Source organism: Sorghum bicolor, chromosome 9 (genome assembly GCF_000003195.3).
Source record: "Sorghum bicolor cultivar BTx623 chromosome 9, Sorghum_bicolor_NCBIv3, whole genome shotgun sequence".
Taxonomy (NCBI): Eukaryota; Viridiplantae; Streptophyta; class Magnoliopsida; order Poales; family Poaceae; genus Sorghum; species Sorghum bicolor.
In genome coordinates this window covers 51,934,067-52,037,056 of record NC_012878.2, presented here as the reverse complement: position 1 = coordinate 52,037,056, position 102,990 = coordinate 51,934,067, and the positions used below count along the sequence as shown (strand labels likewise).

General features: G+C 42.8%; 13 protein-coding genes and 1 long non-coding RNA gene across 19 annotated transcripts; 3 read left to right on the top strand and 11 right to left on the bottom strand.

Moving 5' to 3' along the window:
* LOC8072550 (probable mediator of RNA polymerase II transcription subunit 37c) lies at positions 908–4,230 on the top strand. Its single transcript, XM_002441174.2, has 2 exons — positions 908–1,252; positions 2,280–4,230. The coding sequence occupies exons 1-2, from the start codon at positions 1,042–1,044 to the stop codon at positions 4,016–4,018; spliced, it is 1,950 nt and encodes a 649-aa protein (XP_002441219.1). The 5' UTR covers positions 908–1,041; the 3' UTR covers positions 4,019–4,230.
* On the bottom strand, positions 6,906–8,771 carry LOC110430290 (60S ribosomal protein L36-3-like). 2 transcript variants are annotated; one of them, XM_021447715.1, is made up of 4 exons: positions 8,696–8,771; positions 8,472–8,589; positions 7,687–7,886; positions 6,906–7,187 (listed from the first exon to the last, which is right to left on the bottom strand). In XM_021447715.1, the coding sequence occupies exons 2-4, from the start codon at positions 8,571–8,573 to the stop codon at positions 7,154–7,156; spliced, it is 336 nt and encodes a 111-aa protein (XP_021303390.1). In that variant the 5' UTR covers positions 8,574–8,589; positions 8,696–8,771; the 3' UTR covers positions 6,906–7,153. The 2 variants fall into 2 exon arrangements, with proteins under 2 accessions (XP_021303390.1, XP_021303391.1); XM_021447716.1 differs by having other exon boundaries at positions 8,701–8,728.
* On the bottom strand, positions 15,213–17,108 carry LOC8072549 (fasciclin-like arabinogalactan protein 4). The gene has a single exon (XM_002439877.2). It carries the CDS (start codon positions 16,839–16,841, stop codon positions 15,534–15,536), a length of 1,308 nt encoding a protein of 435 aa, XP_002439922.2. The 5' UTR covers positions 16,842–17,108; the 3' UTR covers positions 15,213–15,533.
* On the bottom strand, positions 21,800–25,936 carry LOC8072548 (exosome complex component RRP41 homolog). 2 transcript variants are annotated; one of them, XM_021447033.1, is made up of 12 exons: positions 25,689–25,936; positions 25,562–25,608; positions 25,387–25,447; positions 24,690–24,731; positions 24,546–24,613; positions 23,488–23,566; positions 23,356–23,392; positions 22,882–22,998; positions 22,703–22,788; positions 22,441–22,530; positions 22,260–22,319; positions 21,800–22,159 (listed from the first exon to the last, which is right to left on the bottom strand). In XM_021447033.1, the coding sequence occupies exons 1-11, from the start codon at positions 25,743–25,745 to the stop codon at positions 22,275–22,277; spliced, it is 729 nt and encodes a 242-aa protein (XP_021302708.1). In that variant the 5' UTR covers positions 25,746–25,936; the 3' UTR covers positions 21,800–22,159; positions 22,260–22,274. The 2 variants fall into 2 exon arrangements, with proteins under 2 accessions (XP_021302708.1, XP_002439921.1); XM_002439876.2 differs by having other exon boundaries at positions 21,800–22,168; positions 25,689–25,933.
* On the bottom strand, positions 31,380–38,802 carry LOC8061770 (uncharacterized protein At1g04910). Of its 2 annotated transcripts, XM_021447164.1 has the most exons (10): positions 38,194–38,790; positions 36,808–36,877; positions 35,765–35,832; positions 35,561–35,649; positions 34,229–34,426; positions 33,129–33,333; positions 32,825–32,992; positions 32,479–32,646; positions 32,214–32,404; positions 31,380–32,118 (listed from the first exon to the last, which is right to left on the bottom strand). In XM_021447164.1, the coding sequence occupies exons 1-10, from the start codon at positions 38,662–38,664 to the stop codon at positions 31,956–31,958; spliced, it is 1,791 nt and encodes a 596-aa protein (XP_021302839.1). In that variant the 5' UTR covers positions 38,665–38,790; the 3' UTR covers positions 31,380–31,955. The 2 variants fall into 2 exon arrangements, with proteins under 2 accessions (XP_021302839.1, XP_021302840.1); XM_021447165.1 differs by lacking the exon at positions 31,380–32,118 and having other exon boundaries at positions 32,228–32,390; positions 38,194–38,802.
* On the bottom strand, positions 40,982–41,981 carry LOC8072546. The gene is made up of 2 exons (XM_002439874.2): positions 41,897–41,981; positions 40,982–41,804 (listed from the first exon to the last, which is right to left on the bottom strand). The coding sequence occupies exons 1-2, from the start codon at positions 41,979–41,981 to the stop codon at positions 41,182–41,184; spliced, it is 708 nt and encodes a 235-aa protein (XP_002439919.2). The 3' UTR covers positions 40,982–41,181.
* LOC110430081 lies at positions 48,848–49,883 on the bottom strand. The gene is made up of 2 exons (XM_021447021.1): positions 49,501–49,883; positions 48,848–49,027 (listed from the first exon to the last, which is right to left on the bottom strand). The coding sequence occupies exons 1-2, from the start codon at positions 49,769–49,771 to the stop codon at positions 48,993–48,995; spliced, it is 306 nt and encodes a 101-aa protein (XP_021302696.1). The 5' UTR covers positions 49,772–49,883; the 3' UTR covers positions 48,848–48,992.
* Positions 50,024–54,173, bottom strand: LOC8072545 (kinesin-like protein KIN-10C). The gene is made up of 13 exons (XM_002439873.2): positions 53,793–54,173; positions 53,409–53,574; positions 53,112–53,312; positions 52,857–53,028; positions 52,560–52,765; positions 52,184–52,485; positions 52,014–52,099; positions 51,588–51,817; positions 51,451–51,497; positions 50,690–50,711; positions 50,538–50,606; positions 50,389–50,427; positions 50,024–50,286 (listed from the first exon to the last, which is right to left on the bottom strand). The coding sequence occupies exons 1-13, from the start codon at positions 54,020–54,022 to the stop codon at positions 50,239–50,241; spliced, it is 1,818 nt and encodes a 605-aa protein (XP_002439918.1). The 5' UTR covers positions 54,023–54,173; the 3' UTR covers positions 50,024–50,238.
* On the top strand, positions 59,748–65,779 carry LOC110429992. 2 transcript variants are annotated; one of them, XR_002447152.1, is made up of 4 exons: positions 59,748–59,846; positions 64,406–64,741; positions 65,210–65,304; positions 65,429–65,779. It is a non-coding gene; the product is annotated as an uncharacterized LOC110429992 (long non-coding RNA). The 2 variants fall into 2 exon arrangements; XR_002447151.1 differs by lacking the exons at positions 65,210–65,304; positions 65,429–65,779 and having other exon boundaries at positions 64,406–65,028.
* On the bottom strand, positions 62,368–65,658 carry LOC8072544. 2 transcript variants are annotated; one of them, XR_002447150.1, is made up of 3 exons: positions 65,575–65,658; positions 64,551–64,723; positions 62,368–62,583 (listed from the first exon to the last, which is right to left on the bottom strand). XR_002447150.1 is itself a non-coding variant. In XM_002439872.2 (2 exons), the coding sequence occupies exon 1, from the start codon at positions 63,857–63,859 to the stop codon at positions 63,191–63,193; it is 669 nt and encodes a 222-aa protein (XP_002439917.1). In that variant the 5' UTR covers positions 63,860–64,375; the 3' UTR covers positions 62,368–62,583; positions 63,100–63,190. The 2 variants fall into 2 exon arrangements, 1 of the variants encoding a protein (XP_002439917.1); XM_002439872.2 differs by lacking the exons at positions 64,551–64,723; positions 65,575–65,658 and adding an exon at positions 63,100–64,375.
* LOC8061769 (laccase-13) lies at positions 68,403–72,236 on the bottom strand. Its single transcript, XM_002439871.2, has 3 exons — positions 72,040–72,236; positions 69,051–70,560; positions 68,403–68,939 (listed from the first exon to the last, which is right to left on the bottom strand). The coding sequence occupies exons 1-3, from the start codon at positions 72,154–72,156 to the stop codon at positions 68,809–68,811; spliced, it is 1,758 nt and encodes a 585-aa protein (XP_002439916.1). The 5' UTR covers positions 72,157–72,236; the 3' UTR covers positions 68,403–68,808.
* Positions 78,586–80,633, top strand: LOC8072543 (probable glucuronosyltransferase Os01g0926700). The gene is made up of 2 exons (XM_002441172.2): positions 78,586–78,841; positions 79,172–80,633. The coding sequence occupies exons 1-2, from the start codon at positions 78,724–78,726 to the stop codon at positions 80,320–80,322; spliced, it is 1,269 nt and encodes a 422-aa protein (XP_002441217.1). The 5' UTR covers positions 78,586–78,723; the 3' UTR covers positions 80,323–80,633.
* Positions 80,679–86,017, bottom strand: LOC8072542 (ATP-dependent zinc metalloprotease FTSH 8, mitochondrial). Its single transcript, XM_002439870.2, has 8 exons — positions 85,753–86,017; positions 85,445–85,661; positions 85,282–85,356; positions 84,828–84,961; positions 83,709–84,194; positions 82,706–83,473; positions 82,298–82,525; positions 80,679–81,715 (listed from the first exon to the last, which is right to left on the bottom strand). Exons 1-8 carry the CDS (start codon positions 85,813–85,815, stop codon positions 81,239–81,241), a joined length of 2,448 nt encoding a protein of 815 aa, XP_002439915.1. The 5' UTR covers positions 85,816–86,017; the 3' UTR covers positions 80,679–81,238.
* LOC8072541 (flavonoid 3'-monooxygenase) lies at positions 88,027–93,866 on the bottom strand. The gene is made up of 2 exons (XM_002439869.2): positions 92,806–93,866; positions 88,027–89,019 (listed from the first exon to the last, which is right to left on the bottom strand). Exons 1-2 carry the CDS (start codon positions 93,766–93,768, stop codon positions 88,375–88,377), a joined length of 1,608 nt encoding a protein of 535 aa, XP_002439914.1. The 5' UTR covers positions 93,769–93,866; the 3' UTR covers positions 88,027–88,374.

Sequence of the window (102,990 nt, the reverse complement as noted above, 5' to 3'; positions counted from 1 at the left end):
AAATTTGGTAGGATAGTATATTGAAATACCAAGTTGTTGGAGATGCTCTACCGATGCTTTGTCGTGATCAAATTGTTGTGATACAAACGAAAATACTAGTATCTATTTTGTAAAAAAATTTGCAGCTAAAATCTTATTTAGTTATGAAAAATTTTATAAAATAGATATCATAGTATTTTTGTTTATATTTAACAAATATTATTCAATTATAGACTTTAAAAAATTTGTCTCATAAATTATAGATAAACTGTATAATTAATTATTTTTTTATCTATACTTAATACTCTAATGTCGTAAAATTTAATATAATAGTTAAAAATTTTGCAAAATTTTTTAAGAACTAAGGCATTGTTTAGTTTCCAAAATTTTCCAAGATTCCCCGTCACATCGAATCTTGCGGCACATGCATGAAGCATTAAATATAGACGAAAACAAAAACTAATTACGCAGTTTACCTGCAAATCGTGAGACGAATCTTTTGATCCTAGTTAGTCTATGATTGGATAATATTTGCCACAAACAAACGAAAGTGCTACAGTAGCGAAATCCAAAAATTTTCCTAAACTAAACCAGGCCTAAAGAAAGCCTACAGCTTGGGCCCTAAACAAGACCGAAATCCAACACCGCACCTGCCTCCTGCAGTGCCCCATCATCGTGTACAGTGTAGAAGCTACGAGAGACGGCCGGTCCAAAAGGCGCGCGTAAGGGGCCCGCTTTAACAGTCTGGCCGGCTGCATAGACGCGCGCCAGGCGCCACCCGCCGCCGTGTCGGCCTCCCGTCTCACAACACAAGCCCAGAACCAGCACCCTCCAGAGCATTCCAGAACCCCAATCCAACGGCCAAGATCGCCCGCACTCGAACCTTCTAGACCCGCCGCCACCTCAATAAAACCTCCTCGTCTCCTCCCTTGTCCCTCGTCTTTCGTCTGAGAAAAAAAAGGGTTTCCAGTTTCCACGAACCAATCTCTCTGCAACCGCAACTGCAACCAGGGTTTCGAAGGAAGGACTAGTTGTTTTCCGTTCGTAGAAGAGGAAGAGGAGATGGCGAAGGGAGAGGGGCCGGCGATCGGGATCGACCTGGGCACGACGTACTCGTGCGTCGGCGTGTGGCAGCACGACCGCGTCGAGATCATCGCCAACGACCAGGGGAACCGCACCACGCCGTCGTACGTCGCCTTCACCGACACCGAGCGGCTCATCGGCGATGCCGCCAAGAACCAGGTCGCCATGAACCCCACCAACACCGTCTTCGGTACGTGCCAGATACCAATCTCCTTTCCCTTTTCACTTTGAACTTAGAACGCCAACTAGCCCTAGCGTTGTTTGATTCCATGCTGCGGAGTTTCGCATTAATCATCACTTCATCATTGATGATGCTGTGGAGTTTTACATTAATCTTGACGCTTCAGATGCTTGTAGATCTACTGAATTTGTTTTAGTAAGCAATTTCTACTCTGTTTCGATTGGCAACATGAGCATCTCTACCTTAGACATCTGTTTTGTTCAGTGTGAGCAGTAGCTACTTTGTTTATGTTCTCTACATGAGTAGGATAGTTCAACAGTTAGGTGGATACGAGTTGATCTGTGGAATTTGTCGCTCAAAATTAGATGCTGCCGTCTCAATGTAATCCTCTGTTTTTCGAACTTTGTAATACCAATAACTGCAGTAAGTTTTCTCGGTCAGATTTGCAATCAGTAGTTACCTTTGTCGCCTCTGGTATTGCTACTCTAGATCCGCTTAGCGGTTTAGGTTGATTGCAACGCGTGCAATTACATTTTTAACTGAATTTATACTGGAACGCTGTCCTGAACTGAATTTGTCCCGGAATGCTGTCCTGTAGAAAATTGTCACTGTCACTTTTCGTTGGTTAGTAATTTCAGACTGCAGTATTCGAAAATGTGCCTTACCTGATCCTTGATTAAAATGTGCGTAGCCTGATCATTGACTCTAATATTTAGGCCCCGTTTGGTTCGTTGTCAAATCGAATGTTTGAACGAACACATGCAAGTAAAAAAAACAGTGAGAGAATAATATGCGAAACAAATCTTTTAAGTCTAATTAGTCTATGATTCAATACTTACTTGTTAAACTTTAACACCTCCAACTAAACATGCCCTGAGCTGATTTATTGTATGAATGTGTGCTTTTCTGCCGTCTTTTGACGCCCCTTCTGACCTTTATTATGATATGTTCAGCTGATTTATACCGTATTGGAACTGTTTTTCTGCTGTTTTTTGACGGCCCTGCTGACAGATGTCGCTCGTTTTTCTGAATGCAGACGCGAAGCGGTTGATTGGTAGGAGGTTCTCCGACCCGTCTGTGCAAAGTGACATGAAGCTATGGCCATTCAAGGTCGTGGCTGGCCCAGCTGACAAGCCGATGATAGTGGTCAACTACAAGGGCGAGGAGAAGCAGTTCTCCGCCGAGGAGATCTCCTCCATGGTGCTGACCAAGATGAAGGAGATCGCCGAGGCCTACCTCGGCTCCACCATCAAGAACGCCGTGGTCACGGTGCCTGCCTATTTCAACGACTCCCAGAGGCAGGCCACCAAGGACGCCGGCGTCATCTCCGGGCTCAACGTGATGCGTATCATCAACGAGCCCACCGCAGCTGCCATTGCCTACGGGCTCGACAAGAAGGCCACCAGCAGTGGCGAGAAGAACGTGCTCATCTTCGACCTCGGTGGCGGCACCTTCGATGTGTCGCTCCTGACCATCGAGGAGGGCATCTTCGAGGTGAAGGCGACCGCCGGTGACACCCATCTGGGCGGGGAGGACTTCGACAACCGCATGGTCAACCACTTCGTGCAGGAGTTCAAGCGCAAGCACAAGAAGGACATCAGCGGCAACCCGCGTGCGCTGCGGCGCCTGCGGACGGCCTGCGAGCGTGCCAAGCGCACGCTGTCGTCCACGGCGCAGACCACCATCGAGATCGACTCGCTGTACGAGGGCATCGACTTCTACACCACCATCACCCGCGCCCGGTTCGAGGAGCTCAACATGGACCTCTTCCGCAAGTGCATGGAGCCCGTGGAGAAGTGCCTCCGCGACGCCAAGATGGACAAGAGCAGCGTGCACGACGTCGTGCTCGTGGGCGGCTCCACCCGCATCCCCAAGGTGCAGCAGCTGCTCCAGGACTTCTTCAACGGCAAGGAGCTCTGCAAGAGCATCAACCCCGACGAGGCCGTGGCGTACGGCGCGGCTGTACAGGCCGCCATCCTGAGCGGCGAGGGCAACGAGAAGGTGCAGGACCTGCTCCTGCTCGACGTCACCCCGCTGTCCCTGGGCCTGGAGACGGCCGGCGGCGTGATGACCGTGCTGATCCCTCGCAACACCACCATACCGACGAAGAAGGAGCAGGTGTTCTCCACCTACTCCGACAACCAGCCCGGGGTGCTGATCCAGGTGTACGAGGGAGAGCGCGCCAGGACCAAGGACAACAACCTCCTCGGCAAGTTCGAGCTGTCCGGCATCCCGCCGGCGCCCCGCGGCGTGCCCCAGATCACGGTGTGCTTCGACATCGACGCCAACGGCATCCTGAACGTGTCGGCGGAGGACAAGACGACGGGGCAGAAGAACAAGATCACCATCACCAACGACAAGGGGCGGCTGAGCAAGGAGGAGATCGAGAAGATGGTGCAGGAGGCGGAGAAGTACAAGGCGGAGGACGAGGAGCACAAGAAGAAGGTGGACGCCAAGAACTCGCTGGAGAACTACGCCTACAACATGCGCAACACCATCAAGGACGACAAGATCGCCTCCAAGCTGGGCGCGGACGACAAGAAGCGCATCGAGGACGCCATCGACGGCGCCATCAGCTGGCTCGACAGCAACCAGCTCGCGGAGGCAGACGAATTCGAGGATAAGATGAAGGAGCTGGAGAGCATCTGCAACCCCATCATCGCCAAGATGTACCAGGGCGCCGGCGCGGACATGGGCGGCGCCGCGGGCATGGACGAGGACGCACCGGCCGGCGGCAGCAGCGGTGCTGGCCCCAAGATCGAGGAGGTCGATTAAGCTGGCCCTGCGCATCGAGGGGATTGAGATGCGTAATGCTTCCACCTGGCTCTTTGTTGCCGATCGTGTCACTTCTCACTTGCACTCGTGTCGTCGTAGAAGTTGAATTAGTTGTTTGGGAGCAGCAGACTTTAAGGTTGAGGGTGGTTAAAAACTCAATGCTGAGCTTTACTCAGCCTTTGAATATGATTATGCTTCTTTAATTGCGTTTTCCCCCTTACCTCTGAGATTTGATATCTGTTGGCGTGTTTGCTGCATATCAGTACCTGGGCCTTGTTTAGTTCACCCTGAAAACCAAAAAGTTTTCAAGATTCCCCGTCACATCGAATCTTGTGGCACATGCATAAAATATCAAATATAGACGAAAACAAAAACTAATTACACAGTTTAGCTGGAAATCACGAGACGAATCTTTTGATCCTAATTAGTCCATAATTAGATAATATTTGTCACAAACAAACGGAAAAGTTTTCACTTTTCGGAACGCCCTAGGCAAGCTGCAGGCGCGCTGATCGTTGCGCACGAAGGACCATGACTTCTTGTCTGCTGCTTGTCCCCATGATTGCACGAAGTAGGCTTTGTTTAGTTCAGTCTGAAAAAGTTTTCACCGTCACATCGAATCTTGTGTCACATGCATAAAACATTAAATATAGAAGAAAATAAAAACTAATTACACAGTTTAGCTGTAAATCACGAGACGAATTTTTGATCCTAGTTAGTCTATAATTGGATAATATTTGTCAAAAAAAACGAAATGCTACAGTATCGAAAAGTAAGTAAACAAGGCCATAGTATGAGAATTTCCACGACATTGTAAACACACCTTTTTATTTTCTTTAGGAAACATGGTGAATAGCAGTGAGCACAACTGCATCCTCAAGTGCCATTATTCCGTGATTGGTATCTTTGCATAGATCCATAGGATGCAGTTCTTTTTTTACGACACAGGATGTAGATCAATCAAATTGGTAAAAGTTTAAAGCTGAAGGACATGTACATGAATTCTTTTATTCTAAATTGCGATCATCAACTAAGGACGTTCTTAATGGTAAATTGTAAATAACTAGCTAGATGAATCTTAAAAATAATAAACAAAGAACATTTAATGGAGAGTTACGTGGGTTATGAGAAAGTTGTTTATGCGAAAATATTCTAGACTAGTTATTGTTATTTGAGAGTTGTTAGTTATTTGATCTATCTCTTTAAATAGCCAAAAAAATTCTTCATGAACTAGCTATTTAGAACCATTGAGAACGCCCTAAGCAATAAACCCCCCCCCCCCCCCAACCCCTCCCCCTGCAACCTAGTAGTAGCAGTTTTATGATCATCTTTGTGCCCCGTCTACAACCTTTGTGCCAACTTCTTTCGTTCACATCTCTTTATGCTTTAAATCTGTTCGCTTGTCGTATAAGATGTATTTTTTTTGTTAGCCAACTGTATTTTTCTTTCACAATAAATCAACGAACAGTACTTTTAGTCATGACTTTACAGACAAGCGAATAGAGCTTTGCTAGTTGGTATTTATGTTTTTTTTAGGAAATGCTCACCGGTATTTCTGTGACATCTAAATTATGTTTTTTGAGTGATGGCCGTCTAGGTGAAGAAAGAGTATATGAAAAAAAAAGAAACAAGTCACCTAACAAAAATTAGAGGGAAAAAAAAGGAGAAAAGAGCGTTGCCACCGCAACGAGTGAAGGCCAAACTAGTAAAAAAAGCCCACATGTTTTGGAAAGAGTACATACGAAATAGTATCACAAGGTGAAAATGTTTATGACATCCATCAATCAATGGATGAGGATGAATAATCCAGTGAGTGAAAACTAGGTACATATACACAAAGGAATAGTAGGATCAAGCTCCTGATCTGTTGAAATACTCCTGTCGTTTTGAAGTATGAGGGGTATTTAGTTGGGGTTGTTAAAGTTTAACAGGTACGGTAGTATTTTCATTTTATTTGACAGTTAGTGTCCAACCATGGACTAATTAGGCTCAAAAAATTCGTCTAGCAAATTATTCTCTAGCTGTGTTTTTAGTTTCATAAATAGTCTATATTGAGTACTTCATGCATGTGTCTAAATATTCGATGTGACGGGCTGTAAACTTTACTGCACTCAACCAAACATGCTCTAAGATATTTGGGTTTTCTAGGTACATTAATATAAAAAGCTATGTGTCATGTATCATACCTAAAAAAAACAGAATGGCATGTAATTTAAATAGAATGGGGTATGACACAAATACAAATGAAAGTCAACACTCTTTAGAAGATCCTAGACAAAGTCATCATGATTGAACATGTCACTAACCGCAGTTCTTTGATTCAGATATATGCAGCAGTCATATGACAAAACCCAATTGTGCAGGTGCAGCACTGGTAAACATGGGTGCTCGTTCTCAAGACTGGCATCTACTTCCACAAAACAGAACAGCTCATCATCGGTTGGGAATAAGCAATAGAGCTGTATTACCATAGGCTAATCCACTTCTCGGCGATCTCTCCACGCTGTCTGGAACTCTGGATATCTGTTGTTGATGAGCAGAGCCATTTGGACTTCCTTCTCCTCAGACCTAGGCGCCTGGATTTGTGTCCATTTTGGCGATTTGTGTCCATTTAGACGCTCCTATCCATTTTGGCGATTTGTGTCCATTTAGACGCTCCTAGTAATAATGAATGGTTGGATGTTTCTGTCTATCGTTTAACTTTGTTCACATTTAGAACAGGTTCACATTTAGAGAATCCTTCTCAGTAATACTACAATTAAACCACAAAGTTGGTTTAAGCGGCACTCTTATTGTTTCTAAGTAATGGTAACCAGTTAAAAACGTCATCTAAATGAAAAAACAACTCCAGCTTAAACAAAAAATAGCAATAAGAATAACAGGTGGATTGCAACCATAGCATTCAATACGCAGTAATCAAACAATGATAACCATAAGAAAAGCCAAAGCAAAAGATTAACAAACCATGGATACATTGAAAGTTGTTGCAAAATCCCCATGAGGTGGTTCGATACATAACTAACAACACAATATTTCGCTGACAGATACTTTGACATGTCTATTACGTTCTACAAGTAGGAAAAACAGACACCGGAACAGAATCTCTGGCCGCCAGCTTCATAAACTTGAAATGCTCTATTTCTTCTTGTCTGTGTGCGTACCAGCCGATCTGCAGAACCCAACAGAAAATAGAGTTAGACATATCCTGACGAGGTCTTTTCTGTTAAGCCAACACGACAATGCTAATTTGAACAATGTTATGAAACAATTCAAACATATTATCAAATGCCAACACAGGATCTATTTTGATTAGAAGTATAATAGTCCAATCATAGTGTCAACTCGACAAAAATAAACAACTGACAAGATAGTAGAAAATCAAAACATGTATATATCAGAAAGGATTAGGATAGTATACAACAATATGCACAATCAATAAGCACTAGTCCTCTATACACAAACTCATTAACAGGTAATGCAAATGGCAGGATCTGAACTTAAATTGATGTGCATTAAAGACAAAACAATCATTTGAGTAAGAGTAAATAATAATTATGCAACAAATTAGCAGAAGCGAATGACTAGACACAAAAGCATCTGAAGGAAAAAAAGCAGGCTACCAAGCAGTATTTTAGTTTTAATTGCAACAAAGTTTCACATTTACAAACCTCATCTTCCTGAGGACACCAGCCATCTCCTCTCTCTTCTTCTTTGCCCTCTTGTGAGTTCCAAGCTTTCTCTTGGCAACCTTCAGAGCACGCTTGTCCTTGCCAACCTTCAGAAGCTCAGTGATACGCTTCTCATAAGGAGCAAAGCCAGCAACCTCTCTGATCAGGCCCCTGACCATGGACACCCTCTTCGTTGCTTTCTGCATACCACGAGAAATTTAGAATAGAGGACAGAGTAAATCTACCACATAGGAACAAACACTACTTGTACTAGTAATTTACAAGTGCAGACACTAAATCATAGGCATTTACAAGTCAAACAAATGAAAGCCAATATCTCAGTACTTGGTACAGCAAATCCAATATATGAGAAAAAACAGGCAAACTTCGCATTCACACAAACCTTTAGGAACAAATTATACTAAATCATGTAGATCAACATAACTTACACTATAGTCTGCAATCAAACTTTTCATCTGCCTAAGCAAACTGGTGCTCCTAAACTAGTATTGCAGATCCATCAAACTGTGTTTTGCCGAATTGAAAAAATGATCAAGGACATGATTAAAAACACAACGAATCCTCGAATTCGGGCATACGAGTAGCAAGCATGATCCTTGTCACAAATACACATCCTAGGCAACCCTAGAAAGCGAGAGCTACAGGGAACAAAACTATCAACAAGTAAGATCTTCTCTGCATCCTAAACCCACAACATCTAACACCTAATCACACCACCACTACCATCCGCGATATCAACATGACAAAGCTGAAAGTTGGCTTACCCCCTTGCGGTGGGACGGGCGCGGAGGCAGCTCGCGCTTGGTGACGACATGGCCCTTGTTGATGCCCACGAAGAGGCCCGACTTCGGCTGCGGCGGCGCCATGAGGACGAACCCTTTCCTGTGCGCGCACAAAAAACAAACGGAGATGAGCGCGTACGCAAGGAGCGACAGGCTAGGTTTCAGATCGGCGGCGGCGGCGGCGGCGCAGGGAGGGGGAGGCTTACCTTACCTGTAGAAGTGAACCGGCTGCTACGGAGGAGAAACCCTAGCGTTGTGCATCCTTATATAGGCGGCGCGGCGATGGCTTCGCAGCCGGAGGATACTGGGCTGGGCTGAGATTGTTTCATTCTCCTTTCCAGGCCTTGCCTGTTATATGGGCCCAACTTTTCTGAAAAGGATTGTGATTAGTAAGTTGGGCCTCTTGTGGGTCGTTTAGGTTTGTTCGTTGGAATTTTTGGAGTTTGGACTATTGGCTGAGCTGGGCTACCTCTGCAGTCGTAAACTTGTTGTTGTGGGCACAGGTTTAACGTCTGCCTGGGTCACAGTAACTTCACAGGTTTCGTAAGCTACCTTTACAAATGACATGTGAACACACGCGGGCTTATTTGGGTCTTTTACTTCTTAAAAGTTTTACAATTTTTTTCAAAATTTTCCGTCACGTCAAATCTTATGACACATGAATGGAACATTAAATATAGATTAAAAAATAACTAATTGCACAGTTTGTCTGTAATTTGCGAGACGAATCTTTTGAGTTTAGTTAGTTTATGATTGAACAATATTTGTCAGATACAAACAAAAATGCCACAGTGTCCATTTTATAAAAAAAATTGCAACTAAAGAAGGGCTTGGATTACGGTGGTAAGCCTGGGCATTCGGGTTACCCGATTTTTTCGGGTCGGGTAATTCGGGTAATTCAAAATTCGGGTAACGAAAATTGTTACCCGATATTAGTTCCGAAAAAACACTACCCGCAATTTCGGGTACCCGCTAATTCGGGTTCGGGTTCGGGTATTCCCGATTTACCCGAATTTTCAAAAAACAACACACTATACAAAATTTCAATAGCAATTTATATACAATTTCAGCAGCAATTTGTATAGAATTTCAATAGCATTTTGTAGAGAATAATATGTTACTATCACTTGTTCAAACAAAGAGAATTATGTTCTAATAAATTGATAAGTTCTAATATTTAACTATCAACACATGATAAATACAAAGATATAGACAAATATTCGGGTAATTCGGGTAGTTCGGGTACTGGGGGATATTACCCGAATTACCCAAACTAATTTCGGGTAATCAAAATCACTATCCGAATTTAGGATCGGGTACCTTGGGTTCGGGTAATTCGGGTTCGGATCCGGGTAATTCGGGTACGGGTAATGGGTATCGGGTAATTTGCCCAGGCCTATACGGTGGACAGCCGACGCCGGCCTGGATGGCCACCGATATAGATCTGAGAGCATCCCCAACCGTTTTGTAAATAAGCTTTACATTCATGTATTTGCAAAAAAGTCTTAAAAACACTTATCCAATGGTTTGGCATTTAGACTTTGCAATTTTGTTAACTTGGCAAAAAGAGAGGAAGGATTGGCATATATGCCAAACCTGTTCACATTTGGCATTGGGAAATTGGCGCGAAGTGATTAATGCCAAACCATTGGAGATTGCCTCTTTTCACCTTTGCCATATTTTTTTGAGACTTGGCAAACTCCCTCATTTACCAAACCAATTATGCAAAACGGTTGGGGATGCTCTGATTAGTGGTTACCAAAATTTATATACCAAGGATTTGACAAGCTATAATTTTGGCTAATAATCGGTTGGTTACCAAGACTTGCTAACTTCTCATAATTGGCTTGCCAAACATTTAGCAAAAAAAATTTCAACTTTTGACTTTCTAGTCTGTTCGCTTGTCCGAAAAGACATAGCTGAAAGTTTTGTTCACTGATTTATTATGAAAGAAAAATATTGTTGAATGGCTGACGGATTCCAAGCGAACATGCTAAATTTTTTACGTGATAAAATTTGGTAGCCAATTAATTATGTCGTATATATTCGTTTATACTACTACGAATAGGACGCAGTTTGGATTTTCAGTCATAACCCACCCTCTCCGTTAGAGGCATGGGATATGAAAGCAAAATATTCAGTATAAACTAAATTTTTAATGTAATCATGAACAGTCTCTTCAGAATATAGTTAAGAGTTTTTAAAATGTTTGAAACTATGCACATTCATAATGCGTCTATTGATGGGCATGTTACCGCTAAAATTGAGGTTCAAACTCCATCTTAAAAAAAACATACGAAATATTAAATTTTAGATGTATATGTACTAGAAAACAAAATTCCTAGAAAATTGCCTTCTAATGTATATGCACCTCAAATTTGTTATTTTTTGTTTGAACTTTAACAAAACGTGTTTGACGTCAAATTTTATGGCACATCAGTAGATGTAATATGGATGTGCATAATCTTAGTTTTTAAAAACTCTTTGAGTATGTATTTGAAGATTTAGTTTTCACTGAATATTTTACCTAATATATGAGTATCTTTTATTATTCATGCCTCGAATCCGGTTCTTTTCCATATATCTTTACCAAACTGTGGAAAACTTATCCTTCCTTCTCATTTACCATTCTGACCTAACCACAATACAAATGTCACCTATTATATTGAATTGGTAAGGTATGCACACGGCAATATAATATAAGAGTTAGGGTATGAGGGGTATTGAGTTTAAATACTCACGGACACAACTAAATATAAATAATTGTTATCCGATCATATTTCACAGTACATCTAAAGGGCCTCTGTATCATGGGAACATATCTACAGTCATAACTACTCCGTAAATTCATTGGCTTGAAAGTACTATTCGCAAGCGAGCAGAGTTTGCTTGGGGCTGAGAGAACATGCAACTCAAAACTAATACCCGCTTCACGTTGGTCACTGACTATGGGTTTTTTTAGTTCCCCTTTTACCGAAAAGTTCTAGGTTTTGATCCATCACCTTGCATGATACAACTGAACACTATGCAAAAATTTTTGACAAAATAATTGTGATTTTCTATTGTGAATTTTGGCCTCAAAAGCTCAAAAGAGCCTCATGAGGGTATAATCAGAGTAATAAATTCTGTATTTTGATTAAAACTAAATATAACCTTAAAATTTTTGGCATTTTGTATTTTATCATTCCAAAAGTAGTTGAAATTTTTATTACATGGGAACTAATATAGGCCCTATACATATGAGTTAAAAGCTGTAACCATTTGAAGGACTTAACTCGCAATTTTGTTTTGTAGTAAGCTATGGTTACTGTACTTTACACGGTTTATTTGGTTTTCTTTGTTTTTTTATCACCCATCACATCGAGTGTTTATACACATGTATAAAGTAGTAAATATATATTACTTGTAAAACTAAAACAACAACTAAAATATAATTTGCGAGACGAATTTTTTGAGCTTAATAGTCCATAAATAAACACTAATTGTTAAATAAAACAAAAATACTATAGTAATTATTAAATTTTATCACCCCAACCAAACACCCTTTAAGATAATCATCATTTAGAAGACAGGTCTGCCTTGTCCCGGTGTCCCTCGCGGAAATGAAGGTGGATGCGCCGTAAGGGCACTCACAATGCAGACTCTATCATGGAGTCTAAAGTTATTTATTACCTCGAACAATGTGGACTTGGAGTCTAAATAAGACTTGAAGTCTTATTTTTTCTACCTCTTTTTTCAATAAATATGCTGCCACATCAGCAAAATACCATAAATAATATGTAATTAATTGTCTTGGACTCTATGATAGAGTCTTGCATTGAGAGTGCCCTAATATTATTACACACACTTCGACACGTGTGACGTGTGCGACCCAGGATACGGACTATGGTACAGCTACACAGACGTAGTCACGTAGACGGCCCCAAGATGTTCACTGTGCCGCTGTGCGTACCATCTGTAAAAAACTTTCCCATTATGTTTCTGCACGTGCTACACATTACTGCTGTCAACTTGTACAGTAAACAAACTAGCACTTTTCCGGTGTCTGGTTTCGACGCTACAGAGTGGGTTAGCACAGGCACACGTACGGCATCGTATAATGCAGTTGCAAATTTGTCCAAGCAGTGAAGTCTCTCGTCGCCGCCGCTTTGCACGCGAACGTGACAAGCAGCACAGTGGGGACGGATCGATCATCAGTTCCGAGGAAGCGGGATCATACCGCCATTTTCCTTGTGCTACAAACTACTCACTCCAAAGAATGCAACGGACAGAACCGATCAAAATTATTCAAGTCTAACAACATTTATAATAAAATAGTATTGATTTATGTTTTTAAATAAATTTATTACGAAAGTATATTTTATAAAAAATCTAATAGTATTTATTTTATATCATGAATGTTAGAACTTATTTGGATCTAAAAGGTTTTTTGGATTTTGACACTGTAACACTTTTGTTTTTATTTGACAAATATTGTCCAGTCATCGAGTAACTAGGCTTAAAAAATTTGTCTAGCGATTTACAGAAAAACTGTGTAATTAGTTTTCGTTTTCATCTATATTTAATGTCCTATGCATTTGCCTCAAGATTCGATGTGACGGAAAAAATTTAAAATTTTTTTGGTTTTTAGGGTGAACTAGTATATTTTTATATAAATTTAGTTAAATTTTAAATGGCTTGATATTTTGAAATAAATAAGAATTATATTTTTTTAGACGGAGAGAATAGTTTTATAGTTTTTAAGACGTAAAGGCAAGGTATGACAATGCGCCACCGCTTGGACGCCTAGGCGCCCGCCTTACTCGTCTAGACGAGCATTTTGCAAGGCGCTGGGATCACCTAGACGACGCTTTAAAAACTATGAGTAGTCCATAAGTGTTTGGTTCTATTCACTTGAGCTTATGAATCAAGTCATTCAGTAATAATTTTCTCATATAACAAATCAGCAAACGGTATTAGAACAAACAAATGGACCGTGCGCCCAGGAAGAGCTCTGCTCATCGCCGGACGCTGGAGGGCAGGCGAAGCACGATGGACTGGACTGCTGGAGCCGTCACACGCCGCAACCGGACGAAACACGGGTCCAAACGAATTTCTCCGTTCCAGCGCGGCGGCAAGCGGCATGGGCCCCAGGCCCAGCTCACGCGCGACGATCTGACGAGCCGCCAACTGTACCACCTGCGCTGCTGTTCTGCCAGGCTCTCGCATTCCGAACCGATAAGCCTGCCTGCCTGCCTGCGTGCGTGCTGCGTCTACTCTCTCTTGTTTTCCACGTAGAAGCGCCAATGGGTCCTCCCAACTGGATTCAGTCTTTGCTGCCACCTGTAGTTGCAGCTGTAGGTAACGCTTGCTGCTGCGTTCTGTATGGATGTATGTACTATAAGGAAGCTCTCCCTTGGCGAGCGAGCATGTTTCCATGTGTCCCTCCTCCCTGCCTGATGTTAGCAACTCATGGTCTGGATGATGGATCGGCGGCCACACTGAACTCCACTCCCAATCGAGTTCTTTCTTGCAGGCGCCAAAGATCGAGAGGGGGGGCGCTCTGACTTGTCGTAGTAGGCGAGGCGAGGCGAGGCGAGGCCAGGGCCCGCCCATGTGGCGGAGGTCCTGTTGTGGTTGTGGATGGATGAGTGGATGATGTCCCCGCCGGGGAGGGTAGGGAAGGGAGGGAGGGATCCAGAATTCCAGATGCCAATGCAGTAGAGAGGTCCAGCTGGGACTGAGAGCCATGCTTGTATGTTGGCTTCGCGGTGAATGATTCCCGCAATCACACACACAAGCTCGTTCCTCGTCATGAAATCACACTCACGCACTCCGTCCTCCAATCATACAGACAGCCCATCCACGATCGATTTCACTCCAATGGCCAGACGTGAACGCCTTAGCTCAGGAACAACTAAAATCATCGATTATACCATAATAATAACAACAGACAGTAGTAATAATAAGTAGAGTAACAGGACACTAGCTAGTCCTGCAGCTCCAACGGCTGATGGCTCGGTGGACCGCTCGTCCCCGGCCGTTTTGGAACGCCAGACTTTACAGTGCATGCCGTTCCCTTCCGGCGTTCCAGCCGGGTCCCAAACGGACGCAGCAGTTCCTTTCCTCGTCCTCGCCATCGCCATGAAACATGTCAGGGAAAATCCATCGCCATCACCAGCCTTCATATCAGACCACAATGATGCGTCAGGCGGCTCATGATGGAGCGCAAAAAGATGGGGGAAGATTTTCGGCTCCTTCCCCCTCTTCTCCGGCGCTCCTGCATTGCACGCACTGCACTGGAGCCGGAATTCCTGCCGGGGGCGTGCCGTGACGTGGCGAGCGACAAGAAGCAGACGCGCGGGTGCCAGCCAGAGCACGGGGTGGCGGACTGGCGGGCGGTACACGTCTGGCGATGCGACGCCAGCGAAAGGCGATCGAATCTAGCCGGGGGCGCGCTGACGGCTGGCGCCCTGCGCCTGACGGCCGCGGCCCCACCCCTCGCCCGCCAGCTCACTGCCAGCCACCCACCACCACCACCGCTCCCCTCACCGTCCGGTGAGCATTGGATGCACTGCAGCTCTTCCTCCTCCTGGTGCTGCTACCTCCTCCCACACCCACCAGCTCTCCACGCTTCCAATTCATCAGAGCAAAAATGGAGCTGAAGCAGCTGCAATGTACTAGCACACGAATAACAGTTTTGATGGTAAAAGCAATGTAATGTCGGCTGCGATATGGGACAACTGGAGCAAAGGAATGCAATGGATTTTGATTGGATTTTTACAGGGCGGTACTGTTATTCCCCTTTTGATGAAGGCCAATAACCAATTCTGTTTTCTTCTTACTTAAAAAGGTTGCTTTGCTGCATTTTTCTTTTGTTTTCGCAGCTCAATCTTCTTCTCCCTCACCTCACTTCATCTCCCTCCCAGTGTACACATTCTAGCAAAACCCAAATAAGAAAAGAAAAAAAAGACAAGAGAAAAACAAAAAGAAAAAGAAAAAAAGGCAAAAATTGAGCACAAGAGGAATGGCAATGGAGATGGACTGACCAAGTCGTCCCGGATCTCATACCAGATGTGGAAGTAGATACACCAATGCTATACACCACCACCACCCGATTCCGATCCCTCGCGCCGACGCCGTGTCGTAGTCTTGCCCGCCGCCGCCGCGGAGCGCGGGCGGGGAGGAGAGCTTTGTCGGCGGCGTCCGCGCGCTCTCGGAGGCCTCCGGGGCTGTCGCGGCTGGCGGGGGCGACGACGCGGCGGCGGTGGCGGCAACGATGGAGGAGTCGTCGCCGCCTCCGCCGCCGCTTGCTGTGCGGGTGAACATCTCCTTGGGGAGGAGGACCTTGGAGACGGCGAAGACGGCGACGGGGTTCTGGTCGAAGACGGTCCGCGTGATGGTGGCCTGCACGACGCCCGTGTCGATGGCGACCGAGCCGTTGGCGCGGGTGATGTTGAGGGTGAAGCGGCCGGCGTTGCTGAACTCGGTGGCCAGCGTGGGCTGGACCGGGTTCACGATCGACTCCAGCGACCCCAGCGGGTAGTAGGAGTGGAGCACGTGGAAGCGGAGCACCACGGCCTTGCGGTCGGCGGGGAGCGACTGCAGGCGGTCGCCCGCGGGGAGGCCCGCGAAGGCGTCGTCGGTCGGGGCGAATACCGTGATCCCGGCGCCGCGCTCGTCGTCCTCGAACTCGGCCGCCACCCCCGAGGCCTCCAGCATCGACGCCGCCACGTTGAAGGCGCGCGCGTCGGCGAGTACGCGGGTGATGTTGACGGCCGCGGGCGGGCGGGACTCGGACGCCGCGAGGTCGAACCCGGTGGGGACGATGAGGCCGCTCACCGCCAGCACGCTCAGGTTGTACGGCACCGCGGTGATGGCGCCGAGGACGGTGGCGTTCGAAACGGGAGACGGTGCTGGCGAGCGGACGACGGCGAGGGAGGCGCCCGCGGCGGTGACGTTGATGGCGCCCAGGTCCGCGGGGGCGCGGCCCGTGGTCTGGAACAGCGTGGTCACGAGCTTCCCGGAGGCGGGAAGGCGGCGGAGGTCGGCGGGGGCGAGGTACTCGAGGAGGACGTGGTAGCGGAGGACGTCGGCGAGGTCGGCGCCCGACGCGGCCGCGAACGCCGACGGCGACTGCGGGAGGTTGCCGTTCGGCACGGCCAGCAGCGTCAGCGACGACCGCCCCGCGAGCTCCGCCAGCACGGGGCTGGACGCCAGCAGGCGCGTGAAGTCGCTGAGGTCCGGGAACGCCGACAGCACGCCCGTGACGTTGACCGCGACGGCCGCCGGCGTCGGCGACGCTGCAGACGCCGCGGCGAGAGCCGCCGCGAGGAGTACGAGGCAGGAGACGGGAGGGATCTGTCTCCGCATCTCGCCGCCACTACTGGAGTGAGCGAGCACTCGAGGCTGGGAGCGACAGCGAGTGAGGTGGTGAAGCACTGAAGCTCCTCCAGATGCGGGGTGGTGAGCGGAAGGGATCGAATATTTTATTTCGATTTTGTCAGTACAGTGCCTTTTTTCTAACGAAAAATGCTGGGTGGTATTATTTTATATCCGGGATGGATATTTAAGCTCTTTGACAAATGATAAAGTGTTTTTAAGTGAAGAGTTAAATTTAACTAATAATTAGTTAGTAAATTATTTGCGAATTTAGATTTAAAATTTGCATCGGTAAATTTATATTTAAAATGTATTTTAAGATACCATGATTCAGTTCATTTGTTTGGCTGAAAAGTTTTAGTAGAAAATACTATTCCCTAATTTATTTTAAAAAAAATATTATTAAATAAAACTCGTTCGTTTGTAGTTATGATTGAAAGTACTGTTGAAGCTCAAGTAAATAGATTAATCCTTTTTTTCTTTAGTCAAATAAACTTATTATTTTTGAACATAGGGTGCTATACCGCCAGCCGCGATGTGATTTGTGTTTTCATGAAATTTAGACCTTGTTTACTTCCGAAAAATTTTGAGAAATTGATACTGTAGTATTTTCGTTTGTATTTAACAAACATTGTCCAATCATATACTAACTAGGCTCAAAAGATTCGTCTCGTCAATTCTGACCAAACTGTGCAATTATTTTTTATTTTCGTCTATATTTAATACCTCATGTATGTGTTTAAAGATTTGATGTGACGGGGAATGTGAAAAAATTTGCAAATTTTTTTGAGAAGTAAACAAGGCCTTATGGCGTGAGGATCCTGGTGGGTAGCTTGGACTGTAGTATGTGCAGCAGCAGCTAGGCAGCTAGCAAAATAGCAAGGCTGGCCACCAGCTCTAGCGCAACGATGCACAGCTCGGCGGACGGGCCTTCTTTTCTCCCGTTAAGCTTTTCACTTGTCACGCTTAAAGATGGCAATGGGTACTCGACACACGAAATCCGATAGGTTTTTCTCTATTAGGGTGAGGATATGGGTCAACTTCGTTACCCGTGAGTTTGTTAACGAGGCAAAAGCTAGACCCAGCGGGTTTATGGACATGGATCTGAGTATGTAGTACCCAAACCCGCAAACTCATGGGTTTTTTAAACCCAGTTCACCATATCATCACACAATATAATTAGTACATAAAGTACAAAATGCAAGAAAAATAAACGAAATAGAGAACATGCAAGCTCCATACTTTTTTAGCAGAAGCTCCTTATGTGAAAGTTGCAGCTAGCTAGCGCGTTTTAGTGCATGCACTCAATTCATCTGGACTCAAAGATATGACAGATGTTGGCACCGAGCATTAGCAGGTCATGCTAGAGGTGAGTGTTCTATCATAACTCGCAAATTTCTAGTGCGGAGGTGTAATAACACATAACATGAATCCCACCTTGCCAATTGATTCAACTTTAAGTATTTTGGTGAGTTATAGAGTAGACTTGCTCATTTGATTAGATGACCATCTTATGACATGTTGTGACGGGCATAGGCAACCCGTTAAATACCCGTGACCCGATGGGCATGGGTTTGGACACAAAATCAAACACGTGACGGGTCATAGGTTTTTTAGTGGGCATATTTTATATTAATGGGCATGGGTTTGGGATGGCAAAACCCAGCGGATTTGTACCCGTTGCCATCTTTAGTCACACTGAAATCTTTCACACATAAAACATTAAATATAAATATAAATATAAATATAAATATAAATATAAATATAAATATAAATATAAATATAAATATAAATAAAAACTAATCATATAGTTTATCTATAAATAACAAGACAAATTTTTTAAGCTTAATTAGTTTATAATTGGACACTAATTACTAAATAAAACGAAAATTTATAGTAGCTAAACTTTTCGAAACGTCTACGTCTATAACTGGGTCTCGCAAAAAAACAAAGTCTTACTTTATCATATTGAAATCTTAACACATGTATAGAGTATTAAATATAATTTGAAAAAAGTACCTAATTACACATATTACATCTAATTTATGAGATGAATCTTTTAAGTTTAGTTAGTCCATAACTGATAATATAGTGTTAACGTAACACAAGTGCTATTGATGAATTAATTAGACTTAATAAACTTGTCTCGCGGATTATCGACGGATTCTGTAATTTATTATTTTATTAGAATCTGAACACTCCGTGTGATATCATGATACCCCAAAACTCACTCTGCCTTATTTTTCTTCTTGTAAAAAACCTATCTCAGTTATCCACAACAATGCACAATACAATATAGATTATGAGAAAATGAAGAGAACAAGGACATATGAGTGGTCATGTTCTAGTGTCATAAGGCAATTTCTAATTAGATATAAAAAAGAGGTAAAATACATTTCATCTAGATGAAACCCCACGATGTTATTTTCAAGTCTTAATCTGTCATAAAATCAAATACAAATGGTGCAAATAAAACACAAGAAATAAAAACTATGTGGCATACTTGAAAGAATCCATTCAGATTAATCTAGATGAGTATAATTAACCAAAAATACAAGTATCCATTGTAGGATTAAGATGGCGGACTAGAGGAGAGGTTAATAGTCCTTTCCAAAAATAATCATGTCGGCTAACCGAAACAAATACATAATTAAAATTATCGATCTAGCCAAGACTGCACCCCCTCTAAGTTCTCATACTCAAGCACCCTAGAAAGATCCTAATTAGGCAACAAAGGTGTTAACTTAGCAAGAGCTCACTTAACTAATTCTGGAAGTAAGGTCACATAAATGACAAACCTAAGTCACTAATACTTCGCACATCATACCTGCTCCTATACCAACTAGTAAACAAAAACACAAAGATCGTGGAGCAATAAATCAAGTCTACTTTCCGAGATCACCAATTAACTTTGGTAAAATATATTGTGTAACTCTAAAACTCCTTTGGCTACTGAAGTCAAACCACTTTTATGTTTGATCGAATTTATAGAAAAGACGTCAAAATTTGTGACACCAAATAAATTAATATCATTAGATATGTGATAAACGATAGTTTCATATTATGCTCAATTAGTCAAATATAAAAAAGTTTGAGTTAAGATAACCCTAGGAATGTGATGATGCCAAATGAGGCCACATGGTCAATGACACAATCAATGTTATTTCCCAGCTCACACGATGTCTGTACTATCTACTAACCAACTCGTCCCATCATCTTTAGGTCCACAGCAACATGCAAGCGGCAAACCCTCACCCAAATGAATAAATCTGCTAATGCACGAGAAGCAAAACAAATAATCGTGTGCCTTGTTTAGTTGCACTCAAACAAGTATATTTTGATATATGCATAGAGTATTAAATATAAACTAAAAAAATTAACTAATTACACAAAGTACGACTATTTTGCGAGATGAATTTTTAAGACTAATTAGTCCATAGTTTGATAATAAAATGCTACAGTAACACATGTGCTAATCATGAATTAATTAGTCTTAATAAATTTGTATCACGATTTACTTACATATTCTATAATTTATTTTTCTATTAGTATCCAAACACACAATATCCCTATATGACAACCTATGTGACACCTTAAAACTTTACACCTTGGAACTAAACAAGACCAACCTGTTCGTTTTCGTCTCACTCACGTTCCTCTTATCCTTATGCCGCTGCCACCGCCTACATCGCGCTGACAAAGGTCCCTTTTTCCTAGATCAAGCCTCCCTCTTCCTAGATTGGTTCCTAGTGACAAAGGTCCCTCTTCCCAGATCGAGCCTCTCATCTCCCAGATCGATTTCTAGTTGGGCTACTGCCTCCGCCGCCCTACAACGGGAGCCGAGGCCTTCACTGATGAGCGCCCGCTAGGTATTCTCACACATAACAACCGTGTGTCCCGTCTATGTTTTCGGAATGGGAACGGGAACTAGAACTTAGGGTTCGTGTTTTCGGAACATAGACGTTACCAGAACGTAAAACATAGGAATAAAACGTGAGTAATGTTTTCGTTCCCAGGCTGCTAAGTTCCCACATCCTTCTCTTCCCTGTCTGCTGTACGAAATCGAGTTCCCAAACTCTAACCTCAAGCTATTTGGTTATTTGATGCCTACTAACTTCTAACTTTTTGCAAAATTGTCGGGTGTAGACCACCCATGTCCCTTCTGTTTACTAGATCCGCCCCTATCTGATAAATGTTCATTGTAAAGTGATAGGAAGGGACAAAATAAAATGTTCATTGTAGTAGTATACCTATCCATACTGAATAAAAGAAAACTCACCATGCGTTTGGATAGAGATTAGGATAGAGAAATGGAAATAGAAAAAGAGGGTATGGGTACGAGATTTTATACCCATAGCCATATTTGGTATAGAATGTGATAGGGATAGAGAATAAAAAATTATTGACTTGCCCTTATTCGCTTATCTAAAAAGCCGTGGCTGAAAATACTATTCGCTGATTTGTTGTTAAAGAAAAACACTGCTAAATGATTGATAAATTCGACAAATAAGCTCAAACGAACAGGCTCCCGTTATGTACAAATAAGCAATCAACACTTTGTACTTAAGGCATGTAAAGAAGGGAGATGTGTGTAGTCTGAGCTCATGAACCACTTTTGCAAATCACTATAGTAAAACTGAGCAGCCACCAGGACAGACATTTTGCTTAAGGATCTGTATGTACTCCCTCCATCCCAAATTTTAAGTCATTCCAAGAATTTTGGAGAGTCAAAGCATTTTCACGTTTGACCAAAATTATAGAGAAAAATACTAAGATTTGTAACGTTAAGTGAATATACTATGAAAATATAATTAAGAAAGAATCTAATGATACTTAGTTAGTACCATAATAATAATTATTTTATAATATAAATTTGGTCAAACTTAGAAAAGTTTGACTCTCCAAGATTCTTGGAATGACTTACAATTTGAGATGGAGGGAGTATAAAGTTGTGTAAAGTGATGTAATTGTCTTCAATACTGGGTAAGTGGGGTATAGCAAACAGTCCAAAAAAGTGTATCGGCATAGATTTTCCTCGATCAATCGAAGTTTGATTTCCTACTTTAGAACTGCTGACATCCTCGACCTCTAGGCTTTCAAATTCTGTATGGGATGCCCATTCAAGCTTGCCTTGAACAGCTTCTGTTGATTTACACATACTCCGTTAGAAATTCAAGCAAGCTAAGGAAGTTCCTGTGCACTGCAACGCACTGCACCAAAGCCATCCATCCATAACCAGGAATACTTTTAATGGCTGTTTGATGTCCATTGTTGGGTCAGCAATCTTTCGACAGGTTCAGGTCATTAATCTGCATGCACTGCCGAGTACGGAGATAAACCATTAGTTTTACTTTTACCCAGACCAGTCAAGGCTTCAAGTGTAAAACAAACTGGGCAAATGAGATCCACCTCCTAAGGTTAACCTTAACCACGCTGACACTCAAGCTTCTTTGTATTCTCCAATAGCACCTGTTTCAGAACGATAGTCAACAACCCAGAAGTTCAACGTGTCAATGACATGTCATTCAATGTAAACAGAATAAAAAAACTGCAGTCACGAATAATGGAAGATCAACAAAAAGTTGTTTACCTCTCGAATGTAAGTTGCAATTGCTTTGCACCCTTCTATTGCAAGTCCCATTACATTTTCAAATGTATCCATCGGTAATTTTGCATCCATCTGAAAAAAGCACTTTTTAAGTTGCTTCCTTCTTATGCTAACAAGAGATAATACTAAGTAATCAAACATAAAAAAAAAGTATTTCACAGAAGAGCAAAACTGAAACATATAATTTGATTGGGACTAGAGACAAATCTTGAGGAGGCAACAATGTGATTCATGATCTATATACCTGAAGCAAAGTCACTTTGTCCATCTTTGCAAGAATGCCAACAGTGACATCGGAACCCCCAGCACTGTCTTCAAGGTAATTCAGATCTGGCATAGCCGCATAGTACATTAGAATTATTTGAATTTTATTTATACCATAAAATTACTATTAAAGATATGAAAATTAGGTTGGTGTCTTACCGAGCAAAGGAGTAGAACACAGATAGCCAGCACTACAAGATGTGACAATGTCTCGCATTGGAATCCCAGCATCTGCAAGAGCTAGTGTTGCAGCATTGATGCAAGCTGACCTTGTTCCTGTTGTACACATGGTCATGGTCAAGATGACAGTAATTTTTGAAGCAAAAACTATGGTTAAATTATTTCCAAGAAGCAAAAGAATCAATAGCATGAGTATAATATACTAATATGCTATCATGTAGCTAAGGGAAGACACACATCATAAGTGGTATACATTCTCCAGCTTGTCTCATCATGCAAAGCATAAATCTAGATTTACTCAGCCCACAGAAAAAAAATGTCCTTGCTTGATCTCACTTTTGGACATAACCAAAAAAAAAACTTTGTTTAGAATAAATAATAGAGGGGTTCTGAGAGTAAATACAGCCTAGAGACTACTTCAACAATCAGAAAGTAAGAAAGAATAACACCTACCACCATCAGCTTGAAGAACTTGGACATATATATCAATCTGCAAAAAAGTATAACAAGCACCGGAAGTTGGCCCTGATATCATATAAAAAAAACTGAAGTTTTTTAAAGGACACGTGACTAAACAGAACTGACCTGTGAGCGTGGCATTAAATGTGTTAATATGCTTGCCTCCATTGTCTGTCGAATAACAAGAGAAATTTCTGTTGATCGCCTGCCAGATGATTGTAGTGAAGTTCACTATCATAGTTATATGGGAAATGAAACATGTACCTTCAAGCTAAATCCACTTTAGTTCGCTACTTCAGTTCATGCAACTTATATCCATTTTGCACGCTGGGCGTTCACCCCAACAGCAAATAAAGCAAGTCAACTAAATTGTACTGCAGCAATGCAGCACTGTTATGCTGGATGCTGCTCATGAAATTTCTGATCTTAACCATGACCTACTTTTTTTAATGGAAAACAGGATGGGCACACCCCTGATGATTATAATATATTAGAATATATAGAAAGAAAAAGTTCATAAGTACCAACACAAAGGGACAAAAAAAGGAACGGAGAAAGGAACCAAAAAAAAAAAATAAGATCAAGGTACTGAATTACAACTTATATTACCAATATGGCTGGGAATTGGGGAATTAGGCAAAGAGGTGAAGGCAAGTTCACCCTCTCAAGAGGTGGAGGCAAGGTTAGATGAATTAGGGACAACAGTTTGCTTGCTAAACTCAATAGCCAATGCCTTCGAGAGCTCAGTGCCTAAGAAACCAATCTAACAAACTGACTACCAAACAAGCTAATTTTCCTCTGAAGCAACAAAACAAACCAACTAATCCAATCGCTAATCCTCTGTTGCAGCTGTGGGCACTGCTGCGATGGGCTGGACATGTCAGGCTTCAAGCTACATTGGCATGTGAAGCCAACAAAGCCATCCACAACCGTTATACTGTTATAAAAACATCTGACACCAATACGCTTACTGAGGATTCTTTACTCTATTGGGAAAGTCAATTGTGATGTCGAAAACACAGGATGCACGGAAAAGAAGCTTGTTGATAAGGTAGAGAGAAAAATAATACACATTTGCCACGTCAGAAATCTATTCTGATAGTAAATGAACCAGATGCTGCGAATGCCCAAGGACTGGACTGTTCTTTTTACTCAAATTTTACTGTGTTCAAGTTCGAATGTACCTGTCACCCTTCGGTTTTCTCCTCCGATCTCCTGTACTAAATTCTGCCATCCTATACTCACAACGAACCTGCATACAGAACACTCTCAGGAACACATCACAAAGGACAACCTCTAAAGAATGCACTTGGTCAGTGAAACTTTACCAAAGCTTCATTGCTGTTTACTTGCTGACCTTTGTTCTGAACCTGAATGAACAATCCAAGAGCATGAACTTTTAGTTATTTGGTTACACTGAAATGTAAATATCTTCCTAACAACAGGAAGAAGAAAATAAGGAGGTACGAATAAGCCATGGCTGTACTGTTCGCTTGGCTGATAAGCTATGGCTGAAAGTACTGCCACTGATTTTTTTTTGTGAGAAAAAACACTCTTGAATGGCTGACAGATTCGACAGATAAGCCCAAGCAAAAGCCCTATGACTCTCAAGGTTCCCTGGTGTTGTGTGTAGTATGACAGGAAGGAAAGAACGCTAGTGATTGAAATTTCCATAATTCCAAGTTCTCCAGTATATCTCAAGAAAGAACACTGTGTATAAACAAACAATGCTTTATTGTCCAGAGGCCATTGTGGATACTAGTGGGTTTCAAACACTCTTCATGCATATAGAAAATGTAAAGAATAGACAAGTTTTTCCATATGATCCCCACTTCACTAAAAAAGACCCCTGAAGAATAAACTAAGGTCAGGTTGGCTCAGAGAATTCAACTGTAGACCAAACAGTACACGAGTAAATGTAAATCCCCTCTGGGAGACATTTCCTCAAACACTTGGTGCACATGACCTATGTATCACGATTCACACATGCACGCCGAGATACACAAATAGGATCAGGGGAATCACCTCTCGAGGGCCGTAGACGGCAGCGATGACTCTGGTGTTGCCCATCTCGAACAACGCCGACCTGCATAGAGCAACAAAAACAGCAGGAACGATCAAAAGCGAGCGCTGTACCGCCGTCCGCAGTCCTAATCGAATAGTCGTTCGTTCATCGGATTCGGAGGGGGGCCTTACTCACCCGTCTGCGCGCGCAACGACGCCGACCTCGCCCTTGAGTTGCCGCATCTGCTTGACGTCAAACACCGGGTGAGATAGGGTTGTGCGCATGAACCGCGCGAGGGGAAAAGCGGGGAAGGAGGCATCACCTCGTTGGGGCGTCGGCCGTCGACGCGGAAGCCAGTGAGAGGGTTTACGTACTCCATCGCCGGAATCGCCGCTGGATCTCCGTGTCCTAGTGACGCGCCGCAGCGAGGCGAGGGTAGTGGAGGCGAGGGTTTTTGAACGGGTTCTCGTGTCTGGAACAAATTTTTTTTCTTTTTGCAAAATTTGCTATGAGACACCGTTAAACTATGGCTTTTGCCACAAACCACTAGGGCCCGTTCGTTTCCTCCGAATGATCGCGTAGAAGAATTCTGAACCGGAATCGTTAGTCAATTTACACAGGCTTCCATTAACCGGAACAATTCCTGATGTAAAACTGCCTCAAACGAACGGGCCTTAAAAAAATTTGCCTTTGCTAAAAGACACTATAAGGGCCTGTTTGGTACAGCTCACAACAGCTTCACGAGCTGTTGTGAGCTGTTTTTTTGCTAAACACTTATTTACAAAATAGTTTTATGGGTGAAGCTGTTTTTCTCCTCCTCTCACAAAAATATAAGTTGGGATGAAGCTGAAAAAAGTAGCTTATTGTAGCTCTCTCCCTCATTTCTCTCTCTCAACTATGCATGAAGTAGTTGGTAAAGCTATTTTGTCCAACACTTTTTCTAAAACAGCTCAACTTCATCTAGAAAGTCACTCATGAAGCTATTTTTTAAAAAATAGCTTTACTAGTGAAGTTGAGCTATGCCAAACAAACCCTAAATCTTTGCTAATATGCTAGAAGACATTCAACCTTTTATTTTATCTGATTTTAATAGGCAGATACTGAAATGGCGAATGTGCCCCTTTGCCTTATCCTTTCTCTTTGCAGCTTCGTTCGCATGCAGCCTCACGCGGAAAAAAGACCCTCCACCGCCGGCTGTGCCCGCAGTTTTCAGCAGCGGTGTCGTCCCGTGCGGCGAGCACGTGGCTGGGTGGCGCAAACTACGCGGCTACGCGGCGAGCAGTCAAGCACGTATACACGACCGGACAATGTGGACGGGAGCTCCATCCTCGCTGGGGCGGAATGCCGGCAACCTTGGCTCCGGTAGCTGTTCGCCTCTCCTAGCTCCTGTAGCTGCTCCTCCCCTTCTCCCATCTTCACCCCACCTAAATTGTTTCCAAATCCCAAATCTTTCAGACCCTAACCTTCTCATCCTGCTCGTTGAGTGTGGCTAGTTGGCGGCGCGGCGAGGCTTTGGCACCAGGTCACCGACGAGGCTTGGCTTGGGTCCTACAAAACTAGTGAAGGGCAAGGGTATTTTGTCCAAATTTAGTATTGTGTGACCTATTTGAGATAAAAATGCTATTATATAAACTATAGTGTCTTCCAGCAAATATACATGAAATTGTAATGGTTCTTGGCAAAGACAAAAAAAATTTGATGGTTTGTGGCAAAAACCACATTTTAACGATGTCTCCAGGCAAATTTTGCCTTCTCTCTCTTTGGCACAAGTGTGCAGACAGTCACACACATAGGTGTGTTTGCTACGACGGTTGGGGGTGGCCCATGCTCCGGGCGTGCAACAGTCTGGGCCTTGTTTAGTTCCAAAATATTTTGCAAAATCGACACTGTAGATTTTTCGTTTGTATTTGATAAATATTATCCAATCATAGACTAACTAGGCTCAAAAGATTCGTCTCGTCAATTTCGATCAAACTGTGCAATTAGTTTTTATTTTTGTCTATATTTAATACTTCATGCATGTGTCTAAAGATTCGATGTGACTGGGAATCTGAAAAATTTTGCAAAATTTTTTAGGAACTAAGGCCTTGTTTAGTTCGCAAAATTTTTCAAGATTCTCCGTCACATCGAATTTTTGGTCGCATGCATGGAGCATTAAATATAGACGAAAATAAAAAATAACTGCACAGTTTATCTGTAATTTGTGAGATGAATCTTTTGAGCCTAGTTACTCCGTGATTGGATAATGTTTGTCAAATAAAAACGAAATGCTACAGTAGCTAAAAACAAAATTTTTTGTGAACTAAACAAGGCCTAAACAAGGCCCTGATGCACTGTTTTTTCTGAAGCTCGGCTCACTTGCGCTCCTCTATGGTGATTTGAGGGTGAATCTTTGCGGCAGTTGGCATTGGACGAGCTGCATACTATGAAACAAACAAAATCTCAATTGAGTTAGCCAAATTTGATACTGTGAACCAAATATGTGGGTTTGGCCTGCCTTTGGTTGGCTTTGGCCTGGCCACTCACGTGTAGTGTTCCAAACACGCCCATAGTGGAAGAATGAGAACATGTATCCTCAATGGAAAAAACACTTTACCACATCTTGCCCCCTGGACGTGCGGTGTCGCCTGACGTGAAGGCGGAAATTAGAAGCTCAGCTACCTAACGGGGTTGGGTGCCGCCGCGACAATGCTGACGAGTGGTGACGACCGGGAGGCGGGAACAGAGACGCTTGATACGAGAGAGAGGCGGAAGAGCCACGAGCAGCACGTGACGGCGTGAGCGATCGAGTGATTCTGCCCTACTCTTCTTTTTATGTGAGGGGTGACATGGACACTCTAGCTGCCCTCATTTACAATAGGAACACAACACGCTACCACCCCGCTGCAGCAGATGCCCGACTGCACGAAGAGCCACGGAGGATATAACGTCGCGCGGTGCACTGGCAGTCATACGCCCGCAACTGTGTCGTCGCCATGCTCCATCCGATCTTCACGCCACAGTCAGGATAGGGTTAGGGTTTGAAGCGCGTGACTATATGCGAGGGGAAAGTGGGAGCGGTAGGGGCGGGGAACACCGATGCCAACATACGCTTGGCGCTACAACACAATGTGTATGATAGTGCAACAACACCGGACATACTGCTACAACAATAGGTTGAAGTAGTTGAAACACCATAAACATAGTATTACAACAAACACCGAACAACTGCTGCAACAACATGCAACACAACTAATGCAACATACAGATTGAAGTATTAGATGGAGCAACTGAAACACTATGAACATAGTATTACAACAACAACAAACAGCTGCTGCAATAACATGTAACAACTAATACAACAACATACTCCCTCTGTCCCTTTTTAATTGACGCAGACGTGCCACAAGTTTGACTCGATTTGTAGAAAATACGTGCAACATTTGTATCTCCAAATAAATTTGTTAAAAAACTAGATTCAAAGATCTTTCTAATGATACTAATTATGTATTATAAATATTAATATTTTTTAATATATAATTGCCGGCAGTTGTTTTTCGAGAAGCGCAAGCGACAATTAAAAAGGGACGGATGGAGTAGATTGAAGTATTGAATGGAGCAACCGAAACACCATGGATATAGTATTACAACAACACCGAACAACTATTGCAACGACATGCAACAACTAATACAATAGTGCATATTGAAGTATTGGATTGAGCAACTGAAACACAATGGACATAGTAATACAACAACACTGAACAACTGTTGTAACAACATGAAACAAACTATTAGAACATGCAAATTGAAGCAACTGAAATAATATTTCAAAACACAATACTGCAACAAAAACTAAAACCTACTGCAATGTCTAGAGAGAACCATTGCAACAATAACGAGATCTGAACCCGAGAGCTCGCCGAAACCCTACCCTACTACAATATCATCTGAAAACATACTATAAACAACCAGAGAACACCATTGCAACACGAGCGAGCACTGAACCCCAAGAGCTCGTTGGAACCCTAGCCACCACAACATCCCATAGATTTAGACCCAGAGGAGGAGTAGGAGTAGGAGGAGAAGGATCAAGAGCTGGAGAAGGAGCAGAGGAGGACTCAGATCCAGATCCACAAGAGGAGGGAGGGGAAAGAGAGAGGGAGGCCTCAGATCCAAATCCCTCCCCACCTACTTCGTCGGGAGCCGCGCCGTCATCTTCATCTCCAGATGCATGGAGGTCACGAGAGCGAGGGAGAGGGAGTAGGGAGGAAGGGAGGCGCACCGCTCACTGAAAGCTACTGTCGTCGCGCTCCACTCCGGTGGCATAGAGGGCGCGTGGGTCGCTGCATGGAAAGAGGGAGGGATGGCTCGCCAATGGCGCAGCAGGAAGTGCTGGCGCGGGATGCGAGCGGCAGGAGCGACAGGGCAGCGAGACAAGAGGGAAGAGTGAAGATGAAAATAAGGAGTGGATAAGAAAATGTGTAGGAGCAACGAAATGAGTGGATAGGAGCATCTAGATGCACGGACGTCTAATATATATCATTACCATTCTTTCTTCCGTACTTCTTTTTTTTCTTTCCTCTTTTGTTTTCTTTTGTTGTTTCATTCTATTTTTTTTTCTGTTTTTGTTGTGTTTTATCTTCTCTTTAATTTCTTTATATTTTTATATTTTATTTTTCCTGTTGCTGTAATTTTTATCTCTTAAATATTCTTTTATATTTTCTTCTATTTCTTTTTTTCTTCGGTTTGAACATTTTTTTCTGTTTGGTTTCACGGAAAAATCGGTTTTGGGCAAACCGACAGGGTATTTTTTTTTCTGTAGTGCTTGGATTCTTGATGTGTTAAGAAAGTACCCCCCACTGGATTTGATTCATGGTTGAAATGATAGTTTGGGTTTTATTTCACCATAACATCTGGTGAATGCTGACGATATACAATGATCAGACAAGTGAAGAGACATAATATATATACACATTTCCTCCAAAAATAAAATAAAACACAACTAATCAAGAGATTGGGGGACAGAATTGTATGTGCCTGCCAAATCAAATCAAGACACGATTAAAGTAGCAAGGCTACGCGCATGGTGGATTAGTTTGGGGGGATATATATGAAGTAGGAGGCAACATGTACGATTATCTAAAACACCTACTATAAAAATTGATTTCAATTGTCATCTTCCTTCCTAGGCTATTTCAAGTAAGTGGTGGGTGGAGTAAAACCTATCCGTGACGAATTATGTAACATATAATTTTTCATAACTATACCCCTATTTGTACCCGCCTACATTGGATATGATACCCATGGGTACCCACATTAACGAGTTAAGATTAGAGCAAGGTCAATAATAGAGCCAAGTGCTTGGCTATAAGCCAAATAATTAGAGCCAAGTTATACAATAAGTTGTCTCCTAATTGTCTCTAAAACACATTCTCTTTCTTCTTTCTTCTGACAACATTGGTTTTTTGGGCCCACTACTACCTATGCATCCGTGCCCAGCTTGGTGCTTAACTAAGAGCCAAGCTATCATCTCTCTCCTCTCTTCTCTCCTCCACATTAGCATTAGCTTGGCTATAAGCCTATTATTGTACCTGCTCTTATAACTAGAATAGATGAAAGCATTTACATTTTAAATACTAACATGTGAAACAATATATCCACACATAGACCAATGGGTAGAATCTTAGGCCAGTCTCAATGCATAGTTTCATGACACAGTTACCAAGACTATAAACTAGGTAACCGAGCCACATGAGTTTCATGGGGATGAAACTCCTCTCTCATCCGATGAAACTCCTTCATTTAATGACCCTGCCAAGTCAGCAATTTTGCTTATGTGGCACCCTATTTAATATGCATGACACTCTCATGAAACATGCATTGAGACCGGCCTTATATCCATACTTGTACCCACATCGGCAAGTAGCATTGCCATCCCTAGGCACGACGGAACTTTACCTTGAGCTCACTCTCAGATGCATGACCATCTGATAATGACAATTAAACCTCACCAAAGCAGCTTTTGAACACATTATTGCAAATAAGCAGATACCTTGCCTCTATACTGATGAAATAAGAATCAAGTTCCACTGGGCAGTTTCCATTGTCAGAATTGTGAATAGAAGTGACAGTTACAACGCGAAGACCTAGCTAAAAGAATACAGGAGACTATTGCAACAATGCCATTTTTTGGGCAAGATGAGAATCTTTAATGCCTGTCTTCCATTCAAAATTTGTACATGATGACAGACTGCTTACGAACCATGTACAACAGCAATACTACCCAAAACCATTTGATACTTCATCAACAATGGATAGTATCCTTATCCTACTGGAGTCAGATCTGTTGTTGAGGATTATAGTCAGCTGATGTATAGTTAGCATAACAATTGGCCTAATACTCCATGGAGGAACCTGGGGTTTCCATGCTGGCATATGCTATACAAGGAAAAACCGCTACATAGGGAGAATAGATTGCTTTCAATGCTGTGGCAGCTGGCAAGTATGCTTGCAGATGAAGTAATGAAAAGCCGCACAGCAAATGAAGAATGAACAAACTAAACTGGATGTCAGAAAGAATAGGGTTAGTCTGGAATGCAACTACGAGATACTATCTACTGTGTTTGGATTTCGAGTGTTCTGTTCTGTTCAAGCGGCACATGCAGTCAGGACATGGAAAGGTATATATGGATTCGTTTGGTCTTTTCATTTCAATCCCCTTGGCATCGCTGTGTGCTCTCATATTAAGCAAGTGCCGCTTCAATGCCTTCCACCTGCACATAATGAAAATTATGATTTTAACAAGTAAGATCAAGTGCTTAGAACTCAAGATAAATCAAAACACTATGGGTAAATAGTGTTATCATACCCTATACGTGGATTATCAAAAAGTACAGCAAGCCTTCTTTTGTCTGGTTTAATTGTTTTTGAATGCCCACCATACAAGTATCTCCTGTGACCCATAAGGAAATGCGGGAAATTTCCGCCTTGTGTGGTCACAAAAACTTCACTTTGAGCACAAACGCTATAGTCAACAGCAGCCATCCTTGAGGAGAAATTCTGGCAGTTGTTTCAGAACAATCAACATATGGAAGTACAGAACAAAAAAATACAGCTAACCCTGCAGTTCCTACCTTGAATGGAGCAAGTTCCTCTTCTGATGCCAGTGTCTCTTTTGTCTGTAGGAGAGGAAACATTTCAAGAAGAGAAGCCATGTTCTTCTCTGCTCTGTAAATCTTTCCAGATGCCAAAAAGATTGCAGTCTTATTGCTGAAACCCATTCCACGAAGCATTAACCCAACCTAAACATCAGAAGATAAGCTTCTCAAGACAAATTCTGCCTGATCCTAAATGAATTTGTTTTAAACTGAATAAAATAAAATGAACAAAGCATGGACCAGCAAAATGTGCTTGAGAGCAAATATCTGAAATGTCAATAACAGCAGTTGTTCTACCTTCTGATATTAGATACTGACATACCTCCAAAGGTGTAAGAGGACATTTTCCAGTCATTCTGATCACTCCTGGTCTTATTACCCGTCCTCTCTTAGTAAATTTCCCTCTCCAACCTATTTCTCTGGCTGCATCCATTTCCTTCTTCTCCTCATCACCACCATCATATACACAACATGAGAAGGCAATCATATCCTGCAAGATGACAATTAGCAGATGCCACACTTACTTCAGAACACTGGCAGCATATTACGCACAAGAGTCAAATACATAATGGTGGATCCTTGGTTCCCAAACATATAGGCATTGAATTTCATGAAAGATACCCAACCTCCTCAAAACGAAGATGCACTGAGATATATTTTCCATCACTTGCAACACTTTTCTCTCTCATTCGAGAAACTAAGGTTTCAGACAAAGACACAATTGGTTTAGAGAATTTTAAGGCTTCAAAGTTTGCCAAGCATCTCAACCGTTGAACAGCAGAAGGTGCATCAAATGAGAGTCGGTTGGCAAAAGGAGAAATCCTGATGAATCTGCACTAAAGAGCATAGCATCAGAAAGAAATGCATTATAATTGAATCAACACTTAATGATACTTAACAAAATAGAAACTCCTAGCTAAATAGTAGTGCCCTTGTAAACAAGGAAATGATTTCACACCTAATTCCATCACTAAAGGGAGTGTCAACAATTTCATAATCCTGGAAAGTCAGCTTCCACAAGCGACAGGTCACAGAAACTTTTGATGGCGAAGAATGAAAGAATTGATCGAGTCAGAGGAATTGATTGCTGCAGATAAGTTTCAGGAATAAAGAGGTGGTATCCTTCTAGCATAAATTTAGGAGGGTAAAGTTGAAGAGATGCTCCAAACACCACTAATGATTTTTCATATAGGATATCCTATGTTAACTATATATCAATATCATAGCAAGTCCAACAAAAAGGTTGTAGTGGTTATAAATATATCATATATCCTTTTACAGATTCCCATGTCAAGTTCAATATCAAATTCATATCCAACATACTAGAAGTGCTCTCTATTCTACAGTAAATGATAGTAATCAGATACAAAGGTTGTGTTACCAATTAATAAAGCTATAACATTTGAATTAGTACTCTAGTTAAATCATATCGAATGTAAACAACTGATGGGGAAGACCGCCCCCGCGGTTTTTACTCCGAAAAAAGAACATAAGTCAAACCAACCGATAAACTACCGAACCCCAGCTTCACCCTATGGGGCTGCACTGTAACCTGGGTCATACCCAAACCAAATGGGCTGCCAACCACTGCAACTACCCAAACCAAAGGAACCACAAGTCTGCAACCTGCCACTATTTTTTGGGTAGACAGCGGGGGGATTTTTTTGTGTGTGTGTGCCAAGATAACAGAAGATTCAAGTAGTAACTGAACTGTATTTAAATTCACCTTTCTTCAACTAATTTTGGAAGAACAACATCTTTGTAATATTGAATGCGTGCCCAAGCCTTTATCTTGAAATTGAACACATTGCTGAGATTATGACCAAACCGCTCCATTATAAAATCCGGAATTTTGTCGACTACTCTAACATCATTTTGTAGACGTTGTACAAATTGATCTTTATCATAGATATCGCTGAATTTGCTGTATGCAAAAATGAAATGTCTGACGTTAATACAATTTACAAGCAGGAAAGTATAATACTGACAAGTGGCGTTTGCATCAGCTAACATGAAGCTAAATCTCACAGTGCACAGGAACAATCAATAACATGTACACAACCACCTGAACTGTCAAAGAACCTGAAGAAAGTGAAACATCTTAATAAAAGGCAGAGCCATCCAATCGAACCAAGTGCCAAATGTATACAACACCCAACAATAGGTAAAGTAATCCAACTGTTAAAAAATTGTTATTTTCCTCCTAGAACTAATTGATATAACCCTTTTAGAAATTCTCAGCAATAATAACAAGAAACTGCAATTCAGTCACTGAAGTGAAGTTTTCCTAACATGACATGCAAACAAGGACAAAACCAATACCTTTAGGGTGTGTTAACTAGTGCAGTCAACAACAACTAGCAACATAGTGCACAACTAACTTCAGATCTACATAATTTTGTCCATTGTGCAGTACAACTCCCTCAGCCTTACTTGAAATCATACTGTAATACAAAACCATGTTTAAAAAAATCTTGAACTATGCAGGAGAGCTGTATATCATTTCATTAAGAAGAAAAGAGAATAAAACAAGGGAGAGAGGCACAATGCCTTCTCCCCAACCCAGCACACACTCGCCTAGCAAAGGATTAGCTAAAGACGCGCCACCAAACACTACAAACGACCACCACCAGCACCTCTGCTATATAATGGGATTAGTTGACTATGGCGAGCGGCCTTAGGATCAGCTCCTGGTCTCTTGGAGCACTAAAGCCCCAGCAGTACACCATAAACTGTCTCTCAAGCGCAACAGCCGGCAGAACAGCTTCAATACATGATCTTGTTCCATCAATATTCTAGAGTGATAATGATGCAAACAAGAGATAAAGTGCGAATTCAACATTCTAGAGAACTTAAAAACTCAAATGTTAGGAGTGTTTGTAAGACTGAAAGGCCACATCTTACATTTGCATCAAGCAAGATCACCATGCATACTAGAAGAAAATGACATATTATGGTTTTACATCATGAACTGGGGGGGAAATCCATTTAGCTTACAGGAGCTAATGGTATGTTTCAGTACTTAATACAAATTTGAGTTGAGAGGTGGGGAATGCACCTAGGATCCCTCCAAATGCTATGGAAATGGAAATTTGGGATAATAAGAGTAGCATTCAGAAAACCAGCAATGGCGACTGCATTGCATATCTGAAAAACAGAAAAAAAAAAAGAGGCGTGAGTTAGTAACTCAAGATACCATATAGCAGTTAATAAAAATATAAAATATCAGGAGTAATAAGAAACACTGAGGTAAGGCGATTACCGATGTCCTTTGTTGATTTAAACCACCATTTGCCTCAACGTATATGTAGCCATTTGATTCAGGTAAACCTAACAGAAGTTATGGAATAAATTATGAGGGAGAGAGATCAGGGGCAATATGCAAGTTTTCTAAACGGAACTAATTCCAGTCACGAAACAAAAATGATGTTTCCGCCTTCAGAGAGTGATATAATGACACTTTCATTAACCTCTAAATTTTCATATATCCTGAAAAGATTTTTAAAATTGGATACTATTAGGGTAAATTTTCATTTGTCCAAATAAACTAGCCTATATCTTGCGTCCAAATTAATACAGTTTGAATAATTTCTACACTGTGAATTTAATAACACAAGCACTGGAGGTGGTAATGCATCTGACTCTTCCAAGTGTAAACTTGGTAAAAAAAACAAATCATAGAAGGAAGAGAACTCTTATATCAGGAAGATGATCAGTTAATCATAAACACTTGTCAATCATATGCCGAGAATCATAGCCCCAATATAAGCAGCTGCTTGTTTGTAAGTTGTATGATAAACTCATTATGACATCTCTGAAATTTAGCTTTGTTGTAGTAGGGTCTTTGGCTTGTCACCCCTTTACACTTTGTTCATGCTGTCCTGCAACCAGATATTGCTTTCTAAAAGCAGAATTATGCTCTATTTGATTTTTTTTTGATAAGCTCATTACAGTGGAGCATAATAAGTAGTAGGCCAGTAGCAGAACTCCTGTTTGCCTGTTCTATATAACAATGTAACTATGTGCAACAACAGGCCATTTGCTAAAATCAAAACATAAGACCATGTAAATTAACTTCTATAATGATTAAATACAAGAAAAAAAAGAGTCTTCCAGGGTTTTACAATCCATCAGAAAGGTAACAGAATAATCTAAATTGCATCAAAGACACATTAGTTAGAAGTACCCTAAAACAAGACATTAGAAGGAACAAACAGAATTACAAGTGCACGAAATCTGCATATCTGAAGCACAATATTTAGTCAAGAGCCAAACAAATGGAAGAACGGCAAGAAAGTGGCATACCATTTGTCATGTTTTTTATGCAGGGCCGCCATGTGCCACCTTTGTAAGTGTGCCTCCATACAGTTGCTAGCTAGAAAAATATGAGAATGTGAGAGGAAGAAGAATACATGAAAAATTAATACAAATAAGAAGCAGAAAATTATAATCATAAAAACATGGAAACAGAAGTACAGGGCCTTTTTCTACTTCATTGCTGGATGCCGTCCAATTAATATCTTCTTTGGGACATTTGTAATGAAAGATGTAAACAGATGCAAATATATACTCAGTCAATGTTCTTATTCCACTTGGAATAATAAAAGGAAAGGCCTATCTGCTGATGGATTTGATGTTTTTATCTTTTCATCATTCATGCACTGTATCCCATGCGCATAAACAGGTTTGAGCAGATTGCATATCGAAACTCATTTCTTTGGTCCACTCAACCGGACTTTACTTTGGTTCATTTGGAATTCACTTTCTTTGTCCACTCACCCATATTTTGCACTGGATCATTTGAAATTCATTTGTTTTGTCTGTCAAACCACAGTTACATTGTTTCATTTGAGGACATAATAAAATGATGTTATAAGTGATACATGAATAAAAGGCGGTGAAGATGACAGCAAACGAGATGCAGAACACTTAAACACCAGAAATGCAGGCAGGGTTTGCTTGCTGTGGTGCGAGTGCAACTGGAGCTTCTTGATCATGAGTGTATCAGATTTGGTTTCAGGCGCCACATGCTTTCTCTTATGTAGTAACCCATCATGTGTGCGAAACTGTGAATCCTATTTTTTAAAAAAATATTCTCCATGACAACGAGGGCAAGCAAAATGAAGATCACTTATGGGAGCATGGTGTAATAATGAATAAAGAAACCACACTTTTTTGTATTTATTAAGAGCAAATGGCAGGATAGCACATACTAATTTGGATGAGACAATTTGACTAAACCAACCAGTGATCATGCAATGTAACAATGACCAATAACATTCTAACATGCCTGCCAACCTGAACCAAGTTTCAGAAGATGGGACAAAATGGCCGTTCATTTCAGCCCATGGCACAAAGCAATTACATGAACTGATGAACGTAAATAACAAATTAACAATATAAAACCCACGGTTGAAGCACATGTCCACTGTCACCCATTTCCTCACTATTAGAAGACGACCAGGTGCCAGTTCGGATTGATCAACACCATTGAAAATAATCTAAAGAGTACGTTACACCATCTCAGCTCGACCACCATATGCAAAAGCATTACGCTGCCCTGCTAATGCACAAGCTCAATCATGCTTCAACCATTCTGTGATCAATACGGCCAAACATTTGCGCCACGTTGCAAGCCTGACAAACAAAATCAAAATGCAGCAGCAAACGTATGAGGAGGGAGAGACTAACCGCGCCGGTGGAGTTGTCGGCGTCCATGTCGGCGCGGAGCCGCGCGTACAGTTGCGGGCTGCGGTACACCGACCCAGGCGGCTGGCGCGCGATGATCCGCGGCACGGCGTCGAGCGGGAGCGAGCCCATGTACAGCAGCATCGCGGCGACGTACAGCAGCGGCGCGAAGAGGAACACCGCCTGCCTCCGCAGCAGTGTCGCGAGCACCGCCCTGGCCACCCTCCGCGCCGCGCCGCCGCCGCCGCCACGGTGGGCGACCCCCGCCCGCGCCGCCGCCGTTGCCGACGCCGCGGCCCCCGGGATGCCCCTCGCCGAACCCACCTTCGCGGGCGTCCGGCTGCCCCCGCCAGCGCCGGCGCCGGCGCCGGCCCCAGCCGGCACCTGTGACGACGGCGACGGCGGCGGCGGGGGGGACGGCGCGCTCGCCGCGGAGCCGAAGCTGCCCAGGCGGCTGTACGCATGCCCCTGCATTGGGTCGGTGCCGCCCCTCCGGAGTCTAGGTCTAGGCCTCCCCCGCGCACGATCGCTGCCGCCCGGGGCCGCGCAATGGGGGCGAGACGAGAGGGGGGCAGCGCGGGGCGAGGAGGACGAGGTGGCGCGTGTGCAGGCAAACGAGCCCGGGCGAGTGCGCGGCGCGTGACCGACCGAGCGCGGCGTGGCGAGGTGGCGACGACTCGCGCGTCGCGGTTGCGGCCGGGCACCGGTACGTTAGTACGAGTCGAGTCGGGATCGACTGGTTTTGGGCTTTCAAAAGCGCTTTGGGTTTCTGCCGTTTCGACGCGGACGCCATTTAAGAACTTATTTAGATACGAAAAGATTTTAGATTTCACTAATGTAGCACTTTTGTTTATTTGTAACAAATATTATTCAATTATAGACTAACTAGAATCAAAAGATTTGTCTCGCGATTTACAGATAAACTGTGTAATTAGTTTTTATTTTTATTTATATTTAATATTTTATGTATGTGCCGAAAGATTCGATGTGACGGAGAATCTTGAAATTTTTTAATTTTTTAGGGTAAACTAAACAAGGCCTTAATTGTTGATCTTGACGGAGATACAACGATCGTTTCGTTGGCCACTGGAGTCAAACGAACGTAGACAATTAAGCAGCAGGAGGGTACGTGAATTACGGCGTGCTATGCTCCGACGCCGAAGAGTCTGGCCTGTTTGGAACGTAGGAATATAAAACGCAGGAATAGGAAAAAACATAGGAATAGGATATAGTATAAAGCGAAAAACCACAGGAATCTAAAACAGAGGAATACTTGAAGTTTGCTGTTTGGATTGCAGGACAATTTTAAACATTCACGTTTTTCCATGCAGTGAGGAAATAGCCGTTGGGTAAGTTAGCCGTTGCAGCCCTGCAAGTGTCGTTGCTTACCCTGGCATTGCTACAACACCTTGCTTCTCCTGCTATATATAAGCTTGTCGGGTCAGCAGCATATTGCATTGTGTGTCCAGCAATACAATAGCTTTGCCATTCTCGCATCCATCCATCAGAGACAAATACCATTTCTTTGAATGGATTCAAGCTACCAGCGTAGATCAAATAATGAAGAGGAATTTTTTTTCTTCGTACTCCCTACCTTACAAGAAGCTAGTTCATCCCAATCGTCACAAAGGCAAGCCATACATACATCAGTCCGGAATGGAGCCATATTTATTGATGAAACACTAAATGGGCATGAAGTCGTATGCCGAAGGCGATTTCATATGGAGAGAGAGATTTTCCGAGCTCTAGTTCGAAGATTGCGTGAAAAAGGACTTGTTGATTCAAGGTATGTCTCGGTGGAAGAGCAATTAGCTATATTCCTTTATGCAGTATCAAAAAATGCAAGCAATCGAGTATTACAAGATCAATTCCAACATAGTGGGAAAACAATTAGCCGTCACTTTGCAGCAGTGCTCAATGCACTTACACAACTGACATGCCACTATATATGCTTGCCTTCTCCACACCCGCATCGTATATTAAGGCAGCCTAAATTTTCTCCATACTTTCAGGTAGTCAAAAAATAGTTAACTTTCATGCCAGTTTTATTGTATTTAATATATGTAAAGTGGGTCGTTTATATTGACTTCACCATTAATATATATACAGAACTGTGTTGGAGCTATCGATGGCACTCATATTCCAATGATTATTCCTGTTGCACAACAAGAACCATACAGAAATAGAAAACAAGGTCTATCACAAAACATGATGGTTGCATGTGACTTCGATCTAAAATTTGTGCATGTCCATGCCGGTTGGGAGGGGTCTGCTTCTGATGCAAGAGTTCTACAGGATGCACTTAACCATGGATTTAGTGTCCCCCCCGGTAAATTCTATCTTGTAGATGCAGGCTACGCAAATACACCACAATTTCTTGCTCCATACCGTGGAACAAGATATCACTTACAAGAACAAGGAAGAGCAGGTCAAAAACCACAAAATCCGAAGGAATTATTCAACCTTCGACATGCACAACTACGGAATCATATAGAGAGAGCTATTGGTGTATTAAAAATGAGGTACCCTATACTAAAGGCTGCTTCAGCATATGACATAGAGACACAAGTTGATATCTCTGTAGCTTGTTGTTTAACACACAATTTCATTCGGTTACACAATGGAGATGACAGTTTGGTACATAGTGCTACCACAGATATCAATGACAGCAACATGATAGATGTACCAGAAGGAGATCACCAATACAATAATGATGTGCCAGCATTTAACAACTTGCGACAAGCAGGAAATGAGATGCGAGATGACATAGCAAACAAGATGTGGGAAGATTACATTGCCAGACGTACAATTCAGCGATAATGATGTACTACAATGTAACTTAACATTCCTAGGCATTAGAATACCTAGTTAGCTTCTACTTTACAAAAGACAGTGACAGGTACTGTAAACCAGTCACTACAGGATGCTAATCCTAATCATGTGAGCATATATGCACATGAACCAAAAGTGTACCAATATCAGTTAGGTAATCTAAATTTGTCTAAGCAACCATCCTACTCGTAATGCATCACAACCAAATGAGAGAAAAACTTCCCTGTTTGACGGATTGTCTTTGAAGATGTCTGCTGCTTTTAGCATATCTCCAGTTTGTAGCTCACTAAGCCCCTCAAGTACAGTGATGCATTTCTTGATACTGAAAGGATCATCTAGCTTCTTCTCTTCTATGGCAACGAATCGTTCAATCTCTTCTTTTTTCAGCCTCAAGTACTTCTCATGAAAATCTTCAGTTGTAATAGTGTGCTTGGTCTTTTGCCTTTTGTTACGCTTACCATCAACTGCCTCTGGAGTTGAATTAGATGGTCGGGTACTGTGACGAAGAGTTTCTTCAAATTGTTCAGGAACATGTGGTGCTAGATTTATGGAAGATGGTCCATCTGGTCTGTCTTGAGGCATGAAAGTTCCCAATGGAGTAAATGCATCATTACCAAACCAATTAGTATCATTCCTCTCCTCTTCAATATCAAAACTGAAAAAACCAGGAGCAGGTATACTAGGTGACTGCGGTTGCACATCAGGAGAGACTTGTGAAGGCGATATTGCCTTATTGGCATAATGATCCATACCGCGACAGCTTCTTCCCTCAGCATAACGCCCTGTAAAAATTATGACAATATTTTAGAGTGGTCTTAAGTACTGTAATCACATGCAGTAAAAATAATAACTAATCAGGCTCATATCAACTCACCATCATATAAAGCAAACAGATCATCATAGTATGGAAATGACTTGTCTCGCCAAAACAGAGCATCCTTATTCTTGCGTGTCTCCATTGCTGCCCAAACATCATTCTATCAGAATCCCAGCCAAAACCACTTTCTGCCACCAAATCTTTTATAATACGAAATTCTTTTTTCATATCCTGCTCCTTTTGTTTCACTTGTGCAATAGAGAACAACAAAGAAAATTTCTGATTGAACTGAGCGACAATACTAGTCCAAGCATCCTTACTCCATGCATTGTGTGTCCGAAATCTAGGCACATCATGGATTTTTAAGAGTTCAATAAGATATAGCCTCCTCTGGTGATTCCACTTAGCTCTATTCTTTGAGGTGCCTATGAAAAATATGATGAAAATTCCAGTTTCAAAATAAGTTAAATAACATATATTAGAGTTCCTACCATGAGAAAAAAAAATCTAGGCATAATATACAAAACGTAAGTGCTATCTCCTTGTGCTAACTGCTAAGAGTAATTGGAGAGAGTGCTTCGTAGTTACAAGCACACACAAAAAACATTTATTATAGAAACTTAGGGGAAAGATAAAAGAACTCCATAGATCAGATCTAAATAGAACATGTACTGCCGGATCCACAAATTTGGATCCAGATCCAAAACGAGGGCAAAATAAAACTATTTTTGAAGAGGAAAATCATATCATTATCAAATCCTACCTGGTTCTTCGTGGATTTCTTGACTTCCCCTAGATTGGTGGACATCAAGCCCTTGCACCGATGGAGTTGCAGGGAGAGACGAAGCGGAGAGAGGGGGATTTCGTGGGGATGGGCTGATTCGCTGATGGTGGTTTGCCATCTCCACCTGTTCGCGCCAAATTTTTCTAGGGTTCCATCACCATGGCGGGAGGGAGGAGTCAGAGCGCGCGAGAGCGATGGAGAAAAGAACGAGAGATGCTTTCCCTTGAGTCGCGGTGGATGTTTTATTTCCCGTGAAACATACATACCCGGCTGCCTTTCCTCCGGAACGGAAACTACAAATCCTACGTTCCAAACGCATTCACAGGCTTTTTTCCCAGAGGAATGAAATCCTTTAAAATTCCTATGAAAAAACTGTGTTCCAAACAGGCCCGAAATCCTTTAAAATTCCTATGAAAAAACTGTGTTCCAAACAGGCCCGTACTCTTCTTCAGACCGTAGTAGCAAGCTAGTGAAAATTAACAAAAGGCATGTCAACATCATTATGGGGCACATTGCACATTGGTTTAATGGAATTTTTGCGCTTCATCAAGAAAACAAGGCTTGTGTTTTAGTGTATACTCCATGTGCCTTGGCTACTTTAGAAGGGATCTATGGATGAAAGTCTATGCTTCAATGGCGTCACATCCAAGGGACTGTTGGCACTTGGCAGTAAGCCGAAGAAAAGGATTGATGTTTTCTATATGCCTCAAGCTGTCTCCTTGCATAAACGGCAAAGTTTCGCTGATGGTGCGTGTGCTAAAAGATTGTACCGCAAGTAGTGGTACTGCAATGCAACATGTCTGATGTCTGCCCTTTTCTACGTTTCTCTCGATGATCCGTTTTGTTCCAGAGAACATGACATGAATATATAAAGACCCGTTATTACGACAAAAACTATCAAGCTAAAAAAATCAAGAAGCCCGTCTAGCTCAGTTGGTAGAGCGCAAGGCTCTTAACCTTGTTTTTCATTTTTGTTCTTTCCATTTTTTACATTATTATAAATATAGATCTTTTTGGTTTTTTCCATTTTTGTAATATAGACCTTTTTGTTTTTTTTCATTTTTGTTCTTTCCATTTTTGACACTATTATAAATAAAGAAAGTCATATATAACCCATAGACAGAGGTCCGTCTTTAAGATGTTTAATGTTTTGTATGTAGCTAAGATCAATTATAAATAAATTTTTGTATAATTGTGTTTCTATTTAATAAAAAATATATTAAGGATAAATAAGAGCAACATGATTACAATATTTTTTAAAAACCATTAATATAATAATTATATCTATAACTCTTATAAAGCTAAACCCCACTAGATGAATTATCTTTTCATGCAAGGTGTCCACATCATTATCTACTAAGTGACCCACTAAATATTCTATCCCTTCATGCAAGATGTCCACATCATTCCCCACTAAATCCATGTCATCCCATATTAATTACAAAAAATGACCATGTCATCTATATCATGTGAAATACTTTAAATCTTTGATCTATTAACATACAAGTCATGTACTACACTATTTGTTTCATCGTCAATTAATTCCACTATAATGTAACCAAATATTAGTTTTTATTCTATTAGCTTTTACTAGATCTAATACAATAAAATACATGCAAGTCAAATTCATATGTATACATACATAATAGACTGAATACCATATAGTAATGCTATGTATATAATGATTTATTTTTAAGAAAATTCCGCAGCAACACGCGAGGAATTCACCTACTACATATAATTGCAATGCCTTTTGTCTAATTTCTCCATAGTGTTGCCATATGTGCTTTGTTCCTAAGACACTTCATAGCATTCAGAAAATAATTCTGTTGCTATTTGATAGAAAACAGATCAAGCATACATGATTACAACACATCAGTATAAATCATATATTATTTATAAGTGTAACATTTTTTTGTCTAAGTGGAAGAGGTGCAGTATGTAACTGGCAAACATTTGTTCACATCCCTCTAGCTATGACTTATTGGCCCTCAAGCTTTCACAAAAAATATTACCATGCCTTCAACACATGGAATTTTACAATGGTTTGAATACATAAAAGTATGAAAAAGTCTAGAATTTTACCATGGTTTGGAGACCTAGACTTTTCAGCTGTGATAAGCTTTCTCAAGCTGTGATAGGATCGCTTGAGGTGTGATAGGGTCTCTCTAGCTATGACCTGTTGGTTCTCAAGTTTTCACAAAAACATATTACAATGCCTTGAACGCATAGAATTTTACTATGGTTTGAACACATAAAATTATGAAAAAGTCTAGAATTTTACCATGGTTTGGAGTCCTAGACTTTTTTAGTTGTGATAGGCTCTCTCGAGCTGTGATAGGGTCTCTCGAGGTGTGATAGGGTCCCTTGAGCTCTGATAGAGTGGTTCTCAAGCTTTCACAAAAAATATTACCATGCTTTGAACACATGAAATTTTACTATGGTTTGAACACATAAATATATGAAAAAGTCTAGAATTTTACCATAGTTTGGAGACCTAGACTTTTTCAGCTGTGATAGGCTCTCTCCAGCTGTGATAGGGTCCCTCGAGGTGTGATAGGGTCCCCCTAACTATGACCTATTGGTCCTCAAGCTTTCACAAAAAATATTACCATGTCTTTAACACATGAAATTTTACTGTAGTTTGGACACATCAAAGTATGAAAAATTCTAGAATTTTACCATGATTTGGAGACCTAGATTTTTTCACCTGTGATAGGCTCTCTCGAGCTGTGATAGGGTCCCTGAGGTCTGATAGGGTCCCTCTAGCTATGATCTATTGGTCTTCAAGCTTTCACAAAAAATATTACCATGCATTCAACACATGAAATTTTACTATGGTCTGAACACATAAAAGTATAGAAAAGTCTAGAATTTTACCGTGGTTTGGAGACCTGGACTTTTTCAGCTGTGATAGAGTCCCTTGAGGTGTGATAGGGTCCTCTAGCTATGACCTGTTGGTCCTCAAGCTTTCACAAAAAAATATTGCCATGCCTTAAACACATGGAATTTTACTATGATTTGGACACCTAAAAGTATGAAAAAGTCTAGAATTTTACCATGGTTTGGAGTCCTAGATTTTTTCAGCTGTGATAGGCTCTCTCAAGCCGTGATAGGGTCCCTCGAGGTGTGATAGGGTCCCTTTAGCTATTATAGAGTGGTCCTCAAGCTTTCACAAAAAATATTACCATGCTTTAAACACAAGTAATTTTACTATGGTTTGGACACATAAAAGTATAAAAAAATTTAAAATTTTACCATGGTTTGGAGACCTAAATTTTTTCAGCTATGATAGGGTCTCTGGAGATGTGATAGGATCCTTCTAGCTACGAATTATTGGTCCTCAAGCTTTCACAAAAAAATATTACCATGCCTTGAACACATAGAATTTTACTATAGTTTGGACACATAAAGTATCTAAAAGTCTAGAATTTTACCGTGGTTTGGAGTCCTTGACTTTTTCAGCTGTGATAAGCTCTCTCGAGCTGTGATAGAGTCCCTCGAGGTGTGATAGGGTCCCTCTAGCTATGACCTATGGTCCTCAAGCTTTCAAAAAAAAATATTACCATGTCATCAACACATGGAATTTTACTATGGTTTAGACACATAAAAGTATATGAAAAAGTTTAGAATTTTACCATGGTTTGGAGACCTAGACTTTTTTAGTTGTGATAGGCTCTCTCGAGCTGTGATAGGGCCCCTTGAGGTGTGATAGGGTTCTTCTAGCTATGATCTATTGGTCCTCAAGTTTTCATAAAAAAAAATTATTACCATACCTTGAACATATAAAATTTTACTATGGTTTAAACTGAAAATACAGAAACATTCATGGGCAACAACTTACCCGAAAATTCAAAAACATTCATGGCAGCAACTTAACTGAAATCATGCAACTAACAGATAGGATAATAGACGCTACATAGGAAGGGGAGAGGTTGACTGAAACATGTTCACATGTAACAGATGACATGTTCCATTAAACCTACTAGTGCTAGTTTCACAACCTAATAATAAGCTTATCAGAGAAATTTATCAGAGAACATGTTCACATGATAGCAAGCTTATCAGAGAAATTTAAATTTAAAAGTCACCAAACTTAACAGGGCAGCAAGCTTATCAGAGAAAATTAACAGATCTGTTCACAAGTCTTTTGTGAATAGGTAGCTAGGTAAAAGGCAAATAAAAGTCACTCACAACAAGTAATGAGAAGCTACCTGTCCAAATATTCAGAAGCTTTAACTATGAGGTTCATTCACAATTACAAAAATCAGAAGCAGACCCCATTCAATTCTTGTTAACTGCACAAGAAGGCTTCATCTACTTGAACTGCAGTACAAGCGACTGATGGACGATGAGATGCTGGGAAATCCACATCCTCCAGATCGATCCATGCAGGAGGTCGCCGTCGCCGAGTGCTTGTCGTCGGTGGTGGCGATGGATGCAGCCGCTGCGTCCAGGCAGTGAACAATGGGGTCAACAGACATCGGCGCGGTATCGAAGGTCGGCGCTACCGGCCTCGAAGAAGGAAGGTAATCGTGAGGACACCGGCATGACCAAAGGCGAAGGCGAAGTTCCCGTGCACCCAAACTAGATCGCGAGCGCGTGGACGGGATCCGAGCCCCCTCAAGTCGGCGTGCGAGCGTACAGCGGTGCTGGAGGTGATGATTTGGCCTCGGGCCACGAGCTCTACCCGTCGCCTCACAAGACGACGGAGGCTCTGTCTCTTGACGTTGGCAGGGGTGTTTTCACAAAACTAGCATCATAGAGACGGGATCAAAACGGCAGTTGTACGTGTCCTTAGGGCATGTACAGCCCACAGACAGCTACTTGTCTGTAAATTCTTGGAGTCCACAACGTAGACAACTGAACAGACAACTCATACAATCCACAAACAGAGTTATCTATTTAACTGTCTGCAAGTGGTTTAATGCTTGTATATAGCCATGATCAATCATGAATATTATTTTAGTAATACCATTCGGGATTCCTAGCGCCCAGATGTCCAATGTGATGCTAGCATCCGGACGCTCGCGTTTGTTGTGCCCGCTCATGCCCCACCCACACTCCTCGGCCAGCTTCACGTGGGGGCCCACGTTGCTCTTTCCGCGCATGCACGCGCCCCACGTGGGGCCACACCTCGATCTGCGCCTGCTCGCGCCCCTCCGCTCACACGCATGCACGTGAGGCCAGCAGCTGCAAGCAGATGGGTCTAAATAAAACATTCAAATAATAGAGTTTTTTTTACAATATTCAGATAAAACATTTACAACATAAATCTAAGTCAAATTAAACATTTAAAACATATAGCTGAAACACTATTGCAACATGTGCAATATACCCAGATAAAACACTTGAGACATGTGTCTGCGTGTAAAAAAATACAAATGAAACATTGGAGATAGAAAGTTGCAACATATATATATAACCATTGCAACATATGCAGTATCCAATTTACTTTCACAAAATCCGTAAAACAACTTAAACATACATCTGAAAACAATGAAACACTTGAAACATAGACTTGCAACATGTCGAAAAAACATCCAAAAACACTTAAAATAGATCGGCGAGGAGGACAGGGAGCGGATGGAGGTCGCCCTAGCAGAAGCGCTGTGGTGGTGAACCGCGAGGCCTAGCCGAGCAAAGGGCCGAGGAGGGCCGCTGCCCAGAGGGACCCTGCAAGGAGTGTTGGAGGCCACCACTGACACTCTGCGCTGCTCTAGCACCGTTCTGACGGCACGTACCCCATCGAAGCCAGCCGAGTGAGCTGCAACGGGTAGAGGTAGTGTGTGGGGGTGGGGGGGAGAGGTGCGCGGCGTGGCGCAGGATGGAGCATGGCCTGGGAGTGGGGAACGAGGCATCACGGGCAGGGACGCACGTCGTAGGAGGGAGCGAGCGGGGAAAGGCGGCAGCAGCGAGAGGGAGTGCAACCGTGGCGGCGAGCGCAGTCGCTTGGAGCAGGCGCACGGTGGAGAGTGCCTGTAGCGATGCGGATGCGACGGTCGTCCAACGAATGAGGAGGAACGGATGGACTCACGAGTAGATAAGGCTGAGTGCGAAATAGGGAGGAACATATGGACTCACGAGTAGATAAGTGAAGGCAAGGAAAGCAAGTGGAGAGATGGGCTGTTGGGCTGGTGCCGTGGCCCATCAATGAAGCGTCCGGACGGACGGACGTCCTTGACTATCGAATATCATTGTGTTGCTATTTGATACAACATGATTTATACCCACAGTCAGAGATTACAAATGTTCATACTATAATTGTAAAGAATTATTTCACTCACAAGCAAACAAAGAGCCTCCCTGGCGTTCTCTTTCAACTTAAGATTCACCTCGCTATGGATCTGGGACATGACCACAACAGCTTCACGGTAGCAGCATGCACGCAGCAGGAAAATGATCTAATATAGAAAAGGGCAGCAAAAATAAGAAATAAAAACAATACATCCAGGAGTTTGATGGCTTTCAAAATTCTGAAAAAGATATCAGGCAAGCAGACACGAACTGAACTTCTGTACGGGGGATAATACCGGTGATAGATAACAAAAAAATGGAAAACTAAGACCAATACTAGGGAACAGAATATGGCTATCACTTCTCTGAAATTCTTGACAAGAGCTAGAAGTGAAAGCACAAAATTCTCTGAAATTCTTGACAAGAGGACATCATTCTTCACAAGAGCTTAACAGGCACCACTAGAAAACTCAAAAAGTAACTGAAGCCTGATCACAGGCACCACAAGAAGAAACTGAAGCCTTCTAAATCTGCACTAAAAAAATATGTGGTTGATTGCAAAAATTCAGTGCAACTGCTAGTATTGTTTGTTCCAGTTCAGTGCTACTACTAGTAGATCTGAAAAATTGATAAGAATCACCAGCAGCAACTCGCTCAATCATGAGGAAGGGGATGGGCCGCCGGCAGCATGGAAGAGGGCCACCGCCAAGCCGGATCTGCAGCCGTTGCCGCAGATGAAGTTGCTTGGCGCCATCGTCGTCACCGCTGAAGACGCCGCTGGAACCTTGCCCATCCGACCCAAAGGAACAACTTTGTCCTTCCTGGACGGGGGGGTCGCTGTTGGGCTCCATCTCGACGGCGACGAATGACGGCGGAGCTCTAAGAGAACAACAATTATATGGTATGGGCATGGGGGATTTTGGCGCGAATAAGGAAATCGAGCGCGCCACAACCGGATCCCGCGCGCTCAGCTTGAAGACGGCATCCCCGTAGCGCGTCTTTTCGCCGGCAACGACATCTGGGAGCACAAGCCGAGGGCGTCACCTCACGAGACGACGAACTTCCTCTCTCACTTCATTCAATTAGGGACGTTAGGGTGTTTTTCGCAAAAACTAAATTACACAGACGAGCTTTACAGCCTAGCTGTACATGCCCTTATCAAATGAGCAAAAGACTCTACTTCATCATATAAAATATTCGAATAGCTCGTTTCATAAAAACTCTGCTGGACGTAAAAGTAGCAGCACAACTTCGACAGTTTAGTTACATAGACGCTTAAAGGAAATCTAGTTGAAAGCAGCAGCAGGACACTGCCTGAAGTCACCAAAAGAAAGATTTGAACTAACTTCCCGTCCACATACAGCATCTAGTTCGGTCATCATTTGAAGATCCCAGTGGCGGCCACCTTCTTTAGGAGTTCTTGGATCTACAAGCAAAACGAACAAGAAAGCCAAAGGCATTACAAGCGATATATAACTTTGGCCAGAGATGCATGCCTTTCGCCTGAACAGATGACACAAAAAGTTACCTGCTTTGACGTGAGGCCAATGTTTTCCAAATCTTCAAGCTGGACAAGCAAATTGTATTAGAAGGCCATTTCAGACATTTGGATTCTTTTTCCTTTTTTTTCTTTTGGAAAAAAGGTATGGATCATTTCACATTCTACAAAAAACTTACAGTTGTGAATGGTCTTGGTGAGTCCTCCCGTAACTCCAGAATATATTCTGCTCTCTTCGTGCCAATTCCCTAGCAAACAAGAGGGGAAGTTACTCAGAAGAAAAGACTGGAACAACAGTGATCGAAATGCTATTAAGATGAAAGGATCATACTTTCAGCTTCTGTAGCTCTTCCCTGCAGTCATAGGTAAAGGGAGAGAAACATTAGAAAGAAAGACTGGAAAAAACTGGATATTTTTTGTGACATAAGGGTCAACCTAAGAACTGAAATTTCATGTATTCTTCTATACTGACAAGCCAATAGTCGGAGTTTTACAGACTATAACATAATCACAATGAAGAATGGCAGGATTCCTGCCAAAGTTTCATAATGTGAAGAAATGTAGGTTGACCTCTCATTTGAACTGACACCTAGGAGCAAATTACTTGAATAAAAAACTAGGAAACTGCATCCCCCCCCCCCCCCACACACACACAATGTCAGGTCATGTTTGTAAATGGTCCTTAAGCCTTGTTTGGATACCCATGTATCCATCTCAATCCATGTCTGTTGGAGTGGTTTGGTGTGAAATTTAGATGGACACATGAGTATCCCAACAAGCTCTTAGTTGATTTGTGATGCTCACAAACCATGACTGACATGTCCATGTTTTTTTTGTCATGGTTCACCGTAAGCATACAAGATACTAGGAGAAGAAAGATTAGCCTAAAAGTTAGAGTGATCAACGTGCCTTTTTTAGATCCAGGGGGATGCAATTTAGATCCATTGCATTTTTGCTTCCCTTGTGCTATTTAGTCAGTTTTCAGCAATGTGTACAGCATCAGCCATTTTAGGCATCAATCAAATAAAGCTAAGCTCAATAAAAATCTGGAACTGAGGTGCCAACAAAAAAGGTTGTAGAATTCGGACTTACTTGTTTGCAACATTTAAAACTTCAAGGTATGGTTGAACAAGAGCTTCCTAAAAAGTCATAATGTGACTAATGTCAATTGATAAATCTTAAAGTAGCAAATATCTTGTCTATAGAATGACAATGGGAACCATACAAACCTTTAAGTTAGACTGTAGCACGTTAAATCTCTCTAGTGGTGTTGCACCAGGAGTCTCCTTGACTATGTTATGTGTTTCTATTGGAGTTTGGGGCTCCAATAAAATGGGGTAATTGCCATTATCTGATATTTGCTGCTTCACAGGCACCATATTTGAAGAAATTGGAGAAACAGCTTTCCTGAGAGAAGCTTCATGTTTTTCATGGCATTGAGTAACTGAAGCAAGCACCACTGCATAAGACTTTAATCATCAGATTCACACGTGAAAACACAGGTAAAAAATCTCAAGGCCTTTAGACATCAGATTCACACATGAAAACATAGATAAAAAATGTCAGAGGTTGTTCTAAGTAAATTTCAACTAACTTTTCAGATTTTGTAACCACTATTCGCACAGATATAATATTACTGAAGTTTTCTGAAGTACCTTTCTTTGGTGTATTTACTTCTCTCTGCCTGTGCTCTCGCGGTATATTTTCAGCAAGAACATGGACTTCTGAATCAAAAAGCATCCTGTGCAGGAGAAGACAAAGAAATAAGAACTATGTATGGTTCCATGTAATATATAAAGAGGAAATGATAAAAAAAAATACTAACTTCTTGATTTTACCACCATCCTGATCCATTGCCTTAGCTCTACAAGAAATTCTGGAAGATGTTGGTTGCTTCATATGGCTCATAGACAATGGAGTCTTGCTGGCAATTGGGGACAAAAGACCATCCATTCTTTGGATGCTCTTTGTTTTCCCCTTCGATTCCAACCATGCTCGTAATTTGGCTTCCATGTCAACCTTGACCTTGGGAGTTTCTTGCTTGCTTGAACTGGTGAAAGTCTCAATATGGCAAGATCGAGCAGCCAAACTTACTGTGTTCGCTGACTCCTGGTATTCTGCAGGATTCTGAAACAACAAAAACAATTAGCCAAGTTCTACAATATGAGACATCCATAAGAAAAAAGATTAAGAAAAGTTACCAGGCAAGCTATCATCACAGCACGGCTACTGCCTCCTAGAGAATCTTGAAGTATTCGGGTCAGTTTACTCTCTCTGTAGGGAATTCGGTGCTCATTCTTGTTTAAAGCTGAAAATACATTGGACAATGCAAACAATGACTGGTTGATCTTAGAGCTTTCTTGAAGACGGATGCCCTCATTCAAAGTCCTTTTGTTGTCTTCGCTACCTAGAAACAACAATCAAGCAAAGCACAAGTTCAAGTAGAGGGATACAGCTTAAGCATGTGTGGCTCAATCCAGACTTCCAAAGAGATGTACCAGCCAAATCAATAAGGTTAAGCTTCCCTTTCATAACATCAGTGCTGACCCTGAGTGAGAGCACAGCATGGCTCCGACTGGAAACATCGTTCAGTCCAGTATGGGCGACTTTTCTCCTTTGCACGCCTATGGAATAGAGCTCCTCGAATTCCTCCATGGATCGCACAGGGACCTTCAAACATCAAAGGGCAACAGTAAGCAACCGATTGAATTCCATCAAACACATTTAGTAATCACCAAGCAGCATCACATTACCCAACTCAAGCCCTTTAGCTGCATGTTCCCATCTTTGTCATCCAATGCCATAATTTCTTTTGCTTTAGGCTCCAGTAGGTCATAGCACCGTTCCATGTACACCTCATAGTATGAGATCTCAACAGAGCACCATGTGCCAGTGCAGTGTGCTAGGATTGTTGAAGCAGCCAATGGGATTAGCCCTGGAAAATCCTCCGTGCCCTGTTCAACAGCCACTCAGATAGGTTTCAGTGAAATATTGTTTTGCCAAAAGCGGCATTTAATCAAACACATTGCAGTCATGATAACAGTAGGCACCTGCATTGTGTAGGTCTTGCCACTGCCGATTGCCCCATAGGCAAAGACCGTCGCGTTGATCCCCTCGAAGATGCCTGGGATCACTGCGCGAACCTCCTGGTCAAATATCTGGCTCACGCTGTCCTCTTGACCGAAGAACGAATCCACTTTGTACAGTTCACTCCGACTGCATAAATGGACCAGTACACCAAAGCAAATAAGGAAACGCAATCAAACATGTGAGAAGCCCCTTCACTGTATTATCTAGGAGTATCAAATTTCCATGCAAGCACTTGACCAATTCCTGGTAGGTTAAATGGATCTACCGATCGTGATGATCCGCAATTAGCGCAGGAAAAAGTCCGAGGGCTCCAGATCGTACGCTGAGGAGGCGTTAAGGCGTACCTGGTGTGCTGGTCCTTGAGGTGGACGGTGACCTCACCGCCGGGGTGGCCGCTGAGGAGGGAGACGCAGGGCGCTGTCGCTGAGGCGGCCTCCGACGGGAGGAACGGGCGCACGCGCAGCACGATGCGCACCGGCAGCGAAGAGCGCGCGGAGGAACGGTAACGGGCGGGTGTGGATGTGGCCGCCATCGGATGCGCGGAGGAACGGGCGGGTGTGGAGGTGCCCGCCATCGGAGCGAGGATCACGCGGTCAGCGCCGGCCGCCGGGGGAGGGGGGGCGGAGAGAGGGTACGGAGTATTCGGATCCTGGAACGATTCTAGGCTTGGGGAGAGGGGGCGGAGCAAGAGCTTGGGGGCAATGGTACCGTTGGGGCGGCGGAGGAAGTTCGAATTTTGAACAGGGTAGGCGGTCAGGCGGTGTGATAGGCAGGGCAGCCACGTCGGATTCTGCTGCCATTCGTAGAGCACCAGACGGTGGCACCTTCCACCTGTCCTGAATTTTTTTTTTCCTCGACGACCTAGCGGGTACAAGCAGCAACCAGTATGAACTAATTGAAACCTATTCGAAGCAGTTGTAACTAATTAGAACTAGACTAAAATTAATTTAAACTTCAAAGAAATTGCAACTAGCTGAAATTGAGTCAAATTGCAACCTATTGGAAACAGTAAACACCTAACGGAAAGCATTTACAACTAGACCTTGTTTAGTTCGTGATTTTTTTTTCAACTTTTGTAGCAATTTTGTTTGTATTTAGCAATTATTATTCAATAATGGACTAATTAAATTTAAAAAATTCGTCTCACAAATTGTAGACAAACTGTGTAATTAGCTATTTTGTCATCTATATATTAATGCTCTATGCATTGTTGTCAAAAAAAATAATGCTCTATGCATGTATCCAAAGATTTGATGTGATGAGAAATTTTTAAAAAAATTTGAGAACTAAACAAGGTCCTCATTACAGTGAACTTACAAAGTTACAATGAACCACTTAGAGAGTTAGAATTGAAGGATCTAAATGTTACTTTGAAAGTTCATGAATATAGGTGAGAATGTGAAAAAAGTTTGAGGAGACATGATGCATTTGTCGGTAAAATTCTGCTCCTAGCTTCTTCGAGCTGATTCTTTGGAGTTTAACCAAACTGTTAAAATGCAATTACTTCTCTATTTATACTAGTTAACTATATAAGAGCTAAAAGAACGCCACTCTCCATTGCTCATCATTCAATCACCATGAAATCACTCGAGTCACTTCTCAGCTAGGAGTACTTATCTCTTTCACCAAATCACCGAGAGTTAAAGAGTAAAGTTCAAAAATCAGAAAGTGAAGTTGTACCTACATCCCCTTAGAGCACTCTCAATACACAAACTATCATAGTTTCTATAGACATTAATTGCAGTGCCACCTAAGCATTTTGCTGATGTGGATAGGTAGTTATTGAGGAGAGAGAGCAAAAGTCATAGAAACTGGGTCTAAATTAGAAACCATGTCTACACGAGATCCAAGACATGAAGTGATATGATTGGTTGAGAATAGAGAGAGAATGAATATGATTGGATAAAAAATATTCTATAGAAACTATCCATTGAGACCATAGTTTCTATACATATTGTCTATAGAAATTAATAGGTATAGAAACTATACGTAGTTTCTAGCATTTGGAGTGCCCTTAGGGCTTGTTTTGCGCCAAGGCCTAGCTGCCCACTTTCCAAAACCAAGCTGTCTCTGTCCAATCAGTGGCGGAGCTAGGATTTGAAACTTCGGTATTCCCACTTTCATGTCATAAAAAAGTCGAATCCATAGGCTTAAAATATAGCCAATAACACTGCAAATCAGCAACTTTAAACTAATATTTATTTTCTAGAATCTAGACTTCTAATTGAAACGCAAGTTTTTACATGTGTTTGAGCTGTGAGAAAATAATATAAATTATAGCATTATTGGGAAATACCCCCTAAATCCTCCCATGCCAATCGTCGTTGTGCCTTTTGATGCATTCGCCCTAAGCCCCTGCCTGAAAGGTAGCTCAGCTCGATTCACATGCTGTGCCACCACGCCCAATATGGCGTGCTCCAGTTACATACTCCCTCCGTTACTCTAAAAAACGTCGTTCTGACCCCTAATCGTGTTTCGCCTAAAAATGTCGTTCTGGGCTGGCAGCCGTGAATATAGACGTGTGTGCCCTTGCTGCTTTGGTTGCCGCACGATGCAGTAACTCTCGGTCGCTTCGATTCTTGCATGCGCCGCACCGTAAGCAATTCTCCACTCGCATCTTTATTGGGAAATACCCCTAAATCCTCCCATGCCAATCGTCGTTGTGCCTTGTGATGCATTCGCTCTAAGCCCCTGCTTGAAAGGTAGCTAAGCTCGATTCACAGGCTGCGCCACCGCGCCCAATATGGCGTGCTCCACTTACATACTCCCCTCTATTACTCTAAAAAACGTCGTTCTGACCCCTAATCGTGTTTTGCCTAAAAATATCGTTCTGAGCTGGCAGCCGTGAATATGGACGTGTGTGCCCTTGCTGCTTTGGTTGCTGCACGGTGCAGTAACTCTCAGTCGCTTCGATTCTTGCATGCGCCGCACCGTGAGCAATTCTCCACTCGCGTCTTTATTTAGCCATCGCCGCTGCTCGGCTGCGTGGCCGCTCGCCTCTCCCGCTCGCCATGGACGCCGCTCACCGCCGCTCCCGCTCGCCGCCGCTCGTCACTGCTCGCGATCGCCGGTCGCGCTCACCACCGCTCGTGCTCGCCGCTGCTCGTGCTCGTCGCTCGCCTTCGCCGAACTCGGAGATGGTGCCGGACTCCATCGAGGTGGCGCCGGAGTTGCAGCAGCCTTCGCCGGAGTCGGAGATGGTGCCGGACTCCATCGAGGTGGTGCCGGACTCCACGCCGGAGTTGCAGCAGCCTTCGCTCGAGTCATGAATTCTCTAATAACTTCTCTTGTGATCGAAGTTATGGGCTTCATAATCATGTCTCCACGAATACGTCCGGTTCTCCCATTACCTCTCATTGCTGGCTCATACCGAACAAGAGGAAAACAACCAATTCTACCATCAAAAATACATGTCCCATCCCTAAATCTTGGCCGAGCAACAACACACAAGAACATGATCTTAGGAATGTAGTTCTTGTTCTTACAAGTCCGATATGCATCTTCTTCATCGGGTAGCAAATAATACTTTTCAGACTTTGATAGAGAAAGAACCACTTTTCATCGATGAACACAAAGTCATACAAATCCTTAAACCTTGGATCAGCAACCAAATCCCTCTTAACCATGTCAACACACCACTGTAATCTAGACTTCTTGTTAGCTTGAGTGAGATAGGGTTTGATGCTACTAGAATGGCGCCGAAGCAAACCTTTTTTTTCAAATACTTTATAACAGTAGCTTTGCTCATGCTAAGTTTAGCACATACATCTTCGATGACCATTCTTTCCTTCAAAGGAATATTACGCAATAGTTCCAAATTAATAGTAGATGCCTTACGACCAACTCTACCCCTCTTTCGACTACCAAGATCAACCGGAATGTTATTTGCAAGTGCTATTTTACCTCGCTGCCACAGGCGCTGAACTGCACGTCGGTCATGACCAAACTGAGTAGCAACTTCTTTCGTATCATTTTTGCCTAGTTTTCCATTCTTGCTTCTTGCCAACAAAGCTTGGTAAACTTGCTTTCTCTCTTCTTCGGTCATGTCTTTCTTTCGTTGCCGAGCTCCTTGAATGGGAGCATGTTCTATTTATAGTAAAAAAACAAGCATTAGTTGTCGGCAACATGTTCTATTTTTAGTGAAAAATGTAGAAAATACTGCAAGTGTGGGTACATATCAGCAAGGTTTTGTAGATAATGGCTATCGACTGCACCAAATTCATCTACCGGTAAGTTTAAATCAAAACCTGTAACAACATCCTTTGATATGAGAACGATTAAGAGCACGGTTGCAAATGGACAAGATAAGAACAAGTACAATACCGTGGTCATGCTGCAATGGAGGGTCGTTGAGATCAAATGCAACGTCGCCATCGTCATCATCTTCTAATCGAACGTTGAGATCAAACCCAACATCAGCCATGTGAGTTGCTGCTCGGCCAAGATGATTTAGTGAAGAACAGGAGCTTGAGTGAAGAGAAGAAGTGAAGAACACAGGCGCTTTAATAGAGAACAAGGCAACCCAAACGTCGGTCTTCTTCAACGCGCCCTCGCGAGTTTACCGCAAAAAAATTTTGCTTCAGCTTTACTGCCTTTACAGCATGGCACGATGCGTCTCCCACACGCGCCTGGCCAAAAAATTCGCCAAAACAGCCAAACAAGCGCGAATCGGCGCGCCTCAGGCAAACAGTGCCATGCAAAAATGCAAAAAAAAAGCCCCATGCAGGCCATGCAAAAATTGCGGCCATCAAGCTTCGATCCTAACACCTCAAGCCCAACACACTGGCTAGCCACTTGAGCTAATGTATGTTCTTGTAGAGAGTGCACCCGTAGTCGTATTTAATAGGGGCGTACAAGGAAAACTCTACTCTAATTAATCACTCCTTGGATCCTAAATGATGTCGTCATTTTTTTGAGTAACAGAGGGAGTACTTGCAAATGCAGCTCACTATGCACTGCGCTTCAAAGAGTTGATGTGAATATAAAGCTAGGCGCTTTATATTGTTGGTACGCACTAACTTTAATCTTCCATCGACTTCATTAGTATGGTAAGGCCAATCAACTTTGCCCCAGGAATTTCAATCAACTTCTCATCGTATCATATAAATGAAAACCGAAAGGTGAAAGCAAAGGAGGGAGTCCAAAGTTGTCGATAATAAAGCGTGAATGTACAGGCGATAATACCGGTACTCAAATAAATACTGAGAAGTATCCGTCCCGGAACCAATAGATCCCCCTTTATATAATACTATAAGCAAATGAACAAGTTTAATGGGCAAAACTATTATGCTCAGAGTTATGTCGACCAAAAGAAGCCCTCAATCCTCATGATCACCTTGTGCAGGGTCTCCAGGATTCCACCAGCCCTCATGTGAGACATGAAGTCGCGACTCGGGAACCAATTGGGACATTGGATTTGGCTGCTAGCTAGGCTGACACGAGCGCGCTCTCCGTATCCCAGTTCTCTCGCAGAGAGTGGCAGAGAGAGCCACTCACAATGCAGACTCTATCATGGAGTCTAAAACTATTTATTACCTCGAACAATGTGCACTTAGAGTCTAAGGGCACTCATAATGCAAGACTCTATCACAGTGTCCAAGATACTTAATTACATATTATTTATGATATTTTGTTGATGTGCCAGCATATTTATTGAAGAAAGAGGTAGAAAAAATAAGACTCCAAGTCTTATTTAGACTCCAAGTCCACATTGTTCGAGGTAATAAATAACTTTAGACTCTATGATAGAGTCCGTATTGTGAATGCCCTAAATAAGACTTGGAGTCTTATTTTTTCTACCTCTTTCTTTAATAAATATGGTGTCACATCAGTAAAATACCATAAATAATATGTAATTAATTGACTTGGACTCTGTGACAGAGTCTTGCATTGGGAGTGCCCTCACACGATCTGCCGAGATGATGCATGGCATATGGCAACACGATCGGACCGCTGCCGCGTTGCTTCGCTATGGCAGTTCTTTTTGGCACACCAGAGCTCGTTGTCAATGTCAACCCGGGAAACAGCACGAGAACAAGGAGGCAGGGCAGAAAAGTCTTCCGCGATTGGAAGGACCAGCTCCAGCGCCAGCACCAGAACATGCGCGCGCCAGTGCCAGTGTGCCACCCACCAGCACCAGGCCAGGCCACCAGCCAGCCATGGGCTCCGGTCTCGGGACGCGCCAGCCAGCCAATGCCAATGCACAGGCCGGCAGACGGTTGCCCATGCACCGCCACATGAGCGCATAAATACGTCTCGATCTGCTGCTTTCCTTGCCCGGTCGGCGGGACCCCGGCGGCATGGCATGATTGAATTCAAGCCCTCCCATCCGTCGCCACGGTTTGGAATGGAAGACGATGATCGAGCGCACGCGGCCGGGACCGCGAGTCAATCAGCAGGTTGGTGTCCGGTGTCCCCTCTCCTCGCTCGGCTTTTTCGGCATAAACGATAAAACCCGGTGCGCCAGAAATTAGCTGGGAATGCCGGGGATGGCTCGGCAAATACCAAACCTCGCAACGCTGCCAAAGTGCCAACGCATGGCGTCGAAGACCCCAGCAGCCAGCTCTGCTAGCTACCGCTCGGCCACAATTATACACGAGCTGCCAAATAGTGATGCTCGCTGGAGGACTGTCATCTCGATCCATATCAGATGTTTAGATAAGGACACATTTCATTAGTATTATCTCTCCGTACCCAAGACTGGTACAGCTTGAGCATGTACTCCTTCCATACTAGAAATAGATGTCGTTTTAGTCTTCACACAGTTTGAATCAAAAGAAGTCATTCTGGCGTGATTTAGCTAAATTGGACGCTGCTGCCCCTGTGCTTAGGCTCCTGTGCCGCGCGTTAATAGCGCGGCGTCATATCGGTTCCTCGGCCATTATCGGTTCCTCGGCCACGCATTACTGGGCCGCGCCGTTCCGGTGTTTATTGCAGCAAGCAGTCGAGCAATGGAATGCTGCGCGAAAGTGAGCCGCAATGAGCGCCAAAGGAAATAGATGACGCGCACAAGTGAAAAGTTCGAACAAACGAAAAAAATCGCGGCCTCCAAAGCAACCAGCGACCTCCCGCGAGCATGCAGCCATGCAAAATCCCCATGCAAATTGCCTGAATCTCAAAAAAAAAATTACGGCTAACAAGTTTGAACACTCAACCTCAAATCTCGGGCCGTGGAGCACTTACCAACTAGGCTATGAACATCTGTAGTATAGGAGGCACCCGCAGCCTTATTTAATAAGGATAAAGAAGAAAAACTATCCTCTAATTAGTCACTCTTTGGCACTCCTCGGTATGCGCAATCATGTCCTAAACGACTTGTAATACCAGTATGGAGGGAGTATACATTTTACACAAACGCTTCCAGGTCCAGCCAGGGCCTGTTTGCCATATGATTCAGTCCTTTGTTCACGGATTGAGTACAAACTGTGCCAAATGAAGAATTTTGAAGCACATACTTGGATGGTTCTCTTCGCTTGAGCTTATCTACTAGCTACTAAGTAGTGTTTATCTACCAGCTATTAAATAGTTTTTTTCTCTCGTAACATATCAGCGAATAGTACTTCAACCATGACTTTTTAGACAAGCAAACATGACCAATAAGTTGAAAGATTAACAGAATGAGCCACTTTTCGAAGAAAAACAGATTATGCACCTAACATAATATGCCAAACTGGACCCAAAAAGAAAGGTCTAAGACGCGTTAACTTGCAGCCCTAGGAATCTCGCATTGCACCGTTTTGCATGCACCATCTCCAAAAGTATCTCTAAGCGTTCGATTTGCCTGGATTGAATTGTACTATATGGATTGCAATGAAATAGCCTTTACTCTCCCGTTTCTCATAGCCTTTACTCTCCCGTTTCTCAAGACTTTAGTTGGCTGAATTTAGCTAAATTTAGTTGCTAGGGTTCCAAACAGTCTAGCTAAAGTTTAGCTAGAGGGTATACAATCTCATAGTTGTTTCAACCTAGCTATTGGTAGCTAAAAGTGGTCAGTTACCAAAATGCCCTCACCCTTTTTCCCTTCACCGCAACGATTCATGTGCTCGTGCTTGACTTCTCAACACGTGAACTTTGTGGCCACGCTCGCCCGCCAAGGCCATGCCGCGCCTCCTCAACTACTCCCCTCACCCCTAGCTAGAGAAGGAGAAATCGTGAATTGACAGGTTTTGTGGCTTCAGGAGTGTGGGGACGGTGGGAGGGGGGGGGGACGAGATCTCCGATGCGGCGAGCTAGGAGAAAAGGAGCAGCGGAGGAGAGGCGGAGCGAGTGATGGAGGGAGGGGGGAGAAGCATGAGGCGAGTGAGGGAGACAATGGTGGGTGGAGGTGAGAGGCAAAGGGAGCAGTGGCATGAGCAGTGTAGAGGGAGGAAGAAAGGGCAATATTGTTTATATTCACATATTAGTAGAGGATCCAAACAACCTCTAACTCATCAAATTAGCTAGCTAAAGTATAGTTGGGACGGATCCAAACAGCCTGATGCGTATGGAATCCTGTTATTTGGCTACACTTATGCTTGGTTGCAAGTTGCAGTCAGCAATGATTTAGCAGTGCAATCTTGGTGCTTCATTAACCAAAGCAGGGGATCCAAAGGAGTCAAGGACTACTGAAAAGCGATGATCCAAGAAGCAGGTTGCAGTAGGGACTACACCGTCCTTTCGCACCGGGCGACCCGGAGATGGCTTTGTTGCTCATGATTTAGGGGCGGGCGTAGTGGGTGTGGCCCATGCCATGCCGCTCAACCACTCATCATGCACGTCACTGAATCGAGTGTCCTGCCCAACTAACTTTTACCTCCCCCATGATCATGGCGACAGCACCCGCAGCATCTGTCCCGCCGGGCCCGGGCCTATTTCTATCCGGGCGGGGCTCTCTCGTCGGTCAAAATTTTCAGCTGCAACTGCAAGGGAGCATGGAGAAAATGCTCGGAAAAATTGGTGTCACACTGTCACCCCTCCAAACAGGTCAAAAGATAGCATCTATACATCTTTTTCTACTAGTTACATGATGGCTACTTCCCACATAAGGAGAGAGATAATAGCATTCACTTTCTCTGAGATCCTGTAGCATTCACCTTCCCCATCTAGCAGCTCCATTTTCTTTCTCGAAGTGAACACTGACAGCTCCATTTGGCCATCCTAACAAGCAACAGTAACGCTGAGAAACAGATGTGCGATAGAGTAGTACGCAATTGGGTGCAATTCTAGTACCAAATTCCAAAAACATAAGGAGTTCACAATGCTGTGGAACAATGAGTATACTAGAGAGGGTAGAGTAGGAGAGCAAAAAATTCCAAACACTGTATTGTACCGTAGCTACCTACAGCAGTCAGCAGCAAGTGCTGCTCAGTACGTCCAGAAAGTGCCACTAGAACAGATGGCTTCATTGATGGATTATTTCAGTGGACAAGACTACACCAGTATACCAATTACCAACATGTAAGTAAGATCCATTCAAGGAAAATTGCCTTTGGGACAAAAGAAAAAAAAACCTATGCTTGATTTGCTGAAACACGTTTTGCTCAACAGATCTATACAGCTGCTCTGCTCCCAGCAGAGGAGGTGAACACTTGCACCGACACTGAACAAACGAATCGAACCGAGAGGGAAAAAAAATGAGGACCTCTGAAGATTACAACTACAAGCCGACCGTACCTGTTCTGTTCTGCGATGCTGAACCGATCGATGTTCTCGTAGCGTCATCAGATCAGAGATTCAGAGGAAGGAGATGACATGCGCTGTGATCTCAGTGAGCTACCGCCGCTGTCCGGGATTGCAGAGTGATGCTCTTCTGGCTCGGGATGGCGAGCATGGCGGTGTGGTCCAGGAAGTCCTTGAGCTCCACGACCGACTGCAGTATCCGCCTGAGGTCATCGGTGCGCATGAACCCGGCGGCGCCGAGCCGCCGCACGGCGTAGACGTAGATGGTGAGGCAGCCCTTGCGGAACTTGAACCGCGCCATCTCGCTGCCCGTGAGCCCACGGATGAGCTTCTTGTTCACGTCCCCGAGCGGGATCATGGCGGGCCACAGCTGGTCCACGGCCGCCTTCATGCTCTCGGACTCGAACACGAAGAGCACCACCTTGGACTTCTTGGTGCCCAGGCCCAGCGTCAGCGTGTGCCACGCCTGGTGCGCCAGGATGGTGAAGCTGGTGGGCATGTAGGTGGTGGTGGACGGGAACGGCAGGCTCTGGCACTCGCTCAGGTAAGACGGCGGGATGTCCAGCAGCCGCAGCAGCTCCAGCGGCGACGCCCGCCGCACCGTGAACGACTTCACGATGAACTGGCCCCCGAACCGGATGCCCTTCACGTCGGCGCACGGCTTGAAGTGCGCCGCCTGCTCCGTGCCGCCTGACTGCTTCTCCTTCTCCTTCTCCTTGTGCTTGTGCTTGTGCCTCTTCTTCTCCTCTGCCATGGCGTGCTTTCGGCTGGAGTGAGCTGTGCGGCTGGAGTGGTGCCCGGGGAAAAGGCTGTAATGACGAGTCCCGCGGAGTCCCCCCCTCTTCCTTGTGCTGCTGTGGCTGCTGGTACCATATCACAAAGGTGTTGTCAGAGTGAAGGGCCATCATCCGCTTGGGCATCAAGGAAGAACTTAGCTTTACCATTTTTGTAATGTAATCCGGTTGGTGGGTCAGGCAACGGGAGGAGTTATTGGCATTTGACAACGCCCCCATCTTTGCCATATTCTTATATATACATATAATAAAAGGATCTAACACTTGTTTATTTCAGAATCTTTGTACACGCACGCATGCGTGTCTACTTCTGCGCTTATGTGTATTGTGTATAGTTTCGGCTGTTCCTTTTCGTGTAGTGTAGCTCTGCGACACCCAACTAAGATGATGGTTCTCTGTGCCTGCTCAAAAGCTAGCACATGATTCTAGGTTCTGCTAAGGAAATAATGAAACCCCATTGGCGCCGCGTGCACGCCTGTAAGCCTAATTCCAAAATTTCTTTTCAGATGTTCTTGGACTAGGTTTAAGATGATCAAACAAAATCTCGAAGCAATATAAAGGAAGTGCAAAAAGACAAAGAAGGTTGATCTAGAGCTGCCAATGAGAGAATCCAAAAATAAAAGGCTATACAAGATAGGTTTGGAAACACACCTGTCCACACAGTTGCAATTGTTCTTGTAAGGAAAGAGCCAGTGTTGTCGGCGGCTTACACAAGCAGCAGCAGCAACAAGTCTCAGCAGATCAGGTGAGCCATTGCTTTAGCTTTTGTTGTCCTCTCCACTTCTCAGGTCACAGCAGTTATGAAAGCGAGTGATCTCACCGATCTGTCGGAGGCTCAATAGGTAAATATCTTGACATGTAAGGCTATCACCACAGATGGATGTTCCCACACTTGGAAGACTGCTATGCTTAAAAGAGAATTCATTGAGGAATTACTTCAACAGCGACAGCACAACAAATTATGGCTAGCCCAACACAATTAGATCTTGGTGAATATAGAAACTGTACAGCAAGCTCTCCCAAATCTACAACCAATCCTGCCATTTTGTAATTAATGTCTGCTCTTGACACATTATGTATCTAAAGCTTCTTTACATAATAGAATTAGCCTACAGTATTTGTTAGTATATGTGGACAGATTCAGATTTATGGACCTGATAAAAAGGTTCACATGTCCAAATCAATTCCTAAATAATAATAAAAAATCCATAGAACATGGGTCAAAATTACCGACAATAAAAGCATCAATTTACTGCCAACTACGTTTTGAAGTTTGCTGTTTCAGATGTGATCCCTTTGCTTTCTGTCAGCTTGGATTACAGTGGAGAGTACAGCACAAGAGTGAGCAGACACAAGTACCTAGCTGCCATCTGGTGGTTGATATTAAGCTAAGTACATCGCAAAGGTACAGCTGGATAATGATTTCTCCAGTGTAACAACCAACCAACCAACCTTTACATATAAATGCCCTAGTCTAAAGCTCTAAATTGATATGCACTGATGTGTATGTTAATGAATCAATGTAACAGAAAGCTCATGATCAGAAAGCGCACTGGCTATTCTCAGCTATGGATACCAGAACAGATGTCACGATGTCGAAATCAGAATTGAGAACTACGCGTCTACTAGTAGAATGGAAGAAAGTTGTGAATGAAGCTCAAGAGAGTTGTCTCACCAACTAAAGAGTCAAGACATTACATAGTTGGCCTTGAACTGAGGTATTGCTGTAGAAAGGATGATGAACATACCCTGAAAGAGGCTACCATAAAAGGAATAAATTAATCAGCAGCACAGCATGTACATAAATGCATCAAATGTAAAGTAAAATATCTACCAATACAGTTCATATGTGCCTTGTAAGCTAAGAATACAAAAAAAAAGAGGGATCACCAGCAAGTACGCTAATACATTGAATCAGGATGCAATACTTCTGTAAAGGAAGCTCATTATGTTACCTGAACAAAAAGTGTTTCCGCTTCAATTGTTTAGGACTGAAATCCAGTGTTCTAAATGATATAAGGACAATCACTTAAATTACCTTAGGTGTCCATTTTTGAGTAATCGGCAGTTTTTTAAGGAAAATAAAACACTATATAATTGCATTTTATTACTCTGTTTTAGCAAATGATAACAAAGCGCAATCTTGGCTTCAAACTGTCTTTCCTGTATGTAAATGAAAAACATGAATTTAATTGGAAAAAAATACCAGGCTAAAAGCTCGTTACTTTCACAGCACAAATACTCGTCCACCAAAGGACAGTGGACAAAACAACCAATGACCAGAATTGGTCGTTAAAAGCAAGAGGGGCAATCGTAGCAAACCGATAGTATTGCCATTTGAAGTTTTGCACCACACAAGCAAGCAGATACAAGTGAACCGATGAGCATGATGAGGAATCAACTACAGGCAAGCAAGACACTCCGATTCTACAGCTGTTGTATCGGATTTTAGAAGGGAGGGGAGAGCAGCTCTGCGATGACTTTAGCAGGTCATCATACCTCCAAGCCGAAAGACCGGAGACCGAACGTAGGCCTCTTCTCAGGGGAATACCATCGAACGGCTGGACTGCATCCTAAGGCGAAACCTGATCATCCACCATGATCGAAATTGCCACCCTGATTGTGCTTGCCTTGGGAGCAAATGTTCTCATGGAGGGCCGGGAGGGGGAAAGGAGATCGAGGAGAGAGGGGACGAGCTCGCATCCTGAGTTCCTGACACGAATCCGCATCTGGTTGGCTATGACCGAGCCTTGTGTTGCTGACGCCAGCGCTGTGCAACAGGCAACAGGTCAGCGTGCGAGTCGCGAGAATGCAGGGACCCAGGGGCGGGCCACCGAGCGAGAATGCAGGGGGAGAACCGGCGATTTCTTCGGCAATCCCTCGAAGAGTCGAAGGGGCCCTCGCGATTCGCGAGTCACAACGGCACGGGTGGTTTTTTTTTTTTTTTTTTTTTTGGACAAGGAGGGGCGCTGGGCATTGGCCGGCCGACCACAACAACGACCAAAAACTGCCACTGCGCGATGGCCCTTTGGGCCCTGACCAGCAGCCACTGCCATCCCAGGCCGGCCCGGGTGGACCGTGCGCGGACAAGCCCATTCGTATTATTAGCAGAGAAAAAAATAATCCTGATGGAAAGTTTCGGTTAAGCACATTGACCCTACGACGATTGACTTGCTTAACTTTTCTTGATTGATTGACTGCATGAGATCATTGTATACTAGTCCCATAGGCCATACAAAGCCATGCCTTCTGTTGCGAAGCCCAGAAATCGTAATGGTAGCGTGTCCAAGATGTACTTCCTCCGTTCTACATTATGTTTTGTTTTGAGTTAAATTTCATCAATCCTAATTAAGTTTATAATAAACTCTTCATTATATTAGATATGCCAAGATTATTCCAAAATTCTAATCTAATGCATGGATGCATATAGTTAAGAGTTAGGACTACTGGACTAGCACTACGGGACACTGGTGTTTTGCCAAGTGTCTGTGGCACTCGGTAAAGACCCAAATACACTTGGCAAAATCTTTGTTGAGTATCATACTTGGCAAAGACCACATGACAAATTTTTAGTTAGTAAAGGGGGTGCAATTTGGGTCTTAAAGTTTTTTTTGGCACTCGGCAAAGCTTTTGAAGATAGACACGAAAAAAAACCTGAAAAAAATGCACTCCAAAATTGTACATTTTTTCTTACATCAGTTCCAAAATTGTGCCCTTAAAAAGCCTACCAATAATGATATAGTATGTCTTTGTCATGTTATCTAACACTAGCTCAAATCTAGGCAACACAACGACAGATTGTTAATCGCAATATGGTCTTTCACTCTAGTTTGGAAAGGCCTCTCCTACCTTCAGCTTATACAAAACAGCCCAAAGGAGCTGAAACTGGTTTCACCAGCTTTCCGTCACATGTTGGAAAGAGGGAAACATTTTTCGTGCTACACTGTACAACTTTCTCTCTTGCTACAGTATAGGTGTATAATCACTGATAACTAGGTAGAACATTTGATCAAACATATAGTGCCACGTAATAATTTAAGACGACTTAATATACAATATGTACAATGTTTGTCTTTTACTAAGGCCTTGTTTAGTTTCCAAAAAATTTTGCAAAATTTTTCAGATTCTTCGCCACATCAAAATTTGCGGCATATGCATGGAGCATTAAATATAAGTAAAAAAGATAACTAATTACACAGTGTGTATGTAACGAGACGAATCTTTTAAACCTAGTTAGCCTATAAATAAACAATATTTGTCAAATACAAACGAAATTACTACTGATCATATTTTACAATTTTTTTTGCAAGTATAATAGACCACTGACATGTATCATAGACCACTAACATGTATCGATGTATACTCGCCATAAAAGATCGAACGAGGTTGATTGGGTCGGTACTCGGTAGTCCACGAGTCGTCTCTTTTTTTTTTCGTGAACGTGTCATGAGTCAAGTCTCTTAAGCCAGACTGTGAAAAAGATGACTACAAACTCTATCTTAATTCAGAGAAATCAGTCACGTTACACTTTTTATTAGTCATACCAGGCCAAGCGCAAGGTTACATTGCACCCATAACACACACACACACACACACACACACACACACACAAAAAAAGCTACAGGCAAGCTTTGAGCTACAAGAAAGATTACAAGAAACATGGCCGCCGAACGAAGCACAACAGAAACGATGGGAAATCAGGAATAATCCATTAACAAAAAGAATCACACCAACTAGGAAAAGAAATTGTCGCGACGTAAGCTGCAGAAAAATCGAGGTACAATACCATGCAAAACGGCAACTGATCGAGCAAACGAAGCTGCGCATTGATGATGGGTAATATAATAATGCAGTGGAACTGATCGAGGAAACCAACATTGGCCATTGTTCTTGAGTCTCTGACGCGCGCCTAGCACTGAGGCAGATCCAATGGCGGAGGCGGCAGCTTCTGGTTCGGCAGGCTCCCGTCCAGCACCAGCCATGCCATTTTCAGGCCCCAGCTCATGTGCACCTCCAGGTGACAATGCATGAACCACACACCTGCATGTAACGCCAGTGCGTTCTCGAGTTAGGACCAACATTAATTTGTTGGGGCCTCGATCAGAAACAATGCTATGCTACGATGGTTCCAGTGTGCAAATTAAATTAAACCTGGGTTGTCCGCACGGAAGCGGATGGCGACCCAGCCGCCGGCGGGCACGCCGACGGTGTTGCGCTCCACGGGGTCGACGAGGTTGAACTTGGCCGGATCATTGGTCGGGTCAAAGTTGCCGAACCCCTGGCCGACGACGAAGAAGTTGAAGCCGTGGAGGTGCAGCGGGTGGCTCTCCGCGCCGAGGATGCTGGTGTCCTGCAGCACCAGCTCCACGCTGGTGCCGAACGGCAGCACGGCCACCTTCGTCCCGTTCATCACGTTGGTGTTGTTGGGCGGCGTGCCCGCGTAGTTGAACGGCGTCGGCGGGAACGCCGGGAAGTTGGTGGCGTAGACGCCGTTGGACCTGCCGGCGAAGTGCGCCTGCAGCAGCGCCGTCGTGGGCAGCACGAACGAGACGTTGTTGATGGACGCCGCGAACCGGGACCCGTTGGGGCCCTGGCAGGTCCCGTTGACGCCGCCGGCGCACGGGTGCGTGCCGAGCCCCACGGTGAAGAAGAACCGCCGGTCGACGTCCTGCGGCACGGCGGCCGGGTACTCCGCGCTCGCCAGGCTTCGGAGCTTCGCGGTGTAGTTGGCCACGAAGCTGGTGTCGTTGATCGGCGGCAGGGTCGGCGCGAAGACCGGGAGGTTGCTGTTGCTCTGGTTCTCGCCGGAGGAGGAGGAAGAAGAAGGGTCCTCGTACTCGAGGACGCCGGCGACGGTGGTGTTGTCGAACGTGCCCTGCGTGTTGGTGTACGGCCGCGCCTCCATGTAGTAGATCGCGCCGGGGTACGTCGGCTTGGTGGCGAGCAGGACGTTGCTGGTCTGCCCCGGCGCGATGATGAGGGTGTCCACGGTGAAGGGCTTGACGTAGAGCGCGTCGACGTCGACGACGGTGAGCGTGTGGTTGGCGACGGAGAAGAAGAGCTCGTCGTTGAGTGCGGCGTTGATGAGCCGGAGCATGTACGTCTTGCCGGGCTTCACCTTCAGCTTGAACGTGTCTTGAGCGGAGCAGTTGTAGAGAGGCCCCGTGAGTCCGTTAATGGTGTAGGCGTCGGAGACGTTGGGTCCGCCGCCGGTCTGCAGCGCCTGCGCGATCACCGCCTCCGTGTCGTTCCTCCACCACTCGCCGAACATGACGGGCACCTCCTCGTCCGGCGCCGGGAACGGGTACGGCACGCCGGCGGGGGGCAGGATGACGATGGGCCCGTAGACGGTGGCGCGGAGCCAGGAGATGTGCGCGTGCCACCACAGCGTGCCGCGCTGCCCGACGATCTGGTACCGGTACACGTAGCTCTGGCCGGGCTGGATCGGGCACTGCGTGATGTACGAGGGCCCGTCCGCCCACCCGCTCAGCAGCTGCCGCACGCCGTGCCAGTGGATGCTGATGTTGTAGGGGGAGCGGTTGACCACGTTGACCTCCACGTGGTCGCCCTCCCGCGCGAACAGCGTGGGACCTGGGTACTGTCCGTTCACTGTCACGATGCCCTTCGTGCCGCACAGCCGCGTCACGCTGGTCATTTGCACCTGCCATACATACAGATTGATTTTATTATAACTAGTAAACATGTTCATGTATTGCAATGGATATTAATGAAAAACTAATGAAAGCGAAGACACGATACTATATATCTATTTATATTTTACTATTTCTATAAAATTTAGAATTTATTAACCACGTCATCCATAATAGTTAATATCAACACTAATATGCCAATGTCCTATGAAGGCTGTACTAAATTAAAATATGACTTTGGTAGGTTTTTTCTCCCATTATAAGGCACAAACGTATTAGTTGTAAATATATCATAACTTTATTTTTCTTACTATTTACATGTTGATAGAATTAAATATCGAGTTACAGGACTTTCTTTTAAGATCCGAGTAAAGTCACCAAGTTGGTAATGAGTTGGCTGATGTCATGTCAAGGACTCTGTTGATGATTATAACGAAGTCCTCTCTTGATTTTGCACATGGTAGCCCTAGTTGAGAATAAGGATGGGGACGATGCCCAAACGGATATCCATGGTTCTTCCCTAGTGTAACTAAATGAATCAAATGAAAAAAAATAGGAAAAAAATTGTCCATTTACTTCATTAAATTACACTAGAGAAGAACCGTGGGTGCCCGTTTAGAGCACCGTCCCCATCCTTATTCTCAACTAGGGCTACCATGTGCAAAATCAAGAGAGGACTTCATTATAATCATCAACAGATTAGTTGAGAATTACACTAGTATTGGGTATAACTTGGAGGTACAGTTATTTATATTGGATTAGAGAACAAGCTACTCATGGATTTTAGTTCACTGTTTGCTTGACTATCACCTAATCCAAGTTCTAACAAAGAATAGATTTTATTCCTAATCATTTCAATTCACCATTTGCATACTTGGACCATGTCTAATCCAAATTCTAAAAGGAAATTTTTATTCCTACTCAAATAAAGTTACAGTAGACCATAGCAATTTGAGATATGTCATGCCCATCCTGAGCCCATCAAGTTTTGGTGTGTCCACGAGCCTTGTGGACAGTGTCTAGATAGAGATCCAACTGTCTAGAAAATTTACAGTCCTGGCCTGACTCGTCTATAGGACGATCATGGACAAGATTTTCTTACCGAGATAATTGAATTTTTTTTTTGCCTGGCGTGAAAAATGTATGTCTAAACGACAACGATAACTTAGTGTGTGAATATTTGTTTATTGTAGGAGTATAGGTTATTTGTCCGAGTCACATATGAGATATGAAGAGATTTCTTCCATATCGGGGTAGTTAGAGAGAGGGCCGGATGAAAAAAAGTGAAGAGAATTTTTTGTCTCTTTAGATATAGATATATAGATATAATATAGATAAAATAGATGCATATATAGACATATGCACGTAGAACTACACTAACATAATCACACGGTTCACTTGCCACTTTGCTGGTGAAGATTGACGGGATCGATGATACGGTGACGCTTGCATGAATGAACTAGTAATAATCATAAAAAAAATACACTTACATCGAACTGGTACTTTCTTGTCTCGGCCTCGGCTCCCATGGCGGCGAGCAGCACCACTGCCACGACGACGACGACGACGACAGAGGCGCTGGAACGGAGAGCAGACGAGGACGCCATTTCTCTTTAGCTAGAGGTAGGCCCTTTGACAAACGAATTCTGTGCTTGTTCTGTTGTGCTGCGATGATTTGGTGATTGGTAGCATGGGGGTGGGCTATATATATATATATATAGTGGGGATCAGGGCACTTTGCATAGGCTCAACAGGTGGGGGCCAAGCAAGGCAATGCATCTGCAGGCCGCCATCTCTGCGTGTGATCCATCTCCAACGCATGGCGATTCTGGTGGTGTGCATGCGTGTTGCGCCTGCCCCATGCTTCACGATTGCACTTGTGCCTGCCTGCCTTTTGCTCCGTTTAGTAGCTTTCGTTTGTGGTTCGCGGCTGCTCGATCGATCCGCCGATTGGTTAACAACTCTCGGCGGTCGCATCAACGTCGGTCATCTCACAGTCACAGCTTGCTGAGCCTGCTGTTGCCTGTTGCTGATAAATCGACGCGAGAGAGAGAGAGATGGCTGGTCCATATGCGATATGCAAGCACTCTGTAGCTTTGAGTGCGGCCAAAGTCAACCTGCAGCGCGTCTAGTGTCTACCCCTTCTCGCAAATTATGCGTAGTTTTGTACTAGCATATATGGTGAATGTTAGATTTACATAAGGTTCTGAGGCCTCTCGCCTTGGATCCGTCTTTCGCGCTCGTTGTGTACTTTGGTTTGCTTTCCTCTTAATGAAATACGGGTGCACATCCGGTCGTGAAAAAAAATACTCCCTCCATCCAAGAAAGAATACAAGTGTCTGTTTTAGTATCTTGAGTTTGATCAATTATAGATAAAAATCAATGTTTGTAATATCAAATAAACACAATTAGACAATTACGAAATATATTTTCATAATAAATTTATTTAGAACCATAAATATGAATATTATTCACTAGAAACCTGTTTAAAGGTGAACTATTTTACTAGCACGTAACACATAGTAATATTCTTTCACAGATGGAGAGAGTACTTCAAATAGACTTATAGTCATAAGTTCAGTCATTCAAGGACATACATCAATTATGTCAACTATAATAAATATAATAAGCTGTTTCAGTTATTTTCACATGGTAGACACAAGATAATAAACATAAATGAGAGGATTTAAGCCATTTCAGTTATTTTCACATGGTATCAAAAGAGAAGAGACACGACATGAGGACCTAGCTTGCATTCACGACATATGTCCACAAGTTCCTACTATCTAGCGTGTAAGATTATTGCATAAATTGGTAAGGGTAGTTGAAAAAAAACTGAACTCAAAAAAAATTGAAAAGAAAAAAACTACTATACAAATTCAGGAGGATCATAATTCTTTCAAGAGTTGGATACTTTATGTATGGACACGTATCGTGTCCACAACAGGTCCTCACGGCATCTCCGATACATGGGGTATGTCCCTACTTTAATTTTTCCAAAAGGGGAGAACGACCCTAGGTGCCAAATCATCCACCAAAGACATAGTTAATGATGTTGAGGCGGAGAAGATTTTAAAAGCATACAGTTGTTTGCTCCGTTGGGACCGAGGGAGAATGCAAGAAGTATAAATATGTGTGGTTAGGGATAAAAAGAAAATCCTAGAGATACAACGTTTAGACCTAGTACATCTTGTATCAAGTAGAAGTAGAGTCCTACTTGTCAATTATGCTGACTATATAATTAATATATATAGCAGCCTAAGTTACTAAGTCATTTCCTTACGAAGAACTGTGTTCCACCTAAAGCTTTGTTCGAATGTAGTCGAATTCATAACAATCGTGTTGGGGTGGATTGGAGTAAAACTTCAAATAAATTCTACATCAATCTACCCTAACACATATAGATTAAGGTGAATCTGACAACACCTAAACAAAGCCTCAAAGCATCTTAGGACTGTAACAAATTCTTTGATTGTGGATGACATTTATATCTGTAGCCAACAAGAAGCTAACATTTTCACTCAAGAGAGAGAGAAGAAGAAGCTAACATTAGCTTAGATACAATCATGGTCAAATTAATTTCAGACAACTTCCTAAACGAATGTTTTTTTAAAAAAATAGAATATATTAATATTTTAGCTTCTGCATCGATCAATATATATGATTGTTCTTTATTACAGACTAGAGCTAATCAGGCCAAGGTATCTCAAAAGTTTTGAGGCATGAGGAGAACAAAAAGTGTTTCCAAAAACACAACTAGAATGCAAGCCTATTGGTAAATCATCAACTGTATCTTGCAAACACCTACATCGCGACTCCCTCAATAGTATTGCAACCCATCTTCATCAAAGTTTGATCCTCCTCCTTCTGTAACATGAACCAGAACCTGATCCAGTAAATATAACCTGCAAGATGATACTAATACTTTGTCAATTTATTAATAACCAGTTGAATAACTTGCCAGACGTTTTATTATTGTTAGGGTCTCCACCAACCCCTAAAAAACCTGTTAAATCTGCAGTGGTTGAGTTCTTCGCTTTGAGTGACAACTGACAAGCGACCTCGAGCGGAGATATAAATCCACAGGTGACAGGTCTGAGGCTCTTGGCCCTTTTTGGCTTTTAGCCTATATCTAGTCTCCTAACCCTTTATGCTTACATGCCAAGGGACTGCGCATGCACAAGCAAGCCAAAAGGATCGACTTTTAAAACAGGGACGTGACCTGGAGGAAGGTAAGGTAACAGATAGTCCTTGACAGCCTTGCTGCACCCTGCATTGTGCATTGGTTTCGATCGGCCTGACACAACCTTGTCGAGCGATGATTCGTGTGCGAGATATAGCTCGGAGTTTCCTGGTCGCTCTGGTGAGATGATTCCCTTCTCACAAGTCACAACTCACAGTGCAGTTCCGATCCGTTCCAAAATGCTAGTATTTCGATGGACGAAGTGCCAGTACAGTAGTAGCCGAAGCTGACTATGCATTCGACACATTTCAATCTTCTAGAGAACATGTCGTAGGAATGTGGTAGATGATTTGGACACACTGTCCAACAATTTAGACTACTCGGTTCCCAGATCAAAAGGGCAAGAGTCTGCTTGATTTCTTTGCGCATCCAACCAAGGTGACAGTGAAAGAGCCAAGCAGACCCTAAAATATTTTTCATCTGTTTATTTCCACTTCCAAGGAAACAAAAAAGATTGGCGAGATTAAACAAGCTGCTCTAGCCATAACTCAGTTTGGGGGAAGTGTTTCTTCTTGGCACGCCATATAAGTAGGCCAAAGACTGTTTTGAAGATCTCTAAGCACCGCTGACTGCTTTCCTACATTCCTCTAAAGATAGCATCATTCCTAATTGTCTAGATGCTCCAACTCAAAATGCTAGCAATTTGCATGAAGAAAGGCTCATTGAGTTGGGCTCTAGAACTTTCAAAAATCTAAAGGGATCAAGTGAATCAGCAACTACGACCCTACAGTGCTCCAGCAGGATTTGGCAAAATCACACCGCAGGAAAAGGTGATCTCTTGTTTCTTCATGATTGTTGGTGCAGAGCACAAAGCTGAATGAAGGAAGATGGAAGTTCTTTCTTCTCAGAATATTGTGGGTACTGAGTGTGTCCTGAATGAGTAGGAAAAAACACTTTATGTTTGTGTTGACAGGAAGATTTTCAAAGCCACTTGAAGATAGGATGAGCTCCACTCCTGCCTTTCATGTGTTTGTATGTCCTTCTCCTTCTGAAGGAGAAAAGTGAGTTGCCCCAAATATAAGGGCCTATTTGGTTCTGTTTAGTCAGTGGACTAAAGTTTAGTCCCTGCATGTTTGCATCCAAGGATCAAAGACCATTGAAGTTACTATACAAAGACCAAAATGTCCCCCTCTCATTCTCTCTCCTTTTGTGCATTAATGAGGGATAGAGGGTGTCTTTTGACTGGTTTAGTCCTTTTAGTGTGGGGGTATAAACCCCTATACCCTCATGGGCCGATATGGGCCGCACCATCAGAGGTGGCTCGGCCCACAAGATGAAGACGTGCGGCGCACGACTGGTCGGCGTGCACCGCAAGGCTACAAGATATTGTACCAAATAGGATACTTTGCTTGTAACTCTGTTCCTACAGGATATATAAGGAGGGGCAGGGGTCCCCTAGAGGACAGATCATACATCATATTCTCTCAACACAAATCAATACAACCAGACGCAGGACGTAGGTATTACGCCAACTCGGCGGCCGAACCTGGATAAAAAGCTTGTCCGTGTCTTGCGTCACCATCGAGTTCGTAGTTTGCGCACCGTCTACCGATAAACTACTACCGTGGGTATACCCCAAGGTAGACTGCCGACTAGCTTTCGTCGACATTTAGTCACCCCACAAGGGATTAGAGGCTAAACCAGTTCAATCACTTTTTAGTCACCCTGTTTAGCAATTTAGACCTTGTTTAGTTGATGAGTGGAAAGTTTTTAAGTACTGTAGCACTTTCATTTTTATTTGGCAATTATTGTCCAAGGCTCAAAAGATTCGTCTCGCAAATACAGACAAATTATACAATTAGTTATTTTTTTATCTATATTTAATATTTCATGCGTATGTCGCAAGATTCGATGTGACGAAAAATCTTTAAAAGTTTTTGAATTTTGGGTGAACTAAACAAGTCCTTAATGACTAAAAGGGGTCAAAATCAGGTGCCTAAACTTTAGTCGCCTGGAACCAAACAGGGTGGCATCATTCATGTAACCCCAAGGCAAAGTTTACTTTGCAACAAAAGATAGTGAGCCTTCGGGACAGAAGTCAATGACTCATTTGCCTTAAGGTATCATGTCAAATTTGAGTTCGACGAGCTCTCATTTCCTGGGCCCGCAATGGAACATCGGAAAGTTTTGGATCAGCCTTGAGTTGGCCCTCCCATTACCCTTGTCGGATTTGGATCGTCCTGAAACTCCCTCTCAACTCTCAGTGCGAGCAGCAATTCGACGAGCTCTCATTTTCCTGCAATATGGGCTACTTGATCCTCGTGCTTTATCAGTTCAAGTTGTTTTCCGATAGGTCTTGACAACTGGCTTCCTGACCTCATCGTCGATGGTGTATGCTGTCTGATTGCTATAAGGTGTTAGAAGTTTAGTATTTAATATGGCCTATCTACTAATTTAATAAAAATAAAAAGGCAATAGGCCAAGCCCAATCAAAATTCAACATAAGGTTAGTCATTTCAATACCACCATCCCTCCGAGGGAAGAATACAAAGCCCAACCTTTTCTCTGAAATAACAAATAGCAACCTTAGCAAGTGATCAAAAGCTATTCCTCTTAGCCTAAGTACCCTAGCTACTAAAGGTCATTCTAAGCACAAGTTGAGATTTTTCCAATCAGCACCTGAAACAAACCAAAAATTAGATCTTTTCCACTAATATGCTCATAAAGCATTTCCAGTGGAACTCCGGTACGTAATATTGTAAAAGGTTCTACGCAAATACACAAAATTAGAGGGAAGTTAGTGCAAGGTGAACGATTTGACTAAAAAAGGAGACCCAGTTTGGTGGTAAATGTCATTTGGGTTCTGAATTGATAAATGTCATTTGGGTTCTGAATTCGCTATTATTTCGTCGGGGAACAGAATATATACAGTCATGATTTGCAAAACACGCTGATCAAACTCCAGAAGGAACACCATAACTAAATCGTTTCAGTTCATTGACAATTTTCTGTGCTAATTCTGGAAGGATACTTTTCCGGAGTAGAAACACCATAACTGGATCATTTAAGTTCAGTGAAAGAATAACAAGTTGTTTGTCTTTCTTACAGTTTGGTCAGGCTTAGCAGACTTTTTAGTTCATTCCTAACTAAAGTAAAAATTATATCGATGGCCTGTTGTTAATCGAAGCATCTCTGAGTTTGTCACAGCCTTATGTCGGCCTCTTTCACAAAGACAATATGATATGGTCCTTTTAAATCTTTATTTTAATAATCTGATATCGCCGTTTGGTTCTCTTCATGTGCATCTCTAAAATAAACCCGTGGTGTTAGCACGGACATAATACTAGTCTTATATAATTAAGCACCTTTACCACATAAACCAGAATTTTGTTGTCACTATGAAAACATTGGTCATAGTCAAGAGGAAATCATGAATATCTAATAAAGCCCTTTCTCTTAAATTGAATTCGTTAGAGTAAAATGTAAACATTTGGTAGGCATATCCATGGATCCTAGCTATTTGACACAAAGCATCAGATAAATAAAGACCAAGAAAATTGTGAACCTCCTTTTACATCTCAGCCACCTGCTATCAATGATTTATGAAAAAAAATATAAAATAAAAGTAGGAGGAAAAGTAGTGAGGCATTGTGAAAATGTTAAAGTATCAGCAAGGGGCAGCCTTCCTACTCTTTGAAGTACACATGGCCAATAGTCGTTCCTGATGTGTGATGTCTGTTAGTGTGTAGGTAGGGGAGGAGGAAGAACGAAGGAAGCCCAGGAAAGCTCCATCTCACCTCTCCACCAAACACTTCTTGGTAGGATAATTGGCAGAGAAGCTTCCACCCTGCTTTATTTTCATCTCTTCTTTAACTACACAGTATTGATTACCTAGAACATGACAATGTGAGAAACCAGACAAGGGGGGAGGCTTGGAGAGGAAGAGGAGTCACAGGCGGTGCTGCCAAGAGGCTGCTTGTGGGGATCATTCATGAAGATGAGGTCGATCTTCGCCATCGCCATTCTTGCCGCCACCACTGCAGTAGTGCTCTTCCATGGGTCCGACGCGCAGGAGTTGATGCAGAGCCACCATACAGAGAGGATCTCAGGTGCGGGAGAAGGACTTTCTCTTTTGGTTGCGCTTTTCCTCCATTCAGTAAATCATCCAAGATGTCATTCATGAAACTCAATGCAGACTAGTTTTTGTCTGAAGGGAGTAGCAGGGACCGTGATGGATTTCTACATGAAACTTAAGTTCTGGGCCTAGACCTAGAGTGCTTACTGCTTAGCACTGATTATATACAATAGCAGCTAAAAGATGGCATTGCTAGTAAGGGGATAAACTGGAAGACGAAAAAAACTGTTTTTCTTAGGAAATGTAGGTATTGACTATGTGTTTCAAACGGTTTCATTATGTACCCACCAATGAAAAAACGCAGGCAGTGGCGGTGACGTTTTAGAAGACGACCCTGTGGGCAAGCTCAAGGTGTTCGTGTACGACCTCCCGGCGAAATACAACACGAAGCCGGTGGAGAAGGACCCGCGTTGCCTGACGCACATGTTCGCGACGGAGATCTTCGTGCACCGGTCCCTCCTCTCCAGCGCCGTCCGAACCCTGGACCCCGAGGAAGCGGACTGGTTCTACACCCCCGTGTACACCACCTGCGACCTGACCGCCTCCGGCCACCCGATGCCCTTCGACTCCCCGCGGATGATGCGCAGCGCCATCCGGCTGATCGCCGACCGCTGGCCGTACTGGAACAGGTCCGAGGGCGCCGACCACTTCTTCGTCACGCCGCACGACTTCGGTGCCTGCTTCCATTTCCAGGAGGAGAAGGCCATGGCGCGCGGGATCCTGCCCGTGCTCCGGCGCGCCACGCTGGTGCAGACGTTCGGGCAGCGGAACCACGTGTGCCTCAAGGACGGCGGCGGCTCCATCACCATCCCGCCGTACGCGCCGCCGTGGAAGATGGAGGCGCAGCTCCTGCCGCCGGCCACCCCGCGGTCCATCTTCGTCTACTTCCGCGGCCTCTTCTACGACGCCGGCAACGACCCCGAGGGCGGCTACTACGCCAGGGGCGCCCGCGCGTCCGTGTGGGAGAACTTCAAGAGCAACCCGCTGTTCGACATCTCCACGGCGCACCCGACGACCTACTACCAGGACATGCAGCGCGCCGTGTTCTGCCTGTGCCCGCTGGGGTGGGCGCCCTGGAGCCCCCGCCTGGTGGAGGCCGTCGTCTTCGGCTGCATCCCCGTGGTCATCGCCGACGACATCGTGCTGCCCTTCGCGGACGCCATCCCGTGGGCGGACATCGGCGTGTTCGTCGCCGAGGACGACGTCCCGAGGCTGGACACCATCCTGACGTCCATCCCCGTGGAGGTGGTGCTGAGGAAGCAGCGGCTCCTCGCGAGTCCGGCGATGAAGCGCGCCGTGCTGTTCCCGCAGCCCGCGCAGCCCGGCGACGCGTTCCACCAGATACTCAACGGGCTCGCACGCAAGCTCCCGCACGGCGATGATGCCTTCTTGAGGAACGGACAGACGGTCCTCAACTGGACGGCTGGACCGCCGAGAGACCTCAAGCCATGGTAGTGGGTATGGGTAGCCTTCAAATTGCCATGGTTACATTACATTACAATAGTGATGGACTGGTGGCCATCAGCCAAATACCTTTTTATTTTTTGGTATCTTCACCATACGTACGTACATCTACAGGCGTTGTAGGACTAGTAGTGCATTTGTGAATATCGTACCCAAAATTTACAAGGCTGTACTCCTGCTGATGTCTGGTGTCGTTTAAATTATCCTCCAGAATGAAAATTCTCACGTACTCCCTCTGTATCAGAAAACTTAACTTTTATGTTCTAGGATTCAAAAGATGTCCCAAAAAACTTATGTTTAAACTTTTGGACAACAAATTGGGCCCATAACCACTTCAGATTGTGATCTGCATGACTCAATGCATTCCTTCTTATTCCTTAATTGGTATGATTCAGGTTCAATAAATAACGGTACATAGGTAATTTACATTGAGCACTAATTTGTCCTAAAAGACTGAAAATATTAAGTTTTTCTTGGGACGAAGGGAGTTGTACACATGCAAAAACCTTGTCCAACATGTTTGTGCTTATCCGACAAAGTAAGCACACCGGCTACTGATGAAAATTCAAAGGTTCCACTGTTCCAGGCAGGCAGGCACCCTCTTAGCCACTGACGTTACCAGCAACAGACAGCCAAGCCTTCAGACAGGACAAGCACACTTTTTTGCGCCAACTCCCCAGTCAGACAGAATTTTTCAAAACATTCGGATACAAGATTCAGAACATTTGCTGATGCCATGAAGAGCCCAAGGCATCCAAATGCATTTGTGAAAATCCAAATGCATTTCCACATTGGCATAATCAGCGAGGGCGCTAATTTATACAGTTTTCTTATGGTGCCACAACAAACAAGAATCTATCGAGAATGAGCACTCAATGTACAGCTCTAACTTTGAGGGGGAAACAAACTACGTGGGTACAACCTCACCAAGTGGGGGAGATGAATCATCAGGCAACTCAGCGTTCTCTGATGTTGCTTGGCTCTTGTCATCATCATCCTGGAAACCTTGCTTAAAGAGGTCGTAGTTGGTTGGCTCCAGTGCCTTGAATGGACGTTCTCCTAGTACCCTGGTTAGATCGTCCTGGTGTAAGACTTCCTTCTCAAGCAGTAATTCTGCGATTTGCGCAACTTGCTCCTTATGCTCTGTTATCAATTCAACTGTTTTCTTATAGGCCTTGCCAACCCAGTCCCGGACCTCATCATCGATGATGGATGCCGTCTGATTACTGTAAGGCTTGGTCATTTCAAAACCATCATCCTTCTGAGGGAAGGATAGAAGCCCAACCTTTTCACTAAAACCATACACAGCGACCTGTGCATATGTCATTTTGGTAACTTTCTCCAAGTCATTCTGAGCACCAGTTGAGATTTTGCCAATCAAAACCTGAAACAAAGCTCAATTAGCGCCTTTCAACAATATGCTTATAACAATTTCTGGTGATAATACTGTTAAATAAACAGATATCCCAACATAAGGATTTGGAAGACAGGGAACTGATTATTATTTCTATGATGTCTTGAAGTAATAACTTGAGATTATATACAATATTTAGATGGCAACCAATTTGATAAATGTAATGGTATATCAATGTGTTTATCACATGGGCAGAGGAGATGACGGAAAATATTATCGTCTTCTGGTCGCCTTAAAATGCAATCAAAAGTTTACATGATGCAGTATCCTGAGTTACCAAATGAATTATAATTTTTCTACTAAATTGACAACTATGACCATATTCACATGATCTGATCATAATTTAAGTGGCGATAATATCAACGAAACAGGCTATAATTAATGTCCTTGTCGAATGTAGGAAGTTCAAAATAACAGCTGAAATTCAAAGTTCAAACTTTATATTAGCTTGAATTGGTTAGTATAGATTTAACAGTATGAGAAACATCCATGAATTCTGGCTATTTATCATAAAAATCAGCAAAAATAAGATATGAATAAAGATAACTGTACCTCCTCTGCAGCTCGGCCACCTAATGTCATGCATGTCATATCAAAAAGCTGCTCTTTTGTCATCAAAAGATTTTCATTTGGGACATATTGTGCAAAGCCTAAAGCAGCTGTTCCACGAGGAACAATTGTAACTTTCAGAAGAGGCTCTGCATGCTCCAAGAACCATCCAGCAACAGCATGTCCAGATTCATGGTAAGCAACGGTACGGCGCTCCAGTTTGCTAATGACCTGCAAAAGGGTTAACATGCTCAGAGGCCAGAATAAGGAATAAAATTAAATTACATGTACAAAAGGAATGACATTACATAGAAAAAGAAGGCTGCCAAGTTACTTAATTAGGATCCAAAAGTAAGACATTGAAACAAATCTCACAAATCAGCTTCATAGGTTATACTACTGATCTCTTACCCTATTTTTCTTCTCCAAACCACCAATAATCCTATCAATCGCAGACTCAAAATGCTGCATGGTAATCTGAGTTTTCTCACTTCTCGCAGCAATTAAAGCAGCTTCATTACAAACATTGGCAATGTCAGCTCCTGCAAACCCAGGTGTCAAGGCAGCTAGCCTTTGCGAATAAAATGATGGTTCGTTGTCTAGCTTAAGCTTTTGAAGATATATGCGGAATATTTGATCACGACCCTTTATATCTGGCTTGTCAATTGTTATCTGGCGATCAAATCTTCCTGGCCTTAATAATGCCTTATCCAGGATGTCAGGTCTATTTGTCCCAGCAAGAACAACAACACCAGCAGTTGTTCCAAATCCATCCATCTCTACAAGCAGCTGGTTCAAAGTACTCTCGCGTTCATCATTTGAACCTGAAAAACCTCCACGTCCTCTTGCACGACCAATAGCGTCGATTTCGTCAATGAATACAATACTGGGAGCACACTGTCTAGCTTCTTGGAACAAGTTCCGTACCCTGGATGGTCCAACACCAACAAACATTTCCATGAAATCTGAACCAGAAATAGACAAAAATGGCACACCAGACTCTCCTGCGGTAGCTTTGGCAAGCAAAGTCTTCCCTGTCCCAGGAGGGCCTACAAGTAGAGCACCTTTGGGTATTTTAGCTCCCAAATCTTCATACTTCTTGGGATTTTTAAGGAAATGCACAAACTCCATTATTTCTTGTTTTGCTTCGTCACAACCGGCTACATCCTTAAAAAACACCTGGACCAACAGAAAAGCGTTATTGAAAAGACACATCCAGGAGTTTCATGTAGCTTGCTTTGTTTCTTAAGGAAAGGGTAAATAAAGCTACCACAAAATTAAGCAATGGAGTTATCATAGATCAAGAATTAGCCTGTGCATGGAAAATCATTTGGGCCAGATTGTTTCTATCATACATCAAAAACAGAACCAAGTGAAACAGTAAAACAGTGACGTAAGAAAAGAAATAGCAAACCTTATTTTTGGAGTTCTTGTCCATCTTTGTCACTGTAGCTTTTCCAATGTTGAAAATACCTCCTCTTCCTTTGCCAGGACCACCTCCAATATTGAAACCACTCTGCATCCTTTTTCCCATAAAATATATCAGACCAACAAGAAATGCTGTTGGGGCAAACCTCATAACTTCTTGGAACCAATTTACTTCAGCAACATAAGTTACTGGGACAAAATCATGTGAATCTATTCCCAAAGCTTCCTGGGCTTCCTCTAACTTCTCTTCAAAGGAATCAACACTACCAATGTTGAAGTAATACTTGCATCTGCTGGGAGCAGGCTTGCCTGGAATATCAGTGGTAGAAATATGGGTATCACTATTTTGGCCTTGGCTCTTTGGAAGAGGTGAATTCCTGATGTAGACCTTCGCTACTGATTTATTTGAAACAACAATGCGATCAACTAAACCAGGTTCTAGTAACTTGTTCTTGAACTCTTGGAAGCTTATCTGCAGATGTTTGATACAAAAGATATTGTAATGAACCATTATACTATACAATATGTACACTTAGAATCGAATGTATATGCTTACATGAAACGATATTGTTTGGCAGTTTTCAATTATAGAGAACAATGAATTCCCAATATTGCATTCACACTCAAAGGCTAGGAAAGAACACTTCAAGCACAAAGCAAATGGTAGCAAACTAACAATTCTCCCATGCATCGGCACAAGAGGATCAATGAAAAGAATTTCAATTTAGGCCAGTATAAATTACACAAAGGTTACTCTGCAATAGTGTATTGTCTGTAAGGCCTTTGTCTCTTACAGTCCTACTCCTTGGCGTTTATCGTAGCTTATTACTAATCCTGGGAATTTGACTGGAGATGACAGGGGCAGAGAGTTAAATATACTGCCTAGCCTTTTAAACCCTATATGGTGGCGTAGTGTTTTTCCTCCATTTCTTTGAAGTTTGACAAACAAATTATGTAAGTGTGAACATAAGAAACATACATAGATTACCAGTTCTTAGGGGACTAACATAGCCCAACAAACATAGCTTACAAGAAAAGGAACAATTGAAACTATCGACTTGCAGAACTATTCCCAACAGAGTTGACAAAGTAGGAAAGTAATCACCTCCTTCTGGTCTGCGGTGCTAGATGACATGGATGATAGCATCAGGCCAAGAATTAATAGAGGTGCAAGGAAATTCTGCAGGTGTTTCATAGCATTATCCTGGAAATTCCATCCTTCATCTGTATTGGATTCCTCTGCACAGCACAAGATTGCATTTTCATCAAAAGTGAAATAGTTAGCACTGATGTCACAAAACTACACACAGAAGCACAGTGTATCATTATACATTTCTACTCCAAGAGTTATTTATAAATTATAACTGGTATAACAATTCACCAAAGCAGTTGCAGCAAAAAGGAAATCAACAAATCACGTTAGTCATCCATCTTGTGAGTCAACTCAAATATGTGCACCGATTCCATTTACTATGGGCGCATGAAAAGCTATGATATTTGCATCCATAACATGGCTACTCTCCTATACACAAACAAGTGAAGCACGAGGGGGAACTTACGCTTCGATTCAGACTTGTTACTCCCATCTCCTTTCGGCGCCTCCTTCTTACCCTTCGGGTAGTAGTTCTCATAGTCTAAAATCAGAAAAGGAGCAACCTTTCAGAACCAGGGCCACCAAACTCAAACTCACTGATAATAATCTCATAAAAAAGAGGAACGTACTCTTCTTGGACTCGTCCGAGAAGAGGCGTCGGAACTGTGGGCTGGCGAGGATGTATCTCCAGTCCACAGTCTTGCCCGCTGCGGGCTTCCCAAGAGCTGCCGACGATGCCGCAGTCAGGTAACTACGGACAAATCCTGTCGCCCCGCTCTCACGGCCGTGGACAGGCGGCGGTAGCGGCGGCGCTGGCGACTGCCGGAGGCCCCCGAGCTGGAAACCCTAGAAGGAGCAGCGAAAGGTCAGACCTGCGGTGCGGATGTGCGCCGAGAGGGTAGGGGGGGCAGCGGAGGGGATGAGAAGGGAGACTCGCCTGGCGCGGCCGGGAGGAGCGCGCGGACCGGCCGAGGGCGCGGGCGAGGGAGGCGAGCGTCATGTCGGCCGCGGCGGCGCCGTGCGCATGGGAGGGCGGAGGGGACGGGGCCGGGCCGTCCGGACTCCGGATCCAAGCGAGGGGAGGGGAGGGGCAGGTCGCGTCGAGGTCGAAGCACTAGAGATGCGTTCTGAGATTTTTTCTGGCTCTGTTGTGATGAGGTCAGGAGGAGGGAAACGCCGCGGCGGCGAGTGGCCGTGGGTTGGGAGGAAATAGTATAGCCGAGACGGCGCGGCGCGTCCGTGGTTTCAGGCTTCGAGCGGGTCGGCGGCGCTCACGGGATTGGGTGATTTTGGAGATGCCGTTGCGTGGTTTTCACCGCGTTTACGGCAGCAGAAAGGGGTGGAATTCGGTGATTACAAAAAACGTTCGCAATTTCTCGTCGTCTCATAAAAACTGGTGACGGGCTAATAACTCGATTTGAATTTGTTCTGCTACAGTTGCTCAAGGAAGAATTATAAGGCCCTGTTTAGTTTCCCACAAAAAAATTTTCACCCATCCCATCGAATCTTTAGACACATGCATAGAACATTAAATGTAGATAAAAAAATAAACTAATTACACAGTTTAGTTGAGAATCGCGAGACGAATCTTTTAAGCCTAGTTACTCCATGATTAGCCTTAAGCGCTACAGTAACCCACATATGCTAATGACATATTAATTATGCTTAATAAATTTGTCTTGCAGTTTCCTGACGAGCTATGTAATTTGTTTTTTTTATTAGTTTCTAAAAACCCCTCCCGACATCCTTCCGACACATCTGATATGACACCTAAAAATTTTTCATCTCCAATCTAAACGGGCCCTAAATAAAAATGTTGTTTATTCTTCAGAAGAGTACGGCACGGGACGGTAGGCATGGTCAGGCTTGTAACACGGGGACAGCAAAGTTGTGAGGTCAAAACGGGGGTCGGTTGGCTAATCGCGGTCCACAACCCCCACTTCAATCTTGTTTCCCAAGAAAGGAAGAACTCCGTCGAGGTTAGCTGGTGCTGGGTACTCGGGAAGCTGGTTGGCAACTTGCACAGAAGTGGGAAGAGGCTTTGAGATAGCGAAGCAGTGACGTTCACGCTCAAGCCTTGTTTAGGCCTTGTTTAGTTCCAAAAATTTTGGGAAATTGACACTGTAGCACTTTCGTTTGTATTTGACAAATATTGTCCAATCATGGACTAACTAGACTCAAAAGATTCGTCTCGTCAATTTCGACCAAACTGTACAATTAGTTTTTATTTTCGTCTATATTTAATACTTCATGCATACGTCTAAAGATTCGATGTGACGGAGAATGTGAAAAATTTTGCAAAATTTTCTGGGAAGTAAACAAGGCCTTAGTTCCAAAAAATTTTGCAAAATTTTTTAGATTCTTCGTCACATCCAATCTTTAGACGTATGCATAGAGTATTAAGTATAGATAAAAATAAAAACTAATTGCACAGTTTGGTCGGAATTAACTAGACAAATCTTTTGAGCCTAGTTAGTCCATAATTAAATAATATTTATCAAATATAAACGAAAATGCTACTATTTTTATTTTGCAAAAATATTTGGAAATAAACACGGCCTCAGCACATGTACCCTTTGGACTTGGAGCACCACCAACACCAACGCCAAGCCTGGCTGCGTGGGGGTGCCGCTGTCGTCAATGGCGACGCCGAGTGCCATGTGCCCTGTGCTTTGCCTTGCCCTAAGGCCTACCACCATGGGCCGATGGCCAGGCCGAAAAGGCCCATCACTCCACCAGTTACACAAGTCGCAGAAGCTCCTTCGGCGGCGTCTTCAACCTTGCTTCAAGCTCGGTGGCTCGCTGGGCACTACCTAGGCCTAGATTAGTTCTAAAAAATTTTAAAAAATAAGCACAATAGCATTTTCGTTTTTATTTGATAAATATTCCAATCATGAACTACTTAGACACAAAAGATTCGTCTCATAAATTACAGATAAATTGTATTATTAGTTATTTTTTTATCTATATTTGATGTTTTATGCATATGCCACAAGATTCGATGTGACGGAGAATATGAAAATTTTTGTAAATTTTTTTGGAACTAAACAAGCCCCTACTTGAGGAAGGGGTCCCACTCGATGGGAGATAGGGCGGCCAGCCGGCCACCCTACCTTGCTGTACGGATGATCCGCCTATGAGTCAAGCTACGGTAGCCAAACCAAAAAAAATCTCGAACTAAACAAGGCCTATATACAAGAACCATCAAATATTTTCGTAACAACCTCAATTACTTGTATTTTGACATCACATAACCTCAACAAGAGTACAATAGAAAATAAATTTACATAAACAACATGGATTGACACAAACTACCACATCACATATCTTTCAACAAGACAAAGATGAGCTTTAAACAAGTGAGAAGAGGAGCATAAGCATGTCAAATATTTCATTACATATATTAGCTAGAGCAAGAACATTTAGACATTTAGTACAACAATCAAAAGTGAACCGTAATACATATAAACACCTTGTCTTTGAAGCCAATTTACTTGATACAGCAAAGGTGAGACCATGAGCTCACAACTTCAACCTCACAAGTCCCTTGAGATTTTTTTTATGCAATCTCATATGCTGATGGTAGCAGCCTGGGTATTGGATGAGCCATTAACGGCACAGCACGCTGTAGCAACAAGGTGAAGGCCTCCTCCATGTTTAGCTTATCTGGTGTCTGTCCTACCGGCAACTCCCAATCAAATGCATGCACCAGAGTGGCGCTAGTTAGTGTGACCATCCGCAGCCCCCAGCTAAGGCCGGCACATATCCTCCGACCCGCGCCGAATGGTATAAGCCCAAAGTTGCCTCCTTTGACATCCACATCCGAATGTGATCCACCTGGTAGGAACCTAGCAGGGCGGAACTCTAGTGGGTCAGGCCACAAGGCCGGGTCACGTGCAATGCCCCACACATTGACTAGCAGCTCGCAGCCCTTGGGGATGCTGTAGCCAGCAATCTCACACTCCTCTGCAGCCATGCGAGGAAGGGAGAGGGGCGTTGATGGGTGCAGGCGAAACGTCTCCTTAATGACTGCATTGAAGAAGGTGAGGTGTCGGAGGTCTGACTCGGTGACCAACCTTCCACGGCCAACGACTGTGTCTAGCTCCTCTTGTGCCTGCTTGAGGATGTCCGGGTGGCGGATCAGCTCGGCTAGCGACCACTCTGCTATGGTCGATGTTGTGTCGGTTCCTGCTATGAACAGGTTCTGCGTGTCCAGGAGTCATGCATGAACAATAGACACAATGAGCAACTGGGTATTATATACTCTCTTAGCTTCATTAGAAGTTATTAGTAGTTTTAACTTTGTACTAAGCTTTTCGCCAAATTAATAGAAAAATACACAAATATCTTCAACATCACATAAGATTTATTACTTTGAATTATATTTAACTAGTCTATTTATTTTGATAGTGTGGATACTATTACATTTTTCTATAAACTCGGTCAAATAAACAAGTTTAACTAAGTACAAAACAAAAACGACTTGCAATTTTATGAAGGGAGTATATATATATAATAATGGCAGGAAAAAAAGAAAACATATGGTATGCCACGTTATCTACTTGTCACATCGCTATTGGATTCGGATGTTGCAACCATATCAGGTAGCTCCACTATTGGTCATGTACTGCCGAAAGCGGTGGCTAGCATGTCATCTTTGGTACCGTGAAATAGAGACTGAACAACACTCTGATGCGCGCACCTATCCCTAAAAGGGTTAGTCCTAGGTGCAAGGCACACGTTACCACGACTCGGATTTTCCTTCGTCGTGCTCTTGGCATGTATTGCTAATTTGCTACGTATATGCTTATATTGCCTTATTGTTTGAACCTCTATCCACAAGTGTATAGTGTTTTATGAAAAGTTTTAACCGTAAGTGTGTCGCCCACGGTAGGACTTTTCTGGTACTTGTTGCGGGACAGGCTAAGAGAACTCCTCAAAATCCCACTAAGACCATGGTTAGCTTGAAATGGGCCGTTCCACCTCTAGAAATATTCCGACTTGATCTAAGTTATATATATTAATATATACAAATTAGCAAATCATCCCTATGAACCATTCTAGCTAGGAATCGAACTCATCATCCTTAATTTCCCTTTCGAAAAACATCATCTTTCTCTCCCTACCCTTTTTCGCTCCCAATCTATGTACTTCCTTTTTTAGCCCAAATATATGTCACATCCTAAAGTGGTTCTCATGCATATAGTGTGTTAACTTGGTGAATTAAATAATTGAACCTAACATGCATATGTTATACGGAGTAATTTTTAAAAGCAAAGGGAGTTCCGGGCCGCATCAGGCTATTGTTGCCCTGTTTGGTTTCTTGTGATTTTTTTTAACTTCCGTCACATTGAATTTTTGGACACATACATAAAATACTAAATATATATTATTTATAAAACTTAAAACACAGCTAGAGAATAATTTATGAGACGAATTTTTTGAGTCTAATTAGTCCATGATTGGACACTAATTATCAAATAAAATGAAATACTACAGTACAATTACATTCCCAGTCTATAGAGCCATGAGGATATTGTTACAGCGCACGAAGCGCGACTACCTGTTTGTAACAGATGTATTTTGTATAGGAATGTCAAATTTAACAGTACATGATCAATAACTAGTCAAATTTAGTTTAGGACATAGATTTTATTTAAAATGACATGAGATGATATTGATTATTTAGCAAAACGATAACATGGAGTCTTTATATGAGTTTTTCCCCTAATAAAACTATGATTATATATCATTCCTAACGAAGGCACCGTCCACATCATGTGTCCTCTTCACGTGGTAGTGAAGAGAGGTGTCAGCTGCCGACGTCTTATTCACGTAGGTATGCGATGATTGCTGATATAAATGCATGCACGACTAATCTATGTATTTTACAATGATAATAATGCTTCTTTAACACAGAAGAGTTCTCGGCCTCTGGAGGCCATCGTCAGTCTATTGTCATTGTGGGTGAAGCAATGCTGTCTAGTACCCCCTACGTTCCAAAATAAAAACGCTGCACCGGCTTTTGTCACGCACAGATATGGAAACAATGAACAACAGCAAGGCCTTCCAAAAAAATTTCGGATTTCACTACTGTAGCATTTTCGTTTTTATTTGACAAATATTATTCAATTATAAACTAACTAGGATCAAAAGATTCGTCTCGCGATTTACATATAAACTGTGTAACTAGTTTTTGTTTTTGTATATATTTAATGATTTATGCATGTGCCGCAAGATTCGTTGTAACGGTGAATCTTGAAAACCTTTTTGATTTCGGAGTAAACTTAAACAAGGCCCAACTGGAATTCTGAAAAAACAGTAAAAAAAACCGGACGAATAGTGTTGTCTACAGTAAACATTGTCGGAACAGTATCGGTCAGCGTCACGAACAGCGCAGGCAGAACGGTAGTACTTGCTACAGTAACGATGTGAGGCCTTGTTTAGTTCTAAAATATTTTACAAAATGACACTGTAGCTTTTTGTTTGTATTTAACAAATATTATCCAATCATGGACTAACTAGGCTCAAAAAATTCGTCTCGTCAATTTCGACCAAACTGTATAATTAGTTTTTATTTTTGTCTATATTTAACACTTCATGCATGTGTCTAAAGATTCGATGTGACGGGGAATCTGAAAAATTTTGCAAAAATTTTTGGTAACTAAACAAGGCCTGAGAGTGAACAGGTGCGGACCAACCATTGTCTTGTACAGTAGTCGGACATAGACCAAAAAAATTATGGATCGTTAATTATATACATATAAACCAAAATTTATGGATTGTTTGATTTTCATTCTGAACAGAACGTGCGTACGTGCATGTGCATGTGCAATAACTAATGAAGTTTGGAGTACATGATCAATAACTAATGAAGTTTGGAGCAGAACGTGCGTACGTGCATGTGTATGTATTACAGACGGAAGAATGCATGTCTGCGAGTGATTATGGATCTCGCAGACATGCATTCTTCCGTCTGTAATACATGCACGTACACACGTTCACGTTCTGCTCCAAACTTCATTAGTCCTTCTTTTTTTCACAAATTTATAAACTTCAATTATTCCATATACACGTACGCGTGCGTTTAAGTAGCCTGTACCGTACCCATGGCTTTTTTATTGACCGTTCGTCTTATTCAAAAATCTATGTAAATATAGAGATGTTTAGTTCTCATTTTTTTAAAAAAAATTAAGTTTTGGTCTATTTTTTTTGTAAAATAGAACTAAACACCACGCAAAATTTTTAGCAAAAAGATAGTTATTCTCCATTTTGGATTTTTGTCTCAAGAGTCTAAAAAAACCCAAAATGAGCCTTAAGAGGCTTCATGAGGACAAGAAATTCTTCATTTTAGATAAAACTAAACATGACCATGAAAATTTTGGCATTTTGCATTTTATCACTCCAAAGTAGTTGACGTTTTGCATTTTGGGTTCTATAGGGAACTAAACATGCCTATAGTCAAATTTAGGCCTTGTTTAGATGCACCCAAAAATCCAAAACTTTAGAAGATTCTCCGTCACATCGAATCTTGCGGCAAATGCATGGAACATTAAATATAGATAAAAAAGATAACTAATTGCACAGTTTACTTGTAAATCACGAGACGAATCTTTTAAGCCTAGTTACTCCATAATTGGACAATGTTTGTCAAATAAAAACGAAAGTACTACCGTGTCAAAATCTAAAAAATTTTTGGATCTAAACAAGGCCTTAAGTTATTCTTGAAGAACTTTTATTAATAAACCAAGCGACGATTAAAAAATGATATTTTACATAAATGTTTGAATAAGACGAGTAGTCAAACTTGGTGTTAAAAAAATCAAATGTTTTATAATTTGAGATGGATTGAGTAACTAGCTAGCGTATCTATCTATTCATGGGCCGGGGTGTTTGCTTGAGATTTTTTAATTTTAGCTTCGAGTGATTGTGGCCAAAAAGACTAAAACATTGCTTCGATTGGAAACGATCGAAAACGACGAGAACTTACCAAAATAAGTGCCTTGACATCGGTTTCGGTGATCCTGACTTCGTCGTCGCTTCCCTCGTCCTCCACCATGGACAGCAGCAAGCCCAGCAAATCCTTGCTTTCCTCTCCGTCTGCCGGCGTAGCCCTGGCCTTCCTGCTATCTGCAATGATCCCGTTCATCATGTCGTCGAACCGGCGGTGCAGCTTCTTCATCCTGCCCACCACGCCCTGCGGGTCGAGCCACCGGAGCGCCGGCACGAAGTCGCCGACGTTGAGCACCCCGCCCACCTCCATCACCTCGAGCACGATCTCCTTGAACTCCCTCGCGCCCTCGTCGCCGGCGCCGGCGGCAGCGAACACCCGCCGCCCGACGGCCGCCCGCGACAGCGCGTTCGTCGTACAGACGTTCACGGCCTTGCCGAGCGCCACCGGCGTGTTGCGGTCGCGGGCCGCCTGCTCCGCGAGCGACCTCACCATGAGCGCGGCCTCACGCTCCCGGACGTCGCAGATGTCGTCGAGAGCGCGCGCGGAGAAGAGGTTCACGGCGCACACCTTGCGCATGGCGCGCCACCGGGGCCCGTAGGGGGCGAACACGACGTCCTGGTAGTTGTACGCCATGAGCTCGCCGCCGGAGTTTGGCGGGCGACAGCTGAAGTTGGCGTCGTGGACGCGGAGGAACTGCTCCGCCACGGCCGCCGAACCGGCCACCACCACGTCGGAGCTGCCGAACCGCAGCCGCAGCAGCGGGCCGTACACCTTGGTCAGCTCGTGCAGCGTCTGGTGCGTCTTCCCGCCCAGCTGCGGCAGGTTGCCCAGCACGGGCCAGCCCCTCGGCCCCGGCGGCAGCGGCGCTCGCCTCGCCGCCGCCTGCTGCTGCTTCCAGAAGAGGACATAGCAGACGGCCACGGACACTGCTACCGTCAAGGCGGAGAGCAGCAGCGGGGTTGGGAGGTCAGGTGTAGCGAGCACGAGCTCCATGACCATGATGGAATCGATCGCTTGACGACGTGTGCTTTGCGTGCAGGGCGGGAAATAAAGGCACGGGGCATGGCCGTGGGTATGTGTAGTGTAGTGGAGAAGAATAGTGATTGGTGAATCGGGTGCTAAGTCATTGCCTTACCTACTTGTGTGCCTGATCGTCTCACCTACTACGATCTAGAATAATCAGGTTTTCTCAAAAATTTGCATTATTAAATTGTCTCATAAGTTCATGGCACAGTTATCAAACTATAAACTAGATAACCGAACCACATGAGTTTCATAGGAATGAAATTCCTCTCTCATATGATAAAACTTCTTCATTTAATAACCCTGACAAGTTAGTAATTTTGCTTATGTGACATCCTATTTAATGTGCATAACACTCTTATGAAACATACATTGAGACTGGTTATTGTTGGAGCCGTCCAACGGTCCAACCTACCTTTCAAGCTCTTTTTTTTAAAATTTTTGGAGACCATGTACAAGCATGGTGGGCTGACTCTTGTTTTGTCTATTACTAGTAAAAGTGTCCGGGTATTGTAATGGATTGTTATTTTTATTTTAAGTTGTTAATAAACACCTTCCTCACCCTCACGGTTCGATGTTTGTTATCTTTCTTAGTCGTATACAAACAAATCCTTATACGACGTGTTGACTGGGACTGAGCTCATTCATCAAAAAAAAACTATTTCGGCCTTGTTTAGTTTCAAAAATTTTTTAAGATTCCCCATCACATCGAATTTTGCGGTATATATATGGTGCATTAAATATACATGAAAACACAAACTAATTGCACATTTCATTTGTAAATCCCGAGACAAATCTTTTAAGCCTTGTTACTCCATGATTGGACAATGTTTATCAAATAAAAACGAAAGTGCTACAGTGTCGAAATCCAAAAATTTTTGCAAAGCCTTTGTACAACAATTTTGCCTCACCTTATGCACGGTTTGTAGTTGTTTGCTACTACATACAATACATAGCCGGCGGACTCTAAAATTAAGAATATTTTTACACGTACACGGCATTTAAAAAAGCAAATTTGGGGGACCAAATTTACTGTTTTTTTAACTCGTCAGTCTTCCACTTCCCCTCTCTCACTCTCTCCAAATGTGAGACCACCAGCGGCTGTGGAGCAGAGAGCGGACGCAGCAGGCAGGCGTAGTTGTGCATGCATCGCAGGGTCTGCAGGCGCAGGGGCACATGCGGCTGGCGCATCCGAGTCCCGAGCTCCAGGCATGGCGAGGGCTCGGAGCCAACAAGGCGCGGGCATGGTGCGCGACACGCAGGGGCAGGGCCGGCATATAGCGGACTGTGAGGGAGGGAGCGACGTGCAAAGGTCGGCGGGGCACGCGGCCGGCGAAATGCACGAACCCAACAGGTTGCGTTGCCGGTGAAACGCATGAGCCAGCGAGCGAGGCGCACATATATAGGCTCGGAAGAAAAAAAAAAAACTGGGACGAAACAAACCACCAGTAGCTACTAACGAACAAACCTCCTGGTGTACTTTCTCTATGTACGAAGCAAAAATCTACCAATTTTTTTTTCACGTGCTACACCCAACGCCCAACAGCAACAGAACTAAGAAGTATACTTGTCTCCTATCTTATTCGCGTACAATTTTTGTGTCTGCAACTATCCAAGGGAAACAACGCACTTCAACAGGATACAGCCGCACACAGCACCGGCTCGGTTCTATTTTAGTGACAGCAGAGATCAGAAGTCCAGCTTCGATCAACTTGGACTCCGCCTTCGACTCGAGCTGGCAGACATCGAATTGTAAATTCACAGATCCAAATTCCAAACTAAGCGGGACTTTGAAAAGAGAATTGTATCGGTCAAAAAAAAAAAAACAGAATCTGAATAGAAATCAGAGTTGGACGAAAAAAAACTTGTGACAAATTTTTTTCTTTTTATTGTTAGGTATAGATATAGTTATAAATATAGATACAAAATTGATTCGTTCCGTGGTCCTTTGGATGAAACAAAATTGTTACGGTACAGATTAACCCTTAGTCCTTGCATGATTTCTAATTTCATTTAGGTCTATCGTTGTTGTTTCATTTGTCTATGAATATTTGTTTACCTAGCATCTTAGATTGGTAGGTTGTTATAGGCTTCTAACTACTAATTCCATATTTGCACTATCATCTCATTTAAGGTAATCATACTAATTATTTTTACTGTTATTTTAGCTTCATCTATTGTACTATTGGGATTTTCTTTTTATATTCTAAACTAAACTATAAGTTAATTTTTTCTTAGACCTAAGCATTTTGCACAATGGACCGGCAAAAAGATGCTTTGAGTTCAGGCCTAGGATATATGCTTTAGGCGTAGTTTGGTCCTGGATGGCTAGCCAATGTTTTAGGACCTGTTCGGATCCAAGGGGCTAAAGATTAGCCCTCTCTTTTTAGCCAACTTTTAGCCTTGAGGATCCAAACAGGAGGTCTAAAAGGAGAGGTTAATCTTTAGCTTTTCATTAGCCCATTAGCCCCTTCAAGGTGGGCTAAGGATGGCTAAAAGTTCTAACATATGACTTTACTCTCTTTCTCTATCCTCTCCCTTTCACCTTTTAGTCATATATCTAAACAACCTAAGGGGCTAAACTTTAGCCCATTCATTTTAAGCTAAACTTTAGCAAGGCCAAACAAGGCCTAGTCTAGAGCTTGGGCGATACCTCTGTGCAGTAAGCAAAAGTTTTCTGGGTAGCAATACCTCTGTGCAGTAAGCCTCGTCGGATAGACCAAGCTCATTGAGTTCAGGGCAAGATGGGCCTAATTTGCTCAGATATTCTCTTACTAGTTGTACTATTATGTACCAAAATAGAATGTTTAGCCTATAGGACCTACATGTCGTGTTTGCCCTTGGGTCCTCAAATTTGTAGAGACGGGCAACTATATATGCAGTTTGGTTATATGGGTTGTGAGAAGCAAGTATAATAATAAATGCAATGCGCAACAACTTTTAAAAGGTGTTCAAAATCGACTGTAGATGTGAAATTCATGACTGTCTCTATGCAAGGGTCTCTAGAAACAAGTGCTTGTAGTGTATGCACCCGCCTGCAAGCCAATTTCCATGGAGGTGTTATGATTATTTGAAAGGCCACACTAGAAAATCAATTTCAAGTGATGGTTAATAAGTCAACACTAGATCCTATACTACTGAGAGGATAGATCTAGCGTCGGGAGGCGGGGGATCATTGCTGATCATATGGAACCCCCTGGAGCTTCTTCAAAAAAAATACATGGCTGCTTTTAGAAATTGAGGCTAGAGGTTAAAGATGAGCTTTTAGACCCTCCAAGACTTCTATCCTAGATTCATCACTGCTTAGAGGAGTAGACACAAAGTGTCAAAGATGAGAGTCAATGGGACCAACGTTTCGCTAGCCATCCAGAAATGGTTTATTGGTGTTACACAAAGGCGTGCACAAGGACTGAAGACCTAAGTGAACAAATGCTTGTGACTTCAACACCGGTTTTAAGCTGAGGGCTATTATAATTGTTGAATCTACTTGTGACTTTAGCACAAGGACTGAAGACCTAAGTGAATACACACTTGTGTCATCTCAGTCCGCAAACTCGTAAATCAACCGTTTAGATCCTCGAACTTGTTCGTCTGTGTTATCTCAGTTCCTAGTGTCATAAATCGCTCGTTTAGGTCCACAAACTTTTTCGATTGTGTCATTCCGGTCTCTAAACTTACAAATCACCCATCTAGGTCCTCGAACTCGCATTGTTCAGTTGTGTCATCTAGTCCCTAAATATTTTACATGTTGTAAACTTACAGATTCAATATATATTTATAGAACTAACCAAAAATTGTAAATCCAATTTCATGGGACTCCTAGTAACATGTAATGTATTTTCTTTGTTTAACTCTACACTTAAATAACTAAATAGGCACATACATTTTTATATGTTGCCCTGTGTGGTAAATAAATCCTATAAATTTACAAGAGTGTTTAGCCGATCAAACACGTCTACATAACTGTTATCATGAGTCTAAGAAAATCATATTTGACAATTTTTGGACAGTTATATAAATATACATTGAATTTATATGTTTACAATATTGGATCAGTATGACACGATTGAACAAACTTGAGAACTATTTTAGTGATTTACAAGTTTTAGGGACTACAATGACACAATCAAACAAGTTTGATGATCTCAATGAACGATTTGCGCGTTTAGGGACCAAGGCATAGATAAACAATTTTGAGGACCTAGACAGTCGATTTTTGAGTTTAGGAACTCAAATGACAAAGTCAAATAAGTTTAAGGAACACTGATGAACTTTACTCTTTGTTTTAAGGAAAACCCAAAATATATTGCAAAAGCATGCGGCAAGCATGACGAGGCAAAGGATATAGAGAGGTAGCTGAATCTTTAATCATGGACGCTTAATTCCTAACCATATGGGTCCATGCATGGAGTTTTCTAGTTTCCTATATACGATAGATTCTCGCTGTTGGAGTTGGACAGGGCTGGGCGATGACAGGGACTTTTGGCAAAAGTCTATCGCCTCATCAGGCGCTCGGATGCGACGCTCCAACCTGTATGATCTCTTCTCAGCTCTCTATTGCCACTAAGAAATGTGCACGCGTGCTTTGCAATATAAAACTAATCCCTACCTGGTTTTAAACTAGCAAGCAGGTGATCCGCGTAGCGTGGATAGCTAGTTTTGCAATTGTAACCGTTAGAGTTTTTTTTTTATTGACAACATCCACTTGCACGAATTACCGTAGAGGCGTAGGCTGTTATCATTGACTAATCTTTTTGGCTTCTCAATTCCATCAAGTATGTTTCTTTTTATTCGTATCCCCTAATTATGCAATTTCTGCCGATACTAGATCTAGACAGTCTTCAATTCTTCAGTGAGCTCGATAAAAGTCCTTCACATTTTTTTATTTCTTCGATCCGCTTGAGGATTTAAATGTTGAACGATTTGTATCTTGTTTATGGATCCTTAGAGCAACTCTAACAGATATGTTATCCATGTTATATAAGCTATTTTTATATTTTTAAAGCAAAAATTAACTTCCAACAGGTGTGCTATCTGGTTTGCTAAAATAGCAAGTTTGTTATTCTTAAACTTTCGCTTGTCATATATAGCATGTCGTCATCGCTAGCTATCTTATACAAAGACTGTTGTGGATCTCTATGCTTCGAGTGAGTTTTTTATTTTACGTACACAATGACTAAATCTTATAGTTTAGAATATAATTAGTCTCTTGAAGATGCTCTTAGTTGCCACTTCTGTCCTAAAATATCATCGTATTTAACAGAACGTTGCTCATGTTTGCTGGAGTCATTGTTGTCTCAAACATTCATTGGGCGGCATCGTCATGACACCAATCTTCATTGCAACAAGCATAAAAACAAACTATGGGACCATCACTGACACCCGTGAACTTGTTGATCTCTGGCTCATTATTTAAGCTGCTCCATTGCATTGTTGTGAACCATCCTATGATCATATTTGTCTCCGCTTGTGACCAGATTCTCTTGAAGAGAAAAAAAAAATCTAAACTATGTGTTTTTTTGCTGCTTGCGAGCTTCTCATGCATATGTGCACCAAAAAAAAACCAAATTAACCAATAGCCTATAACATGTCAAAAGTGGGTATTCTTTTTATGGTTTCTCGTAATTCTACAAAGTAAAATTGGCTGACTGGACTTGTTTTTCTCTCCTTGGTCATCACTATGAAGTACATCAAATTTGAGCCATGATCATTGTAAATGACACAATCTATTTAGTTGTTCGGCTAGAAACATATGAGAAAGAGTGGATCAACCATATTAATTAGGGCTGTGTTGAAAGGACAATTTGAGATGACGAGACTTGGGCCTTGTTTAGTTCACCTCAAAAACCTAAAACTTTTCAAGATTCTTCGTTACATCGAATCTTGCGGCACATACATGGAACATTAAATATAGATGAAAATAAAACTAATTACACAATTTATCTGTAAATCACAAGACCAATCTTTTAAGTCTAATTACTCTATGATTGAACAATATTTGTCAAATAAAAACAAAAGTGCTACCGTTTCGTTTTCTAAAAAAAATTTGAAACTAAACAAGGCCTCAGGACATGGCGCAGAAGGAGCGGTGTGGGAATTTGAAGTGCTTAAATAATTCTTTTGAACATGCCAACATTGGTGGAACACGGTTCCTCACACTCGGCGCTACGCATGCACAGGTACGGTGTTCATCCACTCGGGCCCGAGAGCCATGGCATTCCTCGTCCTGGGCCTCGGCACACGACCAATTTTTGGCCCAACAGTAGTAGCACGGTCCAGCACTGTTTGCTGGCGCCCGCGTAATACACCGCGCCCCTCCACCGAAGCCCAGTTGCCCAGAGACGCCGGACAAAATCAGAAAGCGATTTGTTTCCTTGCCCCTAGAAAAAGTGCCTCTTCCACTCAAAAAAGAAAAAGAAAAAGTATCTCTTAGTTTCTTGGTTCTTTTTTTTCGAACTTAGCTATTTAATCCAGATTTGAGTTTTACTTGATTTTATTGCCCTTCAGTCAGTTTGACTAGGTAATGCTTCAGTCAGTTTGACCAGATAACAGGGTTAAGTTGTACTCCCTCCGTTTACAAATAAATGCACGTCTCGTCTCCCGGAATCACACTTTGACCAAATATATATAAAAATATACTAATATTTATCATATGTAATATATATTTTTAGATTGAGCATTAAATATATACTTTCATAATATACTTATTTGCAGATAAAATATTGATATTATTTGATATATTTTAGTCAGACTTAAAAAAGTTTAACTACTAGGAAATAAGACGTGCATTTATTTGTGGACATAGAGGGAATACATGAAAAGACTATTTTACCCCTGGCGTTGAATGAAAAAGAGCAGTAGCCTACAAATGCACTATACTGGTTTTTCAGATGACTTGTATCAATAATTTTACAATATGATCTGTAAGTTTTTGAAGCATGGAATCACTATTTTTTATATGATCTGCAATAAGAATTGGCTCAGATTGCCCGCCAAAAAACCACATGAAGTAGGAGGGCAATCGAACAAACATGTCAAGTTGTCAACTCGTGATATGGCCAGATTTTGAGCTCGGCCCCCGTCGGCACCTACCTAGCCGGCTACCTCCCTCCCTCACATCCCCGTCCCCGCCGTGAAAGGCAGCACCGGCTCGTACGGTTGTACAACTTTATTTCATTTTTTCCCTTAATTTGTAAGGGAAATTGCGTGATCATTTCTTAAAATCAGTAGAAGTGAAGAAGGTGCAAGCAATATGTAAAATAATATGAGATCAGTTTGCAATATGTGCATCCGAATCATGCTCATTCATTAATCGAACAGGGCAGACAGGAAGTCGGGAGATCATTTGGAAAACAGGAATCTACATACATGTATACACACGAAAGTCCAAACTTTTTAAGTCAGAACTTAGAACATCATTGGACTCCATTTTACACATCGGAGTATCCATGGGCACTAAGTATTGGGGCACATTTCTGTCTCATTTAGCAAGAACAAGACAATAGGCATGCACATAACAATGAGAAGAGCAGCTAGGCACCTTGAGCAAGCTGCTCAGGAAAGGTTGCAAGAAATAGCATGGCATGGTAAACAAGGTCCAGCCAACCCTGATGAAACTTATCAGGTCCAAGTAGATAATCTTAACTTGGTACAGCAAGTGGAGGAACTTAAAGCAATCACAAAGAAGGCAGCATTCTTAGTGATACCAGTTGCTGGTGGCTCTTAGTTCTGTAATGTAATTAAGTGGCAGAAGATCTGTCCTCAGCTTCCGTGAAACTAAAACCTGTACAATTGAAAAGCATAGTAAGTGCCAAGGGGTATCGTCTGACAAATTATTGAGAGGTGAAAAAGGCAAGTAAAGATGAGATACAGCAAAAGATCGACTACCATATGAAAATTTCACTTGACTAAACTATAGCGAACTAGAATATTCCAAAGCTGGAGTTATTAACTACTAAAATGTAGATACAGTAGAATCCTTAATAAATTACTTCCTTCACTCAAGGGCCATCTTGGGGACATTGGAAGTCTTTGACATGCAACTTTGAATTTCACCTAAATAAGTACTTCCTCCATCCCAAATTATAAGTCATTCCAAGAATCTTGAAGAGTCAAACTATCTCAAGTTTGACCAAATTTATATGGCAAGATAATAGTATTTATGGTGTCAACTTAGCAAGTTAGCATCATTATATTCTTCATTAATTATATTTTCATAGTATTACCTATTTGATGTTATAAATCTTTGTAACTCTCTCTATAATTTTGGTCAAAGTTGAGATGCTTTGACTCTCCAATATTATTGAAATGACTTATAATTTGGGATGGAGGGAGTATCTTGGTATACTATTGTGTTTTTGAGTATTTGACATGCAGCTTTGAATTTTACCAAAATAATTATCATGGTATATAATTGTGTTTTTTCTTTTTGACATGCAATTTTGAGTGTAACCTTTTAAATAAAACATCTTTGCATAGAATTGTAAAATGAGTGACCAATCTAAACATTATTTTATATATTTATAGATGGAAGTATTTTCATTAGTTTTGAAGTAACATCTTCGCTGCAAGCACAACTAGTATGAAAATCAAGATATTCATTAGAGGCGGATAGCCCTTAATGCAGAATCCTAGATAATGTGGATAGCAAAGCTGTGAAATTTGTAATACCCGATTTTAAGGATAAAACCAGATATACACCATATGTGAGTCTTAGAAGTCAAATCTCACATATAGCTACAAATAAGGGGTAATATCAAAAGACAATGTATAAATATATAACGTACTTAGTATAAAAAAGATAACCTTAGATAGCAAACAACGGATAGACAACTCCAACCATCGGGTATTAACTCCTCTCCACAGGATCCAACTGACTGGTTGATCACAATCCTAAACTTCTCCTGAGGTTTGGGGAAAATAGCAAGAGTGAGTCCATGTCGAACTCCACAAGTATAGCAACTAGATTGTATAACTTCCACAATCTCATGACCAATGTGACATAAATAATGTAAAGCATTAAACAATAAACAATGAGCATATTTAACACACAAGATTCATCACCCTTAATGTAGATGTCCCCAAGGCCGCTCCTGACCGTGAGCTCGGCTAGTATACTAGTTTTTAACCCTCTGCAGAGGTTGCACATCTTTACCCATGAGTCATGATTTACCCTTTCGCCCGAGGTGATCAGCCTCT

What these genes read in the sequence shown, in the direction of transcription:
- LOC8072550 (XM_002441174.2), top strand. Translation starts at nt 1,042, where the DNA reads ATGGCGAAGGGAGAGGGGCCGGCGATCGGGATCGACCTGGGCACGACG. An exon ending in CCCCACCAACACCGTCTTCG is followed by an intron (nt 1,253 to 2,279) that starts GTACGTGCCAGA and finishes TTCTGAATGCAG; the next exon opens with ACGCGAAGCGGTTGATTGGT.
- LOC110430290 (XM_021447715.1), bottom strand. Translation starts at nt 8,573, where the DNA reads ATGGCGCCGCCGCAGCCGAAGTCGGGCCTCTTCGTGGGCATCAACAAG. An exon ending in GCCCGTCCCACCGCAAGGGG is followed by an intron (nt 7,887 to 8,471) that starts GTAAGCCAACTT and finishes CGTGGTATGCAG; the next exon opens with AAAGCAACGAAGAGGGTGTC. An exon ending in GGTGTCCTCAGGAAGATGAG is followed by an intron (nt 7,188 to 7,686) that starts GTTTGTAAATGT and finishes TGGGTTCTGCAG; the next exon opens with ATCGGCTGGTACGCACACAG.
- LOC8072549 (XM_002439877.2), bottom strand. Translation starts at nt 16,841, where the DNA reads ATGCGGAGACAGATCCCTCCCGTCTCCTGCCTCGTACTCCTCGCGGCG.
- LOC8072548 (XM_021447033.1), bottom strand. Translation starts at nt 25,745, where the DNA reads ATGGAGTACGTAAACCCTCTCACTGGCTTCCGCGTCGACGGCCGACGC. An exon ending in GTGTTCTACTCCTTTGCTCG is followed by an intron (nt 22,789 to 22,881) that starts GTAAGACACCAA and finishes CGGCTATGCCAG; the next exon opens with ATCTGAATTACCTTGAAGAC. An exon ending in TTGCAACTTACATTCGAGAG is followed by an intron (nt 22,320 to 22,440) that starts GTAAACAACTTT and finishes GTTCTGAAACAG; the next exon opens with GTGCTATTGGAGAATACAAA.
- LOC8061770 (XM_021447164.1), bottom strand. Translation starts at nt 38,664, where the DNA reads ATGCAGGGGCATGCGTACAGCCGCCTGGGCAGCTTCGGCTCCGCGGCG. An exon ending in AGCATTTGGAGGGATCCTAG is followed by an intron (nt 34,427 to 35,560) that starts GTGCATTCCCCA and finishes TTTTGCATACAG; the next exon opens with CAAATTCAGCGATATCTATG. An exon ending in CCAAAATTAGTTGAAGAAAG is followed by an intron (nt 33,334 to 34,228) that starts GTGAATTTAAAT and finishes TCTTTAGTGCAG; the next exon opens with ATTCATCAGGATTTCTCCTT.
- LOC8072546 (XM_002439874.2), bottom strand. Translation starts at nt 41,981, where the DNA reads ATGGAGACACGCAAGAATAAGGATGCTCTGTTTTGGCGAGACAAGTCA. An exon ending in TCTGTTTGCTTTATATGATG is followed by an intron (nt 41,805 to 41,896) that starts GTGAGTTGATAT and finishes TAATTTTTACAG; the next exon opens with GGCGTTATGCTGAGGGAAGA.
- LOC110430081 (XM_021447021.1), bottom strand. Translation starts at nt 49,771, where the DNA reads ATGCCCATACCATATAATTGTTGTTCTCTTAGAGCTCCGCCGTCATTC. An exon ending in GATTGAGCGAGTTGCTGCTG is followed by an intron (nt 49,028 to 49,500) that starts GTGATTCTTATC and finishes TTTCTATATTAG; the next exon opens with ATCATTTTCCTGCTGCGTGC.
- LOC8072545 (XM_002439873.2), bottom strand. Translation starts at nt 54,022, where the DNA reads ATGGCGGGCACCTCCACACCCGCCCGTTCCTCCGCGCATCCGATGGCG. An exon ending in AGCTAAAGGGCTTGAGTTGG is followed by an intron (nt 53,029 to 53,111) that starts GTAATGTGATGC and finishes TGATGTTTGAAG; the next exon opens with GTCCCTGTGCGATCCATGGA. An exon ending in CTGTGATGATAGCTTGCCTG is followed by an intron (nt 52,486 to 52,559) that starts GTAACTTTTCTT and finishes TTGTTGTTTCAG; the next exon opens with AATCCTGCAGAATACCAGGA.
- LOC8072544 (XM_002439872.2), bottom strand. Translation starts at nt 63,859, where the DNA reads ATGGCAGAGGAGAAGAAGAGGCACAAGCACAAGCACAAGGAGAAGGAG.
- LOC8061769 (XM_002439871.2), bottom strand. Translation starts at nt 72,156, where the DNA reads ATGGCGTCCTCGTCTGCTCTCCGTTCCAGCGCCTCTGTCGTCGTCGTC. An exon ending in CAAGAAAGTACCAGTTCGAT is followed by an intron (nt 70,561 to 72,039) that starts GTAAGTGTATTT and finishes TATGTATGGCAG; the next exon opens with GTGCAAATGACCAGCGTGAC. An exon ending in CTTCCGTGCGGACAACCCAG is followed by an intron (nt 68,940 to 69,050) that starts GTTTAATTTAAT and finishes CGTTACATGCAG; the next exon opens with GTGTGTGGTTCATGCATTGT.
- LOC8072543 (XM_002441172.2), top strand. Translation starts at nt 78,724, where the DNA reads ATGAAGATGAGGTCGATCTTCGCCATCGCCATTCTTGCCGCCACCACT. An exon ending in CCATACAGAGAGGATCTCAG is followed by an intron (nt 78,842 to 79,171) that starts GTGCGGGAGAAG and finishes GAAAAAACGCAG; the next exon opens with GCAGTGGCGGTGACGTTTTA.
- LOC8072542 (XM_002439870.2), bottom strand. Translation starts at nt 85,815, where the DNA reads ATGACGCTCGCCTCCCTCGCCCGCGCCCTCGGCCGGTCCGCGCGCTCC. An exon ending in CTCGGACGAGTCCAAGAAGA is followed by an intron (nt 85,357 to 85,444) that starts GTACGTTCCTCT and finishes TTCTGATTTTAG; the next exon opens with ACTATGAGAACTACTACCCG. An exon ending in ACAAGAACTCCAAAAATAAG is followed by an intron (nt 83,474 to 83,708) that starts GTTTGCTATTTC and finishes CTGTTGGTCCAG; the next exon opens with GTGTTTTTTAAGGATGTAGC.
- LOC8072541 (XM_002439869.2), bottom strand. Translation starts at nt 93,768, where the DNA reads ATGGTCATGGAGCTCGTGCTCGCTACACCTGACCTCCCAACCCCGCTG. An exon ending in ATGTCAAGGCACTTATTTTG is followed by an intron (nt 89,020 to 92,805) that starts GTAAGTTCTCGT and finishes CTGGACACGCAG; the next exon opens with AACCTGTTCATAGCAGGAAC.